The 132,549-nt window shown below is 43.5% G+C and overlaps 1 protein-coding gene across 2 annotated transcripts; it reads left to right on the top strand.

Moving 5' to 3' along the window:
• The first annotated feature begins 11,152 nt into the window (after positions 1–11,152).
• Positions 11,153–80,508, top strand: LOC311132987 (inactive ubiquitin carboxyl-terminal hydrolase 53-like). Of its 2 annotated transcripts, none has more exons than XM_084166397.1 (17): positions 11,153–11,608; positions 28,609–29,308; positions 30,266–30,358; positions 30,604–30,738; positions 37,149–37,259; positions 38,175–38,257; positions 38,448–38,532; positions 39,133–39,279; positions 41,134–41,283; positions 43,666–43,834; positions 45,602–45,754; positions 46,887–47,033; positions 54,361–55,174; positions 58,221–58,288; positions 75,617–75,686; positions 77,542–78,326; positions 78,552–80,508. In XM_084166397.1, the coding sequence occupies exons 2-17, from the start codon at positions 29,165–29,167 to the stop codon at positions 78,626–78,628; spliced, it is 3,231 nt and encodes a 1,076-aa protein (XP_084022523.1). In that variant the 5' UTR covers positions 11,153–11,608; positions 28,609–29,164; the 3' UTR covers positions 78,629–80,508. The 2 variants fall into 2 exon arrangements, with proteins under 2 accessions (XP_084022523.1, XP_084022522.1); XM_084166396.1 differs by having other exon boundaries at positions 77,539–78,326.
• Positions 80,509–132,549: the final 52,041 nt, after the last annotated feature.

The raw sequence follows: 132,549 nt of genomic DNA, 5'->3' as shown, positions 1-132,549 counted from the left end.
TGTCATGCTGAAACAAGAAAGGGCCTTCCTCAAACTGTTGCCACAAAGTTGGAAGCACAGAATCATCTAGAATGTCATTGTATGCTGTAGTTTAATATTTCCCTTCACTGGAACTAAGGGGCCTTGCCAGAACCATGAAAAACATCCCCAGACCATTATTCCTCCTCCACCAAACTTTACAGTTGGCACTATGCATTCGGGCAGGTAGGGTTCTCCTGGCATCCGCCAAACCCAGATTCACTTGCCAGCTGGTCAACGCATACTCTGAATACACGTCCTGGTAATCCGTCTGGCCCTGCGGCCTTGTGAACGTTAACCTGCTTAAAGGTCTAACTCTAATCGGCTACGGAGAGCATGATCACACAGTAGTCCGGAACAGCTGGTGCTCTCATGCATCAGTGTTGCTTGCCTCGAAGAGAGCATAGAAGGCCTTTAGCTCGTCTGGTAGGCTCGCATAACTAGGAATCTCGCGTCTGGACTTCTCTTTGTAATCTGTGATAGTTTACAAGCCCTGCCACATCTGACGAGCGTCAGAGCTGGTGTAGTTGCCTCTTCGGTCTTAGTCCTGTATTGGCGCTTTGCCTGTTTGATTGTTCGTCGGAGGGCGTAGCGGGATTTCTTATAAGCCTCCAGAATAGTGTCCTGCTCCTTGAAAGCGGCAGCTCTAGCCTTTAGCTCAGTGAGGATGTTGCCTGTAATCCATGGCTTCTGGTTGGGATGTGTACGTACGGTCACTGTGGGGACGACGTCGTCAATGCACTTATTAACGAAGCCGGTGACTGATGTGGTAAACTCCTCAATGCCATTGGATGAATCCTGGAACGTATTCCAGTCTGTACTAGTGAAACAGTTATGTAGCTTAATATCCGCTCATCGGACCACATCCGCATTGAGAGCGCCACTGGTACTTCCTTTCTCTCAAATTTTGTGCACAAATTTGTTTACATCCCTGTTAGTGAGCATCTCTGCTTTGCCAAGATAATCTATCCACCTGTCAAGTGTGGCATATCAATAAGCTGATTAAACAGCATGCAACAGCAGCAACACCCTGTGCTGGGGACAATAAAAGGCCACTAAAATGTGCAGTTTTGTCACACAACACAATGCCACAGATGTCTCAAGTTTTGAGGGAGCGTAAAATTGGCATGCTGACTGCAGGAATGCCCACCAGAGCTGTTGCCAGAACATTTAGTGTTAATTTCTCTACCATCAGCCGCCTCTGACATCCTTTTAGAGAATTTGGCAGTATGTCCAACGGCGAGTGGTTTGCTGATGTCAACGTTGTGAACAGAGTGCCCCATGGTGGCGGTGGGGTTATGGTATGGGCAGGCATAAGGTACGGACAACGAACCAAATTGCATTTTATCGATGGCAATTTGAATGCACAGAGATACCGTGATGAGATCCTGAGGCCCATTATCGTGCCATTCATCTGCAGCCATCACCTCATGTTTCAGCATGATAATGCACGGCCCCATGTCGCAAGGATCTGTACACAATTCCTGGAAGCTGAATATGTCCCAGTTCTTCCATGGCCTGCATACTCACCAGACATGTCACCCATTGAGCATGTTTGGGATGCTCTGGATCGACGTGTACGACAGCGTGCTCCAGTTCCCGCCAATATCCAGCAACTTCGCACAGCCATTTGAAGAGGAGTGGAACAACATTCCACAGGCCACAACCAAGAGCCTGATCAACTCTATGCGAAGGAGATGTGTCACGCTGCATGAGGCAAATGGTGGTCACACCAGATACTGACTGGTTTTCTGATCTACGCCACTACTTTTTTTTAAAGGTATCTGTGACCAACAGATGCATATCTGTCTTCCTAGTCATGTGAAATCCATAGATTAAGGTCTAATGAATGTATTTAAATGGACTGATTTCCTTATATGAACTGTAACTCAGTAAAATATTTTAAATTGTTGCATGTTGCGTTTATATTTTTGTTCAGTGTATTTATACAGTGGGGAGAACAAGTATTTGATACACTGCCGATTCTGCAGGTTTTCCTACTTACAAAGCATGTAGAGGTCTGTAATTTTTATCATAGGTACACTTCAACTGTGAGAGACGGAATCTAAAACAAAAATACAGAAAATCACATTGTATGATTTTTAAGTAATTCATTTGCATTTTATTGCATGACATAAGTATTTGATCACCTACCAACCAGTAAGAATTCCGGCTCTCACAGACCTGTTAGTTTTTCTTTAAGAAGCCCTCCTGTTCTCCACTCATTACCTGTATTAACTGCACCTGTTTGAACTTGTTCCCTGTATAAAAGACACCTGTCCACACACTCAATCAAACAAACTCCAACCTCTCCACAATGTCCAAGACCAGAGAGCTGTGTAAGGACATCAGGGATAAAATTGTAGACCTGCACAAGGCTGGGATGGGCTACAGGACAATAGGCAAGCAGCTTGGTGAGAAGGCAACAACTGTTGGCGCAATTATTAGAAAATGGAAGAAGTTCAAGATGACGGTCAATCACCCTCGGTCTGGGGCTCCATGAAAGAGCTCACCTCGTGGGGTATCAATGATCATGAAGAAGGTGAGGGATCAGCCCAGAGTTACAATGCAGGACCTGGTCAATGACCTGAAGAGAGCTGGGAACACAGTCTCAAAGAAAACCATTAGTAACACACTACGCCGTCATGGATTAAAATCCTGCAGCGCACGTAAGGTCCCCCTGCTCAAGCCAGCGTATGTCCAGGCCCATCTGAAGTTTGCCAATGACCATCTGGATGATCCAGAGGAGGAATGGGAGAAGGTCATGTGGTTTGATGTGACAAAAATATAGCTTTTTGGTCTAAACTCCACTCGCCTTGTTTGGAGGAAGAAGAAGGATGAGTACAACCCCAAGAACACCATCCCAACCGCGACGCATGGAGGTGGAAACATCATTCTTTGGGGATGCTTTTCTGCAAAGGGGACAGGACGACTGCACCGTATTGAGGGGAGGATGGATGGGGCCATGTATCGCGAGATCTTGGCCAACAACCTCCTTCCCTCAGTAAGAGCATTGAAGATGGGTCGTGGCTGGGTCTTCCAGCATGACAACGACCCGAAACACACAGCCAGGACAACTAAGGAGTGGCTCCGTAAGAAGCATCTCAAGGTCCTGGAGTGGCCTAGCCAGTCTCCAGACCTGAACCCAATAGAAAATCTTTGGAGGGAGCTGAAAGTCTGTATTGCCCAGCGACAGCCCCGAAACCTGAAGGATCTGGAGAAGGTATGGAGGAGTGGGCCAAAATCCCTGCTGCAGTGTGTGCAAACCTGGTCAAGACCTACAGGAAACGTATGATCTCTGTAATTGCAAACAAAGGTTTCTGTACCAAATATTAAGTTCTGCTTTTCTGATGTATCGAATACTTATGTCATGCAATAAAATGCAAATGAATTACTTAAAAATCATACAATGTGATTTTCTGGATTTTAGTTTTAGATTCCATCTCTCACAGTTGAAGTGTACCTATGATAAAAATTACAGACCTCTACATGCTTTGTAAGTAGGAAAACCTGCAAAATCGGCACTGTATATGTGTGTGTGTGTGTGCATACATCTGTGTGTGTGTGTGTGTGTGTGTGTGTGTGTCAACCCGGTTAACTAGCTCTACCCATTCCCCAAAGTAACCATCCATAGACCATAGGCTGTTTGGTCGATGTCAGTCATGATTACAAACTAATTAATGACAGGACTCCGAACACATTCCCCTTCATGCCCTTCTTATTCACCATGTACCCACTAATGTCCAAAACAAAGCACTTGAACATGATGTTGTGTCTAAAACACTATGGGTAGTGCTACAATTGAATGACCACTAACAAGCCGCTACATACAATGTGAATACCCCTAGTTACATAAGAGAGAGATTAGACACAGTTCGTTGCCACAATGGGGGCCATGGGTGCTAACAACTTCTTCTAGGTCTATATTTATCCAGGAATTATAATCTATGGTATCCAGTCCACCTACTCTGCCCAGAGTGGTTGAAATTTCACTTCCTTATGTTATAAAATACATTTTAACAATACAAATAATTTATTTTTCACAAGAAAGTGTGCTTCACAAATGTATGAACAGTTCTGCGAAAGAAGCAAGCCCGATAATGTGGCCTTGTTTTTGAACGCTAGCGGTTGTCCCCGTTTTCAAACAGCGTCTGCCCATTGCCAATAATAGAAACAAGTATGGATTGAAAAGCCAGACAGGGATGCTGAAAATATCCCCGCTGTCCTTCAAATGGCTTGCTGCATTTGGGGTGAAACGGCATTAAGCCGCCTGGTGACCCAATCAAGGTCACCAACGAAATCTAAAATAAACATGAGCTGATTTCTCTCCACCAAGGGGATTGGTCAATATGTTTGGTAGGCAGAGTGAGTCATGGGGGATGCCAACCTAAATTGCTAGCTGGTGAGAGAAACATCAATAGCCCAAACTAAGTGAATGAAAACATAACATTTGGATTGGAGAGATGTCAGATGTCAACTCCAAATTGAATGCAGCTTATTGCTTTTATCTGCAGTGTTGGGAATTGTGGAAAAATGGCTTGGGTTGGTGGGACGCCAGAGGACATGGGTTTGTCATTTGAGCCTCTGGGCAAGGCACTGTGTTCAGCAAATCACTAGCTGTTCACTGGGGGCTTTTCTCAAGGTGAGAAGTCAGGGCAAGCAGAGGCAGAAATCCTCAGCGGGCCATTTATGTGCAGTCAGTGTCTCCTTGCAGAGCTGGCAAAGTTTAGGTAATTAATATTTAATTAAAATGCCCTTCACAACCCAGCTGAGGTAGAGTAGTGTTGAGGATCAGTGGTTTGCTATGCTGTTAGATTTGTGTTCAAGAACTGTTTGGTCTCTAATTCGGAAAGCTATACTTTGCATAGAGGGCGGGTTGTGTATGTGTAGGGTTGCAAAATTCCTGTTACTTTCTAACAATTCCCAGGTTTCCAGGAATCTCGGTTGGAAGATTACCGGAATCAGGAAATCCCCCCCCCTGCGCCCCACAGTTTGGGAACCACTGCTCTAACATACAGTCTCCATTACCTCTGAACAAGACAAGTGGTAAGAGTAATGCTGCTGGAAGGACAAGTTTGGTTTACAGCTTAGGCATTGTGCAGTGTGCAATGCCAATGACCCAGAGCTGGACAATGAGAGACCAATGAGCCATTGATTCCCGGGAGGCATTTACATTAGGTCTAAACCGGACAATGACCCGTCCATGCACATGCTGCAACTATACCGCAATATTCGGACAGACTCAGTGTTGCAGAGCGATGCAGATGGGGCACAAATCTGTGGATTCAACTGCTGTCCCCAAGGTCACAAACCAACTTTTGAAAGTTGTTACTCAACTTGGAAAGGAAATAGCCGAAGCCTGATCCATCTTCATGCATAGATATTCAGTGGCATGGCTTCAAAGCAAGGTGAGAATGTCCAATGTTGGAAAGAGAGCATCAGAAAGAAAGTCAACTCAGTTTGTGTGCAAACCCCCCCACTGATATCAAAACACTTTTTTGTTCATTCTTTCCTGTAAGCACAGAAACATTCCTAGCCTCTTGGGAGGGACTGGTATGTTATCATGTTTCTAGTGTAATTGCACTTCAGTGTTTATTGTTGAAGTACACCAACTTTATTTCTAGCGCTGGCTTCTTCATTCCCGTCTAATTATTCCCCCCACCCAGTGAGGGAATAACGTCCACTTCCTCACAGTAAAAAGCCAGCATCCACTGCATGGTTTTGAATTTGTGATCGTAGATAAGGGCTCAGTGGCGTAGGCTCTTAGCTCACATCGCTTAAAATGATTAACACACTCCTAAACTTGTTCCCTGGTGTGAGAGGAAGCACTATGTGTCCCCCAGGGAAACGTTTACGGAGGGAAAAGGCATTCTATGGCTCTTTCAAGTACTTCCTGGGGAAAGCCTGGGCCACACTGTGATCCCCTTTCAACGCACATTTGATTGCCGAATCCGATTTCCTCGACCACTCTTTGCCATTGGACAGCTTTGTTTAAAAGCCAATGTTTATCCAGTGCAAGCTCACGAGACCTTTGGCCCGCCTGAAAATGATTAACCCATATTGGGTTGTACAACCGATTGGATCTAGTGTGGGATCTACACTGCATTAAAGCTGATCGATAGGACCGGTTGCCTGACGACTCAAACTGAATTCTTCCGTTGCTCTATGTTTGCTACATACTTCAGTCTGAGACTGCCATCGTTGAAGTCGTTTGTGAGGGGTGTTGTACCCAACAAAGTCATCAGCGATTGGATAATCTCTAACCAATCAGAGTATCAAGGCCAATTATACATTTTCTAAATGCTGTATACCCACGTGTGTTCTGGCTCTGGCCCAACTCATCGGTTTTTGGGACCAATCAGAACCGTTAGAATGTGTTTGCGTTCTAGAAATTGTCTGAGAGGTACTCGGATCCAGACTCATTGCGGAGAAGAAACTAACGTCCGTGTGTGTGGCGTAGCGTTTGGCCGGAGCAAGGAGTCTGGGTAGCCAGCCAATAGGACCGGAGCCCAAAGCAGCAGAAATTGCATTTAATCACTTTAAAAACTTTGTCCCAAATTCAGCTCACTACTTCAGGATCTTCAAGATGATAAAAGAGGATTGCACTCTAAAGACACTGTCAATCAAAATATGATACCATTCAAAGCGCTTTCAAATCTGGGAATTAATAAGAAACAGATGGTTTAAAAGTTGCGGTTAGATGACCTTTGTAAATCTGTGGCTGTTTATAAAAAGAGTGCCGTAATTCCTTTTTCTTGCCTCATGGATGGCAAAATAAAGCCACAGCCAAACAAAACTGTGTTTCTGAGTAACAAGCATGCAATATACGTGTTAGATCAACAATTCAAATAATTAACTGTAAAAGTTGTCTCTGAAGCTTGAAATGACGTCACGTTTTGCCTCTGGTATCATGTGACCTTGATTAACCACTCTTTCTCCAGGCACTAGGGGTTAATGAGTTACATTTTCTATTTCCATGAAGGAAATGAGAGTGAGAGAGAGCGACAAATCACATTTGCATGGTGTTAACCAGAACTGTTATTTGTATTTATTTAACCTTTATCTATTCAGGAAGATCACTGAGATGAAAAAGAGATTCTAAGGGAGACCTGGTCCAACCAATACAGCAGCAGAGGGAACAATGTTCCAGACAAATATCAGACGTAACGACTTACAGACACCATAAACAAATTACAGACGTAGACACACAATCAAAAAATTACAGACGTAGACACACCATAAACAAATTACAGACGTAGACACACCATAAACAAATTACAGACGTAGACACACCATAAACAAATTACAGACGTAGACACATACATGTACAGTGGGGAAAAAAAGTATTTAGTCAGCCACCAATTGTGCAAGTTCTCCCACTTAAAAAGATGAGAGAGGCCTGTCATTTTCATCATAGGTACACGTCAACTATGACACACAAATTGAGAAAAAAAATTCCAGAAAATCACATTGTAGGATTTTTAATGAATTTATCTGCAAATTATGGTGGAAAATAAGTATTTGATCACCTACAAACAAGCAAGATTTCTGGCTCTCACAGACCTGTAACTTCTTATTTAAGAAGCTCCTCTGTCCTCCACTCGTTACCTGTATTAATGGCACCTGTTTGAACTTGTTATCAGTATAAAAGACACCTGTCCACAACCTCAAACAGTCACACTCCAAACTCCACTATGGCCAAGACCAAAGAGCTGTCAAAGGACACCAGAAACAAAATTGTAGACCTGCACCAGGCTGGGAAGACTGAATCTGCAATGGGTAAGCAGCTTGGTTTGAAGAAATAAACTGTGAGAGCAATTATTAGGAAATGGAAGACAAACAAGACCACTGATAATCTCCCTCGATCTGGGGCTCCACGCAAGATCTCACCCCGTGGGGTCAAAATGATCACAAGAACGGTGAGCAAAAATCCCAGAACCACACGGGGGGACCTAGTGAATTACCTGCAGAGAGCTGGGACCAAAGTAACAAAGCCTACCATCAGTAACACACTACGCCGCCAGGGACTCAAATCCTGCAGTGCTAGACGTGTCCCCCTGCTTAAGCCAGTACATGTCCAGGCCCGTCTGAAGTTTGCTAGAGTGCATCCAGAAGAGGATTGGGAGAATGTCATATGGTCAGATGAAACCAAAATATAACTTTTTGGTAAAAACTCAACTCGTCGTGTTTGGAGGACAAAGAATGCTGAGTTGCATCCAAAGAACACCATACCTACTGTGAAGCATGGGAGTGAAAACATCATACTTTGGGGCTGTTTTTCTGCAAAGGGACCAGGACGACTGATCCGTGTAAAGGAAAGAATGAATGGGGCCATGTATCGTGAGATTTTGAGTGAAAACCTCCTTCCATCAGCAAGGGCATTGAAGATGAAACGTGGCTGGGTCTTTCAGCATGACAATGATCCCAAACACACCGCCCGGGCAATGAAGGAGTGGCTTCGTAAGAAGCATTTCAAGGTCCTGGAGTCTCCAGATCTCAACCCCATAGAAAATCTTTGGAGGGAGTTGAAAGTCTGTGTTGCCCAGCGACAGCCCCAAAACATCACTGCTCTAGAGGAGATCTGCATGGAGGAATGGGCCAAAATACCAGCAACAGTGTGTGAAAACCTTGAAGACTTACAGAAAACGTTTGACCTGTGTCATTGCCAACAAAGGGTATATAACAAAGTATTGAGAAACTTTTGTTATTGACCAAATACTTATTTTCCACCATAATTTGCAAATAAATTCATAAAAAATCCTACAATGTGATTTTCTGGATTTTTTTTTCTCATTTTGTCTGTCATAGTTGACGTGTACCTATGATGAAAATTACAGGCCTCTCTCATCTTTTTAAGTGGGAGAACTTGCACAATTGGTGACTGACTAAATACTTTTTTTCCCCACTGTAGGTTACAACTATAAAATACAGAAGTGGAGCAAAGTAGCCTATACTAAAGAATATAATACAATAATAGAATGCACAAGATTTGCACTCTATACTACTGATTTTTTTAAAGATATTTTTTAAATAATTGTATTGCATTGCTTTCTTTATATAACAGGATTGGGCAGACGGTGTTTGGATAACAGGAGTCTTACATCACATTTTTGTAGGCCCTAAAACTAGGGTGTAATCATTAGTCCAAACAGTTGCATTTTGCAACGAAAGAGAGAGTTTCTATTGGACAAATTCAGCTAGGTCCCGCTCCGTTTCGTTTGCTTACATTTAAGAAACCATTTGCAACAGAATTGGCATAATGATTTCAGTTCTTTATAATCCTCAAGCACAGGCAAAATTGACACGAAGGATTGGGGGGGGGGGTTCATGTCCCCCCCAATATTCAGAACAGGTCGATTCGTCCCCCACATTCATTTCAGATTGCTTATGACATGTTCATATGCTATTGCAAAATGTGTAGAATTGCAGAAAATGTGTTTTAAAACTGCACAATTTTCACTCATCCTCATGGCAAAATGTGAAGAATGAGATGAGCTATAAAACAGCACATTTTCTCTCAGCCTCATGAAAAAATGTGTTGAAATGCAGGAAGTTAGCCATTTTCCCAATACAATCTGTTTTACCCCCAGAAATATTATTATTGTTAGTTTTGGGGGGGGGGGATTTGGGGGACCCATGGAGGTAGGTGCCCCATGGCCCCAAATGCGTTAGTCTGGCCCTGTTCGGATGCACTGTATTGCCTCCACTCAGCTGAACCGTTTATTCACGCCCCTCCCCTACTCATTTCAGTCGGGCGGGGGCATTCTCATTGGGTCAGAGCGCTGTCAATCTCAGATTTTTCCTGTTGGCTGGAATAGTTTTTGGGGCTGCTCCATGTTGGGATCAACATGAGTTGGGATCAACTCCTGAGTTGGGATCAACATTCAACGACATAAGTGTTCACACTCAATTATTATACAGTATATATATTTTTTTATTATTTGGACTGGGCATAAGGTAGGGGAACTCCAACTATAATAAAACTCAGTCTTCATCTTTTGCATCTTCTTAAAGCTGCAATATGTAACTTTTTGGATGACCCGACCAAATTCACATAGAAATGTGAGTTATAGATCTGTCATTCTCATTGAAAACAAGACTAAGAAGAGGTAGATCTGTTCCAAGTGCGTTATTTCTATGCTTCCTGTTCTTAAGTTTCGTTTTTTTTTGCCTCTTTTACTTTCCAGTTTTGTACACCAGCTTCAAACAGCTGAAAATACAATATTTTTGGTAATGGAAAATGTATTTCACAGCGGTTTAGAGGGTGCAATGATTATACATTTACATTTTTACATTTTAGTCATTTAGCAGACGCTCTTATCCAGAGCGACTTACAGGAGCAATTAGGGTTAAGTGCATTGCTCAAGGGCACATCGACAGATTTTTCACCTAGTCAGCTCGGGGACTAGAACCAGCGACCTTTCGGTTACTGGCACAACGCTCTTAACCACTAAGCTACCTGCCACCCATTGCTTGTTTTGACACAAACTGAAATTAGGCAAACTATTAGAATTGTAGCAACCAGGAAATGTCCGAGCGATTTCTGCATTGTGCATCTTTAAAATAAATAAGCATGCATGTTTATTAATGCATGTGTGCATTATTATAATACAACTCAGTCTTCATGTTTTGTGCCTTGAAATACCGTAATTAATGACGATGAAGACTTATCCTTCCACTTATACGGTTTTCAAAATACCTCTCCATATACCCCTCAAAATACCCCTCAAAAGAGGGATAATAAATCATGTCAATGTGTAGAATTACAGGAAATGCGTTTTCAAATGTAAAGAAACTGTTCGTTGGACTCCACAATATCTAGGCTACACTACAATTTCGCCCTTGTCCTCAAGCATTGTTTTAGGCCTAATTCTCGCCACATTGCTGGCGTTGGAAGGCTGTATGTTGCCTACGCACAGTAGGCTATTAACCTGGACAAACTATGTAAAAATGCATAGCCAACCAGTATGCCAAATTCAAATCCTTCCACACGTGGAAACAGTTGCCACAATATTCTTAAACCGCATCCTACCTGAGTGATTGATGGTGGAAAGTTCACAAAAAAGTGCAGTGAAACTCCTCCCTTCGCTCGCAGAGATAGTCGGGCTTGCTGCCTGTGCGAACGTAGTTCAGTAGGCTACAGAGGGCTGCAGTAAATAGAGTGCCGCTCAAGAGGCGGGGTTTGACCTCGCAGCTCTGAAAACATCACTAATCCAGTATTTCAGGTGCAGAAGTCGATCATTGCTCACTACATCTGCGCATCAACAACTGCAAGAAACACAGACGACTCTAAAAACCGGAATAGCCTACAGCAAGTGAATGGGACGGATGGTGTCAAAAACTGGAATTATACAGGAAGAAAGAGTCCGTAACGATGATAACAGCTAAGTTGTAACACGTGCTTTTAGTTATTTGGTTTAATTTATAACGAGCCTTCTATGGAATTTATCCCGCAACGACTGTTGGGACAGGATCATAGGCTTCGTCAATTTCCACCGAAAATCCAGCTGTTTCCATTTCAAGAATTCAAACACATTTGGAAGATCTGCAGATTCCCTATCTTGGGATATTTTGGTATTTCTTTAAAACGGTGAGTGTTGTTTTGGTTTAGGTTGGGTTGTTTGTTATTTTCTCTCGACAATTTCCATCATCAACGCGCATGAGGCAGAAATGTACCTGAATTACAGGTAAACTCAGTCGAAACGTATGACATCGCTGATTAACTTCTGATTTGTTAGCCTATCATGTTTATATAAATATATATATATATATATATATATAGACATTGGCCTATTCATGAACGAAACAAAAACGTCAACAAACTATTAGTGCGGTATTACTAGTGCTTTTATGACTGCGTTAAATGAAAAGTAGCCTTCATGTTATTTATATATCCTAAAAATTGTGGAACGGCCAGGCTTGACAGTATATTTCCTAATTGTTCTTGCGACATTCTAGTTTGTCACATAGCCGGTTGACACTGACAGCAATTCATAAAAGTTTACTTATTGAAAGCCTCCCAAACCCATTTCCCATAGGCTATGCCATATTTTTGTCGACTGGTCAATCGTGTTATATTGTTAACACTATCCTACTAGTAGGCCAAAATATTGTGTAATTGCTATCTATTGAATTTGGCAGGTTACGTTGTCCATGCAGCCGTGGCCTGGTTTTATTCTCACATACACCGGATAGATGCAGTGAAATGTGTTCTTTTACATGGTCAGTCATAGTAGTATCGCGTCCCTGGAGCAAATTAGTTGTTTTTTGTTTCGTGCCTTGCTCAAGCGCACATCGACAGATTTTATTTGTCAACTCCGGTACTCGAACCAGACCTTTCTGTTACTGGCCAAACGCTCTAACTGCTAAGATACCTGCAGCCCAAAAAAGGTCCAATGCATCTGTTTTTATCTCAATATCCAGGTATTTCTCGGTAACAATTACTGTGATTGTTTTGATTTTAAATGGTCAAAAAGAAAAAAAAATAGCTTTTTAGCAAAGAGCAATTTCTCAATTAAGAATTTTGGGAGGACTGTCAGGGAGTGGTCTGAGTGGGAGGGGAAAACGGAAAATTAGCAGTTATTGACAGATGTCACCAGGCAGGCCAAAACTCCATGCCACCAAAACAGGCAGACATTTCTGGCTGTCTTTTCAAACAGCTCTTACACTAAAAGGGCATTATAATTTTCAAATGTCACAGTATTATTCCAACAGTGTGGAAATATACACTCACAGGACAGTTTTAGGTACACCACCATGTTCACAAAAATGTATCGCTTCTACAGACTGTGAGTTACATGGCCGTGGTTTGCTATATAAAGCAGGGATACCGGCATCGAGGCATTCAGTTACTGTTCGATTGAACGTTAGAATGGGCAAAACGAGTGACCTAAGCGACTGAGCGTGGATTGATCGTCGGTGTAAGGCACGCCGGATCTAGTATCTCAGAAACAGCCGCCTTCCTGGGCTTTTCATGGACAACAGTGTCTAGGGTTTCCCGAGAATGGTGCGACAAACAAAAAACATCCAGTCAGCGGCTGTCCTGGTGGCGAAAACAGCTCGCTAATGAGAATGGCAAGAATCTTGCAAGCTAGCAGGCGGGCCACAAACAGACAAATAATGGCGCAGTACAACAGTGGTTTGCATATCGGAACGCACAACTCTTCGATCCTTGTCACGGATGGGCTATTGCAGCAATGACCACACCGGATTCCACTCCTATCAGCTAAAAACAAGAAGAAGCGGCTCCAGTGGGCACACGATCACCAACACTGGACTATTGAGCAGTGGAAATACATTGCCTAGTCCGACGAATCCCGGTTCCTGTTGCGTCATTCTGATGGCAGTTAGGATTTGGCATTCTGATGGCAGTTAGGACACCACCGCTACCGCTGCCTGGTGTCAGCGGTAGTGGTGGTGTACCGCAGTCCAATCTGCAGCAATTGCGTGATGCCATCGCATCAGCATGGACCAACAACCCTGTGGAAAGGTTTCTGTCTTGTAGAATCCACGCCCCGAAGAGTTCAGGCTGTTATGGGGGCAAAGGGGGGGGGGGGATCCGACCCGGTACTAGATGAGTGTACCTAATAAATTATGAAACACAGGCAAATCACTTTTTTGACTGCACTGAACCAAATTATCATGCAGAGCTACATTCTAGCCATCTGTTCCATTACATTACACACAAGTCATTCGACGATGGCATCTTCTGTAGAGGGCTAGTTTTGTTAAAAACCGTGACGCTCGGTCTGAACATTAACACATTAACACTCACCTTATCTTTCATATCAGCGAGAAAAAAAAATCTAAACAAAAGGTTAAATTGATACACACCCTTTATAGGGTTCGGGTTAGTTTTCCCACATGGCCATGTCTCCATGTTACAGTCATAGCCGCGGGAAGTAGGTGTGCTGAGGGTGCTGCAGCACCCCCTGATAAATCACAATGAAAAAATTATTAATATAAAAAATTAAAATTTACAAAAATAAAATTCCCCATCAAATTAGTGCACTAGGGCTTTATAACTCCTGAATGAGTGGAGCAAAGAACTCATCAGCAGAGCAGGGAGAAATGTATTTCTAGAACCGTATATCGCAATTGAGAATCGGTTCACGTTTAGATGGAGTATTTTACTTGGCTGTTTTGGCTGCCAGAGCCAGTCTACCTCTAAAGAAATAACATATAAGGTCCTAGGACCTTAAGGAGTAACAGTAGGCTCCTTTAACAGTACATCTTGGGCTAAGCTACACTCATGCTTTTCCTTTCCTTTCCATTCATGAACATACCTTTTCTATACTGAACAAAAATATAAACACAACATGTGAAGTGTTAGTCCCATGTTTCATGAGCTGAAATAAAAGATCCCAGAAATGTTCCATACGCACAAAAAGCTTATTTCTTTCAGATTTTGTACAGAAATTTGTTTACATCCTGTTAGTGAGCATTTAACCTCTGCCAAGATAATCCATCCACCTGACAGGTATGGCATATCAAGAAGCTGATTAAACAGCATTATCAATACATAGGTGCACCTTGTGCTGGGGACAATAAAAGGCCACTCTAAAATGTGCAGTTTTGTCACATAACACCCTGCCACAGATGTCTCAAGTTTTGAGGGAGCGCGCAATTGGAATGCTGACTGCAGGAATGTCCATTAGAGCTGTTGCCAGATAATTGAATGTTCATTTCTCTACCATAAGCTGCCGCCAATGTCATTTTAGAGAATTTGTCAGTACGTCCAACCGGCCTCAACCGCAGACCACGTGTAACCATGCCAGCCCAGGACCTCCACATCTGGCTTCTTCACCTGCTGGATCATCTGAGATCAGCCACCTGGACAGCTGATGAAACTGAGGAGCATTTCTGTCTGTAATAAAGCCCTTTTGTGGGGAAAAACGTATTCTGATTGGGTGGGCCCGGCTCCCCAGTGGGTGGGGCCTATGCCCTCACAGGCCTACCCATGGCTGCACTGATTTCTTTATATGAACTGTAACTCAGTAAAACCGTTGAAATTGTTGCGTTTATATATTTTGGTTCAGTATATTTGTCATGATGACCAATACTAGATTCTCAACACTGCCAATAACACATTTCTGTACATTATTCACTTTTACAGAACATTCAGCAAACATCTGAGTGATAAGCAGACAGTCAATTAGTATTTTGACCACATAGCTCAGTGATTTTGAAATACTGTATCTTTTTGTATGACCAGTGAGTACAATTTGTACTCAACTCCCCAGTGAGTTTCACTGATATGCAGTGAGTCTACGACGCCTTATTTTTCCCCAAAAGCCTTGCTAGCAAAATTAACACCTCATCGTCCTCAAACATCAGGCCCCCCAAGGACATGCCCTCGATTGTGTGATTTTGGATAGCTCTCTTTTTTATATTCCTCACAATCAAAGGCACAGAGCTCATTCAAACCCTGAGTTGTGGGTAAGGTATTACAAACCGAAATAAAAATGATCTTATCAGAAACAAATGGTTTAGTGTAGAGTATATGATATTTTAGGCTACTTAATATACGTTATGTGAGTTTGTTTGAATTATTTAGAGGTGAGAAAGAGTGGTGTTCACTTTTAGAATTATGCTCAATATGAACGTGTTATGAATATAGCCTACTTATGAATCTGTTTTGGGACAACAATGGGCTTAGAGGGTGACGGGGTTAGATTTTCACATTTGACAATGCTCCAAAATCAGTCGAATTGATATGAAAGATAATTTGTTATGTTTTAGAACAAGGTTACAAACTTCTTTCCATCACAATTAATATTGGAAAAAATACTTAATTCAGAAATGATTCTCTATTTTACACAAACAGTATGCACTCCTCAGTATAACAACTCAACATTTGGATTATCTTATGGTGATATAATTCGCTTTATTGGGCACTGCTAGATAATGCTATGCTCTTTTTAGCCCATGGAGAATTTTCATCATGCCAAACTTTGCTGTGGGATATTTTCATTGGCACCAGTAAGGTAGCTTTGAGAAGATAATAGAATGCTGAAGAACCAGCTTGTTTCTGTAGCAGCATGGCCCATGTTACACAATGTGTTTTACTGGAGAAAATGAATGGGATATTTATGGGAGGAGTTGTTTCAGAGGTCTATGTCAGTTCACTGTTGTTGTCTATGGAAGTTTGTGGGTGTGATGTTTTTATGCTTCACTGGGATAGTCAAATCAAGTGCCATTCGGAAAAGAGAAAGTGCTATCTCAATGCAGTGCAGTTCACCAGTCAGTTCCCATAATCAGCACTATTTATGAGCTTTGATTTTAGGGTACCTGGCAGTATTGTAGTACTCGAGACCGGTCTCGAAACCACATTGAGTGTCTCGGTCTTGTCTCGGTGTCGGAAACATTTGTACTCGGTCTTGACTCGATCTCTGACAGTGAGGACTCGTAATTTCTTCCCGAGACCAGCTGAGTAAAAAACTCAGAATTATCAGCATCCATTCAGTCAGCGCATAATTTTTTGGGGGGCAAAATTTGAGTATACCCACTTCTCCAGGCACCACTGCATAGGGCTGATGGAAAGACAACAGTCACACACAGCATGATGTTAAAGGATAAGCAGTCCATAAACTCGGACATAATAAGCCAGTAGGTCCCAATAATAAGAATACAAAAATACAATAATTTAAGCATTGCCCAATCGAAATCTACAACTATTACTTCCCATTGCAAAAGACAAAACAGACAATCATAATATCTGTCAGAAATATCAAATTCCCAGTTTATGCTACAAAGCCAACTTCATAAGAGGTTTTAAAAATAGGTTATATTTGACTCAACATTCCATGACATATACTAAGGCATTGTTGGCAGAACAGATGGATGCAGTTCAATGCATGATTAATATAATTCACAAATACATTTCTTGGTAGTCCTATCTGGTTGTAAATCACAGCTGGCCTGGTACATTGTTTGCTGCCTCCATTCGGGATGCACTGTTTCAGTTTCAATGACTCAATATTCTGGACAAAAATGGACGAATGTAACTAAGACTGGGAATGTCAATACAATCAAACTAGCAAGGGCAATGATCACAAGTCAGTCATAACGTGGCTAATAGGCTAGCATATCTATTTATGTAGCAAGCTAAAAACACGGAGCCTAACGTTAGCTAGCTAGGAGTATGTCATGTCATGCCATTGGAGGAGTGGGTGAGTGACTAACTTTACCCCCTCATTGTTTTTTGGTGGCTATACACAGCTAGAGATGCAGGTGTCATTTAGTTAGCAAGAACTTGAACGACTGTTCTACAGTTAATATCTCTTACGTTCGCAAATTCACTCTGGCTATGCTATCTACTCTGAGCACTATCGTCTGAGTGTGCCAGAGCGCAGAACAACTGATGAATTTACGAATGCGAAACACCTGCTGAATATGACCGGTGTCAGTAAATGTAGGCAAAAAAAGTTAGTTAGTCAAGAATGCTCTAGATAACATGTAAACAGCCTAACCAGTGCTGCTACGGTGAGTAAAATGGTCAGAGTGAGGTGTTCTCTCATTTGTGTCTGGAAGTAGCTAGTTAGCAATCTAGCCAACGTTAGCCAGTTAGCTTGGGTGCTTAGTTGGGACAAGCATGCATTGGCAGGCAAGCTGCAGAAGGACGAGGAGGCTGCAATTCCCCATAGTTTATCAGTGCAATTTTGACGGCCAACTAGCTGAAAAAGTTTGAGAAGATTTATCTAATGTTCCTTTGTTAGATTTTAGCTCATCTTGCTCTGGCTAGCATTAGTTGTTGATCTTGTTGTTGATGTGCATAACTGATGGAGAGAGAGCATACCTTTTTCATGGTTGTTTGATCAACAGACTGTAAAGTCCCCAAATGTAAGAGGACTCCCGTAGTGTTTACATATTTGCAGAAATCCATTCAGGTGTATTTTGTGGCTTTTGGCAAATGCGTTCTAATGAGCTAATGCCACGCTGTTGCAACTGCCTGTAAACGCACAGTCCAGTTCAAAGTGAATGATTGCAGGTCCATGTGGCAAATGGCTTGTTTGTATAAAGGTCTACTGTAGCTCTGATTGGCTATAGTGCACCAGTCTGTGTAGACTCCAGTCCTGGACAAAGACAAATGTTTTTATTGGGTTTTATTTACTGCAGTGTCTATTAATTGTCCAAATGCACGGACGCTTTCCCATTCTATATTGCTATAGAATTTTCACAAATGCCTTAGTATACGGAATTCCCAAACATTCTAAGAATTTATGAAAACGTGAAAATGACCATATCTAAGTGGTCGCTTGTCAGTGTTCAATGACTATGTACATAGGGCAGCAGTCTCTAAGGTGCAGGGTGGAGTGCCGGGTGGTAGCCGGCTAGTAACGGTGACTAAGGTTCAGGGCAGGATACTGGGCGGAGGCCAGCTAGTGGTGACTATTTAAGCTGTTTTTAGTCTCTCCCAGCTTTGATGCACCTTTACATCTCTGCCTTCTAGATGGTAGTGGGGTGAACAGGCCATGGCTCAGGTGACTGAGGTCCTTGATGATCTACTTGGCCTTACTGTGACACAGGGTGCTGTAGATGTCCTGGAGGGCAGGCAGTATACCCACAGTGATGTGTTGGGCTGACCGCACCACCCTCTTGAGAGCCCTGAGGTTGCGGACTCTGCAATTGCCGTACGGGGCAGTGAAACAGCCCGACAGGATGGTCTCAATGGTGCATCTGTGAGGGTCTTAGGGGCCAGAGGCGCTGTTGTGCCTTCTTCACCACACTGTCTGTGTGAATGGACTGTTTCAGGTCGTCAGTGATTTGCACGCAGAGGAACTTGAAGCTTTTCACCCTCTCCACTGCGGCCTGTCGATGTGGATGGGGAGCGTGCTCTCTGCTGTCTCCTGAAGCTCTTTCATTTTGTTGACGTTGAGTGAGAGGTTATTTCTTGGCACCACTCCGCCAGGGCTCTCACCTCCTCCCTGTAGGCTGTCTCGCCGGTAATCAGGCCTACCACTGTTGCTCCAGTCTGCAGGGAATTCTCCAGTTTTTGTTTCTTTCTGTTATTTCAGGATTTTTATCATCAGAGGGGTCTTGTTTAATTTCCCCACAGCTGAGCCCAGTTTCCTCATATTCAGCTTGCATTTTTACATGGTCAAAAAGGTTTGAGGATTTTATTTGTTTCATCAAGGTCTTTTACAGTCTTATTGTCAAGGCTTCTACAGCAACATCTAGGGATTGTGACATACACAAGTGTTTTCGATTTGAAACCAATTGAAGCAAAAATGTGTGTAGGAAGCAAAGTGAGGCAGGTTCTAACCGAGTGCGGGGGACGATATCAATAAACATTGGTTTTCTCTTCACTTTCGCACCTCACTGCTTTTAAGCACCACAGTTATGCCTGACTGTAGCTTTTAAATTAAAGTAGTCAGTGAAGTATTGAGCGCACATTGGAAATGTTCAGTACCAGGGTTGGGGTCAATTCCATTTCATTTCCAGTCAATTCAGAAAGTACACAATTCCAATTCCAAATTTCCCTCATTGAAAACTGGAGAGAATTTGAATTTGTGTACTTCCTGAATTGACTGGAATTCAAATGGAATTGACCCCAACCCTGGCCAGCACAGAGAAGGCTGGCTTGACTGACTGGTGACTAGTCTGTTAGGCCTACATTTAGCAGGAATCCACTCTGTCAGTCCGTTGGGAATATCAATCTGTCTTTCCATTGATGAAGACACAACACAAACAGTGATGACAATGTGCAACGTCAGCCCCACATGGGGCAAAGGTTGGTATTTATAAACGTTGAACTTGAAGGGAAAATGTGCGTATTTCCACGCAAATCCCAAACCATGCGTGTACACAACTTCAAGAAGGTTGGTCAACTGTATTGCAAGCAAATAGGCTTATTGATTGTTTAGGGGAAATGGGAGGTTTGCTGCATGGGAATTATAATAATGGTAGGTTAATAAAACCTTCAAACGTAGGCCTAATGATAAAATGGATGCATTTGCCGTTGGTAAGGAGATCGCGTAGCAGCATATCGTCTATGTTTATTTTACTTTTATATAGGCCTAAATCCTAATCATATTGCAGGATTATTCCTGCTACGGAACAAATAGTAAGCTACCATTTATCAATCACTCATTCAATAGCCAAGCATGCTCGAAAGTAAATAGACCTGTAGCCTTGAGAGTATGTGACTGTATGGGTAGGCTACAATATTGTTACCATAAAGTTAAATAGAGGGAATTTTCCTGGCAGGTTTATAGCGCTCATATGGCTCTGATTTATCAATGAGAATATGCGTATATGTTGCGTGCGACAGTTTGATAAATCCCAATTTGTGCCACACGCGAATCCTAGAATCTGCACATACGCCAGAATTTACTAAGAAATGTACGCATGGTTGATAAATGAGGCCCCAGTACATGAGGGTGGAAGGGGCATGACACTTCCAGTTGGTCAGGGATGTTTCCTGTGTTTTATTTAATGGACAGCTAACTGTACGTCAATCTACTGAGTTCTTAACTTGCTGTAGGTCTGCAGAGCTTGGCTTTGAAAGCAGTTAACCACAGTGTGATTGTTTCTGGCAGTAACATATAGGCCCCAAAAGTACCAACAGAGAATATTTTGTAGCTTTAATATTTATTTATCCATTCTAACTTAAGTTTCTCACTGCAGTTTTCCACAGATTAAGTCAGGGAACTAATAAACAGTCTTTCTTGTCAACCTTCAACGCTATTGTCTGTTTTTTCCTTTTCACGGTACAAGGTGCCGTCAATTAACATTTAAAAGAAACATTTGTGAACACCGAACACTTGAGTAGAACCTCGGAGAGTGTAAGCAAGGGAGGCAATTAAAGTTCTGAACCTTCGAAGTGTCAACAAACGACACCGTAATCTGTTTCCTCGCTGGGTATTTGTTTTGTAGTGTTGATTTGGGAAGTCAACATTCCCTCTAATCCCCAAGTCTATGTGAATACAATTTACGATTGTTCACAGTACGTTATAGAGGAAAAGTGCCATCTTCAGACATTATATAAAGGAATGTGTTCCTGGTTGTTAGTTCATCAGATACCTCACTTGTGCCCCGTTATATCTTCACGCCTGAGTAAGTAAAGTGACACTGGATGGACATGATTTCTTTGTTATTTCCTAAACATGCTCAGTCTGGTTCTCATCTATTTTGGGTCAGACGGGGTGTCATAGCAAACAGTCTCCGGGGGTGTCTCGGGGGGATTTGGGATATGCAAAAATACATATTACCATTTCACACATGCGTATAATGTGTGAAACGGGAAGATTATTTTTGGGACATCATAGCAAACAGTGGAATAGTTTATAATTTTTAAAACATTTTTTTTATAGCAGCTGTCTTAGGTTATTTTAAGTGTGATTTCTGAACACATTGAGTTGACCACAGTCGAAATATGAAACAGATTGGTCTAATTAATTTAATAACACACAGGTCAAAGCGCCGGAAAAACAACTCGTTTGAATATGTTTTTAAATTAGTCATGGAATATTAAATGTTAAGTTGCCATATTTACATTTTTAGCATTCATCCAAGTTATGCTGCCATAGACAGCTCTTAGCTCAGATGGCAAGAAAGAAAAACGTATATAAACCTTACTTTTCATTAAGATTGACACCCATAGATTTAGCCTACTGCATCAATATAAAGTGCAATGAGCCACACCGTTTCTTTCCTTTTATCATCTCATATGCCAGAATTGGTGTGAAGATGAGCAACATCATCTTCAGAGAGAATATGATCTACATTTAAAGACCATTGTTAAAACCACAAAAAGCAGCAGCTAGCCTGAAAGCACTGGGCATTCTATCACCCCAGGGAACTAGTTTCACCACTGAATGTTTTCTCCTATTGGGAAAGCCATCCATCAGCGTTGAGTCAGAGTCGGCAAGTTGTGGGGAGGGACACGCTTTAGCCGTCACAAAGGTGTGTAATGCGCCAGCTAGCTGGGATGATGTATTGATCTGCATTGAGCAAAGGCACACTGCACCACTGTCCAACATCAAGGATTCAGTAGAGAAAGTATGGAAATGCCTCAGGGAGTTTCTTATTGGAGGCAACAAGAGTGGAAAGTCAGTTATTGAAGTTGTTACACAGGTATTAGGGCAACTTGATGTAAAATTACTAACCCCCAAAAAAACTGAGCTTTGCGTTTCTGTAAAATTAGGTACATGACACCTTTTCTGCCAGTGGCTGCTTTTTGAACAGTCACGTTTTGTGATTATTTATCTGACATGTTAAATGAATGTTTCAGTTTGACGACAGATCGACTAATCGAAGGCTCTTGTCATTGCCATAGAAAATACATCAGTTAAAGGCCATTCATCAACGCATCTCTAATAGATAAATTACAGCACCAGATGACTTACATTTCCACACTGTAGCCCAGGTCACGTTTGCGGTGTTCATGTCAAACGGACAGCCTTGCCCTGTCAAAGATGCTGATGCACAACAGACACTCTCTAGCTGATTGCTCAAAGGTGCTAGCCTTAGCGTTTATTCTATGACAATATATTTGTTTTGTTTGAGCTTGGAATTCGCAACACACCATCTAAGCAAGCCTCTCTCTTTACAAAGTCTCATAACTCCTTCATGTGCTTTGGTCGATTCCAAAAATCCAGACCAGTGAAATGACTCGGGCGACCCCCTCGCTTGGCTACTCCTCAAATACATTTTTGGCCGATTTTGTTTTGTTCTCTTTAATTATTCTGTACAATAACAAGTGTGAAGGTCATGGCCACACTTTCAGAAAGGCTGTCACGAACGTTGACTGATGACTCGTGGAACCAAGGCGCAGCGTGATAAGCGTACATTTTATTTCGTACACAACACACAAACAAAACAACAAAACGATACGTGAAGTCCTGAGGTTACACAACACAAACCTTTACGGAACAAGATCCCACCAACTAACTGGTGCCAACAGGCTGCCTAAGTATGTCCCCAATCAGAGACAACGAGCTACAGCTGCCTCTGATTGGGAACCACCCTGGCCAACATAGAACTAAACGATCTAGAACAAAAAACATAGAAAACTAAACATAGAAAATCCACACCCTGGCTCAACATTTAAGAGTCCCCAGCACCAGGGCGTGACAAAGGCCTTTTGAGTGTCGGTGATCGAGCTGGGCGATATGGACAAAAAGTAATATTGTGATAAATGTAGCTATTTTGCTGGATAACAATAAATACAACGATAAAATATATTTTCGAATGGACAGTGACTTTACTTTAGCGGCAGGGCTCTAGACAGTTTTTTTCCAGTGCCAAGTAAGACAACTGACGTAGTAGCCAATTTCATCTAACGTATCCAGGGAATGCATGATTGATATTTTGATGTGCAACCTGTCAAAATAAGATCCAGAATTAGATGTACGCAAATTCTCTGAGCCAAAAATACATATTTTTGCATATTGGCCTATAGGCTATAATATTCACCACCTGAGGAAGTGGGAACTCCAAAACACTTAGCTAGATTGCTAACTCTAAAATGTATATTTACATTTTAGTCATTTAGCAGATGCTCTTATCCAGAGCGACTTACAGTTAGTGAGTGCATACATTTTCATACCGGCCCCAAGTGGGAAACGAACCCACAACCCTGGCGTTGCAAGCGCCATGCTTTACCAACTGAGCTACAGGGGACTATATTGTTGCTATAGCCGTGTAGGCTAATTGATTAATCTGTCAGTAAATGTAGGCTAATGTCCTGCAAAAACGTTCATAGCAGGAATCTACATAATGCTTAGGATATTACTGTTGACCAAATAATGATTTTAGAACAATCTAAAGGAATGTTGTGTATCAAAATCACAGAAAATGACCGACGTACACGAAAATGCTTCAGTAAGAGGAAGGCAATGTCGGTGTCAGTAATTTTCAGTTTATCTTCCCAGCTCTAGTCAGGGATGCAAATGACAGTTGTTGTTGAACAAGGAAATGCAAATGGAATCCAATAGAGAGACGTGATTCATTGGCCCCTTGAAAGGCCTGCCATCTCAGTTGAATGTGCTTTTCACAGAGATCAGATGATGCCTATGTTTGTTGGTGGATTTGACATGTCTGCATATTGATACACTTTCTGTTAGACCCAAGGATAAGTGCTCAAGCCACACTGTGCTTACTAAACAAGTCTTGCCATCATTAACACAGACCCATTTTAAAGCTGCAATATGTAACTTTTTGGGCGAACCGACCAAATTCACATAGAAATGGGAGTTATAGATCTGTCATTGAAAGAAAGTCTAAGAAGAGGTAGATCTGTTCCATGTGCACTCATTCTATGCTTCCTGTTCTTAAGTTTAGTTTTTGCTTTTGCTTTTTAGCTTATACTTTCGGTTTTGTACACCAGCTTCAAACAGCTGAAAATATATGTCACAGCGGTTTAGATGTACAATGATTCTTTACACTATACATTGCATGTTTTGTCACAAACTAAAATTAGAAGAACTATTTGAATTTTTTCAACCAGGAAATGGCGGAGCAATTTCTGCACATTGCACGTTTTTTAAGAGTCTTTTAAATTGGCTTATTTCTGTTTGTCTGTAAAAGCCTGTAACTTTGCAACATGGAATTCCATCCTCTATTCTAAACCGATCAAACGCATAATTAACACAGCCTGGAGGAAATTATGTCTTCCACGCCTCAGACCTCTGAAGGAAGGGTGTGTCTCTCGGGTTATGCGAGATGCCATGCCATGACATCACTCAGCTGCAGGAGAGTGGCCAATTGGAGAGCAGGCTTTCTCCAGACAGACTGAAAGCAGGAAGCCGAGCTATTTCAACACAATTGCACTCACTTTACTCCCACTCAAATCACATGGTATTCATAGCACCAGCATCCATTTGTCTGATTTTAATATTATAGTTTATCTTAAAAGCACAGTGGCTATTGACAACATCTTCTGTAGTTTTACCTGCGCGGTCACGCTATCATTCTTCCTGTCATAGCAACTCTATACCAGCAGGTTAGGTAGGATATGTGTCAGTTTGGAATGAAACCCCATGCCTGTCTCCCTGGTGTGCTGGTATTCAGCCAGTACAGGTCAGAACAATGTCTGCTGCTCATGCACTGCATTCTCATGTCCTTTAAGAATGCTGTCACCTGCCCTGACCACAGGGGTATTATCCTGTGTGACCTACAATCAGTGTGATATGTTCATTGGTTTCCTTTTGAAACCAGTGAGAATGTAATGACTGCCGCTACACAAACAAAAGCCTTGAGAGGAGTCAATGGCCTCAACGGCGCCATAAAATATAATTCAATGAAACTGGTGACAATAACGCGATAATGATTATCAATGGTGACAAACAGGTAAACATTCACAAGGCCGCGGGGCCAGACAGATTACCAGGACGTGTACTCGGAGCATGCGCGGACCAACTGGCAAGTGTCTTCACTGACATTTTCAACTTCTCCCTGACCGAGTCTGTAATACCTACATTTTCAAGCAGACCACCATAGTCCCTGTGCCCAAGAACGCCAGGTAACCTGCCTAAATGACTACCGCCCCGTAGCACTCACGTCGGTAGCCATGATGTGCTTTGAAAGGCTGGTCATGGCTCACATCAACACCATCATCCCAGAAACCCTAGACCCACTCCAATTCGCATACCGCCCCAACAGATCCACAGATGACTCAATCTCAATTGCACTCCACACTGCCCTTTCCCACCTGGAGAAAAGGAACACCTATGTGAGAATGCTGTTCATTGACTACAGCTCAGCGTTCAACACCATAGTGCCCACAAAGCTCATCACCAAGTTCAGGACCCTGGGACTAAACATCTCCCTCTGCAACTGGATCCTGGATTCCTGACGAGCCTCCACCAGGTGGTAAGGGTAGGCAACAACACATCTGCCACACTGATCCTCAACATGGGGGCCCCTCAGGGATGCGTGCTTCGTCCCCTCCTGTACTCCCTGTTCACCCACGACTCCAACACCATCATTAAGTTTGCTGACGACACAATGGTGGTAGGCCTGATCACCGACAATGATGAGACAGCCTATAGGGAGGAGGTCCGAGACCTGGCAGTGTGGTGCCAGGACAACAATCTCTCCCTGAACGTGAGCAAGACAAAGGAGCTGAGTGTGGACTACAGGAAAGGAGGGCCGAACACGCCCCCATTCACATCGACAGGGCTGTAGTGGAGCGGGTGTCCACATCACCAACAAACTATATCATGGTCCAAACACACCAAGACAGTCATGAAGAGGGCACGACAATGCCTATTCCCCCTCAGGAGACTGAAAAGATTTGTCATGGGTCCCCTGATCCTCAAAATGTTATACAGCTGCACCATCTATAGCATCCTGACCGGTTGCATCACCGCCTGGTATGGCAACTGCTCGGCATCTGACCGCAAGGCGCTACAGAGGGTAGTGCGTACGGCCCAGTACATCACTGGGGCCAAGCTTCCTGCCATCCAGGACCTCTATACCAGGCGGTGTTAGAGGAAGGCCCAACAAATTGTCAAAGAATCCAGCCACCCTAGTCATAGACTGTTCTCTCTGCTTAAACTTTTGTTTATTTAGTAAATATTTTCTTAACTCTATTTTCTTAACTGCGTTGTTGGTTAAGGGCTTGTAAATAAGCCTTTCGCAGTAAGGTCTAAACCTTTTATATTCAGCTTATGTGACCAAATAAAATGTGATCTGATAAATAAGTAGGTCGGCTTTCGAAACCCAAGATGGCTGCATGTGACGGCATTGTTTTGAAGGCACTGCTGAACACAGGACAATCTCCGATGTTTTAACAAGGTTAGTATAGAGACCTTAGGACTATTATGTTGTTGAGACATACGTTGGTCCTGTCTGGTTGCTGTCTGTCGTGCTTGTGCCAATGCAGCCTGGGCATTTCTAACACAATGGCCCATTTTTCTTTCTGTCAAGTACCCAACTCTGGCCATTTCTTGTCTTTGAGGCCCTCATTATTGGTCAAATAATATTCTGCATAAAACCCACACAATTTAGATAGCCCCACTGGGCTAAAGATGGACCAGCCCGTCTGGCATTTGCCAGAACTGCCCTATGGCCAGTCTGTTTCTGACTGCATGCCTTGACACCCAGTATCTACCAGTCGCAGTACATTACTAATGCTGTGGATCTATTGGTTGATTGTCAAGCTATGGATGGCACTTCACTGTTCTACATGGGTGCTTGTGAGCTGTGGAATACAGTATTTGCATCATCATGTACTCAGAGGTGCCTAACTTAAAACAGAAATATGAGTTGTATGACAGTGGATGCTTCTAGATCGTTTCCTGTGATTATCCCACTGGTCTGATAACTTCCCCTAACCACATTTTTAGCTATATGGGTAACACTAATGTGAATAGAATGCAGATGAGTATAGAGTCCTTGGTTCCTCAGCTAACATTTTACAAGTTTCAAACAGACAGATAAGAACAACAAAACACCACATGGTTCAGGAAGCTTGTTGGTTGACTGTGGTCTGCTGGTTCCCCTGTGGGATGTGTCACCCTAATAACCTTGGCACTGAATTGCCCGGCTCCTTTAGCACAAATACAGTGTATGTACATGCATTGTACTTAAACAGCCCTTAACCAGCATGTCCAAAGCAAGCAGATGACACATTGCAGATGTCACCAGCAGCATTCTGGGAAACAGCTCTATGTTCTCTCTGTCGCGGCTGCCTTGCGGGTCGGTTGTTGCGTTTCAAGTTCAGTGTGTCGGTAGGCCCGTGAGCATGTGGGCTGCACTGCTTTCAGGATCAACTGAATCTCAAATGGTTTACGACACTCGTGTCCCGGTTATGTTTTCGAGAGGCTATTGCGAGCAGCAGGTCAGGCCAGGCAGGATCATGCCTTGTCAGCCTAATGCTATGTCCGCTCCAAGGCGAACACACACGTTGGCATGGCTGTGAGAGCCACTATGTGGCCTAATGTTGAAAGACTGGCCATTGACCAGGCGTTGAACCTGAAGGAAGGCGTGCTGTAAGTAGCTTATTTGCACTACATTGTTTACTGGGCTAATGATATTACTGTGTGACTTGGCATAGCTCCATTCTTGTTTAACCTTCATCTCGGTAGCTGGGGCACGACTATTCAAAGTGACAAGATGACGAAAGGTTTGGGCTTTACAGCACGTAATATGTATGCACAGTCGGCTGTAATGTCTTAGTTTGGTGGACTTTGGAATTTGTGACCTGATTTCTCTAAGACCTGGACAATGTTCTCTTTGGTAATGTTTTATACATTGATACTGTGAACTGTAAATGATCAATAATTACTTTGTTTTCCTAACTCCAATAAATGTGTTGAGGGGATATATTAAATGTACATCTGGAAATGTACAGACAATTAGAACAAGGGTGTTGAGAAAAGTTAATGGATAAGCTTTGTTGACATATTTATAAGATGGTGGGGTCAACTACTGCCCTGGAAATAGGTGAAGCCGGATGTTTACTATTGCCAGAAATATAATTGACTGACTAGGAAGATCCAAACACCCCTTTTTCCATAAAGCTGATACAGTATTGCACAATAGGTCCTTGAGAGTAGAATGTTTATCCTGGATGTTCATTTTGTTTTCAGTTTAAATTATTATTTTGTTGTCTCAAGTCTCCTTTCACTCTTTGTTTTACAGATCAGACCTAATTGACATCCAATGGTAAGAGCTGCCTGGTTAGATCTTCGCTATGGATGAACCTTGGAAAGGGCCGATCAATTCCATTTGACTGCTCTATAACGTCAGGGCAATGTGGAGCGCCCCCAGAGACAACCGGGGCCCACAGCCCCTCCCATCCCTGTACTGAATCCCCAGTGCAGAATGATCCAGGCTGGAGAATGCCTAACACCCCTACTTCAGGAGTCAAACGGCTATGCATAAGAACAATCAGACTAACAATCTGTTTAGAAATGATATTCTCCGGATTCAAAACACTTCCTAGCCAGTGATAAAAAAAAAAAAAAACATTTTGACATTTAAGACCATTCCAAGTGGTGGACAAGGTAAAATCACCTTCCTATCGAGCTGTGGAGAGGTGGCAGTAGTCACCCATGTGTAGGAGGAAAATAGCTGCTGCTAGTGGAATAACGTAGCCTCAGATTGTCGGGGGTTCGTGTCTTGCCGGGGCGAGGGATCCCACCAGTCTGCCTCACCGAGTGACTCCGCTCCCGTCCAAAGGCAGACCCTCTATCAAATGGCATGGGTCAAGTTCTTCAGGAAGCCGGGGGGCAATCTCGCCAAATCCTACCAGCCGGGGAGCATGCTGTCTCTGGCCCCCACCAAAGGCCTGCTGAACGAGCCGGGGCAGAACAGCTGCTTTCTCAACAGTGCGGTGCAGGTGAGTCCTATCTTACCAATAAATAGTAAATTATTACTGCATGTTTTCTTCATATGCAGCAGAGGTAATGGCCATAAACAGATAATTGCAATAAATGCTTTGTTTTTGAATGGCTATGTATCCAGAACAATGGGATGGAAGTAGAGACAGTTAATCTCTGATTAGGGACATGAGTAAAAGCTTAATGTGAATTGCAACAATGCCAAATCCCTTTATTGCAATACCTGGTAAGCCGAGTCGATGCAAAACATGTTCTCATTTCTAGTAGGCTACATCACTCATGTTAGCGTTGCTTAGTTATACGAAAGGTCTCGACAGCACCACCGGCATTACTTTACAGCCTCAAAGCCCATAGCTTAGTCACTGTAAATTCGTCAGTACGTCCCAGCAAGTAACTGGAAGGTTGTTTTTGTCTCGTGGGATGGCAGTTGGCGAGAGGGTTGGCGGGTGCAATTATCCCGCAGTGAGGTCACTTTTCCAGGCCGTGACTCAGAGGGCGAGACGTGGCTGAGCTGGGTGAAGATCTCTGACACCCAGGGCTTTGTTTCCAAGGAGCCCTCCTCCCCCTCTTTCTTTCCCCCTCCCTCCCTCCTTCCTCTGTCCTCCTCATGGCCTGACTCAACCAGAGACCCCCTTTAACTCTAAGCACCAAGGAAGGACATCACTAGCCCTAAATCCCCGGTTGAGAATGTTTGAGGACAGGTCGCAACGTGAAGTAAGCTGGAGAAAGCTTGATTTCCACCCATAATTATTAACTGGCCCTCAAGTGTCACATTTAGAACTGAAAGAGTGTTTTCTAAAACAAATCCCATAAAAACCTGTCTTTCATCAAAGGTTATTGGGAAGTATTAGCTGGCCAAGTCTGGGTTATAATGAGAGTTTGGTGTGGAAAATGAGGAATTTAATGAACATGACAATACATTCTCAATAATATGTTTTCTTCAATCCCCTGTTCAGGTGCTGTGGCAGCTGGACATCTTCAGACGCAGTCTGAGGCAGCTTCCTGGACACTTCTGTCTCGGAGACTCTTGCATCTTCTGTGCGTTGAAGGTATGCACCCTTCATCAAGTCTTAGTTGTTGCAAGCAATCACTATATATATATATATATATATATATAAGTTACTTTTGTAGGGATTTATCGTTGCTGACACGTAGTTGTCCCTTGAGAACTGCTGTTAATAATTCATTTTAAATGTTTTCATTTTCAGGTGCTTGAAAGTCAGTTAGGTTTGTTCGGAAACCTTTAATTAAATGAATGGTCTGGTCAATTCCCAACTTCTTTCCTGTTCCGCAGGGCATCTTCTCCCAGTTCCAGCACAGTCGGGAGCGCGCCTTGCCCTCGGACAACCTGCGTCATGCCCTGGCAGAGACCTTTAAAGACGAGCACCGCTTTCAGCTCGGCTTCATGGACGATGCTGCCGAGTGCTTTGTAAGTTTCCCGTGGTGACTGACCAGACTTTCCGGCGGAACCCAGGTATCCAGGGGGGCCTCTGAGCAGAGGCGACTGGGGCCTCCCCAGGGATAGACTGGAGTGTGTTGGGGACACATGAGGGCATACGTGCTATAACAAACATTTCAGCGATGGTATTAAGAGATAGATGGGAGGGGTTGAATGGAGGTGGGACTAATAACTAATAACAACAAGATAACTAATGTAAAACATACAGTGTCCTTAAAACGTATATAGGTTAAGAACTTTTGTGAAAGAGCACAGTTTGAAAGATATGGCAAATAGAAATCAAACTGGATGGACATCAGAAATAGATGGGAGAGGTTGAGGGTAGAGGAAGGACATGAGTAAAAAAGTGTCCATAAAATGTATATAATATGTACAGTGGGGAGAACAAGTATTTGATACACTGCCGATTTTGCAGGTTTTCCTACTTACAACGCATGTAGAGGTCTGTCATTTTTATAATAGGTACACTTCAACTGTGAGAGACGGAATCTAAAACAAAAATCCAGAAAATCACATTGTATGATTTTTAAGTAATTAATTTGCATTTTATTGCATGACATAATTATTTGATACATCAGAAAAGCAGAACTTAATATTTGGTACAGAAACCTTTGTTTGCAATTACAGAGATCATACTTTTCCTGTAGGTCTTGACCAGGTTTGCACACACTGCAGCAGGGATTTTGGCCCACTCCTCCATACAGACCTTCTCCAGATCCTTCAGGTTTCGGGGCTGTCGCTGGGCAATACGGACTTTCAGCTCCCTCCAAAGATGTTCTATTGGGTTCAGGTCTGGAGACTGGCTAGGCCACTCCAGGACCTTGAGATGCTTCTTACGGAGCCACTCCTTAGTTGCCCTGGCTGTGTGTTTCGGGTCGTTGTCATGCTGGAAGACCCAGCCACGACCCATCTTCAATGCTCTTACTGAGGGAAGGAGGTTGTTGGCCAAGATCTCGCGATACATGGCCCCATCCATCCTCCCCTCAATACGGTGCAGTCGTCTTGTCCCCTTTGCAGAAAAGCATACCCAAAGAATGAAGTTTCCACCTCCATGCTTCACGGTTGGGATGGTGTTCTTGGGGTTGTACTCATCCTTCTTCTTCCTCCAAACACGGTGAGTGGAGTTTAGACCAAAAAGCTCTATTTCTGTCTCATCAGACCACATGACAGACTCCCATTCCTCCTCTGGATCATCCAGATGGTCATTGGCAAACTTCAGACGGGCCTGGACATGTGCTGGCTTGAGCAGGGGGACCTTGCGTGCGCTGCAGGATTTTAAACCATGACGGCGTAGTGTGTTACTAATGGTTTTATTTGAGACTGTGGTCCCAGCTCTCTTCAGGTCATTGACCAGGTCCTGCCGTGTAGTTCTGGGCTGATCCCTCACCTTCCTCATGATCATTGATGCCCCACGAGGTGAGATCTTGCATGGAGCCCCAGACCGAGGGTGATTGACCGTCATCTTGAACTTCTTCCATTTTCTAATAATTGTGCCAACAGTTGTTGCCTTCTCACCAAGCTGCTTGCCTATTGTCCTGTAGCCCATCCCAGCCTTGTGCAGGTCTACAATTTTATCCCTGATGTCCTTACACAGCTCTCTGGTCTTGGCCATTGTGGAGAGGTTGGAGTCTGTTTGATTGAGTGTGTGGACAGGTGTCTTTTATACAGGTAACGAGTTCAAACAGGTGCAGTTAATACAGGTAATGAGTGGAGAACAGGAGGGCTTCTTAAAGAAAAACTAACAGGTCTGTGAGAGCCGGAATTCTTACTGGTTGGCAATAAAAGGCAAATGAATTACTTAAAAATCATGCAATGTGATTTTCTGGATTTTTGTTTTAGATTCCGTCTCTCACAGTTGAAGTGTACCTATGATAAAAATTACAGACCTCTACATACTTTGTAAGTAGGAAAACCTGCAAAATCGGCAGTGTATCAAATACTTGTTCTCCCCACTGTACATACATACATACATACATACAGTGAGGGGGAAAAAAGTATTTGATCCCCTGCTGATTTTGTACCACGGGGGGCCAGTATGAAAAATAAAAAAAATAATGTATGCAAGTAAGTCGCTCTGGATAAGAGCGTCTGCTAAATGACTAAAATGTAATGTAAATGTAATTGGAACACAGAACTGATGGTTGCTGATAATGGGCCTCTGTACGCCTATGTAGATATTCCATTACAAATCAGCCATTTACAACATTAACAATGTCTACACTGTATTTCTGATCAATTTGATGTTATTTTAATTGACAAAAAAAAATGTTTCCTTCGAAAACAGGGACATTTCTAAGTGACCCCAATCTTTTGAACGGTAGTGTATATATTAGCAAAACAATATATGGGGGATTGGAAGTGATGCAGACAATTACATTGATGGAAGCTACAATCTCTCTGCAATATTAAAACTGATCTACTCCCTAAATGGAAAAAATGAAATATTAATAATAAATAAGATTTCATCGAGGTCACCGTCTGATAGAGCCCTGTCCCCTCTCCCACCAACCCCCTTGACACAACCCATAATATATAATGGTGGTGGGTTACATAAGCAGAAGCACCATCTTTGGGCCTTTACGGTTTCCCCACTGTGTGCAGCATCACTCCGAGTCGTTTAAAGATGTCTCTATGAACCCTCTGAATGAGTCATTATAACCATAGCTGTTCAGTCCACTTGTGCTTAGTTTGGCTAACTTCCACTGTAGTAGTAATGCTTTCTTACCCTGTTCTTTTTAACATTCATTTTAGACCCAACAGAGAAAAGGTCATTACAAGCTGGGACCAGGAATGTTCAGATGCTTCAACACCAACTAAGAAACATTCAGGATTTAGGAATATTACTGTACATTACGTATAGTTTTAGACTTCATCTTAGCTCATGATTTAGTTCCTCTTTAGACATAGGGCTTAGGGGACGGTACACTACAGTACATTGTGTTCTCTGTCTGCCAGTATTGGGTTTTCGCTGTAGCGAAATTGCTGTAAACCTACTCAGCACAAACGTACACCCATTTTCTGTTCAGCGCAGCAGCTCTCGAGTGGGGAGGTCATTCACTCAGGAGGGCTCATTCTACAGTGGAGGATAAACGGACGAGAAAATGAAGTCTCTCTTTCACTGTAGAACAGGAGGTGATGACAAAACGAGAGGCCAAACCAATGAAACAATAAGCCCACTCTCCGAGCTCCCCGGCAACACAGGGAACTACTCACATGTGCCGTTTATGTCAAATTTACCTCAGATTCCTGTGGTTTCAGTCTCCTACTGGAGTTGGTTTTGAATAAACAATGATTTTGAAAGAACCACAATCCAATCAAATCCAAGGTGGTGGTCAAAAGGTCAGGTGCCAGACAAAACAAAAAACTAAATGTTTGTTCTATAACCAATGTCCCATTTTCAGTGTGGCAACAACCCCGTTTCAATTACATAGCTAGAATAAAAATATAAAGTGATATCACAGGTTTTTTTTCCTAATGTATTTTTAAGTGCAATTTGGTCAGGAATGTCATGTGAACCATTCTAACATTATTTTTATTTTTTTTAGGGGGTAGATCAGCTTTAATATTGCAGATAGATTGTAACTTCCATCAATGTAATTGTCTGCATCACTTCCAATCCCCCATATGTTTTTTTCCCTCGCATACATACATACATACATACATACATACATACATACATACATACATACATACATACAGTGAGGGGAAAAAAGTATTTGATCCCCTGCTGATTTTGTACGTTTGCCCACTGACAAAGACATGATCAGTCTATAATTTTAATGGTAGGTTTTATTTGAACAGTGAGAGACAGAATAACAACAACAAAAAACAGAAAAACGCATGTCAAAAATGTTATAAATTGATTTGCATTTTAATGAGGGAAATACGTTTTTCACCCCTCTGCAAAACATGACTTAGTACTTGATGACAAAACCCTTGTTGGCAATCACAGAGGTCAGACGTTTCTTGTAGTTGGCCACCAGGTTTGCACACATCTCAGGAGGGATTTTGTCCCACTCCTCTTTGCAGATCTTCTCCAAGTCATTAAGGTTTCGAGGCTGACGTTTGGCAACTCGAACCTTCAGCTCCCTCCACAGATTTTCTATGGGATTAAGGTCTGGAGACTGGCTAGGCCACTCCAGGACCTTAATGTGCTTCTTCTTGAGCCACTCCTTTGTTGCCTTGGCCGTGTGTTTTGGGTCATTTTCATGCTGGAATACCCATCCACGACCCATTTTCAATGCCCTGGCTGAGGGAAGGAGGTTCTCACCCAAGATTTGACGGTACATGGCCCCGTCCATCGTCCCTTTGATGCGGTGAAGTTGTCCTGTCCTCTTAGCAGAAAAACACCCCCAAAGCATAATGTTTCCACCTCCTCCATGTTTGACGGTGTGGATGGTGTTCTTGGGGTCATAGGCAGCATTCCTCCTCCTCCAAACACGGCTCGATTTTGGTCTCATCTGACCACAACACTTTCACCCAGTTCTCCTCTGAATCATTCAGATGTTCATTGGCAAACATCAGACAGGCCTGTATATGTGCTTTCTTGAGCAGGGGGACCTTGCGGGCGCTGCAGGATTTCAGTCCTTCATGGCGTAGTGTGTTACCAATTGTTTTCTTGGTGACTATGGTCCCAGCTGCCTTGAGATCATTGACAAGATCCTCCTGTGTAGTTCTGGGCTGATTCCTCACCGTTCTCATGATCATTGCAACTCCACGAGGTGAGATCTTGCATGGAGCCCCAGGCCGAGGGAGATTGACATTTATTTTGTGTTTCTTCCATTTGCGAATAATCGCACCAACTGTTGTCACCTTCTCACCAAGCTGCTTGGCGATGGTCTTGTAGCCCATTCCAGCCTTGTGTAGGTCTACAATCTTGTCCCTCACATCCTTGGAGAGCTCTTTGGTCTTGGCCATGGTGGAGAGTTTGGAATCTGATTGATTGATTTATTTTGATTGATTGCTTCTGTGGACAGGTGGCTTTTATACTGGTAACAAGCTGAGATTAGGAGCACTCCCTTTAAGAGTGTGCTCCTAATCTCAGCTCGTTACCTGTATAAAAGACACCTGGGAGCCAGAAATCTTTCTGATTGAGAGGGGGTCAAATACTTATTTCCCTCATTAAAATGCAAATCAATGTATAACATTTTTGACATATTTTTTTGTTATTATTCTGTCTCTCACTGTTCAAATAAACCTACCATTAAAATTATAGACTGATCATTTCTTTGTCAGTGGGCAAATGTACAAAATCAACAGGGGATCAAATACTTTTTTCCCTCACTGTACATACATACATACATACACACATCCTTTAAAAATATATATTTCCCTTTATTATCTTCCAACCCCACCACCCCTTCCCTAATTGGAGTAAACTAGTGAACAACAATGCTTAGGCCTCTCCTTCCAGCTTATACATACTATATACATTTTATGGACACAGTCAATTTGACAATGATTCTATTTTGTTTGTTTTTACTCCTGAACTTCCTCTACCCTCAACTTCTCCGATCATTTTCATGATGTCTATCCGATTTGCTTCTATATGCCATACCATATCTTTCTAACTGTGCTCTTTCACAAAAGCTCTCAACCTATAACCTATATACTTATTATGATTATTATGGACACAGTATGCTTACATTATTAGTTATCTTGTTGTTATTGGTTGTCATTCTAACATTGTTACAACTGATTTAATTCTGTGTTTAATTCTCAGTGGGCGTTACATGTACGTTTCGCTGTGTGCATGTTCATATTTGGCAAGGCCATATAGGTATTCTCTCTTTTATCCTAATAATCCCCTAATAACCATGTGAATCTTAGGTTCACGTGCGTAAATTCAAGACGGAATCAAGGCCCTGTAATTTATGAGCAGAATTAGCCAGTGTCAGATTAAATGGCTGTGAAATTAGGAAGGTCTAAAAGCAGCCTGACTGTTTCATAAACCCAGTGGGATTCTGTATCAACATGAGTGAGTTTCAAGTGGAGGCCGCTTGCACTCAGACTGGTTCCTTAACTACAGTAGTGAGGCACTGCATAACTCCCTAGCTGTTAAACGTCACAAAACAATACAGGTTTATACAGATGTATCAGGGGGAAGTATTGGTTTACCAGACATGATTTTTCTCTTTACTGGTACATTAAGGAAATAAGTGTATAGCTGAGGGTGAGTTGAGGGTAATACATGCTGAGGAAAAATTATTGGCTGATGATTGCTAATATTTCAATAGAGTGGGACGATTACCAAAGTTTCAATTTGGAATTGTGAATATTCCTATGGATAAGCTCAAGCTAACTTTGCTAAAGGTGTTTCGGTGAAAACTGTTACCTGTATGTTTTGACCCATTTCTTATCGGCATGCTATATTTCCACAGGAGAATATTCTGGAGCGGATCCACCTGCACATTGTGCCTGAGGAGACCGATGCCTGCACCTCCAAGTCCTGCATCACACACCAGAAGTTTGCCATGACACTCTATGAACAGGTTAAAGGAAACTCCTAGCATCTGGTAGCACACACAGACACAGACAGACAGACAGGTCCAAATCCAGTTGCAGGCACAGGGATTACACACACACACCCCATCCGGGGGTACAGCAGCAGCCACATGGATCACTGTCTGAGATAGGAGCTACCCAATCCGTCCCATCTCCAGAGTGGGTCTGCTACTCTGGAATACAGAGGGGGGTTTTCCTCAGATCCCTCCCTCCCTGCCCTGCCGGTATGATGTTCATCTCCCTAAACCCCAGAGCAGTCTTGTCGTCAACGTATCAGACAGCTTTGATGCAGGGTTTGATGGTGATGCAGAGGTGGCCAACTCTCCTCCCTGAGAGCAAGAAGGTATGCAGGCCCTTCTTCCAGCTTGCTTTTACACACCTGATTCAGTTAATCAGCTGCTCAACAGGACCTTAATTAGTGGAATTGGGTGTCGTGTGGCGTTGGGACCGCTGGGGTCAGAACATGTCGTGGTCGAGTGCGCTGTAGCGGAACAGTTTGCTGTGCTACGGGTACAGTAGGGTTGGAACAAAAGCCTGTACACCCAGTAGCTCTCCAGCAGGAGGGTTGCTTTGATGTTTCGGTAGAGGCCCTATAGTGTAAAAGCCAGCAGTGCTGTGGACCAGAGTTGAGAAAGGAGGCAATAGATTAAGTCTGAAGACCGGACACGAACCAAAACCCACCCCACCTGCCACTTTTCCTCTCAACTGACAAACACTCTACTCTCTCCCATCACAGTTCACACAAACACCCCAAAGTAGTAATTTCCCCATAACTGCCCCCAAACTACTACACCTCGCGAAATGACACGCTGACTTGATAATTAGTGCTTGGCTGTGGCTAAGCGGCGCCTAGCTAACGGCCATGTGTCTGTGTTGTGTTCCTGTTCCCCTCTCCCCTGCAGTCTGTGTGCCGTAGCTGTGGGGCATCCTCCGACCCCCTGCCCTTCACTGAGCTAGTGCATTATGTCTCCACCACTGCCCTCTGGTAAGCCATGCTTATTGACGTCACACAAAACACACATTTCTCTATGTTTCTCTTAGGGTTACTGAGTGACTTTTGTAGCTTTGTCTCTCTCTGTAAACACTTTCTCTCACACTCTTTCTGGTTCTCTCACACTCTTTCTGGTTCTCTCACACACTTTCTGGTTCTCTCACACTCTTTCTGGTTCTCTCAGTCAACAGGTGTATCAGAGGCGGGACGAGTCATTTGGAGAGCTCCTGCAAGCTGCCAGCACCGTAGGGGATTCCCGCAACTGTCCGGTAAGTGTCTGTCCTTTCAAGCATTAAGAAAATCATACATTGAAGTCAATGGCAGTTTTGTGCAAAAACTAGCGCACACATATCTCAAGTCAGGATGCACCTCCATTCTCATCACACTAAACAACTATTAGGAGGGGAAAGTCAGAAAGTCACTAGCAGGACAACAGCAGAAACCCCCCCCCCCCCACTGTGAAGTTGTATTTAGGGTTCTTGTTAGTTAGTTGTCTGGTTACTTTGCTTAGCTAGTTAGTTAGCTAATAGAGCTGGGACGACAGCAGTATCGCAATATTTTTTCCATGGCAAAAATGAAAACACGAAGCCAATCAAACTCTTTGGTCCTTTAAAAACCTGCTGTATGTAAAATATTGTGTGCTATAACTTGGAAAATAAATAAATGTGACTGGATGACAACATAATGATGTCTGTTTCCAACATTAGGGCTGTTTTCCTAAAGAAGTGAAATCCACTTCGTGTTTTGTTTCCTTGCCACGATACAAACGAGGATTGCGATACTGGGATCGTCCCGGCCCTGTTGGCTAAGCTGGTTAGTTAGCTCTGCTCCCCTAGTTAACTGTCTTCTCCCTCTCTCGCTGTCACCAGAGTAACTGTGGCCAGAGGATCAAGATCCGCCGGGTCCTCATGAACTCCCCGGAGATCGTCACCATCGGCTTCGTGTGGGACTCAGACCAGTCAGACCTCACAGAGGACGTCATTCGCTCGCTGGGGCCACACCTCAACCTCTCTGGGGTAAGGACGGCAAGCCAGCAGGGACAAAAAGCACAACAGATGGATTATATTACTACGAAGCTCAGTTCAATAGTGTAGCGCAGTCTTTCCCAATCTTGGTCCTGGAGACCCCAAGGGGTGCACGTTTTGGTTTTTGCCCCAGCACTACACAGCTGATTCAACGTTTTTATTATTTGAATCAGCTGTGTAGTGCTAGGGCAAAAACCAAAACGTGCACCCCTTGGGGTCCCCAGGACCGAGTTTGGGAAACACTGGTGTAGCGCTTTGTCAAAGTCAGTCTGCTCTTGTGTTTCGTTTAATGAAAGTGATGGGTTGTAGATAAAGTAAAGAAGGTTCAAACACTGGAGAAGAATCTATAGAATTCAGAATAGGAAAGTGTCATGAAAACAGTTGGATCTTTGATCGGGGACAAGGCAAAGACCTGTGAAGAAAGTTAGAGATGGCCAAGAACCTCCACATATGTTTAAAACACGTCTAATTCTCGACTGTCAGCCCATAATAAAACAGATTAGTCAAGTAGTCTGATTTTAAAATCGCCAAGGCAGTGATTGCACCTAAACAAAATGGCCGCCTCACCTCCCCAAATGCGAACCCTGGAAATAGGAAAACAACAATAATGCACCATTTTCAATTGGTCGAACTCCTAAAATATGGTTAGAATCACTGCATTCTGGTTTTACTCTATTTGCTTTCTGTCTTTTTTGTTTGTTTGTTTGTTGGAGCCTCCACAGCTGGTGTTCCTTGCCCTGGTTGTGTTGGGGTCAGTTTATTTTGGTGCCATGGAGCATATGGGGGAAATAAAGTGGGCTTTATCCCTGCGTAAGTCGGAGCGTTGCGTAAGCAGTGCATGGTGCAATGCCCAGTTGGCCCACGCTGCTGATCAAAAAGCCCCTGCTGCAGGGCCAGATCGTGTCAACGCCCCCTCAGTGCCACGATGGAAGAGTACAATGTTTATGTGTGATTGTGTGAGAGAGAGGGTGGGTCATAGAAAGGTTACATGTGAGTGTGTGTGTGTGTATATTTGTGTAAGAGAATGGTGCATGTGTGGAAGGTGTGGTCTGTGTATGAGTTGGGACTGTATGTTGGAGTACAGAGTGTCCTTGGCATTTGTAACACTCAACTCTGGCTGACACTGTCCCTGTTCCTTCAAGAAGAAAAGGAATGAGCTTCACTGAAACCTGCTACAAATCTAGAACAAACTGTCACAGACCAGGCCCAACATATTACACAACACCATCTCCCTTGAAGACTACAGGCACAGATTCCTCTTTTCCCCTTGTTTTGAGCGCATTCCAGAACTGGATTAGTCTAGCAGAACCCCCACCAAGTACCACAAAGGGCTTGATTCATACTCGTACTGTTCATGTGACTGTGCTGGGTGTCGGAGAAAACCTCCCCCCTGCCTAGGAATCCATTGTCTCCCATGGCCAAAGAGAACCGGCCATTCAGGAAAAACAAGAGGCTATTTCACAACCTCCTCATCCAGCGGTCTATTCAAACTGGTGGGAGGATGAAATTATACTGACGATCGCCTGAACTACCACGCTGGAAGCTGCTAGAGATGTGGAAATGTACCATGTAAGCGAGGCCAGTATCAATCCAAGTTGAAGGGCAATTTGACTGTCCAAATGCTAATGCATGTGGATGACAAACATGAATGTTTTGGTTAAATGGCTGTATATCTGACTGAGAAGGTTCTGCTGTGTGATAAAAGACTGTGTTAATCCATTGAGCTAAAGTCTACGCATTAGTTTGGGGAGCCAACCTAAGTCTTTAGGTCTTAGGGCAGGGTGGGAGTGTTTTGGGCTAAATTTAACCAAATAAAGTAATTGAAATGTGTGTGTGTGTCCGCAGCTCTTCTACCGGGTGACAGACGAGGACGCCAAAAAGGGAGAGCTTCTATTGGTTGGGATGATCTGTTACTCCAGCCGCCACTACTGTGCCTTCGCCTTCCACACCAAATCCGCCAAATGGGTGTTCTTCGACGACGCCACGGTCAAAGAGGTGAGGGTTAGGGATAGATATAGAAAAAGACATAAGCAAAAATTCCTCTAGTAAGGGAGCAAAAACACCACACCTCACCCAACACTCTCATAACATCTCACTCTTTTGCTGTGGTGACATATGCTGCTCGGACCATACACATATACATGCATGGACAGGCGCACGCCACACACACTCTCCCCTGTCTCGTTTGCTATAGTGATGCACACACCCACACACACACACACACACACTCTATGACACTGTGACAAGAAAAAGGAATTCACCACATCAAATAAAATTGTATTTGTCACATACACGTGTTTATCAGATGTTATAGCGGGTTTAGCGAAATGCTTGTGCTTCTAGCTCCGACGGTGCAGTAATATCTAACAATTTCACAACATATACCCAATACACACAAAACTAGTAAGGAATGGGATTTAAGAATATATACATATATGGACAAGCAATGACAGCGGCATGGACTAAGATACAGTAGAATATTATAGAATAGTAACTAAAGTAACATTTTGTTGGTAACTTTCTTTAAAGGGCTTCAACCAGTTGATTTGAAATAAAATCAGGAATACAATCTGACATGAGAGGATTTTCCAGGAAGCTGATGTATGATATCATGGGATACAAATCATCTGTTATCTGGAGCTAAAGCCTCCCTAGCCAGCAACTCAAAATGCAGAAATGTACTTGGTTGAGCTGATGAAAAGGAGAATGAGAGCAGGGAGCTCCCTGAGCCATGTCTTAACTCCATCGCCACCATCTTCCTATAAGGGCCACATCGATCACCATTCACCACCCCCGGGTTGATGAGCCTTCAGTGGGGTTGAAAAGTCTGCAATAATCACCAACACCCACACATGTTCGCAAGCGTGGGGACACACACACACCCACACACACACAGCAGCACTTGTACTAGGTTTTCCCAGTGGAAACTATTGAAGCACCTTCAGTCTTTCCCCAGTTAATTGCATCATCAGTCATCCACAGTTGAGCTACACTGTTTAGTGGACTTCCACATTTCAGGATATCAAATTGAAAAATTGAAAAATGTGTATTTTGTGTATGTGTTTAATGAACAACACTGGGTGTGTGTCCAGTCCATTTGACTGGTCTGCGGTGCAGGGGCTGGCTGGCTCAGAGTCAATCCAGCAGCAGTTTGTGCTGTGTATGCACTTCAGCCCGACTGGGACAGAGCACTACAGTACAGCACCCGAGCCAACCAAATAACACGCCATACACCTGCTGTGTTGCTACTCATTCTCTTATGGACTCACACCAAGTAATGAGGAGAAATACCCTACAGTTTATGGATAGCTTTTAAACCATATTTATATTTGACATTTATGGTTGCGGTTTGTTGACTATCATTCTTGTCATAATTGCTTGTATCATTTATTGCAGCACCAGTGGTTCAGCGGTTCCCCTAAGCCTATTTTGTTGTTGTTGTCCCAGGCGGGGATCAGTGCCCCCCCCCCCCCCCCCCCCCATTTTACTGTCACATTCCTTTCTTACTCTTTCTCTTTCCTGTCTCTCTTTCCTGTCTCTCTCTTTCTGCTCCTCTTTCCTTCTCCTTCATTTGGTTAATTAAGGAGCACACTAGCATCTGTTAGCCTCCAGTCTGCCTCTGTGGCGTTTTGTAGTGAGGCACGCGCCTAACTCTGCTCAGCTAATGTGATTGTGAGTGCTTTAGCACATAATATTCACTTAAGATCCAAGACAAAGGGACAATGTGCTTTCACAGTGCACCGCAATGTCTCCTTGGACATAGTTTTGTGTGGAATTCTAAAATGAAAATTCCTCTCTGAACAGTTCATGACATGCCTGAATACGATTTTTCTGGTCTATGGTCACCATACATTTTGAGGGTAATGGTTCAAAGAATATCCCTGAATTCAAGCAAGCGTTGTGTCAACATTTTTCCTCCATGGTTTTTGTTATTTGTGCGCTATCCATTTAAATGAGGCATAATATAGTGTATATACTCTGAGAAGACTATTCCTTAGAGCCCAAGCCCTTTTAAATGTATGAACCAATTCAATTACAAGTCAGCATTTTCTGAAAGATGTACTCAAAGGTACCTAACATTTACATATTTAGGTTTTGGCAACTGATGCTCATCAAATAAATACAGGCTTTTCGAAAGTAGTAAGGTGTATTGACTGGCACTAAACGACACATTTGGCTTCTGACAAGACCTCTCTGTCTAATGAGATGAGGAAACTGGTCAGTGCCAGTAAGACATAGGTGACATTTTATTTTCTTGTCACATTGGGAAGATGCCAGTTTTGCCTTTCTGCCTCTCAAGCAGGAGCACACACACGCGCACACACACTCTTCATGTGTCTCTCTATTTACCTCCTAGTCTCCTCTCCCCTATCTTAGATTGGGACCCGGTGGAAAGACGTGGTCACCAAATGCATCAAGGGCCACTTCCAGCCCCTCCTCCTATTCTACTCCAACCCAGATGGCAGCGCCATCTCCGTAGACGACGCCTCGCGCCAGAACAGTGACCGCTCCAACTACAAGTCCCCCGTCAACGGAGACGTCCAAGGTATACAAGACATCGGACAAAGGGACATTCTCTTTTCTTTCCTCTACAGGAAGAACTACACCACTACCCCTAGAGTCATGGAACTTTTACAGCACATTGAGGGAAATAACTGCCTACATTTGCATATCAAATCTATGCAAAAATATAGGTTTTTCCAGGATGCCAACAATATGAAGTCAAATGTACAATCACTTTTCATGGTGTTATCATCCCAAGATGTGACTTCAGGTGTTTTGCGATGGCGATGCAGTCTCTATCTCATGATCTCTTACTTGAGACCAAATGTGGTCTTGGTTTAGGTCTTTTGGAGACCAGATTCAAACGGCCCCCCTTTCCAAAATGGTTGAACAACCCCTTAGCTTCACTCGAGATGATTTCCAGGAACCACACACCACGTTTATAATTCATAGTTCCTTTTAATTCATGCTTAACATGGGGGATGCTATATTTAAGTCGGTGCAGTAAATTCACAGCGAGAGGGGGTCCTAAAATAAATGATTCTAAGAGTAGAGCTCTCCGGCACCAGCAATTTGGAATTAATGCCAGCAAGTGTTGCCAATGGTGTGACTGTGGTTACAACTTTTTTTAACAGCATGCACTAGCCAAATGACCACCACTGCCACAGAGCAGTGGGTCTCAAACTTTTTGGTTAGCATCTCCTTTACATATTTTGGTCAAAATTTGTGCCCCGTGCCAGACGCACATTAATTGCTTTTATTAATTGTCAGCCTCACCACATTCAGTCAGAGAGAGTCTCTAAAAAGGGTAACTACAGTACATGTTGCAGTGTGGAATTCTGTTCGGGCCACCATTTTGGCATCTTTTGAAGTCTCACAATGTGCTTGACATTTTCTTTTTTACTGTATGACCAGAAAAGACGTGCTGTTGACAAAAGTGACTTTACAAATACGTGCTGAACTTCAAAACAAGTTTGGATGCCCATCACTTCAGTTGGATTTAGGGTTGCAAAATTCTGATAACTTCACTAAAATTCCCCAAATCCCGGTTGGAGGATTCCCGAATTTCCTGCTTAATGTTTCCTGATTCCAGTAATATTCCAAACCGGGATTTCTGGAAAAGCTGTCAATTTGGGGAAAGTTCCTAGAATTTTGCACTCTAGTTGGATTACTGTTTATTAGTGTATTAGCTAATGGTGTTCCAACCTTTTCTGTACCACTCAATTAATACTTGATTTGATATCGAACTACGAGAGTTCATCAGCAGCATTGCCAACAGCGACGGCATTAAACATTTTATTTTTATATATTTTTTACGTTGACCTCGACCATAATACCCGTCGCTAAAGCCTCCCTAGAAGTTGTTGATGACGAGCTGAACATTTCTGTGTGAGGATTAAAAACCTCTGGATTTGTTTGGGGTGGGGTTTATCCCCCTTAATGATCCACTCTCTGAGCTGGCCTTGCCCCCAGGTCGTGATGTTGACTGCGGCTCACTGGCCTTCAGAGGCTGGCTTAAGAAGAAAGACAGAAAATGTACATTTGTTCAGTTCAATTTTCTCAAATATGTTAATTGGGTAGCGCTAAACTTTAGTTTTTTTGTTTACATTTTTCCAGAGATTTTTGGGATTTACTGAAAAGTGAACGATAATAGGCAGCTTATTTACATAATACCTAAGAATTGCTGTTTGGAATTGATCCCAACCCTGATTTGTCTCACCAGTAGAAACAGATCCATGAAGAGACATAGGCTATCCATATATAAAAATTAAATAATATTCTATCCCTCTCCTCCTTTTCGACCAACCAGCACCCGAGTCTCCACTTCCGGGCCCCAAGAAGCTGGATCTGACCAGGGAGAACCTGAATGCCCTATTGGGCCCCGGCAGCTTCAAACAGAAGAGCCAGACCCCTTCCACCTTTACCAGGGGCAGCGGCCAGACTAGCGGGGGCCGAGGACCAGGTACAACACAAGCGGTTGGGGGGGGGAATGGATATGATGGGAGACAGGGAGAGGGATGGGTATTTCTACATATAGCTATGGAAAATGGGTATTATCTGAGAGAGATTGGGGAGGTAGATGATAGATTGAGAGAAGAGACTGAAAGATGTGACGGGGTTAGAGGTAGAGGAGATTGGAGGTAGATTACAGAGCTACTGTAGAGGGAGGGGGGGGGGCATGGATAGAGGCAACCAAAGAGTGAAAGGGTAGAGGGACAGACTTTGAGAGGAGGAGTAAGGCCTGGGAGTGGGAGAGCGAGAGTGAGAGGGGGAGAAGGAGAGAAGGGGAGAGAGGGAGAGAAGGAGAGAGGGAGGGGGAGAAGGAGGGAGGGGAGGAGGAGGGAGGGGGAGGGGGGGGGGGGGCAGAGCTCAGAAAGTGGCCTTAATGATGGAACAGGAAGGGAATGAGGACAAATGTGAGCGAGGGATCAGGAGTATGTACACCTCCAAAGAGAAGAGACAAGCGAGGGGCCACGAGAAGCAAGGAAAGATCCTAAGGGCAGACTCTTTTAACCTCTGTCCCAAATGGTGCCCTATTCCCTATATAGTGCACTACTTTTAACCAGGGTGCTTCACAGGGTTGTTTGGTATTTTCAATTACCGCAGCACATACTTCTAGTTCTATCCATCGTATCTGGCTTTCTCCTACTTTACAAGAGAAGAGGCTACAAAGATGAGACTCAGGGAGGATTGGAGGAGAGAAAATGTCTTCCGCGGCACGATTGGTTCCACCTCAGTGCATTTCCCCCTGTGAAGCAGAAAAGCCCGGCGTATACATCAGCACATCGATCGGCCCTAAACTTCTCCTTAAACTCAGGACTGTTCAATGCCTCCAGGGGGCTAGTCAGGGGATAGAAGGGAGGAGGAGTAGAGGAGGGGTGGAGGTGGAAGATAGGGAGGGAGTGGGGGTGGCCTAAGTGACTGTAGTTTGTGTTGGGATTAGAGGTAGAAAGGACTTTACCCCTCCGTGTTTGACTACTTGTTCTTTTTGGTGTGTTATTCTCCTTGTATTGTCTATTGGAAGTCACTCTGTTTCTCAAAATGACTGAAATGGAATGTAGTGTAGAATATGTTTCTTTCTCCCTGTTGTGCAGTGAAGCTGGGCACCAGTGATCCTAAGAGCCATCTCAAGGACATCTCCAGAGAGGTGGTCCAGAAGGCAGGGGAGGTCCGGGGGATGCACCCCTCCAGGAGAGACCAGGACAGGACGGAGAGGAGGAGACAGGACACCCGCTACCGTGGTATGGAGCTATACACATACACACACACACACACACACACACACACAGGCAAATCTACACACACACACTACACACACAGAGAGGAACAGCAACTGATATGAAACAATAGTGGCATTGCACCATGCATGTACACACACACACACCAATGAAAAGACAATATTACCTTTGACACAATGCTCTACACAGTACACACACAACCCATCATTACCAACATAAAAATGCACAACAAACAAGCATGGCCAACCAGGCAGTGTGGTTTGGGAGCAATGTGTCAGGATGGGGATCATCTCTCCCTCCCTTTTTAATCAGGCCCTTCCACGTACTGTTCTTTCACTACTTGATACTGTTCTCTCACTACTGGATACTGTTCTCTCACTACTGGATACTGTGGTAGTGGCTATATCAGCCCTGTTCTACCGTATTGGTCCGAATATAAGACGGCCTTTTTTCCCCTCGAAATAGGTCCAAAAAAGTCGGGTCGTCTTATATTCGGGGTCTAGTATTCAGAGCGCAGTTTCTCTTCTTCGGCGCTCCCTTTAAATGTCAATACACATTCGCGGGCACAGATGGCGCCAAAAATTCGTTCCGGACGGAGGGAAGAGGCGTCCTTAACAACCAGCCCGTTACCGGTGTTTAAAGATGGAAAGACAGGCTGACCATTTAGAGACAAGTGGCTCAAAAGTGGGCCAGGTCAATAAACAACAGCGGAGGAGCTATGATGCCAATTTCAAAATAATGGTTGTCAATAAGGCAGAGTCATCTAACAACTGCCAAGCTGCCAAGACATTCGGGGTCACTGAGTGTAATGTAAGAAGATGGCGAGCAGAAAAACAACGTCTAAAAGATGCTAACAGTCAGCGAAAATCCTTCCGTGGTCCTCAAAGTGGTCGTTTCATTGAGGTTGACCGGAGGGTTTTTGAATATGTCAGGGAAAAAAGAAGTGAGGGAATGCCCATTACCAGAGCTGTCATCCAGGTTAAGGCCCTGGAAATCGCCAGAGAGCTCAACATCACTGGATTTAAAGCCAGCCTCGGCTGGTGTCGTAGGATGATGCGGCGTAATGGACTGTCACTTAGACGGAGAACGAGTTTGGCCCAACGCCTGCCGTCAGACTTCGGAGAGAAGCTGCTTTCGTTTCAGCGCTTTGTTATCAACCTGAGGAAGAAGCACTCCTACCCGCTGGATCAGATCGGCAATGCTGATCAGACACCCGTTTATTTCGACATGCCAACATCGGTGACTGTCAATAGAAAGGGAGAAAAGTCTGTGTTGGTGAAATCAACGGGCAACGAGAAGAGCCGCGTCACTGTCATGTTGACATGTCTCGCTGGTGGCAGCAAACTCCCCCCGTATGTCATTCTTAAGCGTAAGACTGTGCCAAAGGACCCAATGCCAGCTGGCATTATTGTGCGCGCCCAGGAGAAGGGCTGGATGGAGTCGGGGCTTGTAGTGGACTGGCTAAAGGTTGTGTGGGGCGCACGCTACGGGGGACTGAGGAAGAGGAGGAACATGCTCGTTCTGGATGCGTTCCGCGGACATCTGACTGAGCCCGTGAAAAGTCAGGTGCGAGCAATGAACGGGGATCTTGTGATCATACCAGGGGGAATGACAAGCCAGCTACAGGTGTTGGACGTAGTTGTGAACAAGCCTTTCAAGGATAACCTGCGAAAAAAATACACAGAGTGGCTCCTGTCTGGCAACCACGCACTCACACCGACCGGGAAAATACAGAAGCCGTCAGTCCGTCTACTGTGTGAATGGATCCTGCATGCATGGGATGCTATTCCCTCACAGAGCATCATCGATGGCTTTAAAAAATGTTGCATCTCAAATGCATTGGACGGCAGCGAGGACGACGTGCTTTGGGAGGAGCCGGTGGAAGCGGAGCAGCTGGGGAGCGATGACAGCGAGAGCGAACACAGCGGGGCAGAGGACGTGTGTGAGGGATAGAGAGACATCGGAGGAGAAGTTTGGCGAATTTTTGTTAAGTTTAGTTAAATGTGTGGCCTGTATTTTCTCTGTTATTTAAAAATGTTGCTTTATTATTGCTTGATATTAATTTTGAATCATACTGTACATAGTTTGCCTTTGTGTTTAATTCACTGTGTTTTTAATATTGTTATTTTAAAATAAAATGAAGTTCTTTGTTCGGCAAATCTAGTCTGCAAATCTGTTTTTCTAAATGTTTGTGTTGAAAAACGGGGGGTCGTCTTATAATCAGGGTCGTCTTATATTCGGACCAATACGGTATTTGGATTCCTAGCTGCTGTCCGTAAGTGCCATTTCAATGTCTTGAGTGTTCACATGACAGCGTTAGTGGAGTATGTGAGAGTAGGATCATGGCCCTGGACCCATATTGCTTATATCTAGGCCAGCAATAGAAATAAGGCAACATCTATGGTTACATGAGACCCACTACCACCCTCCTATAGCCTAACCCCTCCCATGCTACCATAAATAGTCCCTCAAAGGTATTGAGGTTTGCTGTGTGTGTTGGTGGGGGAATTACATGTAGATCGATTTGAAAGCAATCTCTAAATTGTTCATAAGAACGGAAATAGGATCAGCATACCCTCCCCAAAGCCCAACCTGAACCATTGGAGGAAAATGCCAAACTGATCATAGATCAGTGTCTACAGGCAACTTCACCCCTTTCCTCCTTGGTCTCTAACCCTCTGTCATATTTCCTCACCTGTCCTGTCGTTTCATTTCTGTGAACACCAAACGGGTTGGAACTAAGGGCAAGGTGCAAGGAACTGAAATTGAACTAGCCCCCATAGCCACCCTGTTAGCACCAGGCTCACGTCCCATTATGATTGAATGCACCAGGCTAACAGAGGCTAGCGTCATGGCCTTGATGAATGGTGATGCTGGAGGTGAGTTCATGTAAGTGGAATAAATCTATCTCTAATGCTGCTCGTGACCAGGCTAGCTCTCTGCTAAAATGCTGACTTCAAAGCTACTTGACAGTTTTAGTTTCAAGTTTTAATGTCACGTGCGCAAGGACAGTGAAATGCCTTTCTTGCGAGCTCTAAACCCAACAGTGCAGTAATCAATAACAATGTAATACTAAAAATAACATGAGGTAGAACAAAAACATACGAGAAAAATATGTAAGAAGGACTATTTATGGTAGCATGGGAGGGGTTAGGCTATAGGAGGGTGGTAGTGGGTCTCCTGTAACCATAGATGTTGCCTTATTTCTATTGCTATATACCTGGTCAGTTCCACTACCATATTTACAATGTGCAGGGATACTGAATCGATAGGGGTAGATATGTATAGGATAAATGATAAACAGAGTAGCAGCAGTGCATATGACAATTTTATGTGAGGGGGTGTGCGTGTGTGTGTGAGCAAATTATGATGTGAGTGTGTGTGTGTTGGAGTGTCAGTGTGTGTAGTGTGTAGGGCCCTGTGAGTGTGCATAGAGACAGTGGAAAAATAAAATACAAGGATCAACTCGGATAATCCATGTACCTATTTTGTTAGCTATTTAGCAGTCTTATGGCTTTTGGATAGAAACTGTTCAGGAGCCTGCTGGTGTCAGACTTGATGCACCAGTACCGCTTGCCATGCGGAAGCAGAGAGAACAGTCTATGGCTTGGGTGGCTGGAGTCTTTAACGATTTTCTGTCCCTTCACAAAAATAATAGCAAAATAAGAAAGTTAGCATTAAGGTCAGATAGGGAGAGTTGGTGTCAATGGGAGACATTGGCGTCATCCTATTTTCTATATAATGCACTACTTTTGACCACAGGGCTTTGGTCAAAAGTAGTGCACCATGTACGAAATAGGTTATCATTTGGGACATTGCAGTTAGTGTTACCAGGACACATTTTTCCCTGTTTTCATCTTGCATAGTGTAACTGTGTTGACATTTAGCTTCCAACCCTAAATGACAAGCATGCTGTGTTAGCATTGCTACACATGCATAGTTAGACCATCTTTGTCTTTGTCGCACGTGCGTACACATGCACGCACACACACAGCTAGACCAGTTCACAGAAACTCTTACATAGACGGACACACATGCACAAAATCGCACGTAAAATATCACACGAGTCTCTCACACACACAATGTGAACAGCGTAAGTTATGTTCGAGGTGATTTAACTCTTGCACGCCCCGTCAGCAGATTCCCTATCCGTAGCGACTCCATCTCTCAGGGGAGGTTACATCCGAGGCGCTGTGGAATATAACCTCCCATAACTCTTTCTGCACACCTGAGACTCAGTGAAGGCCTCAATCCAAGATCACACGCCCTGTCATGCTATTAATGAATATTCATATGGTGATTTAGACACATTTTTATATCAGGGGACTTCCAGTTATAAAACGTACAGTTGAAGTCGGAAGTTTACATACACTTAGGTTGGAGTCATTAAAACTCGTTTTTCAACCACTCCACACATTTCTTGTTAACAAACTATAGTTTTGGCAAGTCGGTTAGGACATCTACTTTGTGCATGACACAAGTAATTTTTCCAACAATTGTTTTCAGACAGATTATTTCACTTATAATTCACTGTATCACAATTCCAGAAAATGATGTCATGGCTTTAGAAGCTTCTGATAGGCTAATTGACATCATTTGAGTCAATTGGAGGTGTACCTGTGGATGTATTGCAAGGCTCAGTGCCTCTTTGCTTGACATCATGGGAAAATCAAAAGAAATCAGCCAAGACCTCAGAAAAAAAATTGTAGACCTCCCAAACGCCTGAAGGTACCACGTTCATCTGTACAAAAAATAGCACGCAAGTATAAACACCATGGGACCACGCAGCCGTCATTCCGCTCAGGAAGGAGACGGGTTCTGTCTCCTAGAGATGAACGTACTTTGGTGCGAAAAGTGCAAATCATTCCCAGAACAACAGCAAAGGACCTTGTGAAAATGCTGGAAGAAACTGGTACAAAAGTATTTATATCCACAGTAAAATGAGTCCTATATCGACATAACCTGAAAGGCTGATCAGCAAGGAAGAAGCCACTGCTCCAAAACCGCCATAAAAAAGCCAGACTACGGTTTGCAACTGCACATGGGGACAAAGATCGTACTTTTTGGAGAAATGTCCTCTGGTCTGATGAAACAAAAATGTAACTGTTTGGCCATAATGACCATCGTTATGTTTGGAGGAAAAAGGGGGTACCTTGCAAGCCGAAGAACACCATCCCAACCGTGAAGCACGGGGGTGGCAGCATCATGCTGTGGGGGTGCTTTGCTGCAGTAGGGACTGGTGTACTTCACAAAATAGATGGCATCATGAGGAAGGAAAATTATGTGGATAAATTGAAGCAACATCTCAAGACATCAGTCAGGAAGTTAATGCTTGGTCGCAAATGGGCAATAACCCCAAGCATACTTACAAAGTTGTTGCAAAATGGCTGAAGGACAACAAAGTCAAGGTATTGGAGTGGCCATCACAAAGCCCTGACCTCAATCCTATAGAAAATGTGTGGGCAGAACTGAAAAGGCGTGTGTGAGCAAGGAGGCCTACAAACCTGACTCAGTTACACCAGCTCGGTCAGGAGGAATGGGCCAAAATTCACCCAACTTACTGTGGGAAGCTTGAGGAAGGCTACCTGAAATGTTTGACCCAAGTTAAACAATTTAAAGGCAATGCTCCCAAAAACGAATTGAGTGTATGTAAACTTCTGACCCACTGGGAATATGATGAAAGAAATAAAGCTGAAAGAAATTATTCTCTCTGCTATTATTTTATTTATATTATTTCACATTCTGGTGATCCTAACTGACCTAAGACAGGGAATTTTTCCTAGGATTAAATGTCAGGAATTGTGAAAAACTGAGTTTAAATTTATTTGGCTAAGGTGTATGTGAACGTCCGACTTCAACTGTACATCCAGACCAGTACAAATGTAGCATGTGTGGGAATAAAACCCACAACCCTGATGTTGGAGGAACAATGAATGCTCCATCCAACAGAGCCATTGGACCCAGTCATCCTAATGTTGAATAATTGTCCCTTAGTGCATCTTCTGTTAGTCTTTGATGAAGCGCTTTCAGTAAATATAGTTGGACGGCAATTAAAAGGGCATATATTTCACAAGTTAATCTTTACTGCATACCTTACTGCATACCTTACTGCATACCCCTCCCATTGAATAACATATCACTGTACTGCTCCAGTGGAGATGTCTAGTCTAGTCATATTTTTCGAAAGTGGCCGGCATGACTCTGTCTCGTACACACACAAACAATTTGTCCTCAGTCATACACATCCCTAGGCAACAGACTCCTCTATTCAAGTAGTCATGGACAGCCAGCAGGGAGTACGTATACACACACACACACACACACACACACACGGCCACCTTTCATCATTAATATCTCCACAGACATCACAGCGTGAGGTTGCTACCCATACTGCTACGCCACGGAGACACACACGGCATCCCGCCGTCCATTATTTGTACCTTCCTCATGTCTACAGACGTACAATAAACCACAACCTCATTGTTCCCATACCCCACTACACCCCTGCGGTCTTCCTTAGAAAACCCTGTGTCTGGCTTGGAATGGCATTAAAAGTCGAGAGTTGTTGCACTTGGCAAGGTTTTCACATTACACTGGCATTTGGCATTAAAGGCAGCAGTTTGGATAGTACGCCAGCTCGAGTGCAATGTTGGAATCAGCATTTCCCCCGTAGAAAAAGTGACTTTCTTAGCGACATCAACCAGAAAAGGTTATTTTCCTAAGGATTTTTTAAGGTCCTCTCCTCCCACCCTACTTTGGCCTCGGAGGAATTGATGTGACTCAGTGGGTTTTGTTTGCCTCTTTTCAGACAAGCCTTGGCGACTTTGTAATGACAGATGTGTCATTGACTGTGGTCCTCTGTAGCTCAGCTGGTAGAGCACGGCGCTTGTAACGCCAGGGTAGTGGGTTCGATCCCCGGGACCACCCATACACAAAAATGTATGCACGCATGACTGTAAGTCGCTTTGGATAAAAGCGTCTGCTAAATGGCATATTATATTATTATAGATGTCGCCCAACGTGTTTATTTTGTCTCATATTGTAAGAAAAACATGGAAGCTCTAAATACGTTTTGCTGGATGTTTTCTACCTCATTGTAGCCAACAAATTTGAAGAGGACAGCAGCTTTTAACATCTAGGGTAAATGATCTTGATATTTCTTTCATATTTGAACAGCAATATCTGTAGAAAAAGCTTACCACATCCTTGTAAGTAGCAGACAGACCTCTAGGCCAATGTCCTTACGAAATGTGTACCCACACACTGTCCATGTCCTCCTAAACACTACACTTGAATAAATTCTCATAAAATCCCGCTCTCTTTCCTTCAGAGCCAATACCAGAGAGGTACTCGCGCTCCGCCTCCCCGCCGGAGAATTGCTTCAAGCCGCACCTGTATGCCAGCCAGGGCAAAGGGCCCACCAGGACCGAGAGGACCCCCCACTTTGGCGGCAGGTCCTCCACTCATGAGGGGCCTCCTCACTCCAGTGTCCAGGTACTACCAGCCCTGCCCAGCGGCGGTGGGGGCTCCGGTGGCGGCCATTACAGCCGGAGACTGGAGCAGCTTTCTAACGGCTACGACACGGACAGCAGCCAGGACTCGCGGGAGCGCCCTGGGAGCCGGGACGGTGGCCGTAACTCCAGTTCTAGCAGCAGTAGTAGCAGCAGGCCAAGACGGCCATGGAAGCCCATGCGCGAGGTGCTAAACGTGGATAGTGTGATAAGTGGCGTTGGTGGTGGTGGAGGGAGTCAGGCGCACCGGCAGCACAGTCCCCACCGGATACCCTCCAGCCAGGAGGTGGCGCCACCCTCCCCCGAAAGAGACAGGGACCGGGACTTCACATGGGGCGGGTGCGAGGAGCACAAGCCCAAGAGCCTGATGACCATCTACGAGGACGAGCAGCGGCCCGAGACTGGCGGCAGCCGCAGTTCACTGGAGTCGGAGGGCAAGGACAGGTCAAAGGGCAGCACGGTGATGGCGAGCACGCTGAAGGTGCGCAGTGACAACTGGAAGTTCCAGCGCACCGAGTCGGGATACGAGAGCAGCGACCGCCTTAGCAACGGCTCGGCTAACCTGGACTCGCCAGTTGTGGAGAACTTCACGTCCAAAGAGCTGAGGCCCATACCTGAGGTACACCTGACAAGGTAAACAGGAGTGTTCTTTTCCGTCTGCTGTTGATTCTCTTAAGATCATTTGAAGCATTAAGAGATTTAGTTAATATACAGTGCATTCGGAAAGTATTCAGACCCCTTGACTTTTTCCACATTTTGTTACATTACAGCCTTATTCTAAAATGGATTAAATTGTGTTTTTCCTCTCATCAATCTACACACAATATCCCATAATGATGAAGCAAAAACAGGTTTTTAGAATTGTTTCGTAATTTATTAAAAATAAAAAACTGAAATATCACATTTACATAAGTATTCAGACCCTTTACTTTGTTGAAGCACCTTTGGCAGCGATTACAGCCTTGAGTCTTCTTGGGAATGACGCTACAAGCTTGGCACACCTATATTTTGGGGAGTTTCTCCCATTCTTCTCTGCAGATCCTCACAAGCTCTGTCAGGTTGGATGGGGAGTGTTGCTGCACAGCTATTTTCATGTCTCTCCAGATATGTTAAATCGGGTTCAAGTCCGGGCTCTGGCTGGGCCATTCAAGGACATTCAGAGACTTGTCCCGAAGCCACTCCTGTGTTGTCTTGGCTGTGTGCTTATGGTCGTTGTCTTGTTGGAAGTTGAACCTTCGCCCCAGTCTGAGGTCCTGAGTGCTCCGGAGCAGGTTTTCATCAAGGATCTCTCTGTAGTTTGCTCTGTTCATCTTTCCCTCGACCCTGACTAGTCTCCCAGTCCCTGCCGCTGAAAAACATCCCAACAGCATGATGTTGCCACCACCATGCTTTACCATAGGGATGGTGCCAGGTTTCCTCCAGACGTGACGCTTGGCATTCAGGCCAAAGAGTTCAATCTTGGTTTCATCAGACCATAGAATCTTGTTTCTCATGGTCTGAGAGTCTTTAGGTGCCTTTTGGCAATCTCCAAGCGGGCTGTCATGTGCCTTTTACTGAGGAGTGGCTTTCATCCTGGCACTCTACCATAAAGGCCTGAATGGTGGAGTGCTGCAGAGATGGTTGTCCTGCTGGAATGTTCTCCCATCTCCACAGAGGAACTTTAGAGCTCTGTCAGAGTGACCATCGGGTTCTTGGTCACCTCCCCGACCAAGGCCCTTCTCCCCCGATTGCACAGTTTGGCCGGGCAGCCAGCTCTAGGAAGTGTCTTGGTAGTTCCAAACTTCTTCCATTTAAAAATGATGGCGGCCACTGTGTTCTTGGGGACCTTCAATGCTGCAGAAATATTTTGCTACCCTTCCTCAAATCTGTATCGGAGATCAACAGACAATTCCTTTGACCTCATGGCTTGGTTTTTGCTCTGACATGCACTGTCAACTGTGGGACCTTATATAGACAGGTGTGTGCCTTTCCAAATCATTTCCAATCAATTGAATTTACCACAGGTGGACTCCAATCAAGTTGTAGAAACATCTCAAGAATGATCAATGGAAACAGGATGCACCTGAGCTCAACTTCCAGTCTCATAGCAAAGGGTCTATAAATAATCGTATTTTTATTTTATACTTTTTTTTGCAAACATTTCGCTTCATCATTATGGGGTATTGTGTGTAGATTGCTGAGGAAATGTTTTTATTCAATCCATTTTAGAATAAGGATGTAACGTAACATACATTCCGAAGGCACTGTACGTGCACACAGCAGAATCTACTGAGGTTATTATGCTAGGGTTTTCATTTGTTGGCTCGGCAGTGTGTCTTGTTTGGCGATAATGATCCCAACTAGCTGACGACTGCTCTCCTCCCAAGAGGCGCAGTCAGTCGATGGCCAACGCCAGTCTGACCAAAATACATTATGCAATCCAGCGTCTACTGACAATAGTGTAGTCATTATAACAACATAGTTCAATATGTTAATTCATCCCTATGTATATATTTCAAATTGATTAATATATTATATAAATACATTACTCAATGAGTGAATTATCTGTTTTCGATGAGTCAGTACTATGACTATATGGGACTATATATACTGAGTGAACAAAACCATTAAGAACACCTTCCTAATATTGAGTTGCACCCCAGCTTTTGCCCTCAGCACAGCCTCAATTCGTCGGGGCATGGACTCTACAAGGTGTCGAAAGCGTTCTACAGGGATGCTGGCCCATTTTGACTCCAGTGCATCCCACAGTTGTGTCAAGTTGGCTGGATGACCTTGAGTGTGAAAAACCCAGCAGCGTTGCAGTTCTTGACACAAACCATACCCCGTTCAAAGGCATTTAAATATTTTGTCTTGCCCATTCACCCTCTGAATGGCACGAATACACAATCCATGTCTCAGTTGTCTCAAGGCTTAAAAATGAGTCTTTAAACCTGTCTCCTCCCCTTCAGCTACACTGATTTGAAGTGGATTTAACAAGTGGCATCAATAAGGGATCATAGCTTTCACCTGGATTCACCTGGTCAGTCTGTCATGGAAAGAAAAGTGTTTTGTACACTCAGTGTAGGTACTTTATTTAGACCAAGATATCCATGTCAAAATCGGTAAGTGAAATCTCTCTAAAAGGCCTTAATGTAGATAATCTCTTTACATGCGTCTGTAGATCACTGAACTTCATTGCTAGTTGATTTTAAGAGGTGATAGTGCAACTGTATTGAAACACTCTAGCTTATTGTGTTAACACCTCTCAATTCAGTGCTCCATTCCTGTTAGGTCACAATTAGTATTGACTCTTCTCAGTCACCTGAATTCATCAATGCACCAACCGAGAAGAGAAATTGATTTTAGCCATACATGTACTAAAATAAAAAAGCAGTTTTGTAGATTAGTATCAATTGGTAGAGCATGGCGTTTGTAATGCCAGGGTAGTGGGTTTGATCCCCGGGACCACCCATACGTAAAAATGCATGCACACATGACTGTAAGTCGCTTTGGATAAAAGCGTCTGCTAAATGGCATATTATTATAAATCATTCACAGAACAAAGTAGTGTGGAGTGGATTTGGTAGTGGAAAAACATGCATGTCGAGAGACACCATACAAAGGGACATGCTTAGAAAGAAAGGCCTTTGTCATGTGGTGTCAGCGTTTGACTCAACCCTTCCCAATTTGTGAATTTCAGGGACCCCTTCCCTCACTGGCGAGGTGACGACTCCAAGACCGACATCTTGCATTCCTCCTTCTCCTATGGTAAGCACTACAGGGTAAAGTTTCCCCTACAGTAGGTACAGATCTAGGATCTGCTTCCCCTCCAAACACTGTGGTAATTCACCATTAATTGTCCGGCCTTCCCATGATGCTTTGTGCCAGTTGCCTTTCGGCCCTCACGTACACAACTCCTTATTTGTTTTGCTAGTTTTTTACACTTGCTTCTCAGGTATTTTTAATGATGTTGTCCTTGTTTGTTAGTTCTCAGAAAAGCCAAAGCATCTGGGAAAATTCTCACTTTTGCCCAAAGCAAGAACACGCAAAAAATATTAAACGAGGCAGCTGTGCTAATTTTAAGTCAATATTTTGGTGACCTGGATGAGACCTCATCTAGACTATATTGATTATTGTGTAAAGTGACGATGAGTGAAAAAGAGGCAGCTGAACCTTTCCGATGGTAGGAAATATAGTTTTCTGTCAGCCTCTGTGTCTGATATGGAGGGAAGGAAGACTGGTGGAGTCATTATCATCAGAGAATGATAATCTTTGTCATTAGGTCCTAAAGTTTAATTTCCCCCGAGAAGTTTAATGTGAAGTATAAGGTCTAGAGATATTAAGAAACACCACTCTGTAATTTCCTTGATTTATGGTCCCATCAGTTGTGCTAAGGTCATAGCCCAATGGTGGAGATTCTGTATGGAAGTACATGTGAGACCGATTCCTCATTTACTGGATCTGACCTTTTCCAGAGGAAAGTTAATGTGTGCTGTGCAGTGCATAGAGTAATATGATGTGTCCTGCCCTGAACAATGCATGTATGAGCATGAAAAGTGGCGTGGAGAGGGGTGAATATCAATGTAAAAAGTATTTTAACACTTAATATGTAAGGTCATTTTTAACACTTAAGACTTAATCAACCAGTTTCAAAGAGAACTGAAACTGAATAAAAGCCAGGTTTACAACTAGCTATAAAAGCAATTTTCTGCCCCCAGACAGGATAGAGGGAGATTAGTTGACATGAATAGCAGCAGGGGGGTTTGCTGCTCAGACTAGGGGTGTGAACATCTAAATGAGATTGGGATCCTTAGATGATTACCAAACCGGCTCCGCTCGTGCATGCGTCCGCCCGCCTGCCATCGTGCGCATGATGATTTTGTCTATCCCCACCAGACACATTTATGACACGCAGGTTAAAATACCAAATCCAACTGTGAACCAGCTATATTAATTTGGGGACAGGTCAAAACAAATATGAAATCTTAATGGACATTTAAATAGCTTGCTGTTGCTAGCTAATTTGTCCTGGGAGATGAATATTGGGTTGTTTTTTTACCTGAAATGCATATGGTCAATTTCTTTGCTGGATCTTTGTATAATGTTGGCCCATTTTGAGTCACACTAAATCCTGTGTTCTCTACTCTAATAATTAATCCACAGATAAAAGGGGAAACTTAGTTAGTTTTTTGTTTGTTTTCTTTGATTCATCTCTCCTCGTTCATTCTTCTGTGGATTTTATATGGCGGTTGGCAACCAACTTTAAGGTGAACTACCGCCACCGACTGGAGTGTGGACCTCGTTCATCTTTCAATCACCCACGTGGGTATATGCTCGTAAAAAAGAATGAGTAGATGGGCGAGGTGGGACTTGCTGAGCGTCCAGCGTCTATAATAGAACCAAGTTCTATTTTAGCGTTTGGCTACACAGACACGCGCAAGCAGTTTGGATTAAATGATTAACATGTACAGTGCCTTCAGAATGTATTCAGACCCCTTGACTTTTTCCATATTTTGTTACGTTACAGCCTTATTCTAAAATGGATTAAATAAATAAAAATCAATCTACACACAATACCTCACAATGACAAAGCAGAAACAGGTTTTTAGAAATTTTTGCAAATACCTTATTTATATAAGTATTCAGACCCTTTGCTATGGGACTCGAAATTGAACTCTGTTGCATCCTTGAGATGTTTCTACAACTTGATTGGAGTCCACCTGTGGTAAATTCAATTGATTGGACATGATTTGGAAAGGCACACACCTGTCTATATAAGGTCCCACAGTTGACAATGCATGTCAGAGCAAAAACCAAGCCATGAGGTCGAAGGAATTGTCCGTAGAGCTTCGAGACAGGATTGAGTCAAGGCACAGATCTGGGGAAGGGTACCAAAAAATGTCTGCAGCATTGAAGGTCCCCAAGAACACAGTGGCCTCCATCATTCTTACATTTACATTTTAGTCATTTAGCAGACGCTCTTATCCAGAGCGACTTACAGTTAGTGAGTGCATACATATTTTTTTTTTTTCATACTGGAATCTTAAAAGGAAGAAGTTTGGAACCACCAAGACTCTTCCTAGAGCTGGCCACCCAGCCAAACTGAGCAATCGGGGGAGAAGGGCCTTGGTCAGGGAGGTGACCAAGAACCTGATGGTCACTCTGACAGAGCTCCAGAGTTCCTCTGTGGAGATGGGAGAACCTTCCAGAAGGACAACCATCTCTGCACCACTCCACCAATCAGGCCTTTATAGTAGACTGGCCAGACGGAAGCCACTCCTCAGTAAAAGACACATGACAGCCCACTTGGAGTTTGCCAAAAGGCACCTAAAGCCTCTGAGACCATGAGAAACAAGATTGAACGCCAAGTGTCACGTCTGGAGGAAACCTGGCACCATCCCTACGGTGAAGAATGGTGGTGGCAGCATCATGCTGTGAGGATGTTTTTCAGCGGCAGGGACTGGGAGACTAGTCAGGATCAAGGGAAAGATGAACGGAGCAAAGTACAGAGAGCTCCTTAATGAAAACCTGCTCCGGAGCGCTCAGGACCTCAGACTGGGGCGAAGGTTCACCTTTTCAACAGGACAATGACCCTAAGCACATAGCCAAGACAATGCAGGAGTGGGTTCAGGACAAGTCTCTGAATGTCCTTGAGTGGCCCAGCCAGAGCCCAGACTTGAACCTGATCTAACATCTCTGGAGAGACCTGAAAATAGCTGTGCAGCAATGCTCCCCATACAACCTGCACAGAGCTTGAGAGGATCTGCAAAATGGGAAAAATGGGAGAAACTCCCCAGATACAGGTGAGCCAAGCTTGTAGCGTCAGGGAGGGCAGGCAGTGTGCACCCAATGGTGCATTTGGCTGAGCGTACCACCCTCTGTAGTGCCTTGCGGTCAGCGGCGGTGGAGTTGCCGTACCAGGCTGTGATGCAGCCTGACAGTATGCTCTCGATGGTGCTCCTATAGAACACTGTGAGGGCCCTCAGGGTCAGGACGGATTTCTTCAGCCTCCTGAGGTTAAAGAGTCGCTGTCGTACAGCCTTCACCACGGTGTCTGGAATTTGATGTTTTTGACTGTCTCCACGGTGGCCCCGTTGATGAGGATGGGGGCGTGCCCAGCCTGGTTCGTCCTGAAGTCCACAATCCGCTCCTTTGTTTTGCTGACATTGAGGGAGAGGTTGTTTACCTGGCATCACACTGTCAGAGTGCCTACCTCCTCCATGTAGGCCATCTCGTCGTTGTTGGTAATCAGGCCTACTACTATCGTGTCATCAGCGAACTTGATGATGGAGTTGGAACTCTGTGAGACCATGCAGTCTTGGGTATACAGGGAGTACAGGAGGGGACTGAGGACGCACCCTTGTGGAGCCTTAGTGTGGAGGAGGTAATGTTGCCTACCTTTACCACCTGGGGTTGGCCTGTTATGAAGTCCAGGAACCAGTTGCATAGAGAGGAGTTCAGTCCCAGGGTTGTGAGCGTTGTGGTGAGCTTAGAGGGCACTATGGTATTGAAGGCCGAGCTGTTGTCGATGAACAGCATCCTTACATTTGCATTCCTCTTGTCCAGGTGGGTGAGAGCACTGTGCCGTGCAATGGTGATTGCGTTGTCTGTGGAGCTGTCGGAGCAGTATGCGAATTGGAGAGGGTCGAGTGTGTCGGGGAGGGAGGAGGTGATGTAGTCTTTGACTAGCCTCTTGAAATACTTCCTGATGACGGAAGTGTGTGCTACGGGTCGGCAGTCGTTCAGTTACTTTCCCTTTCTGGGGCACGGGATGATAGTGGACATCTTGAAGCAGGTGTGGATAACGGCCTGAGCTAGAGAGATTGAAAATGTCCGAAAACCAACAGCTAACATAATCTGTGTCCTTTAGGCTACTTTGGTGAATTTGCGAGGCATGCAAGACATTGCGAGATTTTGTATAATAGAAGTTCTGAATTTGTCCAATAGAAACTAGTTTTAGTTGCATACTGTTTGGACTATTGATTACACCACTGCTCTTTCTCTTCGGTAATGATGCAAGTGTGTGTTCGGTCTTCGGTCTGTTGTGTGTAGAATATCTTAGCCTATTCATTGATGATAGGCCCTGCTTTACTGAAGTTGTGAGACATTGCAAGCCAAGAAATTGTGAGATACAGCATTCTATTGCGATAGATAGGTCTAGTACACGGGTCTGACTCTGTCTGCCTGGTGGCCAACCTGACTATACTGTGCCCCTCCCCTCTCTCTCCATCCCTGGCTGGCTCGCTATAAAAGATGCACGTGTTTGTGTTCTCGGAAGTATGGCAACTAATCAGTCTCCTCCTTTCCAAAAATACTGAATCTTAGGAGTCAACTCCTAGCGGAATCGAATTTTGAGAGGAGTCGAGGACCATTGCTGGCAGCAGTGCCGCTGCATTGTGAATTCATGTTGAATTTTTCTTATAATTGTTATGGAAAACCGGTAAGAAAATGGCAGTTTAAACGTTAATAATTTTTTTACATGAGTTACATCCCTAGCTCAGACACACCTTACATACTAGGTCTGATTTTCATCACAAGTTCCCACTGTCTGATCCATCCATCCCAACAGAGAAGGAGGGAGAGAATAAACATTGTTTTGTATCTACGGAAGCCCTTTAAACACCCGTCACCAATTCTCAGAATTGAAATCCATGGAGTTTGTCCTTACAGAGCAGGGATGATGAGCGAGCTTACAGGGGCCTCCCAGCTGTGCCCAGCTGAGCAGAAAATGCCACGACCGGGCCTGTCAGAAGGTGGCATTCCCACATGCACATTTAAAAAAAAGGCACTTTTCTGTGGCACCACACATTCCCCCCCCCCCCCCCCCCCCCCCTTTATTGTGTCCCTTCTTGAAACAACGAATGGGGTGACTGTGAGGTCTAAAACAATGTGTTTAGAACAGAGGGAAGGTGGGTTAGTTCTATGTAAGTCTGGTGATCTGACTAATTGAAGCGGAAAAGGGTAGTGTTTTATGTCGGCCCTGTGCTGGCCCCTGAGTGTCTGTGTATGCAGAGCAGAACAATCCATGTGGAAATACTCCCTGGCTAGGAAACAAATGCTTTTGAAGCCTTCATGTATTTTTCACCGCTGGGATTTATTTTCTCTACCTTTTCCCCTTTTTTTTCTTCTTTTTTTTATCTGTTACTGAGCAGTTTTTCATTTGAAAAAAAGTGGTGACCAATGAAATAGATGTAATAATTTTCATAGCTTATTGCACACACAGTAGGCCTACAAGATAATCAATTGATTTACGCTCCTGAGTGGCACAGTGGTCTAAGGCACTCCATCGCAGTGCTAGCTGTGCCACTAGAGATCCTGGTTCGAATCCAGGCTCTGTCGTAGCCGGCCGCGACCGGGAGACCCATGGGGCAGCGCATAATTGGCCCAGCGTCTAGGGTAGGGGAGGGAATGGCTGGCAGGGATGTAGCTCAGTTGGTAGAGCATGGCGTTTGCAACGCCAGGGTTGTGGTTTCGATTCCCACGGGGGTCCAGTATGAAACAATAAAAAAATAATGTAAGTCACTCTGGATAAGAGCGTCTGCTAAAAGACTAAAATGTAATTGTTCCGGCACCATGTTGATTCATTGCCTTGTTCTTGGCTTCCGTGATATTTTTCTGTAACAAAATGTCAGATATTTCACCCAAAGAATGTGGGGGTAGATCAGCTTTAATATATATATATATATATATCATACAGTTGAAGTCGGAAGTTTACATACACCTTAGCCAAATACATTTAAAGTCCGTTTTTCACAATTCCTGACATTTAATCCTAGTAAAAATTCCCTGTCTTAGGTCAGTTAGGATCACCACTTTATTTTAAGAATGTGAAATGTCAGAATAATAGTAGAGAGAATGATTTATTTATTTAGCTTTTATTTCTTTAATCATATTCCCAGTGGGTCAGAAGTTTACATACACTCAATTAGTATTTGGTAGCATTGCCTTTAAATTGTTTAACTTGGGTCAAACGTTTCGGGTAGCCTTCCACCAGCTTCCCACAATAACTTGGGTGAATTTTGGCCCATTCCTCCTGACAGAGCTGGTGTAACTGAGTCAGGTTTGTAGGCCTCCTTACTCGCACACGCTTTTTCAGTCTGCCCACACATTTTCTATAGGATTGAGGACAGGGCTTTGTGATGGCCACTCCAATACCTTGACTTTGTTGTCCTTAAGCCATTTTGCCACAACTTTGGAAGTATGCTTGGGGTCATTGTCCATTTGGAAGACCCATTTGCGACCAAGCTTCAACTTCCTGACTGATGTCTTGAGATGTTGCTTCAATAAATCCACATAATTTTACTTCCTCATGATGCCATCTATTTTGTGAAGTGCACCAGTCCCTCCTGCAGCAAAGCACCCCCACAGCATGATGCTGCCACCCCCGTGCTTCACGGTTGGGATGGTGTTCTTCGGCTTGCAAGGTACCCCCTTTTTCCTCCAAACATAACAATGGTCATTATGGCCAAACAGTTCTATTTTTGTTTCATCAGACCAGACTACATATTCGTCGCCAAACCCACTGGCTCCAGGCCATCTATAAATAACTGCTAGGCAAATCCCTGCCTTATCTTAGCTCATTGGTCACCATAGCAACACCCACCCGTAGTATGCGCTCCAGCAGGTATATCTCACTGGTCATCCCCAAAGCCAACACCTCCTTTGGCCGCCATTCCTTCCAGTTCTCTGCTGACTGGAACGAACTGCAAAAATCTCTGAAGCTGGAGACTCTTATCTCCCTCACTAACTTTAAGCATCAGTTGTCAGAGCACCTTACCGATCACTGCACCTGTACACAGCCCATCTGAAATTAGCCCACCCAACTACCTCATCCCCATATTGTTATTTATTTTGCTAATTTGCACCCCAGTATCTTTATTTGCACATCATCTCTTGCACATCTATCATTCCAGTGTTAATACTAATTGTAATTATTTTGCACTATGGCCTTTTTATTGCCTTACCTCCATAACTTGCTACATTTGCATACACTGTATATATATTTTCTGTTGCATTTTTGACTTTATGTTTTGTTTTTACCCCATATGTAACTCTGTGTTGTTGTTTTTATCGCACTGCTTTGCTTTATCTTGGCCAGGTCGCAGTTGTAAATGAGAACTTGTTCTCAACTGGCTTACCTGGTTAAATAAAGGTTAAATAAATTGTTTTTTTTTAAATGGTGTCAATTAGCCTATCAGAAGCTTCTAAAGCCATGACATCATTTTCTGGAATTTTCCAAGCTGTTTAAAGTTACAATCAATTTAGTGTATGTAAACTTCTGACCCACTGGAATTGTGATACAGTGAATTATAAGTGAAATAATCTGTCTGTAAATAATTGTTGGAAAAATTACTTGTCATGCACAAAGTATATGTCCTAACCGACTTGCCAAAACTATAGTTTGTTAACAAGAAATTTGTGGAGTGGTTGAAAAACTAGTTTTAATGACTTCAACCTAAGTGTATGTAATCTTCCGACTTCAACTGTATATACTGTATAAAATATATATACTGTATAAAATATGCTGACTTGTTGATAGGGCTGGGAATTGCATGGGTCGTCACAATACGATATTATTACGATACTTAGGCGCCGATACGATATGTATTGCGATTCGATACTGTCATTATATTGCGATTCGATGTTGCAAACATATTGTTCACTCTGTCTGCTGCAGAGGGATGAGAGAGAGCCATGAGGAAAGGAGTTTTGATCAGTCATGAAAATAAGTGCTGAAAACAAATTGGCTCCCTAGAAGATGGAGAACAAGCTATGAATGGAGTTTTGGTGCAGATACAGCCAATTAGTGCCAAAAAATTAATATTGCAATATTGTCGATACAATATATCATGAAAATGAATATCCCGATAGGGTAACTGTATCGATTTTGTTCCCCCAGCACTACTTGTTGATAACCTGAGTGTTTGACGTAGTCACCCTATTTGAGCCTGGGATGTTTAATCTACTCCCTGCCATTTGCAAATTGTATTGACAAGCTCCAGTGTTTTAAGTCAATTTGGCAGGAGTTCAGCTGTGGTACTCTGGTCCGGGCTATGCTGCAGATAGGTCTGAGTAGATTCCAGAGGTCCATTAGAGGCTAAAATCCTTTTTAAAAGCACATGGGTATGTGGGTGGGAGAATAGATGGCAAAACAATGAAAAAATAATATAAGATGTAAATAGTAAACACCATTTTAGAAACTACAAAACTTTGTTTTGTCTGGATATGCAGTGTTACGTCTACAAACAACAGTAATAAAAGTTGAGAATATGGCTGTTATGTCTCTCTTCTGGAACAGCCAAGATTTTGCCCACCTAAATGACAGCGTTATATTCCTTGTTGCCGGGATGCCAGCCTAACCACAGCGTGCTAAAATGGATAGAATGCCTTCAGAGAAGGCATTCTGTCTGTGTGACTGCTTTGAAAGGTCACGGCCGTTGGGAGTTGGGGGGAGGGGTGGGGGGAGGAAGTCCAGCCGCTTCAAACGGCCATATCCAAGCAGTAAATCATGCCCTCACTTGATTTACTCCGATTGGCTCCTGCGGTTTCCCAGACGCTCGTCTGCAATGCTAATTGTTGTTTTGCTATCGTGTTAGCACAACATCCCTAATGCTAACTGAATATGCCCCCTTATTCTTCCTCCAAATATGGACCTGTCTCATTAACAATGAAAGCCACATTTTTGCAGTGGCAAATAACCCCTCCTTTTAACGCACCAACCTCAGTCACCAAGACACAAACTGTCTCTATTCATCAAGGCTGACAACTTATTGCTACAGTGGGGAAAAAAGTATTTAGTCAGCCACCAATTGTGCAAGTTCTCCCACTTAAAAAGATGAGAGAGGCCTGTAATTTTCATCATAGGTACACGTCAACTATGACAGACAAAATGAGAAAGAAAAATCCAGAAAATCACATTGTAGGATTTTTAATGAATTTATTTGCAAATTATTGTGGAAAATAAGTATTTGGTCAATAACAAAAGTTTCTCAATACTTTGTTATATACCCTTTGTTGGCAATGACACAGGTCAAATGTTTTCTGTAAGTCTTCACAAGGTTTTCACACACTGTTGCTGGTATTTTGGCCCATTCCTCCATGCAGATCTCCTCTAGAGCAGTGATGTTTTGGGGCTGTCGCTGGGCAACACAGACTTTCAACTCCCTCCAAAGATTTTCTATAGGGTTGAGATCTGGAGACTGGCTAGGCCACTCCAGGACCTTGAAATGCTTCTCACGAAGCCACTCCTTCGTTACCCGGGCGGTGTGTTTGGGATCATTGTCATGCTGAAAGACCCAGCCACGTTTCATCTTCAATGCCCTTGCTGATGGAAGGAGGTTTTCACTCAAAATCTCATGATACATGGCCCCATTCATTCTTTCCTTTACACGGATCAGTCGTCCTGGTCCCTTTGCAGAAAAACAGCCCCAAAGCATGATGTTTCCACCCCCATGCTTCACAGTAGGTATGGTGTTCTTTGAATGCAACTCAGCATTCTTTGTCCTCAAAACACGACGAGTTGAGTTTTTACCAAAAAAGTTCTATTTTGGTTTCATCTGACCATATGACATTCTCCCAATCCTCTTCTGGATCATCCAAATGCACTCTAGCAAACTTCAGACGGGCCTGGACATGTACTGGCTTAAGCAGGGGGACGCGTCTGGCACTGCAGGATTTGAGTCCCTGGCGGCGTAGTGTGTTACTGATGGTAGGCTTTGTTACTTTGGTCCCAGCTCTCTGCAGGTCATTCACTAGGTCCCCCCGTGTGGTTCTGGGATTTTTGCTCACCGTTCTTGTGATCATTTTGACCCCACGGGGTGAGATCTTGCGTGGAGCCCCAGATCGAGGGAGATTATCAGTGGTCTTGTATGTCTTCCATTTCCTAATAATTGCTCCCACAGTTGATTTCTTCAAACCAAGCTGCTTACCTATTGCAGATTCAGTCTTCCCAGCCTGGTGCAGGTCTACAATTTTGTTTCTGGTGTCCTTTGACAGCTCTTTGGTCTTGGCCATAGTGGAGTTTGGAGTGTGACTGTTTGAGGTTGTGGACAGGTGTCTTTTATACTGATAACAAGTTCAAACAGGTGCCATTAATACAGGTAACAATTGGAGGACAGAGGAGCCTCTTAAAGAAGAAGTTACAGGTCTGTGAGAGCCAGAAATCTTGCTTGTTTGTAGGTGACCAAATACTTATTTCCCACCAAAATTTGCAAATAAATTCATTAAAAATCCTACAATGTGATTTTCTGGATTTTTTTCTCTCAATTTGTCTGTCATAGTTGACGTGTGCCTATGATGAAAATTACAGGCCTCTCTCATCTTTTTAAGTGGGAGAACTTGCACAATTGGTGGCTGACTAAATACTTTTTCCCCCCACTGTATGTGAGTGTTCATTTGTCTGTGAAAGACGGAAGGTTTTTGAGCAAACAAGTGAACGTCGTTGTGCTCAAGCCTTTGTTGTGGTGTGTATTAGTGTGTGTCTAAGACTTGGTGCATGCTTTTGTGTGTGTCTGTGTGTGTGTGTGTGAGAGCACTCCTTGGCTCTGCTGCTTCTACCTGTTGAGATGGAAATAGTGCCTTTGACTCCCAATGGATAACCAAGCACAACCAAAGCCATGTCCACTTTCTCAAGGGCTTAATAGGCCTCTTTTGCATATTAATTCGGTGCGGGGGCACCGCTTAGTCGAGGTAATTGAGTAATATGTACACTACTGTTCAAAAGTTTGGGGTCACTTAGAAATGTCCTTGTTTTTTAAAATAACAATAACAACTGAGCAAATAGTCCGGGTAGCCATGATTAGCTGTTCAGGAGTCTTATGGCTTTGGGGTAGAAGCTGTTAAGAAGCCTTTTGGACCTAGACTTGGCGTTCCGGTACCGCTTGCCGTGCGGTAGCAGAGAGAATAGTCTATGACTAGGTTGGCTGGAGTCTTTGACAATTTTCATGGCCTTCCTATGACACGCCTGGTATAGAGGTCCTGGATGGCAGGACGCTTGGCCCCAGTGATGTACTGGGCCATACGCACTACCCTCTGTAGTGCCTTGCGGTCGGAGGCCAAACAGTTGCCATACCAGGCGGTGATGCAACCAGTCAGGATGCTTTCGATGGTGTAGCTGTATAACTTTTTGAGGATCTGAGGACCCATGCCAAATCTTTTCAGTCTCCTGAGGGGGAATAGGTTTTGTCGTGCCCTCTTCACGACTGTCGTGGTGTGTTTGGACCATGATCGTTTGTTGGTGATGTGGACACCAAGGAACTTGAAGCTCTCAACCTGTTCCACAATCATCTCCTTTGTCTTGATCACGTTGAGGGAGAGGTTGTTGTCCTGGCACCACACGGCCAGGTCTATGACCTCCATATAGGCTGTCTTATCATTGTCGGTGATCAGGCCTACCACTGTTGTGTTGTCGGCAAACTTAATGAAGGTGTTGGAGTCGTGCCTGACCATGCAGTCATGGGTGAACAGGGAGTACAGGAGGGGACTGAGCACGCACCCCTGAGGGGCCCCCGTGTTGAGGATCAGCGTGGCAGATATGTTGTTACCTACCCTTACCACCTGGGGGCGGCCCGTCAGGAAGTCCAGGATCCAGTTTCAGAGGGCGGTGTTTAGTCCCAGGGTCCTTAGTTTAGTGATGAGCTTTGAGGGCACCATGGTGTTGAACGCTGAGCTGTAGTCAATGAATAGCATTCTCACGTAGGTGTTCCAATTGTCCAGGTGGGAAAGGGCGGTGTGGAGTGCAATAGAGATTGCATCAATTGTGGATCTGTTGGGGCGGTATGCAAATTGGAGTGGGTCTAGGGTTTCTGGGATAATGGTGTTGATGTAAGCCATGACCAGCCTTTCAAAGCACTTCATGGCTACAGACGTGAGTGCTACGGGTCAGTAGTCATTTAGGCAGGTTATCTTCGTTTTCTTGGGCACAGGGACTATGGTGGTCTGCTTGAAACATGTTGGTATTACAGACTCAGTCAGGGACATGTTGAAAATGTCAGTGAAGACACTTGCTAGTTGGTCAGCGCATGCTCGGAGTACATGTCCTGGTAACCCGTCTGGCCTTGCGGCTTTGTGAATGTTGACCTGCTTAAAATATTTACTCACATCAGCAACGGAGAGCGTGATCACATAGTCATCTGTAACAGCTGATGCTCTCATGCATGCTTCAGTGTTGCTTACCTCGAAGCGAGCATAGAAGTGATTTAGCTAGACTGGTAGGCTCGTGTCACTGGGCAGCTCGCGGCTGTGCTTCCCTTTGTAGTCTGTAATAGTTTACAGGCCCTGCCACATCCGACGAGCGTCGGAGCCGGTGTAGTACGATTCAATCTTAGTCCTGTATTGACTCTTTGCCTGTTTGATGGTTCGTTGGAGGGCATAGTGGGATTTCTTATAAGCGTCTAGGTTAGAGTCCCGCTCCTTGAAAGCGGCAGCTCTACCCTTTAGCTCAGTGCGGATGTTGCCTGTAATCCATGGCTTCTGGTTGGGGTATGTACGTACAGTCACTGTGGGGACGACGTCATCGATACACTTATTGATGAAGCCAGTGACTGATGTGGTGTACTCCTCAATGCCATCGGAAGAATCCCGGAACATATTCCAGTCTGTGCTAGCAAAACAGTCATGTAGTTTAGCATCTGCGTCATCTGACCACTTCCTTATAACCGAGTCACTGGTGCTTCCTGCTTTAGTTTTTGCTTATAAGCAGGAATCAGGAGGATATAATTATAGTCAGATTTGCCAAATGGAGGGCGAGGGAGAGCTTTGTATGCGTCTCTGTGTGTGGAGTAAAGGTGGTCTAGAGTTTTTTTTCCTCTGGTTGAATATTTTAAACATGCTGGTAGAAATTAGGTAGAACGGATGTAAGTTTCCCTGCATTAAAGTCCCCGGCCACTAGGAGCGCTGCATCTGGATGAGCATTTTCCTGTTTGCTTATGGCCTTATACAGCTCATTCAGTGCAATCTTAGTGCCAGCATCGGTTTGTGGTGGTAAATAGACATCTACAAAAAATATAGACAAAAACTCTCTTGGTAAATAGTGTGGTCTACAGCTTATCATGAGATACTATACCTCAAGCGAGCAAAACCTTGAGACTTCCTTAGTATTAGATTTGATGCACCAGCTGTTGTTTACAAATATACACAGACCGCCACCCCTTGTCTTACCGGAGTCAGCCGTTCTATCCTGCCAATGTAGCATATATCCCGCCAGCTGTATGTTATCCATGTCGTCGTTCAGCCACGACTCGGTGAAACATAAGATATTACAGTTTTTAATGTCCCGTTGGTAAGATATTCTTGATCTTAGGTCGTCCATTTTGTTTTCAAATGAGTGTACGTTGATCAGATCAAATTTAGATTTATCGAAAGCTCTACATTTTTGCCATGGTTAGCTTTTTCTCCTCCCATAATTGATTCACAGAAGAAACTGAATTGCAATGTGAATGCAAGTATGATTGATGTTGAGGAATTTGAAGGACTGCAGATCAGCAGAAAACCCTGAGCTCTACAAATCTTGACTCTGCAATCTTAAAATTGAAACGTCTTAAGTTGCCTCATTTCGTTGCGTCAACACAGCTATTTAAGATGTTCAAAGAGCTGTCAACACATTCTGGTATTGTCATTTAAAAAAAACTGGGTTAGGTTGGAGTTCGTGACGACACGTGTGATATTTGCAAAATAACCTGAAGCTCCCATAAAGATGCTGAGCTAAGATGGTATGCTTTTGAAACAAAATTACATCACTACTGTGATTAGTAAGATGATGATTTGATTTGCTTTCGGCACATGAGAAGGTGTCCTTTCGGCTGCTCAGTGTAGTCCCATTCACTGAAATGGGATCAGGGATTTAGGTCCACAGAAACAGTATCTTCATAACCATCACCGCTGGAACACTAAATACTGTATGACGTACACACAAACACCAGAGGCCATAGTCAATCAAAGACAGTAACTGGGTTTCAAAGTGTATGTGCTCATTTGGATTTATCCAGTAAACAAATGTATTTTTACAGTGTTTAACAAGAAAGCATATATATTCAAGTATGCTTTCTCGTTATGTTGAAATATTGTTTTTATTTTTATATATTAGCAGTTTTGTTAGCCACACAGTTTCTGAACTATACTTTTGAATTTGCTGTGCCCCTAACTTCTAGGAGATTAACCAAAACCACATTACCTTATTAAAACACACTACCTCAATGACTTTGTGGGTCTCTAATGGTTATATTTGTAACACTAAGTGAAAAGGGCACCACAATGCTATTAGTGACCCCGACTCTGCCGTTAATCACTTAAGAGATTATTCAGCCATTGATTAGATATTAATCTGATTGCCGATGTCTGAAACATTTTGTGATTTAAAGTGCGACAAGAGGCATCTCTGTAAGCCTTGCTCTTTGTTATACAACAGCTACTCTCCCCAGTCCCTCAGGTTTTCTCTTGGCAACAGCCCACATGACCGTAAAGAAGAGAAAGGATTTGCTACAGTAAGGAGCAATGTAGTGGAGGGCTGTAAACTGCATCCCCGCTTTGTTTTTCATATTCATATTGTTAGGGTTGCTTGTCAACATTACAAATCAACCGCATCAAATTGAGAATCGGCACACGGATTTAGCGGCTTAAAAACACGCAGCGTGGGGAGGGTAGGGGAGGGAGGGGGAAAAAAATCTGAAAACAGAGCCTGGACTCTGGAGTCCGATCCCAGCGTAATAATTGCATGCCAGCAGAAGGGATTTAGACCGTAATGCTCCCGCGGAGAGTGCAAAAAAAGGAAAGGGAGAAGCTGAGTGTGCTGACGTGTCACAGACATCCTAAGCCACTCATTCACGTCTCCAACCCAGTCAGATGTTCTAAGTCTGACACAGTGCTGCAAACACACCCACCCTGTCAGTGTGCTTATACACTGAACAAAAATATAAACACAACATGTAAAGTGTTGGTCCCATGTTTCATGAGCTGAAATAAAAGATCCCAGACATTTTCCATACGCACAAAAAGCTTATTTCTCTCAAATGTTGTGCACAAATTTGTTTACATCCCTGTTAGTGAGCATTTCTGCTTTGCCAAGATAATCCATCCACCTGACAGGTGTGGCATATCAAGAAGCTGATTAAACAGCATGATCATTACACAGATGCAGCTTGCGCTGGGGACAATAAAAGGCCACTCTAAAATGTGAAGTTTTGTCACACAACACAATGCCACAGATGTCTCAAGTTTTGAGGGAGCGTGCAATTGGCATGCTGACTGCAGGAATGTCTACCAGAGCTGTTGCCAGATAATTTAATGTTATTCTCTCTACCATAAGCCACCTCCAATGTCGTTTTAGAGAATTTGGCAGTACGTCCAACTGGCCTCACAACCACAGACCATGTGTAACCACGCCAGCCCAGGACCTCCATATCAGGCTTCTTCACCTGCGGGATCGTCTGAGACCAGCTAGCCTCACAGCTGATGAAACTGTGAGTTTGCACAACCGAAGAATTTCTGCCCAAACTGTCAGAAACCGTCTCAGGGAAGCTCATCTGCATGCTCGTCGTCCTCACAAGGGTTTTGACTGGACTTTAGTTTGGCGTCGTAACCGACTTCAGTGGGCAAAAGCTCACCTTCGATGGCCCCTGGCACGCTGGAGAAGTGTGCTCTTTACAGATGAATCCTGGTTTCAACTGTACCGGGCAGATGGCAGACCGCGTGTATGGCGTCTTGTGGGCGAGCGGTTTGCTAAAGTCAACGTTGTTAACAGAGTGCCCCATGGTGGCGGTGGGGGTTATGGTATGGGCAGACATAAGCTACGGACAATAGCATTTTATCGCTGGCAATTTGAATGCACAGAGATACCGTGACGAGATCCTGAGGCCCATTGTTGTGCCTTGTAACAACAGTGTGTTCCAGTTCCCGCCAATATCCAGCAACTTCACACAGCCATTGAAGAGGAGTAGGACAACATTCCACAGGCCACAATCAACAGCCTGATCAACTCTATGCGAAGGAGATGTGTCGCGCTGCATGAGGCAAATGGTGGTCATACCAGACACTGACTGGTTTATTGATCCACGCCCATACTTTGTTTTAAAAGGTATCTGTGACCATCAGATGCATATCTGCATTCCCAGTCATGTCAAATCCATAGATTAGGGCCTAATTCATTTATTTCAATTGACTGATTTCCTTATGAACTGTAACTCAGTAAAATATTTGAAATTGTTGCGTGTTGCGTTTATATTTATGTTCAGTTAACATTTTTCAACCATCTTTTAGCCACACTTCCTGTGAGAGCCTAAGGGCCTTAGAGGTCATCTTGACACTTCTCCTTGAAATGAAATGAAAGATAAATGTGACATGGCCTGACTTTCTTGCCCTAGTTTATTTTCATTGTGGTCATGCCCTTCTCTGCAACTGTCCCACTGATGGTTCCTCGTTTAAACTGCTTGTTACTTGGTTAGTTGACATAGCTCTCTGCCACTGGGGCCTAACTCTGCAAGGCGCAGAAAGTTCAGACGCTGGGCACCCCCTGCCTGTCACACCCCCACGTTTCAGGGTAAGACCCTCTCCTCACTAGGTTGAAGTTCTCACCTTGCGTTAGCAAGGATTTGCATCGTTAGCCTTCAGGCTAGCAAATGGGTATCAGCTTGGGAATTCAGCTCCAGCTCCCTTTGAGGGGCCTCCACCTCACTCATGCCGGATCAGACAGTGGTAGACTGCCGTCCTACTTTGATACCTCTTCCCCCAGCGCCTGGCTAGGCCCTTAACATGACCCCAGTTAGATAACATGTCTGAGCTAGAGACGGGCAGGAAAATGCTGTGACCCTGTTCGAACATGGGAGCAGAGTTGAGGCACATCAATATTTTATTTGTGTGTGTCAGTGAGGGTAAGGGTTGAGAAGTCATTTTTGGTACTTGATTCAGAATAGGGCAGTCTTGTTTCTAATTGTTTTGGGTTAAGCGTTTTTGTTTGTGTTTTGTATGTTTTATTAGATATGGAGGAACATGCCAACTATAATCACTCTTATAATAGCAATAAATTCATACCTTATGCAGGGTATGTCAAATGCTTTAACAAATTAGCAATTTACCAAATCTAATGAACTTAATCTATTCTTCCAGGTGAACACCCAGCAACGTTTCCAGACCTGCAAGATGCACATCTCCTCAAATTGAGTCCAAGTTCACAAAGGTAAAGCATGGTCATTGTACTACTTTCAGTAGAGTGAAAGGGTTGTTTCTTTGATTCTTTACTATAACTGAAAAGTAATCTGTCAACTGGATATGAGTAAAGACTTCCCAGATTAGCCTCTGCTATTGACCCATTTTGATGTGCCAGTATTGATGCTCGTGATAAAGTATTCAATCTTATTCTGGATAGACTGTTTTCTTTCAAGTTTGAAAATATATTGATGTACAGTGGGGGAAAAAAGTATTTAGTCAGCCACCAATTGTGCAAGTTCTCCCACTTAAAAAGATGAGAGAGGCCTGTAATTTTCATCATAGGTACACGTCAACTATGACAGACAAAATGAGGGAAAAAAATCCAGAAAATCACATTGTAGGATTTTTAATGAATTTATTTGCAAATTATGGTGGAAAATAAGTATTTGGTCAATAAGAAAAGTTTCTCAATACTTTGTTATATACCCTTTGTTGGCAATGACACAGGTCAAACGTTTTCTGTAAGTCTTCACAAGGTTTTCACACACTGTTGCTGGTATTTTGGCCCATTCCTCCATGCAGATCTCCTCTAGAGCAGTGATGTTTTGGGGCTGTCGCTGGGCAACACAGACTTTCAACTCCCTCCAAAGATTTTCTATGGGGTTGAGATCTGGAGACTGGCTAGGCCACTCCAGGACCTTGAAATGCTTCCTATGAAGCCACTCCTTCGTTGCCCGGGCGGTGTGTTTGGGATCATTGTCATGCTGAAAGACCCAGCCACGTTTCATCTTCAATGCCCTTGCTGATGGAAGGAGGTTTTCACTCAAAATCTCACGATACATGGCCCCATTCATTCTTTCCTTTACACGGATCAGTCGTCCTGGTCCCTTTGCAGAAAAACAGCCCCAAAGAATGATGTTTCCACCCCCATGCTTCACAGTAGGTATGGTGTTCTTTGGATGCAACTCAGCATTCTTTGTCCTCCAAACACAACGAATTTAGTTTTTACCAAAAAGTTCTATTTTGGTTTCATCTAACCATATGACATTCTCCCAATCCTCTTCTGGATCATCCAAATGCACTCTAGCAAACTTCAGACGGGCCTGGACATGTACTGGCTTAAGCAGGGGGACACGTCTTGCACTGCAGGATTTGAGTCCCTGGCGGCGTAGTGTGTTACTGATGGTAGGCTTTGTTACTTTGGTCCCAGCTCTCTGCAGGTCATTCACTAGGTCCCCCCGTGTGGTTCTGGGATTTTTGCTCACCGTTCTTGTGATCATTTTGACCCCACGGGGTGAGATCTTGCGTGGAGCCCCAGATCGAGGGAGATTATCAGTGATCTTGTATGTCTTCCATTTCCTAATAATTGCTCCCACAGTTGATTTCTTCAAACCAAGCTGCTTACCTATTGCAGATTCAGTCTTCCCAGCCTGGTGCAGGTCTACAATTTTGTTTCTGGTGTCCTTTGACAGCTCTTTGGTCTTGGCCATAGTGGAGTTTGGAGTGTGACTGTTTGAGGTTGTGGACAGGTGTCTTTTATACTGATAACAAGTTCAAACAGGTGCCATTAATACAGGTAACGAGTGGAGGACAGAGGAGCCTCTTAAAGAAGAAGTTACAGGTCTGTGAGAGCCAGAAATCTTGCTTGTTTGTAGGTGACCAAATACTTATTTTCCACCATAATTTGCAAATAAATTCATTAAAAATCCTACAATGTGATTTTCTGGATTTTTTTTTCTCAATTTGTCTGTCATAGTTGACGTGTACCTATGATGAAAATTACAGGCCTCTCTCATCTTTTTAAGTGGGAGAACTTGCACAATTGGTGGCTGACTAAATACTTTTTTTCCCCACTGTATGTCCTATTCTCCCTGCGACAGAAGAAGAGCCTTCCGATATACGCATGGAATTCTGGAGAGGAGTGAAGGTCTGGATGACGAGCAGGAGGATAACCTCGATGGCAGCCTCAGCCGGGTCAGCCCCATTCCCCCATACCTGCCCAAGACCAGCAGCTCAGAGTGGAACAGCCATGACGACCTCGCCGGCCCCTTCTCCGAACAGGAAGAGACAGCACCCCTGGTCCCCAGAGACCCCTCCCCCCAGCCCCACTACCACATCCTGGCCCCGCTTCTCCCTCCCAAGAGCTACGTCCACCGATTGACAGACCAATCGGGCTTCTGCGTTCCCCAGCTCCAGGAGCCCTTTCGGACAAGCCCCCGAAATGAGACCAAAAACGGTCCGATCCCCTCCCTCTCCAAATCCACCCTCCGCAGGTGGATTGAGATGCCCGCCGAGCACAAGCTCTCATCGGACGCTAGCTCCAAGTCAGGCTCGTCGGACCAGGACCGGAATGATCTGTCGGCCAGTGAGAGCGGAGAGGAGAAGTTTCCCAGCTCAATGCCAGGGGACGACATGGACGACTTAGACTGCCCGGTGACAGTGGAGATGGTTCTACCTATGGGCCTCCCCACCACCTACTTCTCTGTGGACAATTGTATGACGGAAACATACCGGGCCAAATACCACCAGAGGCCCACCCTGTACATGATGACGGACGCTAAAGGCGGGGAACAACACGTGTCGTCTGGTGACAGCGACCTGGGAGAGGGGGGACTCCCCATCCCAGAGGCCCAACCTACAGAGCCCCCCAAGAGCCGGCCTGAATCAGGTAACTGGAGCTGTCTGTAGATCATTTGCTACGGGACTTGGAAGACACTTGGAGCCCTAGTTGTTTGTGGTCATACCCATGTCACCATTTGTGTTTTTAGTATGACCAAAGTGATAGATTTTTTTGGAAATCAATCAATGTTAAAAAACTTTCATTATAAGTCTATTACAGGGGTGGAAAATATGTTTTCTTTGTGTATTCTAATATGTTCCTGGTCTTTTGCAGGTTACTACACCAGTAAACCTATAGCTAAATGGAATCCTGTAACACCCAAAGGACTTGATGAACATGGGTTTCTGTGATGGAAACTCTACCGTTGAAGGGGCCTGGTATGAAAGCCACAGTTAGAACAATCTTCATCTCCTTCTAAAAGTTTTGAAACCCTCTTACGGTGACGCTTATATGCTTGTACAGATGTCATATCAGATGTCAGATATTAATCTGGAATGCCAAAGAGATTGGTAACTCCCAGAGGCAGTACAAGTCTGAAGAGTACTCTTCAGTTCAGCAGTAGTCTCAGGAGTCTTGCGCCACCCCTGCAGAACAGTCTTCGTACGATTGTGATTGTGGCCACTAGATGGCAGCAGCAGTAATTGTGGATTTGCACAGTAGAACGCCAAAAAAGAAATAATGAGAGGATCCAAATCTAGGATGGTTCTTGGTTGACGCAGGGACCTGCTCGAACTTACTTCCAAGGTCATTCACGGGTTTGCTCACTGAAGAATATCTCCCACGAAACCACTTTTCCCCTCCAGAGATTATCAAATAAACTACATGTAACAATGACAATAACTCGTCTCTAACCTTTACGCAGAAAATCTATGGAATGCTTGTATTTATTTCTTGAATTACGGTCATTTCAGTGTTATACGGTGACTGCGCTACTTCTGCCTATGTAACAATGTAACAAGGTGAGGTACATAAGCCTTGAGCAGGTTTTTACTGTCAATTTCCAGTGTTGATGCATTCATGGAATAAGGGAGATTCAGTTTGTGTACACTTATGCATTGTGTTTGTAGGAGCACATCTAAAATAAATCCCAAGGGTCCCCCTGAGTGGCCAGAGGCACCTGGTGTTGGGTGAATCTGTTCCAGTCCGAGGTTGCTTGAGAAATGGCTCTCTCCTAAGAGGCTATTTTTGAAAATGTTTGAAAAAAAAATTCTAAAACAAATCACAGTAAGGTACTTCATTGTTACCCAGAAATTATTTGAGATTGAGATAAAAACGGCTACATTCGACCTTTTTTAATAATTGTTAGGAGAGAAGCATCTCAAGTCATTGGCATCTGGTGTATGTTCTAAGCTGCCTTTTTAACCCTGCCATCCCAGGGGTGTATTCACTAGGAACCAAATGGACGAAATGGGGAGGGACTAACCTGAACTTGTTCAATAAGAAACACTAATTTTCGTTAAATGGTTTGCACTAACAAATACACCCCTGAACATTTGCTGCTGTGTTTTGTAAGGCTTTCTATCCCCAGTTCAGATCACCTCTCACACTCTTTTCCAGATATAAGCTTCTGTGTTCGCTCTTTAATGTTTCTCCTGTCACATACTGGGCAGTATGTTAAAGGTATGTTACTTCTCATGTTGTCAAACCATGCTTCTGTATATTTGTCTTCGAGTATATTTGTCTCCTGGGTCAAACACGTGTCAAATACGTTAGGAGTGTTTAATTTAGATTTTCCTGTACAATGGAACCAATTGAATTAGATCCAAAAGCCTAAACTCCAAGCTAAATCCAGCCCAACTCAAACTTGTGTAAGTATTTGAAATATGAATTTGACCCAGGTCTGTTGATTTACCTAAACTTGAACCAAAACCTCAAGAATGGATTGAGTAATGGATGTTAAGTAAGGATTTTAGGAGTGTCTTAATGAAGTAGAAAAGGCCTGCTGTTCTGCAGGTATTGTTCTATCTTGACCCCCAGAGATTATCAGAACATTGTCTACATGTACATCCTATGTATTTCATGGTGACATTCTAGAGATGCTGTAAAAAAGTTATTTTGTGTTTTGATATATTGCTCAGCAGACTTCACTGCACAGTGCCTTTCTAGTTTTTTTATGTCGAAACGAGTTGAAATAGGAGCCATCATTTGTACAATATGTTATTTTTAAAAATGTTTTTTTAACATTCAATTTAATTTTTGATTAACAATTGTTTAATAAATAATTGTATTTAACCATAGCCATGTCCAAGTTTTTTCTAAACCATAAAATTCTCACTATTGTAAGTTATTCTCATATAACATGGTTATATCATTAGAAATGGGCTACTTGGGGTAAATATAATCTCTGCAAACCAGAACCAAGATCTCACATAAACTACTGTATTTTATGGCTACGCCTGTCCACGAAAGATTAGGGTAAATGTAATCAAACAAGTCTACATAAATATATACATTGTACAGGGAGAGTAAATAGGAAGCCCACAGTAAAGTGATACAGGGGCAGTGCAGTGAAACACACTGATGTTGGAATAACACTGTGAAATTGTGAAAATTATGATAATGCACTTTTAGTGTAACGAGCTGTTTGAAAAGACCGCCTGAAATTTCAGATTGTTTGGCTGGTTTTGGGGTTTTTGGACCGCCTGGTGACATCACTCCAATTAGGCCCCTCAGACCACTCCCAGACAGCCGTAGCTAAATTATTGCTTGAGAAATTGCATTTTTCTAAGAAGCTATTGTGTTAATTTTTTTTAACCATTTTAATTTAAAACAATCACAGTAAGGTACTTAATTGTTACCCAGAAATGATTTGATATTGAGAAAAAACTGCTGCATTGGATCTTTTGAAGTGATACATGGAGAACAAGAGGCTTAGCCATGGAGGCTTGGAAACCTGAAGCTCTGCTGCCATCTAGGTTATGGTAAGCCTCCGGATTTGGAATACATACAGTGCCTGTAGAAAGTCTACACCCCATTGAACTTTTTTTCACATTTTGTTGCGTTACAAAGTTGGATTAAAATAGATATTGTAATTTTTTTGTCATTGATCTACACAAAATACTCATTGTCAAAGTGAAAATACAATTCTGCAGATTTTGTACTAATTAATAACAATTTAATAACTAAAATATAGTTGTTGCATAAGTATTCACCCCCTTTGTTTACGCAAGCCTAAATTAGTTCAGAAGTAAAATCTGGTTTAAAAAATCACATAAATTATATGGAATAACTCTGCCTCCTTATTTTCAAGCACGATGGTGGCTGCATTATGTTATGGGTATGCTTGACAGGAGTTTTACAGGATGAAAAGAAACAGGATGGAGCTAAGCACAGGCAAAATCCTAGAAGAAAAGCTGCTTCAGTCTGCTTTAAACCAGCGACTGGGAGAGGAGTTCACTTTTCAGCAGGACAATAACCTACAACACAAAGCCAAATCTACACTGGAGTTGCTTACCAAGAAGACAGTGAATGTTCCTGAGTGGCCAAGTAACAGTTTTGACTTAAATGTGTTTGAAAATCTATGGCGAGACTTGAAAGTTGCTGTCTAGGCATGATCCCCAACACCTTGACAGAGCTTAAATAATTTTGTAAAGAATAATGGGCAAATGTTGCATAATACAGGTGTGCAAAGCTCTTATGAGACTTACCCAATAAGAGTTACAGCTGTAATCTCTGCCAAAGTTGTTTCTAACATGTATTGACTCAGGTGGGGAATACTTATCTAATCAAGGTATATTTGTGTTTTATTTTTCATTAATCTTTTTAAAATTTTTGAAGTTTTCTTCCTCTTTGACATTAGTATTTTGTACAGATCGTTGACAGAAAATTACAATTAAATACATTTGAATCCCACTTTAATACAATAAAATATGACGAAATTCAAGGGGGTGTAGACTTTCTATAGGCACTGTATGTACAGGGGGTGTGTCCACATAATATCTCCTTTCTCCTAAAGTGTACACAGGTTTACTACTTCCCACAAATCTAAAAGCATTGGGTTGGAGGAGGCATGGGCAAGTGGGAGTACCCAAGTGCACACTTTGGGAGAAAGGAGAGACAACTGGGGTTTCAATGTGCACCTCATATTTTTTGTTATACCATTAGATGTGTAGTGATGTAGCCTCACATCATGGCCCCATATGTACAACTGACATACAACGCATTTGACGACAGGTAGCCTAGCGGTTAAGAGCTTTGGGCCAATAACCAAAAGGTTGCTGGTTCAAATCCCTGACCTCACTAGGTGAAAAATCTGTGCCCTTGAGCAAGGCACTTAACCGTAATTGCTCCTGTAATTCGCTCTGGATACGAGCGTCTGCTAAATGAAAATAATACATTATATTTTTGTAATATAATAGTTTGTCCACACAAAAATGTTTACACCAACATTGTGCTGTCTCCTACATGCTTGTGCGATTATTTATGTGCATAGAAATTATGTTGTATCACAAACTGCTGTAAATCACAGAGCCAATGAGAGACAGAAGAGGACTTTAGTACACGACTGGTGACCTCTTTATAGATCCTCGAATGGTGACATGTACAGCAAATGTTGCCAATTTGCACTCCTCTAAGGACATTGCACCAACTTGTGGTCTTAATGGGACTGACAATCTTTTTTGAATTCAGCAATCAGAATAGCGGATGGGCATAAAGATGGCGGCCCCCATGCACGTTCCACAAATTCCTCGTTTTGCTAAGTTTGCCGCATTGTAGATTGCTCTACTCTACTATTTTTATAATGGTCATTAGCACAGTATACATGATCCCAATTTTTGCTTCAAGACGCCAGCAATTTCAAAAAACCCAAAAGTAGATTGTGCTGATTTATTTGCTCATTTAACCGTGTAGTGCGGCATAGTTTAAAAACTTGATGGATAGTCCTAAAACAATGACGTCATACAGTTGGGAAAAAAAGTATTTAGTTAGCCACCAATTGTGCAAGTTCTCCCACTTAAAAAGATGAGAGAGGCCTGTAATTTTCATCATAGGTACACGTCAACTATGACAGACAAAATGAGAAAAAAATTCCTGAAAATCACATTGTAGGATTTTTAGTGAATTTATTTGCAAATTATGGTGGAAAATAAGTATTTGGTCAATAACAAAAGTTTCTCAATACTTTGTTATATACCCTTTGTTGGCAATGACACAGGTCAAACGTTTTCTGTAAGTCTTCACAAGGTTTTCACACACTGTTGCTGGTATTTTGGCCCATTCCTCCATGCAGATCTCCTCTAGAGCAGTGATGTTTTGGGGCTGTCGCTGGGCAACACAGACTTTCAACTCCCTCCAAAGATTTTCTATGGGGTTGAGATCTGGAGACTGGCTAGGCCACTCGAGGACCTTGAAATGCTTCTTAGGTATGGTGTTCTTTGGATGCAACTCAGCATTCTTTGTCCTCCAAACACGACAAGTTGAGTTTTTACCAAAAATATATATTTTGGTTTCATCTGACCATATGACATTCTCCCAATCCTCTTCTGGATCATCCAAATGCACTCTAGCAAACTTCAGACGGGCCTGGACATGTACTGGCTTAAGCAGGGGGACACGTCTGGCACTGCAGGATTTGAGTCCCTGGCAGCGTAGTGTGTTACTGATGGTAGGCTTTGTTACTTTGGTCCCAGCTCTCTGCAGGTCATTCACTAGGTCCCCCCGTGTGGTTCTGGGATTTTTGCTCACTGTTCTTGTGATCATTTTGACCCCACGGGGTGAGATCTTGTGTGGAGCCCCAGATCGAGGGAGATTATCAGTGGTCTTGTATGTCTTCCATTTCCTAATAATTGCTCCCACAGTTGATTTATTCAAACCAAGCTGCTTACCTATTGCAGATTCAGTCTTCCCAGCCTGGTGCAGGTCTACAATTTTGTTTCTGATGTCCTTTGACAGCTCTTTGGTCTTGGCCATAGTGGAGTTTGGAGTGTGACTGTTTGAGGTTGTGGACAGGTGTCTTTTATACTGATAACAAGTTCAAACAGGTGCCATTAATACAGGTAACGAGTGGAGGACAGAGGAGCCTCATAAAGAAGAAGTTACAGGTCTGTGAGAGCCAGAAATCTTGCTTGTTTGTAGGTGACCAAATACTTATTTTCCACCATAATTTGCAAATAAATTCATAAAAAATCCTACAATGTGATTTTCTGGATATTTTTTTCTTCTCATTTTGTCTGTCATAGTTGACGTGTACCTATGATGAAAATTACAGGCCTCTCTCATCTTTTTAAGTGGGAGAACTTGCACAATTGGTGGCTGACTAAAAACTTTTTTTCCCCACTGTATCTGAATTCTGCGATCTTTATGCATGTTCGCACAACGGGAAACACTCTTTTCACGGCATTCCGATACCGAAGTTACTTTTTAGTAGCAGGTTAAGAAAAGTTAATAGCAGTGGTATAAAGTACTTAAATAAAAATACTTTAAAGTACTACTTAAGTCGTTATTTTTTTAGGTATCTGTACTTTACTATTTAATATTTTGGACTACTTTTTACTCCATACATTTTCCCTGACACCCAAAAGTACTTTTCAATGCTTAGCAGGACATGAAAGTGGTCCAATTCACTCACTTATCAAGAGAAAAAACATCCCTGGTCATCCCTACTGCCTCTGATCTGGAGGACTCACTAAACACAAATGCTTCGTTTGTCAATTATTTCTGCGTGTTGTAGTGTGCCCCTGGCTGTCCGCAAATAAAAAAAGAAAAGAAAATTGTGCCGTCTGATCTTATTATAAGCTATTTGAAATTATTTATACTTTTACTTTTGATACTTAAGTACATTTTTGCAATTACATTTACTTTTGATACTTAAGTATATTTAAAACCAAATACTTCTAAACTTTTACTCAAGTAGTATTTTTCTGGGTGACTTTCACTTTTACTTGAGTCATTTTCTATGAAGGTATCTTCACTTTTACTCAAGTATGACAATTGGGTACTTTTTCCAGCACTGGTTAATAGACTGAGGTTGGGAAAAGGATTAGGGTTAGCGAAAAATGCTCTCATAACCTGCTACGAAAATCACCTTGTATCGAAGTGATGTGAAAAGAGTGTCCCTTCGCCAACTGCAGTTGCATGTTTTCAAATGAAACCTGCCGATCAAGCCATTGCAATTAGGTTAATGATTCACAACTGAGCACTACTTGGAGGAATCAAGTCAGAATTTAAAAGCCAGGTACCGAGAGACTGTTTGGCTGAGCCTGCTGTAACATTTCAACCTCCTGTGCCATATTGCTGATGCCATCCAACTCTTTCAGGTGTATGGGCTCCCGAGTGGCGCAGTGGTCTAAGGCACTGCATCTCAGTGCTTGAGGCGTCACTACAGACCCCCTGGTTCGATTCCAGGCTGTATCACAACCGGCCGTGATTGGGAGTCCCATAGGGCGGCGCACAAATAGCCCAGCGTCGTCCAGGTTTGACCGGTGTAGGCCGTCCTTGTAAATAAGAATTTGTTCTTAACTGACTTAAATGAGGGATCATGAAACATGTAAAGAGATTAGGCGTTGTTATATATACACTGCTCAAAAAAATAAAGGGAACACTTAAACAACACAATGTAACTCCAAGTCAATCACACTTCTGTGAAATCAAACTGTCCACTTAGGAAGCAACACTGATTGACAATAAATTTCACATGCTGTTGTGCAAATGGAATAGACAACAGGTGGAAATTATAGGCAATTAGCAAGACACCCCCCCAATAAAGGACTGGTTTTGCAGGTGGTGACCACAGACCACTTCTCAGTTCCTATGCTTCCTGGCTGATGTTTTGGTCACTTTTGAATGCTGGCGGTGCTTTCACTCTAGTGGTAGCATGAGACGGAGTCTACAACCCACACAAGTGGCTCAGGTAGTGCAGCTCATCCAGGATGGCAAATCAATGTGAGCTTTGGCAAGAAGGTTTGCTGTGTCTGTCAGCGTAGTGTCCAGAGCATGGAGGCGCTACCAGGAGACAGGCCAGTACATCAGGAGACGTGGAGGAGGCCGTAGGAGGGCAACAACCCAGCAGCAGGACTGCTACCTCCGCCTTTGTGCAAGGAGGAGCAGGAGGAGCACTGCCAGAGCCCTGCAAAATGACCTCCAGCAGGCCACAAATGTGCATGTGTCTGCTCAAACGGTCAGAAACAGACTCCATGAGGGTGGTATGAGGGCCCGACGTCCACAGGTGGGGGTTGTGCTTACAGCCCAACACCGTGCAGGACGTTTGGCATTTGCCAGAGAACACCAAGATTGGCAAATTCGCCACTGGCGCCCTGTGCTCTTCACAGATGAAAGCAGGTTCACACTGAGCACATGTGACATACGTGACAGAGTCTGGAGACGCCGTGGAGAACGTTCTGCTGCCTGCAACATCCTCCAGTATGACCGGTTTGGCGGTGGGTCAGTCATGGTGTGGGGTGGCATTTCTTTGGGGGGCCGCACAGCCCTCCAAGTGCTCGCCAGAGGTAGCCTGACTGCCATTAGGTACCGAGATGAGATCCTCAGATCCCTTATGAGACCATATGCTGGTGCGGTTGGCCCTGGGTTCCTCCTAATGCAAGACAATGCTAGACCTCATGTGGCTGGAGTGTGTCAGCAGTTCCTGCAAGAGGAAGGCATTGATGCTATGGACTGGCCCGCCCGTTCCCCAGACCTGAATCCAATTGAGCACATCTGGGACATCATGTCTCGCTCCATCCACCAACGCCACGTTGCACCACAGACTGTCCAGGAGTTGGCGGATGCTTTAGTCCAGGTCTGGGAGGAGATCCCTCAGGAGACCATCCGCCACCTCATCAGGAGCATGCCCAGGCGTTGTAGGGAGGTCATACAGGCACGTGGAGGCCACACACACTACTGAGCCTCATTTTGACTTGTTTTAAGGAATTACATCAAAGTTGGATCAGCCTGTAGTGTGGTTTTCCACTTTAATTTTGAGGGTGACTCCAAATCCAGACCTCCATGGGTTGATAAATTTGATTTCCATTGATAATTTTTGTGTGCTTTTGTTGTCAGCACATTCAGCTATGTAAAGAAAAAAGTATTTAATAACATTATTTCATTCATTCAGATCTAGGATGTGTTATTTTAGTGTTCCCTTTATTTTTTTGAGCAGTGTATATACAGTGGGGAGAACAAGTATTTGATACACTGCCGATTTTGCAGGTTTTCCTACTTACAAAGCATGTAGAGGTCTGTAATTTTTATCATAGGGACACTTCAACTGTGAGAGACGGAATCTAAAAAAAAAATCCAGAAAATGACATTGTATTATTTAATTAAGTAATTAATTTGCATTTTATTGCATGACATAAGTATTTGATCAGCTACCAACCAGTAAGAATTCCGGCTCTCACAGACCTGTTAGTTTTTCTTTAAGAAGCCCTCCTGTTCTCCACTCATTACCTGTATTAACTGCACCTGTTTGAACTCGTTACCTGTATAAAAGACACCTGTCCACACACTCAATCAAACAGACTCCAACCTCTCCACAATGGCCAAGACCAGAGAGCTGTGTAAGGACATCAGGGATTATAGACCTGCACAAGGCTGGGGTGGGCTACAGGACAATAGGCAAGCAGCTTGGTGAGAAGGCAATAACTGTTGGCGCAATTATTAGAAAATGGAAGAAGTTCAAGATGACGGTCAATCACCTCGGTCTGGGGCTCCATGCAAGATCTGACCTCGTGGGGCATCAATGATCATGAGGAAGGTGAGGGATCAGCCCAGAACTACACGGCATGACCTGGTTAATGACCTGAAGAGAGCTGGGACCACAGTCTCAAAGAAAACCATTAGTAACACACTACGCCGTCATGGATTAAAATTCTGCAGCGCACGCAAGGTCCCCCTGCTCAAGCCAGCGCATGTCCAGGCCCGTCTGAAGTTTGCCAATGACCATCTGGATGATCCAGAGGAGGAATGGGAGAAGATCATGTGGTCTGATGAGACAAAAATAGAGCTTTTTGGTCTAAACTCCACTCGCCGTGTTTGGAGGAAGAAGAAGGATGAGTACAACCCCAAGAACACCATCCCAACCGTGAAGCATGGAGGTGGAAACATCATTCTTTGGGGATGCTTTTCTCCAAAGGGGACAGGACGACTGCACCGTATTGAGGGGAGGATGGATGGGGCCATGTATCGCGAGATCTTGGCCAACAACCTCCTTCCCTCAGTAAGAGCATTGATGATGGGTCGTGACTGGGTCTTCCAGCATGACAATGACCCGACACACACAGCCAGGGCAACTAAGGAGTGGCTCCGTAAGAAGCATCTCAAGGTCCTGGTGTGGCCTAGCCAGTCTCCAGACCTGAACCCAATAGGAAATCTTTGGAGGGAGCTGAAAGTCCGTATTGCCCAGCGACAGCCCCGAAACCTGAAGGATCTGGAGAAGGTATGGAGGAGTGGGCCAAAATCCCTGCTGCAGTGTGTGCAAACCTGGTCAAGACCTACAGGAAACGTATGATCTCTGTAATTGCAAACAAAGGTTTCTGTACCAAATATTAAGTTCTGCTTTTCTGATGTATCAAATACTTATGTCATGCAATAAAATGCAAATTAATTACTTAAAAATCATACAATGTGATTTTCTGGATTTTTGTTTTAGATTCCGTCTCTCACAGTTGAAGTGTACCTATGATAGAAAATTACAGACTTTGTAAGTAGGAAAACCTGCAAAATCGGCAGTGTATCAAATACTTGTTCTCCCCACTGTATATATAGAGTTGAAGTTCGAAGTTCACATACACCTTAGCCAAATACATTTAAACTCAGTTTTTTACAATTCCTGACATTTAATCCTAGTAAAAGTCTTAGGTCAGTTAGGATCACCATTTTATATTAAGAATGTGAAATGTCAGAATAATAGTAGAGAGTGATTTATTTCAGCTTTTATTTCTTTCATCACATTCCCAGTGGGTCAGAAGTTTACATACACTCAATTAGTATTTGGTAGCAATGCCTTTAAATTGTTTAACTTGGGTCAAATGTTTTGGGTAGCCTTCCACAAGCTTCCCACAATAAATTGGGTTAATTTTGGCCCATTCCTCCTGACAGAGCTGTTGTAACTGAGTCAGGTTTGTAGGCCTCCTTGCTCGCACACGCTTTTTCAGTTCTGCCCACACATTTTCTATAGGATTGAGGTCAGGGCTTTGTGATGGCCACTCCAATACCTTGACTTTGTTGTCCTTCAGCCATTTTGCGACAACTTTGTAAGTATGCTTGGGGTCATTGTCCATTTGGAAGACCCATTTGCGACCAATCATTAACTTCCTGACTGATGTCTTGAGATGTTGCTTCAATATATCCACATAAGTTTCCTTCCTCATGATGCCATCTATTTTGTGAAGTACACCAGTCCCTCCTGCAGCAAAGCACCCCCACAGCATGATGCTGCCACCCCCGTGCTTCACGGTTGGGATGGTGTTCTTCGGCTTGCAAGCATCCCCCTTTTTCCTCCAAACATAATGATGGTCATTATGGCCAAACAGTTCTATTTTTGTTTCATCAGACCAGAGGACATTTCTCCAAAAAGTACGATCTTTGTCCCCATGTGCAGTTGCAAACCGTAATCTGGCTTTTTTATGGCGGTTTTGGAGCAGTGGCTTCTTCCTTGCTGAGCAGCCTTTCAGGATATAGGACTCGTTTTACTGTGGATATAGATACTTTTGTACCCGTTTCCTCCATCATCTTCACAAGGTCCTTTGCTGTTGTTCTGGGATTGATTTGCACTTTTTGCACCAAAGTACGTTCATCTCTAGGAGACAGAACGCGTCTCCTTCCTGAGCAGTATGATGGCTGCGTGGTCCCATGGTGTTTATACTTGCGTACTATTGTTTGTACAGATGAACGTGGTACCTTCAGGTGTTTGGAAATTGCTCCCAAGGATGAACCAGACTTGTGGAGGTCTACAATTTTCTTTCTGAGGTCTTGGCTGATTTCTTTTGATTTTCCCATGATGTCAAGCAAAGAGGCACTGAGTTTGAAGGTAGGCTTTGAAATACATCCACAGGTACACCTCCAATTGACTCAAATGATCGGAAGCTTCTAAAGCCATGACATCATTTTCTAGAATTCTCCAAGCTGTTTAAAGGCACAGTCAACTTAGTGTATGTATACTTCTGACCCACTGGAATTGTGATACAGTGAATTATAAGTGAAATAATTTGTCTGTAAACAATTGTTGGAAAAATTACTTGTGTCATGCACAAAGTAGATGTCCTAACCGACTCGCCAAAACTATAGTTTGTTCACAAGAAATTTGTGGAGTGGTTGAAAACGGGTTTTAATGACTCCAACCTAAGTGTATGTAAACTTCCGACTTCAACTGTATAAATATATGACTGAATTGAAGACATTATTTAACCAGCTTCAATGGGATTTCAGCATGACCTTGACAGTTGACTACAGAATGACCATAACATTTGGTTAATACCCGATCTTCGAGAGTTCTAGTTTGTTTATCATAGTACTCATAATTCGCCTGGGAAATGCTGCACATGCCAACACGGTTGCGAGTGTCAAGCCCCACAAATCCCCTTTCTAAACGTCACTGCATTGGCCACAAACAGCTGCAGAAGGGGCCGATACTGAGGGAAACAGGCAGGTGATGTGGGTATTTGTCACGATCGTCGAAAGGAGGAGACCAAAGCGCAGCGTGTTGAGCGAACATCGTAGACTTTATTTAATTAAAGAAACCACGATAAAAACAACAAACCAAAATGACGAAAGTGAAGTCCAAATCTGACACTGACTAAACAGGATCAAGGAAACAAAAACCCACAAAACCCAGGTGAAACCACACAGTATAAATATGGCTCCCAATCAGAGATAACGAGCCGACAGCTGACACTCGTTACCTCTGATTGGGAGTCATATGACTAATAAAGAACAATTAACCCAAACATAGAAATGCACAACCAGAAATCCCCAACATAGAAATACACCCAAACAATGAAAATGAACAACCCTGGCTCAATAATAAAGTCCATGGAGCCAGAGTGTCACAGTACCCCCCCCTAAAGGTGCGCACTCCGGGCGCACCAGCATACAGTCTAGGGGAGGGTCTGGGTGGGCGTCTGTCCATGGTGGCGGTTCTGGTCCAGGTCGTGGTCCCCACCCCACCTTAGTCACTTTCCGCTTCCGTAGCCCCTTCCACATGACCACCCCCCCACTAAACCCCACTGGATTAAGGGGCGGCACAGGACTAAGGGGCAGCACCGGACTAAGGGGCAGCACCGGACTAAGGGGCAGCACCGGACTAAGGGGCAGCACCGGACTAAGGAGCAGCACCGGGCTAAGGGACAGTACCTGACTGAGGGGCAGCACCGGACTGAATGGCGGATCCTGGCTGGCTGGCTCTGGCGGATCCTGGCTGGACGGCTCTGGCGGATCCTGGCTGGACGGCTCTGGCGGATCCTGGCTGGCAGAAGGCTCTGGCTGATCCTGTCTGGCAGAAGGCTCTGGCTGATCCTGTCTGGCAGAAGGATCTGGCTGATCCTGTCTGGCGGAAGGCTCTGGCTGATCCTGTCTGGCGGAAGGCTCTGGCTGATCCTGTCTGGCGGAAGGCTCTGGCTGATCCTGTCTGGCGGAAGGCTCTGGCTGCTCCTGTCTGGCGGAAGGCTCTGGCTGCTCCTGTCTGGCGGAGAGCTCTAGCGGCTCCGGTCTGGCGGACGGCTCTGAAGGCTCATGGCAGACGGGCGGCTTTGCAGGCTCAGTACCGACGGGCAGCTCCTGCGGCGCTTGGCAGACGGACAGTTCAGACGGCGTTGGGCAGACGGGCAGTTCAGGCGCCGTTGGGCAGACGGGCAGTTCAGACGGCGTTGGGCAGACGGACAGTTCAGGCCCCGTTGGGCAGACGGCAGACTCTGGCCGTCTGAGGCGCATCGTAGGCCTGGTGCGTGGTGCCGGAACAGGAGGTACCGGGCTGAGGACACGCATCTCAGGGCTAGTGCGGGGAGAACCAACAGGGCATGCTTGGCCCTGGGGACGCACCGTAGGCCTGATGCGTGGTGCCGGAACTGGAGGTACCGGGCTGAGGACACGCATCTCAGGGCTAGTGCGGGAAGCAGCAACAGGGCCTGCTTGGCCCTGGGGACGCACATAAGGCCTAGTGCGGAGAGCAGCAACAGGGCATGCTGGACCCTGGGGACGCACATGAGGCCTAGTGCGGAGAGCAGGAACAGGCCGGGCTGGGCTGGCGACGCGCACCGTATCTCTGGTGCGAGTGGCCGGAACAGGCCGGGCTGGGCTGACGAAGCGCACCGTATCCCTGGTGCGTGGAGTAGGAACAGGCCGGGCTGGGCTGGCGACGCGCACCGTATCCCTGGTGCGAGTGGCCGGAACAGGCCGGGCTGGGCTGACGAAGCGCACCGTATCCCTGGTGCGGGGAGTAGGAACAGGCCGGGCTGGGCTGGCGACGCGCACCGTAGGCTTCGTATGAGGCTCAGGAACAGGCCGGGCTGGGCTGGCGACGCGCACCGTACACTTGGTGCGGGTGGCAGGAACAGGCCGAACCGGGCTGGCGACGCGCACCGTACACTTAGTGCGAGGGGCCGGAACAGGCCGTACCGTACGGGGAACACACACTACTGGCTGTACCTCGGGATTAGGAACGGGCCGGACCGGACTGGTTACACACCCCAGTACCTCTCGCCGAGCCTCTACACCTTCCTTCCCTGCTTTACCCAGTAGCCCCCTTAACCTGGTAGCCTCCTGAATCCGTCCCTTCTCTGCCTCCGTCAGCCCCCTTAACCTGGTAGCCTTCTGCATCTGCCTTGTGGCAGCCTCCTGCTGCTCAGTCGCCCAAGCCATGTGCCCCCCCCAAAAAATTTCTTGGGGTTGCCTCTCGTCCTTCCGACGTTGGCTCTGCCGACGCCGTTGCTCCTCTCGCCGTCGCCTCTCCACCGTCTCGCTCCATGGACGGCGATCCATACCCTCCAGGATCTCCTCCCAAGTCCAGGACCCTTTACCGTCCAACAGTTCCTTCCATGTCCAGACCCTTTGCTCCTGGACGCGCTGCTTGGTCCTTTTATGGTGGGTTTTTCTGTCACGATCGTCGAAAGGAGGAGACCAAAGCGCAGCGTGTTGAGCGAACATCGTAGACTTTATTTAATTAAAGAAACCACGATAAAAACAACAAACCAAAATGACGAAAGTGAAGTCCAAATCTGACACTGACTAAACAGGATCAAGGAAACAAAAACCCACAAAACCCAGGTGAAACCACACAGTATAAATATGGCTCCCAATCAGAGATAACGAGCCGACAGCTGACACTCGTTACCTCCGATTGGGAGTCATATGACTAATAAAGAACAATTAACCCAAACATAGAAATGCACAACCAGAAATCCCCAACATAGAAATACACCCAAACAATGAAAATGAACAACCCTGGCTCAATAATAAAGTCCATGGAGCCAGAGTGTCACAGTATTGGTCACCAGATGGACTGGTCCCTCAGCTAATTAACTGACTAAACACTTGACAAAGGTCCACACTGATGAAGCGCTAACTCAAGGCTCTATTAATTTATGGGCAAAGACAGACTCCTCAGTTGGTGCACTACCAAGACGGGACGTGGTCTGGAGAACAAGCGAGACATCACTTATTAAGTGCAGGTGCGACAGCTCCCCCGATCCCCAGGCTTGCACTAACTTGACGTTGTCCCCAAAGAGAGTTTATTCTGAATAGTGTCTATGTTGTGTTTAGAATGATAACTCTGTGACAGCGATTTCTAATCAACCATGTTGTTCTTTATCTCAAACTCAAGTAACGTTTACAGAACAAAAGCAATCAATGACATATCACAATACAAAAGGTATAACCCAACAATAACAGCACTGTCAAACTGTGTGCTTGCAGCCAATGCTAACTCTCACTGTAGCTCTAGCTAGATTACAGCAGTTTATTAATTAAGAGCCTGTGAACTAGGGAACCCCCACCTCCCAAATCCCAATTTAACCTCTGGTTAGATCCCTGTGCCATATTTTCCATACAGAGTTCTAGCATGCTGCATGTACCGCCAACTACATCGAGTCACTTGTAAAAATGTTGATTCTTTAATGCTTACCTTGTAACTAACCTATGTTTTTGATTTGATTTGATTTGTTTGTCCTGTATAAATGCAAGCTTTTCTTTGGGTGCTGAAATCTGTAGTTTTTGAAAAAAACGTCTGTCAAATTGCACCCGGTAATCCACTATTTTCCAAAGGAGTAGGACGTTAGTGACTTCAAATGTGCACTACCACTCGATGCATTCTTAAATATATATTCCTTAACACTTACTATTTACCTGTGCTTGTCCTGATTGTTATAGAGTTGTCAGTTGGAATCAATACTTTTTAAAATATAAAATAGCATTCTACACATCCCCTGTCAAAACTATAAAATCTTCCATGCAATGACGGTATGCTCCTTCTCTGTTAACAAAGGTTCCCTTGGCAGAGGTCGCGTAAAATGCTACTTTTATCAAAAACTACGGATTTCAGCATCCAAAGAAAGGAATGCAGGTGCACAGGACAAACATAGGCACACTAAGAATTTACATTTTTACAAGTATCGAGGGCAGTAGGGCTTGGTCAGGGAGGTGACCAAGAACCCGATGGTCACTCTGACAGAGCTCCAGAGTTCCTCTGTGGAGATGGAAGGACCTTCCAGATGGACAACCATCTCTGCAGCACTCCACCAATCAGGCCTTTATGATAGACTGGCCAGACGAAAGCCACTCCTCAGTAAAAGGCACATGACAGCCCGCTTGGAGTTTGCCAAAAGGTGCCTAAAGGACTCTCAGATTATGAGAAACAAGATTCTCTGATCTGATGAAACCAAGATTGAACTATTTGACCTGAATGCCAAGCGTCACGTCTGGAGGAAAGCAGGCACCGCTCATCACCTGGCCAATACCATCCCTACAGTGAAGCATGGTGGTGGCAGCATCATGCTGTGGGGATGTTTTTCAGCGGCAGGGACTGGGAGACTCGTCAGGATCAAGCAGGTTCGGCAGCGGCTAGAAGGCCGGTGACGCCGAACGCCTGAGCTGGACAGGAGGGGGAGCCAAAGCTAAGGCTGGTGTGACAAGGACCTCAGACTTGGGTGAAGGTTCACCTTCCAACAGGACAACGATCCTAAGCACACAGCCAAGACAACACAGGAGTGTCTTCGGGACAAGTCTCTGAATGTCATTGAGTGGCCCGGACTTGAACCCGATCTAACATCTCTGGAGACCTGAAAATAGACAAAGGAGATTATTGTGGACTACAGGAAAAAGAAGAGGACCGAGCATGCCCCCATTCTCATCGACGGGGCTGTAGTGGAGCAGGTTGAGAGCTTCAAGTTCCTTGGTGTCCACATCACCAACAAACTAACATGGTCCAAGCACACCAAGACAGTCGTGAAGAGGGCACGACAAAACCTATTCCCCCTAAGAAGACTGAAAAGATTTGGCATGAGTCCTCAGATCCGCAAAAGGTTCTACAGCTGCACCATCGAGAGCATCCTGACTGGTTGCATCACTGCCTGGTATGGCAACTGCTCGGCCTCCGACCGCAACGCACTACAGAGGGTAGTGCGTATGGCCCAGTACATCACTGTTCCAAGCTTCCTGCCATCCAGGACCTCTATACCAGGCGGTGTCAGAGGAAGGCCCTAAAAATGGTCAAAGACTCCAGCCACCCTAGTCATAGACTGTTCTCCCTGCTACCACATGGCAAGCGGTACCGGAGCGCCAAGTCTAGGTCCAAGAGGCTTCTAAACAGCTTCTACCCCCAAGCCATAAGACTCCTGAACATCTAATCAAATGGCTACCCAGACTATTTGCATTGTAATCGCTGTCAAAGGTGCTTCAACAAAGTACTGAGTAAAGGGTCTGAATACTTATGTAAATGTTATATCTCTCTTTTTTATTTTTAATACATTTAACCTGTTTTTGCTTTGTCATTATGGGGTATTGTGTGTAGAGTGATGAGAGATAAAAACAAGTTAATCCAATTTAGAATAAGGCTGTAACGTAACAAAATGTGGAAAAAGTCAAGGGGCTGAATACTTTCCGAATGCACTGTAGCTACTCTCAATACAGCACTGTAAACTCAGTGTGCAAACATAAACAGTCAAACTTATTTTTTTTGCAAAGGTAGTGCCGGGACGATACAAGTAAAAAAAAAACTGCTGTATGTAAAATATTGTGTGCTGTAACTTGGAAAAGAAATAAGTGTGACTCTGGATGACAACATAATGATGTTTAGATCCAAAATTAGGGCTGAAATCCTAAAGAAATGAAATCCATTTTACATTTACATTTGAGTTATTTAGCAGACGCTCTTATCCAGAGCGACTTACAGTTAGTGAGTGCATACATTTTTATATATTTTTAATTTCGTTTTTTATTTAAAAAATTATACTGGCCCCCCGTGGGAAACGAACCCACAACCCTGGCGTTGCAAACGCCATGCTCTACCAACTGAGCTATAACCCTGCCGGCCATTCCCTCCCCTACCCTGGACGACGCTGGGCCAATTGTGCGCCGCCCCATGGGTCTCCCGGTCGCGGCCGGCTACGACAGAGCCTGGATTCGAACCAGGATCTCTAGTGGCACAGCTAGCACTGCGATGCAGTGCCTTAGACCAAATTCGCTTTGTGTTTTGTTTCGTTGCCATGATACTAACGACTATCACGATACCGGTATCGTCCCGGCCCCATTAAAAGGTAGACTCAGTAAGATGATATCATGATCATACACAAAGTTGCCCAGGGCTACATTCTGCTTACAGACATAATTAAAATAGAATATATATGAGTGTGCCTCAAAGGAGGGTGAAAATTGGTGATAGGCTTTCAATGCATACAACATTAATCACTTAAATTCAAGATGTGTTTGGTGTCGATTTTGTTGCTGGACACAAACAAACTATCTGATACTATACATTACAATGTACTGTGCTGTAAACCATTGTGTTATAGTTTCTTGACTGAAAATACCCTTATCGTTTTTGGGCTCTAACATAAAAGAATGTGGCTACCTTGTGGACTATCTATAGCCCAACACATATCATCACTAAAAACCTTATTTTTGACCAACAACATTGCATAGAGACCGCCAACACTGTGTGGCATATCCCCAGTCTGTCTGATTGACTAACTAGAAAGCAGCGGAGGCCGAGATGTCACGGGAACCGGGCAGATCTTGACACTCTGTCACAGATAAACATCACATTTTCCACTCAAAGGCCCCTGAAATATTCAACACCTGGAAGCGAATGGCAAATGCATTTAAACTGCTTTCTCGTCAAGCTAGATAAACCCACGCTAAACCGTGATTGCCTTAATGTGATTCTAGGGCAGTTTAAGCCCATATGTAATATTATTGGCACCGTGGATAAGAGTAATTGGGTAATTAGAGAAAGGTGCTGGCATCATGCAGACGGAAGCTTGAGTCTCCTGACTTAACCCCTTTTGTAGTTGTTAACACATTTTGACTGTTTTACAAGCATGGTTTTTGAACTGTTCCAGTCGATAAGCATAAAATATTTTCTCTAAACATCACTGGCCTTTTTTACATTAGTCTTCACTCTTTTATTCCTCTTTGTACCTTCCATCCATCCCTCCTTCATCATTAATAAGCATTTCACGTTATAGTCTACACCTGTTGTATGGCTGGTTGTTTTCTCCGCATGTGACAAATAAAAATCGATTTGATAAGGTCAGAAGAAACCACATTAGGCTATTCTCCTTCTCTTGTCCCTTAGAGGGCAGCAGAGCATAACAAATAACGAATGCCCTTGCATGTCTCCTCAACACCTGTCTACCCAAAACTATCACAGAATCCATAACAGGCAGGTTAATTAAAGATAGAAGTCTCACAAAAAGGGGGTAAGGTAAGGGCCCCTAATCTCATTAATCCCTGCATGCAATCAGCCACAAACTTTATTTATTTATTTTTAGATCGTTATTTGTTGTAGTAAATGTGGAGTCTCTCGACCACAGCCCATTTTACTAATCATAGCTAATTAGCCTACCATCCCGGCACAATTTCTATGCAGAAATAGGGTATTGATCCCGGGACTGTCTCCATTCGCGCCTCGAAGAGAAGGAGACTGGATGGAAATTGCACGGCTCACTTCTTCTCTCCAATCTCTCTGTTCCTATTTCCAGGTCAGTGCCGCGAGGTAGTCGACCGTTATTTGACTAAAAACCAGCTAACGCTGCCAGCTGACTACTTTTCATTTGAGAAGGAGAAGAGGTGCGATGATGCCTTTGCAAAGTTCCTGAGACTAGTGATTCGGTGTCATCAATAATATCAACTCTGTCAATGGTATGGTTGAAATTGCAATTGATGGGTATAAATACTAGACACCACAATCCATTGATTAGGTGGCTCTTGTGATGAATTGAGGTGTCACTGTTTTCTTTCACTCCCAAGGGTGAGTAAACTCACTTGGTAATCACAAAACCCATATTGGTGAGACGTAACATGGCAAAGGAACTAAGGTGACCATTTATATATTTTCTGCCGTCTGGGTAGCAGTCTACCCCTTGATTGCATGGGTTGTCTGTCACAGCCAGAGTTTGGGTGTTTTAGTCTTGGCTGACTCCGAGAGTTGTGTGTGTTCCCTCCTCTGTCTAGTTGCCTGTCAGCGCGGTTCGTCTGCAGCTGGCTTACTTCATTAGGAGCCATCAGCCAGGCTGAGCACACTGTCAGAGGCAGGCTTCTGCTTTCTCTTATCCCCTCTCCCTCTCTCACCACACATCTCCATGTGATCCTTACTCTGTCAACCTCCCTTAATCTCTTTCCCCTTGATAAATGTACCCCTTCCGTCACTCTGCCTCCCTCTCTCTCCTGTCGTCTTCCTTCCATCACACGCTCCTCCTCTAGTTCATCTTTTTGGACTTTCCTTTTCAACCTTGTTGTTGTTTATTCCTCTTTCTGTGTCTGTTTCTCTTTCCCTTCAGAACATCACAAACTCGACATCTCTTTCTGTACCATATATGTCTCTCTACACACACACACACACACACACACACACGCACACGCACACGCACACACACACAAAGCCCCCAGGCCTCTGTAGTAGGAACTGGATTATATAAAGACGCCTCTAATTTGGGGCAGTAGAACGTGTGAAATCTGATTGCTTTGGAAGATTTAAAAACTGGGCAGGCTGGGGAAGTAAAGTGGTAGTGGTGTAGTCTGTTCTGGGGATTTACCAAATGTTGAGATTTGAGAGGGTGGCTTAATTGAGTACACAGAGAGAGCAGACTGGAGGCTAGGCTGGAGGTTTGAGACCACACTGAAGAAGCTCTCCCCAGCAACCTTCCTCAGGCTGATTCCTTACCATATTACGATATGGAACAAATTAATAGTATTTATTTTACCATATGAAGTCACTTTGAAGTCTCGTAATAAATAGGAAACTCCCTGTATACTGTGCCTTGGACATGTCATGACAAAGTCCTTGGTTCAACACTAGGGGGCAGTGATATACTGTATGACATTTCCCTTCTATGTAGATGCCCATTCACACCACATGCACACGTGCCTCTCCATATCGCATGCATGAAAGGAGACCAATGTAATGACTGTGACACAGACACATGCATTGGCAAGAAACAGTGTCTTGAGGGAGAGAGAAGAAAATGCCAATCATGGTGGCAACGTGTTGGCGTTTCCCAGAAGGCCAAGCTGCCAGGTCTACATTCAGATTTAGTCACGGTGAAGCTTCCTGAAGGCGATGGCAAACCTTTGGTTGGAAGAACACTCAGGTCGGGCCACCCTGATTTCCATTGGCAGGTTAATTGACATTTTGCAGGGCCAAAGCTCAGACACTAGCGGGCTTTTAGCGAAAATATGCGGATTAGAGTGACTGAGAAAAAGGTAGGGAGCAAGGGAGAAGACAAAACAGTGTATTGGCTTTCAGAGGCTTTCATGAATAAACTGCCTTGCTTTTAACTTTTGCTCTCTGGGACTGGAAAAGCACTGTTTAATTGCCATTTGAAGGGTTTAATCCCTTGCGAAGCTGAAACGCATAATTTTTCTCTCTCTCGACCGTTAATAATCTTCCCCATTTATACTCTCAAAGCGGTCAGACAGTGTTAGCGTATTAGCACTTTGACCCTGGTAGACACAGTATTTTTTTTAAACAGTTGCAAAATTGTTCATGACCGAGCTCGGTCGCCATTGCTCAGCCCAGCACTCGGACAATTCACGCTTTAACCTTCATAGCTCTGTGTCTTTGAGTCCCGACAGAAGGGACATTGACTGCCCCACCCTTATTCGCTATTCATGTACAAGAGGAAAGGAACAAGAGGAACACATTTTTAAATGGAAGGATTTCTATTTCTAAACTCAGCAAAAAAAGAAACGTCCCTTTTTCAGGACACTGTCTTTCAAAGATAATTTGTAAAAATCTAAATAACTTTACAGATCTTCATTGTAAAGGGTTTAAACACTGTTTCCCATGCTTGTTCAATGAACCATAAACAATGAATGAACATGCACCTGTGGAACGGTCGTTAAGACACTAACAGCTTACAGACGGTAGGCAATTAAGGTCACAATTATGAAAACTTAGGACACTAAAGAGGCCTTTCTACTGACTCTGAAAAACACCAAAAGAAAGATGCCCAGGGTCCCTGCTCATCTGCGTGAACGTGCCTTAGGCATGCTGTAAGGAGGCATGAGGACTGCAGATGTGGCCAATAAATTGCAATGTCCGTACTGTGAGACGCCTAAGACAGCGCTACAGGGAGACAGGACGGACAGCAGATCGTCCTTGCAGTGGCAGACCATGTGTAACAACACCTGCACAGGATCGTTACATCCGAACATCACACCTGCGGGACAGGTACAGGACGGCAACAACAACTGCCCGAGTTACACCAGGAACGCACAATCCCTCCATCAGTGCTCAGACTGTCCGCAATAGGCTGAGAGTGGCTGGACTGAGGGCTTGTAGGCCTGTTGTAAGGCAGGTCCTCACCAGACATCACCGGCAACAACGTCGCCCATGGGCACAAACCCACCGTCGCTGGACCAGACAGGACTGGCAAAAGGTGCTCTTCACTGATGAGTCACGGTTTTGTCTCACCAGGGGTGATGGTTGGATTCGCGTTTATCATCGAAGGAATGAGCGTTACACCAAGGCCTGTACTCTGGAGCGTGATCGATTTGGAGGTGGAAGGTCCGTCATGGTCTGGGGCGGTGTGTCACAGCATTATCGGACTGAGTTTGTTGTCATTGCAGGCAATCTCAACACTGTGCGTTACAGTGAAGACATTCTCCTCCCTCATGTGGTACCCTTCCTGCAGGCTCATCCTGACATGACCCTCCAGCATGACAATGCCACCAGCCATACTGCTTGTTCTGTGCGTGATTTCCTGCAAGACAGGAATGTCAGTGTTCTGCCATGGCCAGCGAAGAGCCTGGATCTCAATCCCATTGAGCAAGTCTGGGACCTGTTGGATCAGGGAGTGAGGGCTAGGGCCATTCCCCCCAGCAATGTCCGGGAACTTGCAGGTGCCTTGGTGGAAGAGTGGGGTAACATCTCACAGCAAGAACTGGCAAATCTGGTGCAGTCCATGAGGAGGAGATGCACTGCAGTAATTAATGCAGCTGGTGGCCACACCAGATACTGATTGTTACTTTTGGTTTTGACCTCCTCTTTGTTCAGGGACACATTATTCAATTTCTGTTAGTCACATGTCTGTGGAACTTGCTCAGTTTATGTCTCAGTTGTTGAATCTTGTTACGTTCATACAAATATTTACACATGTTAAGTTTTCTGAAAATAAACGCAGTTGACAGTGAGAGGACGTTTCTTTTTTTGCTGAGTTTAGAATCGAGGTGTCAGATTTGTTAGGTATTACCTTGATTATATTTCTGCCACTGTACCACAGGGTACCCTTATATGGTACACTCTGTGTTGTGCTATTCCACGTTTTTTAGCTTGTTTGGTGTGGCTTCAGCTTTTATTTTGTTTACAATCTACCCCAGGGATGGGCAACTTTTACGGGGGTGAGGGCCACAAAAAAATCTGAACTCATCATGAGGGGCCGCAGTGGTTCTCGGGTCTGTGTACCCATGGGCTAATTGAGTGACTGTCAGTGACTGACATAATAAGAGAACAACTGCTGAAATTTCGAAATTGAATCTTGTGTATTCTACTACTGGGCATTTCCATCAAAAATGACCCATGACCACCAACGTGTGAAGTTCATAGGAGCATATCAAATTGGGTGTCAAATGAAATCTAAGAGTCTATATTTTGAGAGAATGAAGGTATAGATACATAGAAGCATAAGTAAAGGCTCTGAATTTCTGGATAAATAGATAGAAAAGGGGTCTTAGAAAACATCTACCAGAAAAAGTCGGAAAAGGTATCTGAAATACATCAAAACACAATTATGTTGACCTAAAGACCCCTGCCAACTAATATGAACACTTATATTTAGTTTTGGAGAAATTGTTTATCTTCTGTACATTTAAGGAATATTGCCTTGTGCCTTGTAATTTCATTAGATTTGATATTTTCTCTTTCTCATGATGAGGGAGGATAATGAAAGTTCACAGAAGTAACAATAATGGTAGACCTACCAATTAGTTATAATTATTTTACTAATATCAATTTTGTGTATGAATTATTAAGTGATTAAAACTCGTAATTCTGGTACCAAATTGGTAACGGGATTACTAAAAAATCTGTAATGGAATTACTGCAACTGAATTGGCTACAATGGGAAATCATAATGGTCACAAACCACAGTTGGGTCACCTGCTACTATGATCCCTTCCACTGGCATACTGTTATGTTCAGCTTAAAACTGTTTTCTTTGTCTTTCTGTCTTCTCTCTCACTCTCCCTCTCTGCCTTTATCTCTCACTCTCCAGTTAATGTCACCTCTCCCAGCTCCTATCCATGAGCACCCTCTCTTTCTATCATCCTCACCCACTGCGCTCTGACCGACACCGGACATTGAAAAGTAGTTGACATTTGGTCAGTCCACCCTGGCCACAGACGGACCGGACTGGACCAAATCTGAACCTATCATAGAATTATGTTTCACAAGTTTGGATAGCACAATACAATACAAGTAGAGCACCGTCAGTACAATACAGTACAGTAGTAAGGTTCAGTACAATACCATACAGAAATGTATAGTACAGGTGTGTAGAGTACAGTATATTGAACGGTACTCTACTCTACTTTATTGTACTCTACTGTACTCTACTGAACTATTCTGAACTGTACTCCATCCTACTCTACCCTGCTCTGCTCTGCTGTGCTGAATTGTACTGCACTGTACTCTACTGTGCTCTACTGCGCTGTAATGTCCAAACTTGTGAAACATGAGGAGAATGACATTCATATCTATAATTATCAATTTCTGTATAGTACAGATCAGGGACCCATTATGTAATTCCGTTAACGTAATTCCATTACCTGGTGTTCATCCACTTCACTTATTGTAGTTCAATAACCAAAATTTTTTTTCTTCAGCAGAGCAGAGTAGGGTAGAGTAGAATTAATATCCCTACATGTGTAGGCTACATGTGGACATTGCACAAACATGGAAAGCTTAAGTGTAGATACATTTATCAACAAAAAGTCAATGGGTGTGTGTGTGTGTTACAAAAACAATAAATTTTCTGCTGTAAATAGGCTATAATATTGATTTGCTTAGAAAGACAGTATGCCTACACTTTACCTAGCAAATGAAAATGCATTGTGTGTATAGTTTAAGCACAGATAGAACAAGGAGCGTACACATCTTTTGTACAACGTTAGCTTTCCCAGAACTAGCAGGGCATTCTATTTCTATGATCTATTCTAAGGATTTGGCTATCTAACCACACACTGACGTGCACAGCTCTCTGGGTTAGGTTCTGTCTTCAAGTCTCCAGTGGGTGATGAAGTCCCTTCCATCTATGTAATGTATGACAGGTTATGGGCAGGTACAGTCAGGTGGCAGGAATGGTGAAGAGTTTAACTCAACCCATGGGTCCAGCAGGCGGAGTTCAATAAATACAGGCAGATATGAGATGCAGGGAGATGGCACTCTTCTCACACCACTCTGTAGCTACTGACCAAGGTTCTTGCAAGAGTGCAGTAGAGTACAACATTATGAGTCATAATACCCATTAAACCTAGCGGTTAAACAAGAAAATGGTTCCAATCGTTTTCCCACCATTCATTTTTCCCATAGGGGATTTTAGAAACACTTAAAATAAGGGCTGTGTTTTGTGTAGGCTTACCCTGGTGTGACATTTTGATAACCGTGTAAATCTCTCTAGGACAAGGTGACTTGTCCTAGAGACAAGTCACCCATTTGTATACCCCCTTGTATAATTTTAATGCTGAGTGCAAGTTCAGACATCTGTATCAACCTGTCTTTTAGTCAGGGGACTCCATGACAAACCATCTCTCCTGTCCTCCATCTGTAGAAAAACAAGGTATGGTTGATACACACAGCACTGATTACATTATCAATGGTTGTTAGGTGAAATCCAGGACAGACAAGTGATAGTATTTTGACCTATGAGCAGATCAAATGTGACCATCCTGAAGTGGGACTGGTGCCTGCCACGTACTGCCTCAGCCTTCTGCTCCTGATATGTTAGGGGGGTTCCCACAACACTGCTGAACAACAAATCCACCAGGTTTTGTTCGTAGCCAGTGAATGAAATAAAATATAATCGGTCAGTATACATATGTGACCAACCACCAGGATTTGGTCCTATGTAGCAACATTTGAAATTGTGTTTTTCACATTGGATAAAAGTAGATCATATATCATATCATACACTGCAGTTGAGGAACAATGGGAAAGTAATTCTGTTTTGAAAGTTGATAAACTTGTAACCCCACTTTTGAGAAAATGGCCCTTAAATGTTTTGGTACACCTACTTTTTTTTTTTAGGGGGTAGATCAGCTTTAATATTGCAGATAGATTCTAACTTCCATCAATGTAATAGTCTGCATCACTTCCAATCCCCCATATGTTTTTTTTCTCTCGCAAATATATATATATATATATATATACACACATACATACATACATACATACATACATACATACATACATACATACATACATACATACATACATACATACATACATACATACATACATACATACATACATATATACACATACAGTGGGGACAACAAGTATTTGATACACTGCCGATTTTGCAGGTTTTCCTACTTACAAAGCATGTAGAGGTCTGAAAAGCAGAACTTAATATTTGGTACAGAAACCTTTGTTTGCAATTACAGAGATCATATGTTTCCTGTAGGTCTTGACCAGGTTTGCACACACTGCAGCAGGGATTTTAGCCCACTCCTACATATAGACCTTCTCCAGATCCTTCAGGTTTTGGGGCTGTCGCTGGGCAAACAGACTTTCAGCTCCCTCCAAATATTTTATATTGGGTTCAGGTCTGGAGACTGGCTAGGCCACTCCAGGACCTTGAGATGCTTCTTACGGAGCCACTCCTTAGTTGCCTGGCTGTTTGTTTCGGGTCGTTGTCATGCTAGAAGACCCAGCCACGACCCATCTTCAATGCTCTTACAGAGGGAAGGAGGTTGTTGGCCAAGATCTTGCGATACATGGCCCCATCCATCCTCCCCTCAATACGGTGCAGTCGTCCTGTCCCCTTTGCAGAAAAGCATCCCCAAAGAATGATGTTTCCACCTCCATGCTTCACGGTTGGGATGGTGTTCTTGGGGTTGTACTCATCCTTCTTTTTTCCTCCAAACACTGCGAGTGGAGTTTAGACCAAAAAGCTCTATTTTTGTCTCATCAGACCACATGACCTTCTCCCATTCCTCCTCTGGATCATCCAGATGGTCATTGGCAAACTTCAGACGGGCCTGGACATGCGTTGGCTTGAGCAGGGGGACCTTGCGTGCGCTGCAGGATTTTAATCCATGACGGCGTAGTGTGTTACTAATGGTTTTCTTTGAGACTGTGGTCCCAGCTCCCTTCAGATCATTGACCAGGTCCTGCCGTGTAGTTCTGGGCTGATCCCTCACCTTTCTCATGATCATTGATGCCCCACGAGGTGAGATCTTGCATGGAGCCCCAGACTGAGGGTGATTGACCGTCATCTTGAACTTCTTCCATTTTCTAATAATTGCGCCAACAGTTGTTGCCTTCTCACCAAGCTGCTTGCCTATTGTCCTGTAGCCCATCTCAGCCTTGTGCAGGTCTACAATTGTATCCCTGATGTCCTTACACAGCTCTCTGGTCTTGGCCATTGTGGAGAGGTTGGAGTCTGTTTGATTGAGTGTGTGGACAGGTGTCTTTTATACAGGTAACGAGTTCAAACAGGTGCCATTAATACAGGTAACGAGTGGAGGACAGAGGAGCCTCTTAAAGAAGAAGTTACAGGTCTGTGAGAGCCAGAAATCTTGCTTGTTTGTAGGTGACCAAATACTTATTTTCCACCATCATTTGCAAATAAATTCATAAAAAATCCTACAATGTGATTTTCTGGAGAAAAAAAATCTCAATTTGTCTGTCATAGTTGACGTGTACCTATGATGAAAATTACAGGCCTCTCTCATCTTTTTAAGTGGGAGAACTTGCACAATTGGTGGCTGACTAAATACTTTTTTTCCCCACTGTACATTTCCTTTAAAAATATATATATTTCCCTTTATTACTTTCCAACCCCACCACCCCTTCCCTAATTGGAGTAAACTAGTGAACAACAATGCTTAGGCCTCTACTTCCAGCTTATACATTCTATATACATTTTATGGACACAGTCCATTTTACAATAATTATATTTTGTTTCTTTTTACTCCTGAACTTCCTCTACCCTCAACCTCTCCGATCATTTTCATGATGTCCATCCGGTTCGCTTCTATATGCCATATCTTTCTAACTGTGCTCTTTCACAAAAGCTCTCAACCTATAACCTATATACTTATTATGGACACAGTATGCGTACATTTTTAGTTATCTTGTTGTTATTAGTTGTTGTTAGTTGTTATTAGTCCCATCCTTCAACTCCATTCAACACCACCCATCTATCTCTTAACACCATCCATATTGGATTTCTATTTGCCATATATTTTTCAACTGTACTGTGATGTTTTACAAAAGTTCTGAACCTTTCTATTCTCATTGTTTCTACAGATTGTAAATTGAAAATAAACATTTTTGCTAAAAGTATTATTATATTATTGATCGTTTGACTTTGACTTTTCAGATCACCCGGTAATGCTATCTGCAGGGTTAGCTCCAGGTAAATATTGCAATCCTTTAGCCATTCCTGGACCTGTGTCCAAAAACAAGCTACAAATGGACAGTACCAAAACAAATGATAATAATAATAAAATAATATGCCATTTAGCAGACGCTTTTATCCAAAGCGACTTACAGTCATGTGTGCATACATTTTTACGTATGGGTGGTCCCGGGGATCGAACCCACTACCCTGGCGTTACAAGCGCCATGCTCTACCAATTGAGCTACAGAGGACCACAAATGATCTAACGATTCTGTCTCTTCGCAGCAAAATCTGCAGAGCTGGCAGATTGTATCCCCCATATAAATAACATTCTATTGGTAGCAAGAATTTTATATAATAATTTAAATAAAAAAATTATAAGTTTTGAATCCGGCGTCGTTTTGCGTATCAGTTCATAAACACTATGCCATGGGATCGGTACGTCAAAAATCTCTTCCCAACTATTTTGCAATCTATATGGTAAGGCTGTCAATCCTTTGGTCCTTAAATTAAACTGGTATACTTTTTTATTTATCACAATTTTCTTTAACCAATAATGTTCTTTAATGCAGGGCCGACAGACAAGTTCCTCACTTTCACCCCTTCCACTTTCCTCTTCCATTTTTGCGTAAATGCTGCAATTATTTGGTTGTAATTTGGGGTAGAGCAGACATTTCCATATGTTTTTATTAGATGCATGTGCGACATAACTCCGCCAGTCCTACCGATGATATCATTTACGAAGATTATACCTTTTTTAAACATTTGATCAAAAAAAAGTTTTTTTCATCAATTAGTATATTTTAGTTTAACCACAATATTTGTTGCATTATTTGTTCTGTCGTTTCTGGAGGATTAAATTGAAATTGCAACCAACTTTCTGTCACGATCGTCGGATACAGAGGACCAAGGCGCAGCGTGGAAGGCGAACATACTTTTATTTATTAGAATAATCACCCGAACAAAACAACAAATCGATACGTGACATCCTCGGTTCAAACACAAACATACACTGGAACAAGATCCCACATAAAACAATGCCAAACGGCTACCTAAGTATGGCTCCCAATCAGAGACAACGAGCTACAGCCGTCTCCGATTGGGAGCCACCCTGGCACCGGTGGAACAGGCACGGGCTGTGCCGGACTGACGACGCACACCACTGGCTTGGTGTGGGGAGCAGGAACGGGCCGGACCGGGCTGACAAAGCGCACCACTGGCTTGGTGCGGGGAGCAGGAGCGGGCCGAACCGGGCTGACGACGCGCACCACTGGCTTGGTGCGGGGAGCAGGAACGGGCCGGACCGGGCTGACGAAGCGCACCACTGACTTGGTGCGGGGAGCAGGAACGAGCCGGACCGGGCTGACGAAGCGCACCACTGACTTGGTGCGGGGAGCAGGAACGGGCCGGACCGGGCTGTCGAAGCGCACCACTGACTTGGTGCGGGGAGCAGGAACGGGCCGGACCGGGCTGACGAAGCGCACCACTGGTTTGGTGCGAGGGACAGGAACAGGCCGGACCGGGCTGGCGACGCACACCACAGGCTCGGTGCGAGGGACAGGAACAAGCCGGACCGTACTGGGAACACACACCACTGGCCCTACGCGGGGATCAGGAATGGGCCGGACCAGACTGGCAACACACCCCAGTACCTCTCGCCGTGCCTCTACATCCTCCTTCCCCCTGGTGACCAGTGACTCCCGTAACCTGGCGGCCTCCTGCTGCCCCGTCGTCCATGGCGTGAGCCCCCCCCCTAAAAAATGTCTGGGCGTCTCTCCACCCCGTGGGCCAGGCCTCCATAGCTCTCGCCAGACTTTCGCTCCTCTGCTTCCAAGTCCAGCCTCTCTCCTCCTCCCGCGGCTTGACCCAGTCGAGGTGGATATCCGCTAGCGATACCTCTGGCGTTGGCTCCTGGACACGCTGCTTGGTCCAGTCTTGGTGGGATCTTCTGTCACGATCGTCGGATACAGAGGACCAAGGCGCAGTGTGGAAGGCGAACATACTTTTATTTATTAGAATAATCACCCGAACAAAACAACAAATCGATACGTGACGTCCTCGGTTCAAACACAAACCTACACTGGAACAAGATCCCACATAAAACAATGCCAAACGGCTACCTAAGTATGGCTCCCAATCAGAGACAACGAGCTACAGCCGTCTCCGATTGGGAGCCACCCTGGCCAACATAGAAATACAAAACTAGAACAAACAAAGAAAACTCACACCCTGGCTCAACATACAAGCGTCCCCAGAGCCAGGGCGTGACACTTTCTATGGCTTGTTTTAGAAATAGTGATATTTGGGAGATGATTTCCTTTTCAAATAACTGAAAGTGAGAAGTTGTAATCTGAATAAAGGGAAAAAGGCCATTCTTGAACATTGGGTGAGACAATCTTACTAATTTGCTAGAGAACCAGTTCAGATTTAAGTATAACTTGTGTATGACTGAAGCTTTTAGTGATAGGTCAAATGCTTTAATATTTAATAATTTCTGTCCTCCGAATTCATATTAATTATATAAATAGGCCCCTTAAATTTTGTCTGGCTTGCCGTTCCAAATAAAATGGAATATTTTTTTCTCATATAATTAAAAAAACTGTTCGCTAGGCGTAGGCAAGACCATAAGCAAATAGGTAAACTGGGATAATACTAAAGAGTTAATCAGGGGGATTTTTCCACAAATGGACAGGTATTTACCTTTTTATTGTAGCAAGATCTTATCTATGAAAATGTATTGGAGTGAGATCATTTATTTATTTTGGGATATGTATTCCGAGTATATCCACATCACGATCAGACCATTTTATTTTAACTACATGGTAATGTAAATTTTTTATTTTTTAGTGATCCAATACGTAATATAGTACATTTATCATCATTTGGTTGTAATCCAGAGGGGTTAGGGAATATATCTAGATCCTCTATGAGGCTGTGGAGGAATTCAAATTGTGGATTTAAAAGAAAACATGAATCATCAGCGTACAATGACACCTTTGTTTTTAAGCCCTGGATTTCTAATCCCTTGATATTATTGTTGGATCTGATTTTAATAGCTAACATCTCGATGGCCATAATAAATAGATATGCCGATAGTGGACAACCTTGTTTCACTCCTCTTGACAGTTTAAAACTTTCTGAGAAATAGCAATTATTTACTATTTTACACCTAGGGTTACTAAACATGATGTTAACCCATTTTATAAGATATTCTCCAAAATTGAAATGCTCCAGGCATTTATATATAAACCCCAGTCGTACTTTACCAAATGCCTTTTCGAAGTCTGCTATGAATAGCAGGCCTGGTTTCCCAGATCATTCATAGTGTTCTATTGTTTCCAGTACTTGCCTTATATTATCTCCAATGTATCTTCCATGTAAAAAACCTGTCTGATTAGAATGAATAATGTCCGACAATACCTTTTTAATTCTATGCGCTATACATTTTGGTAGAATTTTTGCATCACAACACTGAAGTGTAAGGGGCCTCCAATTTTTTTAATGGACTGGATCTTTATATTTTCCACTTGTATCCTGTTTCAGTAATAATGAAATCAGGCCTTCTTCTTGAGTGTCTGATAATCTACCATTTACATAGGAGTGGTTAAAACATGCTAATAACGGTCCTCTGAGTATATCAAAAAAGGTTTGGTATACCTCGACTGGTATGCCATCCAACCCTGGAGTTTTCCCAGACTTAAAGTTGTCTTTAATTGATTCCAGAAGTTCCTCCTCTGTAATTTCACCTTCACATTAGTCTGTATGGCTGTTAATTTTACATTTTCAATAGAAAAAAATCTCTACAATTAGCTTCAGTTAGAGGAGATGAGGCGACTGAAACGAAAACATATGCTTAAATTACTTTGTTTCCTCCTTCAAAATATAATTTGGTGAATCATGGGTGACTCTGTCATTTGTAACCAGATTCAGTTAATTATTTTTGGTAGCATTCCTATGTTGAAGTTAAAAAAGAATTTGGTGCATTTTCCCCCATATTCCATCCAGTTTGCTTTATTTTTTGTAATATATTACACATGATCTTTCTTGAATAAGTTTCACCATTTATTTTTGTTTTTCCTCTAATTTAATCTGAGCCTCTATGTTACAGTTTTTATTGCTATCTATGTGTTCCGTTAGACCTTCTATTTCCTTTGTTAGTATGGACTCATTTGACCTAAATTGCTTTTGTTTTCAAGATAAGTACTGAATTGCATGACCTCTAAAGGCACATTTAAAGGTGTCCCATACAAAAAGGGGTTTTGCTGTGCCTATGTTATGTCGGAAAAAAACAGTTATAAATTCCTTTGTCATAGTTAAAAACAAGTTATCATCCAATAGGCTTTGATTAAATTTCCAATATCCTCGCCGATGTGGAAATTCAGTAAGAGTAATGTATATGCCAATTATATGATGGTCCGACCGCATTCTGTCACCTATCAACACTTTCTAAACTTTTGGTACCAACGAGAATGACATAAGAAAGAAGTCAAGACGACTAGCTTGATTGAGTCTCTGCCATGTATATCTCACTAGATCAGGATATTTAAGCCTCCATATATCTACTAGTTCTAATGTATTCATGACATTCACGATTTCCTTAAGAGCATGAGAGTGATTGTTTGTAGTGTGATTTCCTTTACGGTCCATTGAGCTATTTAAAATGGTATTATAATCTCCCACAATAATAATAGAGTCTTGAATTGCTTGCAGGGTTGATCATTTATTATATATATTGTCAAAGAAGTGTGGATCATCTTTATTTGGTCCGTAAAGGTTAATGAGACATATCTGTTCATGGTCCAATAACATATTTAAAATAATCCATCTACCTTGCGTATCTGTTTGGACAATTTGCACATTCTGATCGAAATTACTGTTAATTAATATCATCACCCTTTTTAAGTTTCTTTGCCCAGTATATTTCGCCCCCCCATTCCTATTTCCACGCAACTTCATCTAGAATTGTTGAATGAGTTTCCTGCAAACAATAGATATTATATTCCTTCTCTTTGAGCAATGTAAATAGTGTTCTTCTTTTGTAATTATCTGCTAAGCCAATACAATTATAACTGGCTATACTTATTTCACCATATACCATAATGAGATACAAGTTTCAAATCAATTTGTCATTATATACAGTGGGGAGAACAAGTATTTGATACACTGCCGATTTTGCAGGTTTTCCTACTTACAAAGCATGTAGAGGTCTGTAATTTTTATCATAGGTACACTGTGAGAGACGGAATCTAAAACAAAAATCCAGAAAATCACATTGTATGATTTTTAAGTAATTCATTTGCATTTTATTGCATGACATAAGTATTTGATACATCAGAAAAGCAGAACTTAATATTTGGTACAGAAACCTTTGTTTGCAATTACAGAGATCATACGTTTCCTGTCGGTCTTGACCAGGTTTGAACACACTGCAGCAGGGATTTTGGCCCACTCCTCCATACAGACCATCTCCAGATCCTTCAGGTTTCGGGGCTGTCGCTGGGCAATACAGACTTTCAGCTCCCTCCAAAGATTTTCTATTGGGTTCAGGTCTGGAGACTGGCTACGCAAATCCAGGACCTTGAGATGCTTCTTACGGAGCCACTCCTTAGTTGCCCTGGCTTTGTGTTTCGGGTCATTGTCATGCTGGAAGACCCAGCCACGACCCATCTTCAATGCTCTTACTGAGGGAAGGAGGTTGTTGGCCAAGATCTCGCGATACATGGCCCCATCCATCCTCCCCTCAATACGGTGCAGTCGTCCTGTCCCCTTTGCAGAAAAGCATCCCCAAAGAATGATGTTTCCACCTCCATGCTTCACGGTTGGGATGGTGTTCTTGGGGTTGTACTCATCCTTCTTCTTCCTCCAAACACGGCGAGTGAGTTTGTCTCATCAGACCACATTACCTTCTCCCATTCCTCCTCTGGATCATCCAGATGGTCATTGGCAAACTTCAGGAGGGCCTGGACATGAGCTGGCTTGAGCAGGGGGACCTTGCGTGCGCTGCAGGATTTTAATCCATGACGGCGTAGTGTGTAACTAATGGTTTTCTTTGAGACTGTGGTCCCAGCTCTCTTCAGGTCATTGACCAGGTCCTGCCGTGTAGTTCTGGGCTGATCTCTCACCTTCCTCATTATCATTGATGCCCCACGAGGTGAGATCTTGCATGGAGCCCCAGACCGAGGGTGATTGACCGTCATCTTGAACTTCTTCCATTTTCTAATAATTGCGCCAACAGTTGTTGTCTTCTCACCAAGCTGCTTGCCTATTGTCCTGTAGCCCATCCCAGCCTTGTGCAGGTCTACAATTTTATCCCTGATGTCCTTACACAGCTCTCTGGTCTTGGCCATTGTGGAGAGGTTGGAGTCTGTTTGATTGAGTGTGTGGACAGGTGTCTTTTATACAGGTAACGAGTTCAAACAGCTGCAGTTAATACAGGTAATGAGTGGAGAACAGGAGGGTTTCTTAAAGAAAAACTAACAGGTCTGTGAGAGCCGGAATTCTTACTGGTTGGTAGGTGATCAAATACTTATGTCATGCAATAAAATGCAAATTAATTACTTAAAAATCATACAATGTGATTTTCTGGATTTTATGTTTTAGATTCCGTTTTGTTTTTTTTACCAATAAAATATACCATAGTGATTGAGTGTCCATACTTATTTCCCTCATTAAAATGCAAATCAATTTATAACATTTTTGACATGCGTTTTTCTGGATTTTCTTGTTGTTATTCTATCTCTCACTGTTCAAATAAACCTACCATTAAAATTATAGACTGATCATTTCTTTGTCAGTGGGCAAACGTACAAAATCAGCAGGGGATCAAATACTTTTTCCCCTCACTGTAGCTAAAGCTAACCAACTAGGTTCAATGTTAGCTAGCTAACATTAGGCTATAACTAGCAATGCACAGATCATACACGTAACATTAGCTAGCGAGGCAGCAAGCTACCGTTCGCTAGCTAGCGAACTGTATGCTTTAACTTGCAATGAAAATGACTTTCTGACAAAATTAGAAACGTATAACATCAGAAAATGTAGCTAGACTACTACCCGTGTACATGGATGTACACTTCACAGCAGACGGGAACGATTTAACTCTGTTTTGTTTGTAGCTACATCTTGTTTGGCCAGCGTTGTGTCAAGTCACTCCGGTTCACACTGACCGTGGCGTGTGCAGAAAGTAGCCCATCACAACTTCTTCCAACTGATCTGTCGATAGCGCCTGCTAAATTCAGGGCATCAATGTTGTTGAGATAAGTAGCAAAACTTTTGTAGTTCTTGATAACTAACGTTATATCTTTAAAAAACGCCCCAGTAGAAAGGACTATCAACACATACTGAGCAGCTCATGTTATGGACAGAAGCATGCTACATGGTAGACCAATCCAAACTCATCTCCCGAAATGTCTAGCCCATCCATTATCTCAGCCAATTATGGCTAGTGGGAAGGTTCCTGTCTTTTTCTGTGGGTAAACCAACTAGGCTCGTAATTTAACAATTGTATTCGTATTTACAGATGGAATACACATTTGTTATTAAGGCACATGATAGTTCACATGTACCAGAAAGCATTTCTGCCAAACAATGCATTTTGATAAAAAAAACTAAAAAAACATTAAAATGCCTCTCCTGTGAAGTAGTGATGTGTGACATACGCCTAGCTTCATGAAATGGGTCATATATAGTGAGAAAAATAAGTTTTCTCTAGTTTGGAAGTTATTATACTAATAGAGTGACTGTAAGTACAGAATAGGTTCAGGCCAGTGACGCTGATGCTGTTACTATGCAACCAGCTGTGTAACGTTACGTTGCTGAATGCCTTCTGACACAAATTTGTAGCATGTTAGCTAAAAAGACTAGTACTCAGGCTAGACAAGTGCCATCCTTCATTTATTTTTTGCCCTAGAAAATACACAATAGACTTTTATGAGAACAGGCATGTTGTTTTGGCACTAGTAGCAGACAAAGCCCCAAATGCTAGCTAGTGCTAACTAACCTAGCCCTTGTTAATGACTCCCAGTTCCATTACAGTAAAGGCAGAATACCGCCAGGGCCTGAGTTATTGAGAGCAAGTGTTAAGTAACCCAAAAAACATTCCTGTTCTTGTAAAAGTAGCTAGCTACCTAACTTGCAAATCTGGGTTAGTTGTCAATATCTTTGTCCAAGTTGAAATGAGTTGGCTAACTACCTAACATTAGCTAGCAGGGATCTTCTTAGCTAGCTAGTTCGAGTTGTTGAAACATTATCGATAGCAAGCTGGCTAACGTTACATCCTATCAAAACTTATCATCAGGTGCAACGTTAGCTATGCAAATCTTCCTCTCTATGACTTTACATCACTTACAAATTAGGGAGAGGCTATGTATTTAGCTAGTTACATCACAGTATCACAGTATCATAGCATAGCTATCACTCACCACACACCAGTCACAGCCATCTTGCACAATATTGTTGAATGCATTAGAAGTTTGCGCCAACTTTATGGAGGCTCATTTTTACTCCTATGCCGAGCAAGTGTGCATGCGTTGCAGACTTGACAACATGTCCACAACACTTGGCAGCTGGGGGCAGACCACACCTTGTTGTTTCTGGGGAATTGGACATCATTGGCAAAAGTGGACAAGTAAGTAATCCATACCCAACCCATCCCTACCCGTCATGACGCACTCACTTCCAAATCTCCTTTTGGACGAGACTGTCTTATGACCAAAATGATTCTATTTACACTTTGTAGTCCATTATGAAACTAGACTTTATGTTTTGACTCATATCGATGCCACATAGGCTGTTTATAACCAGAGCAGTTGGTTTGAGGAGGCAGTTCCCCTTTAAGTCACTACAGTCACACTATCATGCAGTCGACATAGAGCCGAGCTGAGAAGTCGGTGGCTTGCATTCGGAGTAGAAGAAAATGGGGCGCAACGCATTGAATCACTCGTACATCCACAAGTGCTGCTTTTGCCGTCTCCTAGGAAACCATTCCCAGCTGCTGCCACTTGCAGCCACTCTGTTACGGTTACAGGTGAAACACGGGGGATGCATGAGTGTAAAGGAAAATGTAAAGTAAATATGTGTGTGTGTGTTTTTAGCATGAGCAAGCCACTAGGAGGAAACACACAGCTCTCCTTCAGCATCCTCCATATTAGGAAGGTTTATGTAACATCAATTAGCATAATTTGCAGCAGCACCACAACAAAAGGCGGTTATGTTCTAGAACATGCACAATCGCCACTAATAATCTACCTTTCAATCATCCTCTAGTGAGCTCAACTTTTTCCCAGCGATGTTGTTTGATACGAGTGCAAAGAATGCAACTGTGTTCTCTTTGACACTTGTATAAACAGACAATGGCTGTGATCTTGTATGTTAGAGGCTGGCGTAATCCCCCAATTTTTTAGCGGCTTCCTACGTTTTGTCGCTAGATGACTGTTGAGTGACGTCTTGTATAGAGTACAAAGGCGAGGAGGCCTCTTCTTAAAGTCACTTTGTGACTATTCTACAGTTTTTCTCCTAAATTGAGGTTATTGTATTCTCCTCTGGAATGGTAACAAAGTGCCTCTTAGTGAGTGGCATGTCATTGTTGTGAATAATACAAAGTACATAACATCCTCAAGAATTTAGAGCTTTTGTGATCATTTTACATGAGATTATGAGTAGCCATGACTTGATTCTTAGTCAATTGATCAGGCTTACGTCACACTAACCTTTCCAAACAGTGTCTTTCAGACAGTGTGATAGACTTTAAAAGCTGTCTAACGAACTAATCTATATATTAGTGCACATTAATATATATATATATACAGTACCACCTGTTAATTCAAATGCATTCCAGGTGACTACCTCATGAAGCTGGTTGAGAGAATGCCAAGAGTGTGCAAAGCTGTCATCAAGGCAAAGGGTGGCTACTTTGAAGAATCTCAAATATAAAATATATCTTGATTTGTTTAACACTTTTTTGGTTACTACGTGATTCCATATGTGTTATTTCATAGGCCATTGAAAGTATCTACAGTATCCACTCAATAAATGGTTAAGGAGAGCAGGGAGATTTTTCAAGATTTACTTTGAAATTGGATGTCCTGAGAAGGTCGGGAAATTCCTTCACACCGGCCACTAGGTGCAACAGTGAGCGCTATTACCATCAAGTAGGCTTAGGATTTGCTAGGGCGATGTGGATGGTAGATCGGCGTAATCCCATGACTCTGGGTCAGAAGGTTGCGTGTTTGATCCCAGGACACATTTTTATTTTGACCTTTGGAGAAATGTGGATAAACGTCTAATTCTGCAGTGAGACTGTGAGAGCTTGTTGAGGAGAGCCCTCATTTCATGGTAAAGTGGAGAAAGGGACATAATATTCATTGACATATTATCATTGGCATATTATAATACACATGCTTACAAGCGGGTGTGTGGACGACACACATAAATGAACTCTCTCTCTCTCACATATTCCAACGTCAAAATAATTCATTTGGGAATTTCACAAATATGAGCTGTGATTGCTGGTTGTCGAAGGTCAGTCAGCAGTTGATACATGAAATGATTGGTAGAGCGAGGCTCGTTCCCATTATCTTGTTCCTTTCATTGTAATTATCGCTCTTTCTGCGCGGCTGCTCTCGTCTCCCATCGCCATTGTAATCGTGATTGACAGGCGCAGCTGCCAAAACAGCGCCTCTGAAAAGGCATCAGACACCCATCTCATAACCGGCCCGATGCTTGATCTCCTCCTTCACACTGACTGACTCTCCATCCGTCCATCTGATCCTATCCTTTCATCACTCTTTGAGGTGAAAATGGCAGCTAACATGTTTTGACCAGCTCACACATTTGGGGCTATAACAAGCCCTTGTGAAGATGCATGAACTGATTGTACGACGTCAATAAGTAATCTGTTGAAAAGAAATATGGTGGACATGTTGCGGTGTTTCTGCTACATTGACAGTCATCAAGCATCATTGATCTTTACATGGAAAAACATAGTCATACATGTCCTTACACGTGACAGGCCCTTCTTCACTCACTTCCAATAGGGTCTAGCGTTTCATGCCACAGACGCTGTGAGACATATGAGATGTTACCGCCACCAACAGCATGGGTGGTGAAATTACATTTAGAATTAGAAGCTAGGCAGCTAGTGTGTACTAGCTAGCTTCACAAGCAACAGTGGTTAACATGGATGAGAGCTAGTGCACCGACTGGTATGTGCGTAGCACACTGACGCCCTGGAACAAAAATACTGACTCACGTGATACACGAGACCAACACATTTCTACAGGTTGCACGCACATACCTTTTGAGACGCTAAAATACCATCTGAGATGCACGTGCATGCACTTTGAGGTTGGCAGACCACACAGCCTCAGCACCCATAATCTGCAGCTGGATGCTTCTCCTCACTTTTGTTATATGCATAAGAACAATGGCAACACATTTGTTACATGCACTCACTTAGGGCATAAATGTGCACGTGGCGTCACCAACCTACACACTTCACCAAAAACCTCTCAGCCTAGTGTTCTTCAACCCTGTGGATATACCGTCTTTTGTTCCAGTACTAACACATGTCATTCAACTAATCATCAAGCACTTGATTTAGGCTGGAACAAAACCCTGTGTATCCTAGTCCCCAGGACCAGGATAGGAAAAGACACTGTCTGGTCCCATATGCTGGATGTTTTGAAATGTTGAGACAGAGCCCTGGTTGACGACAGGTATGAATGATACACCTTGTCAGAGAGGGGAGTTCATCAGCAGTGACGGAGAGTGTCATCGATCGAGGTGCCCTGAGCCTCGCCAGGTAACCGATTGGATTTATCATGCTCTGGATAAGGCTCCCCTCCTTACTCTGACAGACACTGACAGACAGACAGACGCAAACACACACTCACACACCGAAAAGGCATACAGTAGCTTGCGAAAGTATTAACCCCCCCTGGCATTTTTCCTATTTTGTTGCCTTACAACCTGGAATTAAAATATATTTTTTGGGGGGTTTGTATCATTTGATTTACACAACATGCCTACCACTTTGAAGATGCAAAATATTTTTTGGGGTGAAACAAACAAGAAACAAGGCAAAAAAATAGTTCAGCCCCCCAAAGTCAATACTTTGTAGAGCCACCTTTTGCAGCAATTACAGCTGCAAGTCTCTTGGGGTATGTCTCTATAAGCTTGGCACATCTAGCCACTGGGATTTTTGCCCATTCTTCAAGGCAAAACTGCTCCAGCTCCTTCAAGTTGGATGGGTTCCACTGGTGTACAGCAATATTTAAGTCATACCACAGATTCTCAATTGGATTGAGGTCTGGGCTTTGACTAGGCCATTCCAAGACATTTAAATGTTTCCGCTTCAACCACTCGAGTGTTGCTTTAGCAGTATGCTTAGGGTCATTGTCCTGCTGGAAGGTGAACCTCCGTCCCAGTCTCAAATCTCTGGAAGACTGAAACAGGTTTCCCTCAAGAATTTCCCTGTATTTAGCGCCATCCATCATTCCTTCAATTCTGACCAGTTTCCCAGTCCCTACCGATGAAAAACATGGTGTTCTCGGGGTGATGAGAGGTGTTGGGTTTGCGCCAGACATAGCATTTTCCTTGATGGCCAAAAAGCTCAATTTTAGTCTCATCTGACCAGAGTACCTTCTTCCATATGTTTGGGGAGTCTCCCACACTGCTTTTGGTGAATACCAAACGTGTTTGCTTATTTTTTTCTGGCCACTCTTCAGTAAAGCCCAGCTCTGTGGAGTGTACGGCTTAAAGTGGTCCTATGGACAGATACTCCAATCTCCACTGTGGAGCTTTGCAGCTCCTTCAGGGTTATCTTTGGTCTCTTTGTTGCCTCTCTGATTAATGCCCTCCTTGCCTGGTCCATGAGTTTTGGTGGGCGGACCTCTCTTGACAGGTTTGTTGTGGTGCCATATTCTTTCCCTTTTTTAATAATGGATTTAATGGTGCTCCGTGGGATGTTCAAAGTTTCGGATATTTTTTTATAACCCAACCCTGATCTGTACTTCTCCACAACTTTGTCCCTGACCTGTTTGGAGAGCTCCTTGGTCTTCATGGTGCCGCTTGCTTGGTGGTGCACCTTGCTTAGTGGTGTTGCAGACTCTGGGGCCTTTCAGAACAGGTGTATATATACTGAGATCATGTGACAGATCATGTGACCCTTAGATTGCACACAGGTGGACTTTATTTAACTAATTATGTGACTTCTGAAGGTAATCGGTTGCACCAGATCTTATTTAGGGGCTTCATAGCAAAGGGGGTGAATACATATGCCCGCACCACTTTTCTGTTATTAATTTTTTAGAATTCTTTGAAACAAGTAATTTTTTTCATTTCACTTCACCAATTTGGACTATTTTGTGTGTGTCCATTACATGAAATCCAAATAAAAATCCATTTAAATTACAGGTTGTAATGCAACAAAATAGGAAAAACACCAAGGGTGATGAATACTTTTGTAAGGCACTGTACACACGCACACACGCACAAACGCAAGCACGCAGAGCGACACATGCACATGCGCACACACACACACAGAAAGGCACACATACACATACTCCGCTGTGACAGCCAGACTGCCTGGAAATGTATGTGATATTTAGCAGAGAGTGGGGACAGTTGGGATCAAACGCACTGAGGCAGCGGATCCACAGACAAAAAAACAAGGCTAGGAAATGGACCTCCGATAGATATTGAAACACTTGTCATGCATCCGTCTAGGCTTACTTTAGCAGTGAGAGATGGGAAGCATCAAATCAATCTTTGACGGGGAAAATACTTGAAGTGATGGAAGATGTCCTCAAAGCTGAGGGGTCAATGTCAGCATGTCAACTCAACATCTTTCTAGAATGTTCCGTCACCTATACTATTCTCATTTGGATACAAAACAAATATTTAGCAGGATGACATCGTTGATAACGTGTGGCAAGAACCATTTGAGTATTTCAACAACCATTATGGCAATGACAGTAAACAGATTGGGAGATGCAAAACACTATTAAAGTGGCATTCCGCTCACAACTCTAGCTTTAAAGAGGCAATGCATCACAAATAATGTACAAAGATAAGCAAAGTTAAAGAGAAAACGAATTAGACAACTAATCCTTTAGCCAGGAGCTTTACCTATAATGGCTATAATCTATGGACTAATATGTTTGAGAGAGTACTTAGATGCAATTCATGTTCTGCGATGCCTCGAGGCAATGGAAAAACATGGCATATTTTTTGTTTCTGGTTATAGTGCATATTTATTGTATCTTTTATCAATGTTTTATGTTCAGAAAGAAACTTCCCTCACGCCAACACACAAACACCCACATGTGCACACACACACAAAACAGCATTCATTCAGGAATGTCACTGATATGGCAGATGTGTGGTGTTTTTAGAACCTGATATCTTAGAAAACAAATATGGCCGACATTATGACTTTTAGAATGTAAACCAAACAACAAATGTATTAATGTTTGAATACATTTGGCAGAGTTGCTGCTACAACAGATGTGTGGTGTTTGTTTGTGGTCAGAGTTTATACTTCCTGTTTGTGGACCTGGGAAAACCAGCATGGCTGACAAAGTTAATGTAAAGAAAACAAGAATTGTGCTAATGAATGAAACCACATACATTCTGGAATATTGTTGCCATAGCAGATGCGTGCTGTTTTTAGAATGCAGATGGCCATGGTCAGAGTTTCTCTTCCTGGTTATGGACCTTGAAGAGCCTTGCTAATTAGTGAGGTGGACCAAGCATCTGTCTGGTCATCTAAAAGCACCTCACCATGTGGTATTGTGTCAGCGACCGTCTGGCTGCGCGCCGGAGTCGCGTCTTGGCGGGCGGGGTTAACGTTGTAATTAGATTCTTCACAAAGACGCTCTCGCAGGTACTGTAGCTAGCGCTCGATTTCCCAGTGACCCTAACCCTTCGACATATCCTTACAGTCAAGTTGTGTGTCGCTGGTTTGCACAGTGGATTTGCCTCAGAGGCCAGTGGAGGCATCTTTGTAATGCCAAAGGAAGATGTTCAACATGTCTTATACATTTTATAATCTGAAGATACTTGATTTAACTTTACTTTGAAAATTATGTGTTTCACCTTGTATTATGACAAGATCCATGCAAAGAAGAGTAGCATCATAGCTACCAGGTAGTACGATGTCATTTATATTTTACAAGGCAGTTGCCAGTAATCTCTGGGTTGTAACATTATGCGTCCTTTCTTTTAAAGGTCCTGAAGTGCCTAACCCCTAACCACTTCAAATTCAACTGATTCAGTTGAAACAGAAGAACCCTGTAGATTACATAAGGAACAGCTGATCATTTTCTTTCACCATATTACAGACCACATCATCCACTGGCTCAAGGAGGAGCTTGATTATGGGTTGCCATTATAGGAGCCGTAAGTCAGCTTCCACTCCTAGACTGTGTACCAAATGAAACCCTATTACCTATATAGGGGGCCCTGGTCCAAAGTAATGTGCCAAAGAGGGAATAGGGTGTCATTTGGGATGCACACATAGGCTGGAAGGAATTATGGTACGCTTGATTGAATTCAGCACAGTTCAGCTTCTGTCCTCTTAGCGGTTGTCAGATAGGACTGGGTTTGTTCCTGCTAAAAGATGAGTCACAGGCAACCTATAGAATACAGGCCCTCTTATTCTTGTCCTGTAGGATCACCATCAAACTCGGCTTGGGGCGGCAAGTAGCCTAGCGGTTAAGAGTGTTGAGTGTTGGGTTAGTGGTTCGAATCCCCAAGCCGACTAGGTGTAAGATCTGTCGATGTGCCCTTGAGCAAGGCACTTGCTCCTGTAAGTTGCTCTGGATAAGAGCATCTGCTAAATGACTAAACTGTTGAACAAGTGCTTGTAACACTGACCACATTTTTAAAGCAAATAGAAAGGCTATGTAGTTCGAATTAGAGACTACAGGGAGTTTGTACACAGTACTGTCATACCTTTTCAGTTAATTTTCAGTAATAGTGGTAGCTGGTAGCTCCTGGTAGAGCATCTCCCTTTCACAAGAAATGATGACATTTTACTGCAGCACATATGGACAAGTACTGTAGGTCTTGCAAGTGACTGGTCCAACACCAATTAAACACTACTGCCTTCAAAGCCTGCAAGGTACAGCTTTGTCAACTACTCAACTTGAAAAAGGCTGTCTCTCTGTTTGCACCTACTAATGGGAGCCATTACGGTAGAAGGAAGTGACAACTAGGCCTACACTACAGTATGACTGTGGGTGACAGTGCCATGAGATGCATCCACCTGCGTCACACACACCTACACACACCCTTCTTTATATTTAGCACATTGGCATGACAGAGTATGCATGTTTGGGAGTTGAAAGGACCTCCCCCTCTTCCCTCCCTCTTTCTCTCCCTCCCTCTCTCCATTCCATCTCTCCATTCCCTTTCTGTCTTTTTGCGTCGTGTCACAGTTTCTCTGGGCACACCTGTCTCTTGCAGCTGTCAATTACTTCTCTGAGTTACAGACTGGCACGCAATTAAACTCCACCTCACGCACTGGCCCACGCTGGTAATGAGTTTCCCCAGCCATTGATCAAAGTTACAATCCCACTCCGGCCCCGACTGTTCCCAATTAACTTTTGCTTTTTTCTACCCCCTCTATCTAAGTCCATATCCTATGTTGAGTCAAGTGAGACTGTTGCTCTATTTAAATTCCTATGTTCGAGCTGTGGGCTTCCCAAAACAAGGGAGCGGGATTATATTTTTCAGTGTCACCGTTAGACTTTGTTAAAACTTTAAGGATGAAATGTAAGACCCTTTAAAGTAACAGTAACAGAGCTGTTTTCTTTTGAATGGTGGGTGGGGTAGCAGGTAGCTAGAGGTTAGGAGCGTTGGGCCAGTAACCGAACCGCTGGTTAAAATCCCCGAGCCGGCAATGTGGAAAAATCTAACCTTCTGCCCTTGAGCAAGGCAGTTAACCCCCAACAACAACTGCTCCCCTAGTGCCGATGATGTCGATTAAGGCAGCCCCCCGCACCTCTCTGATTCAGAGGGGTTGTGTTAAATGCGGAAGACACATTTCGGTTGAATGCATTCAGTTGTGCAACTTAGGTATCCCCCTTTCCCTGGGATATTGCTAGCAAGCTAGTAATTACTAAGACATATCATGGAGCCCCATAATTATTGGCTGCTGTACATTAACTACCTATTTTAAATCTGCATAATAACTGATTGGACTTTGTATTAATACTCACTGATCTCATACACTAGGCCAGTCCTATACTATTAAGCAGCAACTGCTACATACAGAAAGCTAAGTTGCTAATTTCATCATACGAATCTTGCAGTGTGTAAAGTACGACATAATACGTATACTACCACCATGTATAATACTGGTTCGCTTACTGGTGTACACGCTATTCTAGACTGTCAGGATAAATGGGCATCCTCCTGAATCATCTTCTCACCCGTGTACCCTTCAAATCCTTCGCCTGCCACTCAAGATCATTTAAAATAGAGCTCGCATCTGACGATCAGTTGAAGTATGTACATCTACGTTGTCATTACACCAGTGTCAAGTCATGAGTAGCGGAGAGGCCTGGCTCCCTCGCACATAATAGAGGTATAACATTGCTTGTTTGTTGGGTGAAAACCCAGTGAAGCAGGAGGTGAGAGGTAGAGGGAGAGGAGTGTAGGAGGGAGGATGGTGGTGTTGGTGTAACGGAATGAGCCGAGCATGGCAGCACACAGTGTTTGAAGCCGGCGGGCACGTGTTTCCACGAATGACAGTTCGGAGCAGATGGGTACCTCCTAGTCACGCTTGCCTATCTAAATAAAATGACGGCCGTGATTGCTGCTAAGACTGGTGGCTGTGTAATGTAGGTGTCTCTCGTTTGGAATATTCAATCAGGGAGACTATTTTCAGCCCCAGTCTCTGCTTATAGTTTTAGCTAAGTAATTCTAAATTAAATTGGCGAAGGTTCACAAGGTAAACACAAGACCCCAAATGTTGGGATTTTCAAATTAGAAGCCTTCGGCTAAAGATCCGAATCTCGTGGTAAACACATGGTAATGAATTAATTTATCTTCACGGCTCACTAGTGGAGGGAACCACATTGAGTAATGAGTGAAGGGCACGGTGATAATGAAATGACTGGCGTACAAGAAGGAGGGAGGTAAAGGGTGGGGACAGTACAACTGCTCTGTTGGGGTATATATACGAGCAGTGTCATTGTCATTGTTTACTGTTCACCACCCTTTGAACTCCAGAGCCATCTCCCCTCATCCCGTGACCTATTGACCGAATGGGGTCAAGGTCATCCTTTGTTATCGAGTATGTGACTGGGTGAGGAGACAAGCCTCATGTCAACTCTACTGTTAGTGGGAAACTTTTTGGGGAAGCTATTGAATGGATGGATGGGTGGGGTGGGGGGAGGGGAGGGGTGGGGGGGGGGGGGGGGGCAGGCATGTACAGGGCTGATAAGGGGTTGGGCTGTAAATAGGTGGAAGGACCCGTCAATGCTCTGTCACACATGCAGACCTGAGAGGGAGGATAGATAGCGTCAGGTAGCCTAGTGGTCAAGAGCGTTGCGCCAGTAACTGAAAGGTTGCTTGTTTGAATCCCCGAGCCAACTAGGTGAACGATCAGCCTATGTGCCTTTGAACAAAGCACTTAACCCTAATTGCTCTGGATAAGAGTGTCTGCTAAATCAGCGTTTCCCAAACTTGGTCCTGGGGTCCCCCCTGGGTGCACATTTTGGTATTTGCCCTAGCACTACACAGCTGATTCAAATAATCAAAGCTTGATGATGAGTTGGTTATTTCAATCAGCTGTGTAGTACTAGGGCAAAAATCAACACGTGCACCCAGGGGGTTTTGGGACACCCTGTGCTACATGACTAAAATGTCAATGTCAATGCTTCAAGTTCTTGCAGTGTCTCTCGATACATTCCATAGGGCCTCTCAGAGATGCACAATTGAATGTATTAGATCCTAGCACTAACACAATAACACAAATTCAACTAATCAACTAATCATTAAGCCCTTGATTGGCTGAATCAGTTGGTTTGTGCTAGGCTAAAACAAACAAAACCCCTTGGGATTAACCTGGAATGGACTGAGAAAATAATATTATTGGTAGCTGCAAAACAACCACAAAACAGACAGTATTATTGTTCTGTCTGTGTGGCAACGTGTATGAAGAGAATAAAAAATCTGAGCTGAGCCATGTACGGCCTCTGAGTACCTGAACTGAATGACTGGGCAATTATTTTTGTCATCGGCATACTGGGACTACAATGTTGGTTTACAATAGCATAAAATCTACAAATTGTTTTTCTATCTCTATTTTAGCACTCAGTGAGTTCTTGGGTGGTAAAAAACAACTCTGCTTCACTGTAAAATGATTTGCCTACATTTAATGTGAGCGTATTTTTTCAATACGTCAGTATTGAATATCGGAATAAGACTTAATGCTACATGCCAGTTGGTGCTGTCATTCAAATAATAGGTCATCCTAGGGTAAATTAATTTGATTACAGGTTGTCATGCCAGCGATTTCTACGTCAAGCAGAAGCCAATCATCCTACGCGAGAGGAAGAATAATGGGTACTTCCTATTTATATAAATCAATGGCAAAAACTTGACTTTTTCAAGACATTTTGCTCCTATAATAACTTAATATGGCCTTTGTAGCTTTAATGTGCCCATTCATTCTGTAATCCTTGAGAATGCAATTTTCAGCTGAAAAAAATGCAATGTTTACCTTTTCATGGCAATTAATGAAACATTCTCATTTCTCACCAGTGTTTGTTTTATCTTTCTTTGTGGGTGTCCAAAGTACGTCCTGAACCTACCACGTGTAATTTGTGTGGTATTAAGACAAAATCACATTGTGTTCAAATTCATTGCAATGGCAATCGAATGACCTTATCTCAATCTCTTCAATTTGAAGTCTGAGTTAGGTCTCTTTCAATTATTGTGTACATAAACAAATCAACATGCATCTCCAATTAGAAATATTGATTGGGTCAGTATTGACTCTTCACTGATAAGCCAAAACCATACTCCTAAAACATTAGCGGTTAATTTACCCAGTACAATGCAAATGATTAGAGCTGTTGTGTCATCACAATGTCACAACACTGTAATTGACCATGGGTAATTGTAATGCGCTATGAAAGTGACTCATCGTTTGCCAGCAAAGAAAGAATAGAATTAAAAGAGGAGTTAACACGCACACTATTAAGTTCATCTTATTTGTGGTGGAGTTACTGCTCCAAAAATCAACGTTATAGAAAAGGGCTTGTACCAAAACTTCGACAGCAATAAATGTGCAGAGGTAAAATTGTGTGTGAGGGAGTCATTTTAATTTTTAATTTTCTAAAATAAATCTAGGATAGTGTTAAACTCATTGATCTGGCATGAGAACAGGATGTTTTAGGGGAAAAGGGAACATGGGTCAGCACAGCCAATGAGTAGGTGGAATGTTTTAAGTTAAGCTTTGACACTACCTCCTTCCACTTCCACTTCACCAGTCACTTACACTTTGAACTACAGAGGTCACAAGGAAACATGGACAGAACATAGCCTTGGGTAGAGCTGGGTGATATGGACAAAAATCCATATCTCAATAAATTGGCTGAATAGATGCGATAACGATACGTTTATAACATTAATGTGCACCCGTTTTATTTCATTTTGATCCTTTAAACTACTACTGCTAGTTTGATGATTGTAGCCATCAATTATCCCATTAACAATCGGCCATAATGGCAAACTTATTTCATTTCAAACTTCACATTTCTCTAGTTTAGGCTACTTATCGTAATAAACAATATCAGAAAAATGCCTGCGATAAGTGATCGGTGTGGTCGGTGTCGATCATTTTCTGTTTATCTTCCCAGTTTATCTACTACAGTGCTCTAGTATGTAGTTTTGCCTTCTTATACCTTGAAAGTACCCTTTTCTCTGGGATAATTTCATCCCTATCATGGTAGCACTTTATTTTATTCTACAGAAGTGACCAGGTATTTACTTAGAAAATAAATGGTAAAAGGGTTTTTACACAGCAGTAACCTATTTGAATTTCCTTAGTATTCATTAAAACAAGCGCTACTGGGCAACATTTGGTACCAGGTAGTTTGTGTTGAATTGAAGCAGCAATTTGCCAAAACGTAGGCTGGTAAATATCAGATAAATACCGATGGATACAGTACCGTAATAGAAAGTGCTGTTATGATTGTTAATTCAATTGGAAGCCACTGCAGCAAGGGGGATGTCGTTTCATAGCCATACTTTGCTGTAGTCCGTCACCTCTCAAAGTGGATCATCTTTTAGGTTGATCTATCTACTCCTGCCAGGAAACCACACATAAACAACACTCCACCTTCCCTCAGTTTTACAGCTTTTGCAGCTTTTTATTTGTTTGTCTGACTGCCATTTCAAATTGATAAAAAGTACAACATTAGCATCAAAACACCATTCTTGTCAGGGACGTGGCGGGCACTTTGATTTAGTACACATGCTCATTAAAGAAAATATTTTTCTGATAGCGTTTATTTGCCTTTAAAGTGTGATTCATCACACTCTGTAATATGTTCCTGGGACACAATGAGTTATGGCTTATTAAATGAATCACTTTTAATGGTGCTTTTCAGAATGGAAGTGACCTCACCTCCAATGCCCACACCGCCTCTCAATCTATTGCCGCAGTGACATATGCTTGGACCACACACACGTACGTACACACGTACGTACACACACACACACACACACACACACACACACACACACACACACACACACACACACACACACACACACACACACACAAACACAAACACACACGCACGCGCACGCGTACACACTCCACTGGTGTATGTGTGTGCGTGTGTCTGTGTGTGTGTCTCTGTGTGTGAGGTAGTTCCCTAATGGAAAAATAACTGCGCCAGCGTTCCGTCAAACTATTTCCCGTTGTCAGCACAAATGTGCCGGTCGCTCTTCACTCTGCAATGAACACCAATGAGATTTATGGACGTCGATGACTGATTTAATTTCTCCCCCAGTACTCCTCTCTCACCCTTTTGAAACCAACCCAACACTTTCGTTTCTCTGAAGTCTTCCTAAGTGCAATGAATTGCTAGAGAAATTAATAATCTGATGAAGGAGGGAGTCCAAGGTTTTAATTTAGCTAAATTCTCCAGAGCAGGTTATAAATGCCTTTGGATCATAATTCACGCATGTAAAAAAGAACTGTGTGTTCTAAATGACTAAAATGTAAAATGCATCTTGAAGATGGGGAGCAGATGCTGTGAGATGGGATTTGCGAGGCCACAGCACTTCTGACCATGATGAAGATTACACACACACACACACACACACACACACACACACACACACACACACACACAAACACTAGCATTAGCCTGGGTGCAGCTGCTGCGTTCTGTTCGATAAACGTTTCCAAGGGGAATTATTCACCTCAGCGTTCTTCACTACTGTGGTTCCAGAGGATTCGCCTTGCTACCAGTAATAGGCTGTTACATTTCTGGCTTCCCCTGGTCCAAATGCTATTCATCTTGCGTTGGTTTGAATGTGTTTTCTTCAACTCAAATCCTACTTGTCCTGTCAAACCAATCACACAGATGTTTTTTTGTGTTTGCCTGTTGTATGTTTGACTGTTGTGTTTTTGTCGATTTCAAGACTGATATCCACATACCCTCACAGGAAACTTTTCTTCATTTGATGGTATGGTATTCTGCATTCACACTTGGTATAAGCATGTACAGTGGGGAAAAAAAGTATTTAGTCAGCCACCAATTGTGCAAGTTCTCCCACTTAAAAAGATGAGAGAGGCCTGTAATTTTCATCATAGGTACACGTCAACTATGACAGACAAAATGAGAATTTTTTTTCCAGAAAATCACATTGTAGGATTTTTAATGAATTTATTTGCAAATTATGGTGGAAAATATGTATTTGGTCAATAACAAAAGTTTCTCAATACTTTGTTATATACCCTTTGTTGGCAATGACACAGGTCAAACGTTTTCTGTAAGTCTTCACAAGGTTTTCACACACTGTTGCTGGTATTTTGGCCCATTCCTCCATGCAGATCTCCTCTAGAGCAGTGATGTTTTGGGGCTGTCGCTGGGCAACACAGACTTTCAACTCCCTCCAAAGATTTTCTATGGGGTTGAGATCTGGAGACTGGCTAGGCCACTCCAGGACCTTGAAATGCTTCTTACGAAGCCACTCCTTCGTTGCCCGGGCGGTGTGTTTGGGATCATTGTCATGCTGAAAGACCCAGCCACGTTTCATCTTCAATGCCCTTGCTGATGGAAGGAGGTTTTCACTCAAAATCTCACAATACATGGCCCCATTCATTCTTTCCTTTACACGGATCAGTTGTCCTGGTCCCTTTGCAGAAAAACAGCCCCAAAGCATGATGTTTCCACCCCCATGCTTCACAGTAGGTATGGTGTTCTTTGGATGCAACTCAGCATTCTTTGTCCTCCAAACACGACGAGTTGAGTTTTTCCCAAAAAGTTATATTTTGGTTTCATATGACATTCTCCCAATCCTCTTCTGGATCATCCAAATGCACTCTAGCAAACTTCAGACGGGCCTGGACATGTACTGGCTTAAGCAGGGGGACACGTCTTGCACTGCAGGATTTGAGTCCCTGGCAGCGTAGTGTGTTACTGATGGTAGGCTTTGTTACTTTGGTCCCAGCTCTCTGCAGGTCATTCACTAGGTCCCCCCGTGTGGTTCTGGATTTTTTTTTCTCAATTTGTCTGTCATAGTTGACGTGTACCTATGATGAAAATTACAGGCCTCTCTCATCTTTTTAAATGGGAGAACTTGCACAATTGGTGGCTGACTAAATACTTTTTTTCCCCACTGTATGAGTCCTTTGTGCATGTATAAGTTTGAACATGTATGAACATATATCATCATGTGTGAGTACATGTCTCAATTAGAACACTTGAAATACCCGGATAACATAACTTTTGCCATTATCCACCTGAATTCCAACTTCAGCCCTCTTATGAACAGAACTCTTGTAATTACCAGTGAACATTTAAAGGAAACATCAATACGCTCAGCCACGTTTGTGGAATCACTGATGAAGACTCACAGCGCCTCAAAGGTATACGCTTCAAATCAAAACGCTAATATGGCCTCATCTCACCATCTACGTCTCGCCCGCCTTGACCGTTATGGTGACAGGGGGACTCACACTCAATAGGAGACGTTCAAAAGGCGAGGGCTGAAAATACACTGATTAACCTGTCGTGTTCCAGGCAGGTATCCATAAGCTCTGTCTAAACGCCATGAAATTGACATTTTCAACCCGCCGTGGTGCCACCGGGGACTCATTGAACTGAACTGATACGTGGCATCTATACGTCTGCTCTTATCAATGTTCAGACCTGTTCCTCCATTCAACGCTTTTCCGCTGAGGTGCCTTCGAATGACCCTTTTTATTCCAACCCATGTCAAAGACACGCTTTTCACACTTTGCCTCTCACACTTCTTAGGAGATCTCGTGGAGTGACAAGACCTGGAGTTTTTTAAAGGTCTCTCACAGTGCTATTCCTACTGATAATAATTAGTCTACGGTAAGGGGCCCGAAAGAACAAACACGGCGCAAAAATAGCCAGAGGAGAAATTCACTGTCTTAAGAATTTGTGAAACACAAACTTTTGAACCTCCCAAAGAGATTACAGTCAATTCTTGATAAATGCACTTTGCATCAGTGTGAACTCTACTTTTGTATTGCTCCTGATAACTGCATGTTCTAGTTTGCTGCATGCTGTTATTATAGTCCCATATAGTTGCTTTCAACAGGAAGTCAACTGTATTGAATATGGTTGACCTCAATGACGTCTCATTGATCATTTAATAGCTTAGATTGGTCACATGATGTAAAATGGCAAGGATAAAAACCGGCTGACACTGCAGCCCTCGAGGGCCAGGGTTGGGAATACCTGATTAAATGCGAATCAATAATTACCTCCAACCTCACTCACATTTTTGCATGTTTTGGGCATCTTTCTGTAAATCCCTCCCCCAGTGTGGAGTATTCC

This window comes from Coregonus lavaretus, assembly GCF_964263955.1.
Source record: "Coregonus lavaretus genome assembly, chromosome: 7".
Taxonomy (NCBI): domain Eukaryota; kingdom Metazoa; phylum Chordata; class Actinopteri; order Salmoniformes; family Salmonidae; genus Coregonus; species Coregonus lavaretus.
This window is presented reverse-complemented; position numbering and strand designations above follow the sequence as displayed.

Bases quoted from the DNA above. Each gene is read 5' to 3' on its own strand.
- LOC311132987 (XM_084166396.1), top strand. From the start codon at position 29,165: ATGGCATGGGTCAAGTTCTTCAGGAAGCCGGGGGGCAATCTCGCCAAA. The intron at 30,739-37,148 runs GTAAGTTTCCCG...ATATTTCCACAG, and splicing joins ACGATGCTGCCGAGTGCTTT to GAGAATATTCTGGAGCGGAT. The intron at 55,175-58,220 runs GTAAACAGGAGT...TGTGAATTTCAG, and splicing joins CCTGAGGTACACCTGACAAG to GGACCCCTTCCCTCACTGGC.